The sequence below is a fragment of the Danio rerio genome, chromosome 5 (assembly GCF_052040795.2).
Source record: "Danio rerio strain M-AB ecotype USA chromosome 5, GRCz13ab, whole genome shotgun sequence".
Lineage (NCBI taxonomy): Eukaryota > Metazoa > Chordata > Actinopteri > Cypriniformes > Danionidae > Danio > Danio rerio.
In genome coordinates, this window is record NC_141025.1 from 17,901,567 (window position 1) to 18,045,745 (window position 144,179).

At 37.4% G+C, this 144,179-nt stretch overlaps 2 protein-coding genes across 39 annotated transcripts in view; both read left to right on the forward strand.

Annotated features, from left to right (window-relative positions):
* Window positions 1–28,917: 28,917 nt before the first annotated feature.
* LOC147843910 (uncharacterized) lies at window positions 28,918–88,946 on the forward strand. Of its 5 annotated transcripts, XM_087253376.1 has the most exons (4): window positions 28,918–29,591; window positions 62,909–62,991; window positions 63,166–63,235; window positions 69,713–70,159. In XM_087253376.1, exon 1 carries the CDS (start codon window positions 29,028–29,030, stop codon window positions 29,553–29,555), a length of 528 nt encoding a protein of 175 aa, XP_087109502.1. In that variant the 5' UTR covers window positions 28,918–29,027; the 3' UTR covers window positions 29,556–29,591; window positions 62,909–62,991; window positions 63,166–63,235; window positions 69,713–70,159. The 5 variants fall into 5 exon arrangements, with proteins under 5 accessions (XP_087109502.1, XP_087109504.1, XP_087109501.1 ...); XM_087253378.1 differs by lacking the exons at window positions 63,166–63,235; window positions 69,713–70,159 and adding an exon at window positions 86,793–88,946; XM_087253375.1 differs by lacking the exon at window positions 69,713–70,159 and having other exon boundaries at window positions 63,166–66,520.
* A 20,896-nt stretch (window positions 88,947–109,842) lies between these two features.
* The window catches only part of fbrsl1 (fibrosin-like 1), a 571,252-nt gene continuing 536,915 nt past the window's right edge, over window positions 109,843–144,179 (forward strand). For all 34 annotated transcript variants that reach the window (NM_001443006.1, XM_087252062.1, NM_001443007.1 and 31 more), the window contains 1 exon segment: window positions 109,843–110,957. In NM_001443006.1, coding sequence (NP_001429935.1) covers window positions 110,685–110,957 — 273 coding nt within the window. In that variant the 5' untranslated portion in view covers window positions 109,843–110,684.

Genomic DNA, 144,179 nt, shown 5'->3' on the forward strand with positions numbered 1-144,179 from the left:
GGACCAGAAGAGAGGTCCAGATATGACTCATCGGCTAAATTCCAAGTCCATTGAAGATATACGCCTGATTTTGTGTCATGAACGGACAGAAATTGAAGTTTTAGATGCTGAAATCTAACTATTTGTCATAACTTTTGAACAAAAAATGACATCTTACTCTGCCAAATTCTTGACATACATGTTATATGCGTGAGTAACTGGGTTGCATCAGTGACTGGTATTTTAGGTAGAAGTTCTTAACATGTCGGTGTTGTGGAAATACTGAGGTTCCGGTCCTGCTCTAAGCAGCTTCAAGTATGAATTTAGAGTGGAAATTGGTGCCGTGACCCGGATGGGAGTGAGGTTTGAGAGAGTGGCCTCAAAAGCAGAGGCTGTATGCTTTGACAACATCAGTTTAAATCCTGCTCAGAAAAGGATAAGTTGAACTTAGGAGGTAACATTAGTGCCATGACTTGGGTGGAAATGAGTTTGCTGGCGTCGAAATTACTATTTTAATTTTAGTTTTAATGCATTAGTTATGTTTTTGTTTCGTCTACTTTTGTTAAATGAATGCATTTCTTTGGATGTTATGAGTGCTGCCATTATGATCTTTCTCATTATCGCCTCTATCTGATGATGATTTTGTCTGTATTAAAATGTTACAATCAATGTTGATATTAGGGCTTCAACATGCTGCTTATCAGTTAATGAAATACAACCTGAACTGCAAAAATATCTCTCAAATTTTTAAAAGCAAAATCCGGCAATGACAGTTTCAAGTTACCTGGATGATGGAGGCTTTCAGCGGTGCTTCTAACTGAGCCCAGCCCAGCTTGATAAGCTGTTGTCGGGTGTCATCAAGAGGATTTCCCTTCGGGACACCAACAACAGGCACTACGTCATAATAATATTCCTACAAGAAAAAGCTTCTGATTGGTAAATGTGGCGCAAATGTCCACTGAACTTCAGAATTTCCAACTCGAGTGATTCGTGCTTCAAACAGGGCGTGGCGATTTAGCCTACAATCAAAATCTTGATTGATTAAAAATTTAAACTCTATAACGATTAATGAATATTTAATTTATTACTTATTGAATTTATTTGCCCTCATAATTCACTGGCAAGTTTTGTACAGTAAATATTTTCACTTTCACGGATGTCACAATATTAGATAAAAGATACATCACTGCCTCCATACCGTATATCACATCAAAAATTAAGCATAAGAACAAATGAAACTGTAATGCTAATACAATTTTTTGGGAAACCACTTGCAGCTGCGTAAATAATGAAAACGTTCCTTTGGCACTATCCCTTTAAAATATATCTTCAATCTCTATTTGACTCCCTTACAACCCTAACCATTCACTTCAGAACGATTTAATTTGTTTGTTTAGCCTCATTTGTAAACATGGAGGAATGCATGTAATGGACTGGAGCGAAATTTAAAAGAGCTTTGATATATAGGCATTAAAATTCCATTGAGGAACATTTCCAACGCAGCGGCGGAATATGAAACGAGGAAGATAATGGTTTTGTTCCAAACATCCCTCTGGGTTTATAACAAGGACAGACAATAGCCGTGGGTTAGATTTAATAATGCTTGTCCCATTTCCTCTTGTCTTAATCCAAACTAATTAAGCTTTTGGAAAGTTTGTACCATTTGAGCTTGCAGACTAATTCTCCACTTCACTCCAGAACTAATAGAGAGGAACATCCTATTTGTTCAGTGTATCTTTACATATCTCTTCATTTTATGATAGGTTGCTTTTTGTAAATAACGTTAAGTGCACTTACTCAGTTCCCTGAGGTTTTGTGCACTGAAACACATTAGAAAACTGAAATTGAAATAAATCAGAGCTAGACGTCTTGTATTTTAGGATGCCGCATTGCTGTTTTGATGAGCTGAACTGCTGTCTAGACCAAGAAATGCCCACTGCATTTTGCATCCGCATCAGCATGTTATGTAATCAGAGTAGCAATATTAAATTTCCGTGTGTTGTTCAGCCAGAAAGCAAATAGGGATTGAAAAGTTCCATTTGCTTTTGTACATACAAATTTGGTCAATTACTCAGATTCTTTCAGTGATGCTTTGACAGCTTTTACATAATTTTTAAAACAAAAACATACGCCCACCTTCCACTTTATTAGGTACACCTGTCTAACTACTTGTCAATGCAAATTTCTAATCAGCCAATCACATGGCAGCAACTCAATGCATTTAGGCATAGACATGGTTAAGATGATCTGCTTCAGTTCAAACCGAGCATCAGAATAGGGAAGAAGGTGATTTTAAGTGACTTTGAACGTTGCATGGTTGTTGGTGCCAAATGGGCTGGTCTTAGTATTTCAGAAACTGCGGATCTATTGGGATTTTCACACACAACCATCTCTAGGGTTTACAGAGAATGGTCAGAAAAAGAGAAAATATCCAGTGGCCAGCAGTTCTGTGGATGCAAATGCCTTGTTGATGCCAGAGGTCAGAGGAGAATGGCCAGACTGGTTGGAAAACAACTCACACTGGCTCACCAAAATTAAACAAGAGAAGATTGGAAAAACATTGCTTGTGGTCTGAGTCTTAATTTTTGCTGTGACATTCGGATGGTAGTGTTAGAATTCAGCATCAACAACATGAAAGCATGGATTCATCCTTCCTTCAGATCAGCAGTTCAGGCTGGTAGTGGTGGTGTAATGCTGTGGGTGATATTTTCTTTGCAAACTTTGGGCCCATTATTACCAATTGAGCAATTGTTGTTGATCAACTGATGGCTACTTCCAGCAGGTTAATGCGCAAAGTATTTCAATCTGGTTTATTGAACATGACAATGAGTTCACAGTATTTAAATGGCCTCCACAGTCAGCAGTTCTCAATCCAATAGAGCACCTTTGGGATGTGGTGGAATAGGAGATTTGCATCATGGATGTGCACCCGACAAATCTGTTGCAACTGTGTGATGATATAAAGACAATTTGGACCAAAATCTTTGAGGAATATTTCCAGTACCTTATTGAATCTGTCACAAGAGATTAAGGCTGTTCTGGCAAAAGTGAGTCTAACACAGCACTAATAAGGTGTACCTAATAAAGTGGCCGGTGAATGTACTTCAGTATATATTTATTTTGTGTTTTAAAGAAAAGAGAATTTCATACAGGTTTGGAATAACATTTCTGAGTGATCATTGGCTTTTAAAAAGGTCTTACTTTGCAATTTTTTTTTTTCATAACACTTATCTTGTTCTGCCATGACAGTTCCCTTGAAAGATTTTAACTATTATTTTGTTAGATATAGAGAAGTGAAACACTTATTTGTGCTGCATTGTGTTGTAATATGCTGTAGTAGAAGTGATGTTTTAAACTGTACACTAGAGACTGTTACACCTAAACTACGCTTACAAAACCCTATACTGCTGTTTTGTAAAAAAACCCTAATTTTTTAATGTATATCCACAGTAAAAGTCCACAGTGTCAACTGATTCAAAAGAAATCAGTTTGTAATATGTTGATTTAGTCCATTTATTGATATTAAGTTGTGTTGGAAATGTTTTGCTGCTTAAAGTGACAGTTTACCCAATAATTAAAATGACCTCATCATTTACTCTCCCTCGTGCGATTTTAAACCATTTTATTTCTTCTGTTGTTTAAAGAAAGCTGAAAATCTATGCCCATTGACTTTCATAGTAGGAGAAAAAATTCTATAGAAAAAAAGGGTCCCAGCAACTAGCATTTTTCGAAATATATTGTTTTGTTCAAACTCATTGAAACTATGATTTGTCATGACATATTAACAATAACGTCATTTATTTGAGGTAGAGATAAGTATTAAATGCCTACACTAGGACGAGGCAGTGGCGCAATAGGTAGTGCTGTCGCCTCACAGCCAAAAGTTCGCTGGGTCGCTGGTTTGAACCTTGGCTCAGTTGGCGTTTCTGTGTGGAGTTTGCATGTTCTCCCTGCCTTCGCATGGGTTTCCTCCGGGTGCTCCGGTGTCCCCCACAGTCCAAAGACGTGGTACAGGTGAATTGGGTAGGCTAAATTGTCCATAGTGTATGAGTGTGGGTGTGAATGTGTGTTGATGTTTCGTGTTGAATGTGACGCTACGTAAAAACTTGCTGGCGGTTCATTCCGCTGTGGCGACCCCGGATTAATAAAGCAACTAAACTGACAAGAAAATGAATGAATGAATGGCTATACTAAAAATGCTGGGTTCCACACAATTCTTCCATGTTGTTCCAACACAAATTAAGTCAACTTAATCATTCATTCATTTTCGGCTTAGTCCCTTTTTGAATTTGGGGTCGACACAGCGGAATGAACTGCCAACTTATCTAGCACATGTTTTACGCAGCGGATGCCCTTCCAGCTGCAACCCATCTCTGGGAAACATCTATACACACTGATTCACACTCACACTACGGACAAATTAGCCTACCCAATTCACCTATGCCGCATGTCTTTGGACTGTGGGGGAAACTAGAGCAAATCCACACGAACGCAGGAATAACATGCAAACTCCACACAGAAACGCCAACTGACCCAGCTGTGACTACCTACTGCGACGTCTGTCAACTTAATCATGTTTACAAATTTAAGTGGATTCAACATAAAAGTATTAAGTTGTCCAAAAAAAAAACCTCAGAATTGTGTTGGTTCAACTCATATTAAATGAGTACTAAGTAAATAAGCAGCAAAACCAATTTTCTGAGTGTATTCTGACACTTTGATCAATTAATACGGTAAATGTTTTAAGCCATAGAAAGTACTGTTATAAAGCAATAGTTCAAGCAATGCCTTTTACAATGACATCGGTCCACTGGTGGCAAATTATTACATTATGTGTGTGAAATTAGATCTTCCGTCTTTTTAAATGTGCACATCAGTGGTCTTGAGTTGAGAAACCTGAGATCCCCCTCAGGAAATGTAATATTTTATCTAAGAATCTCGAAACAGGCAATCCCGAAAATGACTTCGACTCAAGTGCCCACATCATGGCTGAGGGATTCAGTGAACACAGATTGTGTAAGCCAGCCACAAATCTTTCTGCTCAATTAGGCCAGCCATCCCTACCCCTTCACTCAGACTTTTTCTCTGTCTTTCTCTCTTTCTCTTTTTTTCTCTCTCTCTCTCTGTCTCTCTGTCTCTCTCTCTCTCTCTCTGTCTCTCTCTCTCTCTGTCTCTCTCTCTCTTTCTCTCTCTCTCTCTCTCTCCCCAGCTGTTGACGCTCAACATGTGCATTAACAATCACCCAAACCTGCAGTATAGGGGCGTCTGCATGACTGCATTTCTCTGGTATGTGGAAAGTGGAAAAGATGAGAGGATTTGGCCGGTTGACTTCAATAGCATTTCTGGGTCGAATATCTGAATGGATGCTGGATTGCTTGCTACTACCTGTGAAGCGAACTCAGGCCTCACGGGGACCGTATTACCGTGCCTCCAGGACGTCCTGGGACATTTTTCAGATTTTTCCAGCCTGACATGATGATTTTGCGGTGACTTTTCTAAAAATACAACAATATTTCCTGCATGCCTTGTGTTGCTTTGATCTTCTGCATCAGCAAAAGCATTAACATTACAAAATTATATTTATTTTATTTCAGATAGAATAAAAGCATTTTTTAATAAATAATATAGTTAATAAATAAATAATAAATAATATAGTTTTTTTTTAAATAAAACTATAATTTAAGGTCAAGATTATAAGTCATCTTAAGCAATATTTTTATTCAGTTGTCTACAGAACAAACCATTGTGGTACAATGACGTGCTTAATTAACCTAGTTAAAGTGGAAGTGAGGGGCAACGCGGTGGCGCAGTGGGTAGCATGTTTGCCTCACAGCGGAAAGGTCGTTGGTTCGAACCTCAGCGGGGTCAGCATTTGTGTGTAGAGTTTGCATGTTCTCCCCGTGTTTGCGTGGGTTTCCTCCGGGTGCCCCAGTTTGCCCCACAAGTCCAAAGACATGGGGTACAGGTGAATTGGGTATGCTAAAATTGACCATAGAGTGTGAATGTGTGTATGTGATTTACTCAGTGATGGGTTGCGGCTGGAAGGCCTCACAGTGATGTAAAGCATAGACTGAATAAGTTGGTGGTTCATTCCGCTGTGGCGACCCCAGACCCCAGAAAGTGACTAAGCCAAAAAGAAAATGAATGAAAGTTTTTGAAAGTTTTATTTTGATGATTAACAAACTCGATTAATGTAGCCATTTGGAAGAAAATGGCATGTTTTGCTATAGTTTTTGGAGCTAGGGCGCCACCATTTTGGAATATTGCTGACAGTATTGTGTTGGTTACGTTCCCTCAGCTGAACATATACAGTGGAAATAATGGACTTAACACAGATACTGCAAAGCCTAATTTAATTCAGTGCGTGAAGTTGTGGACGTTGAGCTGCTGCAAATACAAGCATTAGATGTGTGTCTAATGCCTACCAAATGTTTTTATTTTTTAAACTCTCTTTTAATTACCGATCATTTGATGCACTTTGGTCCACTTTCTGTATTACGCTGCCTGACTGCCGGTCTGGCTTTCAACAATATCCAGTATAGTTGCAGTTACTTTTCACCACTACAGTCGTCATCTCTTTTTATGTTTAAACCAAACTAAGATCGGTGCATTTTTTCACAATTTTACATCCTTCATACATGTTGAGAGATCAAGTTCATCTAACTGAAAAAAAGGAATATATCTTATATAATTCAATAAAAGACCAGCAACGAGATGATCCCAAGATTTCCCTAATCCTGGACCAGGCTGTATCCTGAGCAGCTGCTGTGGTGGTCATGGAGGAGTGGAGAGCATGAGACTGATTTCTGTAATGCTCCGTGGACAAATGAGTCTCGCTGACATCCAGCTGCACAAGACAATTGGCCAGAGGAGAAATGGTCGTGCCCTAATGAGCCTGGTTTCTCTCAAGATTTTTTTAAATTCTTCACTTCCGCCTATTGGTGAAGTTTTTTCCTCGCTGCTGTCGCCACTGGCTTGCATGGTTCGGGACCTGTAGAGCTGCGCATCGATGAATTTGCTCTTCTGTGTTTGGACTCTCAGTAGTGTTTAATAAATCACACTTAACTGAGCTAAACTGAACTGAATTTCATCTAAACTACTCAGAATTTGTTTGATTTTGCATTAAATCCAGTGATAGCAGATTCACAAAAATCCTGGAGGGACTGGTGTTACTACTGTAAAAAGCTTTAATAAGAGACTCGTGTTAGACCTCAGGGAGCCTAAAAGAGTGTTTTTCCGTAAGTCTAGCATAAAAGCAGTTCCTTATTTTGAGCTGGGCACAATGACAACTAAAGCGAAGTGTATTTTGGGGACAGAGCGAGACTCTCTCACAGAGGGCTCACACAGGAGAGGTACTTTATACGGGCAGGGAGCATTTCTGCCAGTGTTGACTTAGCGTAAACGACAGACCATTACAGAGAGGTTTGTAAGGAGCCGAGGACTGTGGGATACACTCTCTGACCTCATATGGTTTCCCTTAAAATAAAAAGCACACCAACACACACACATGCTCACATTCTCTCTCTGAGATGTAAACACTCATGCATGGATTCACTAGAGCTGGAGGCTTGCATCAGGTCAACATGGATCGTGTTCTTCTGCCAGTGGCATGCATTCTTTTTTTAATTTGAGTGACCCACATGATATCTAGGCATGAGACTCAACCTGACTTCTTGGAAAATGATTAGCAATGAAATTAATTTGCTTAATTTTGGTGTTAGGATATTGGAATACATTGTTATAAGTTTCTTACATGTTCTACATGCTTATGCTTTCAGTTTAACGGTTCTATTCATTCTTTCATTAATTGTCCTTCGGCTTAGTCTCTATTTCAGAGATCACCATAGTGGAATGACAACTAGTCTGGCATATGTTTTATGCAGCAGATGCGCTTCCATTTGCAACCCACTACTGGGAAACACCCAAACACTCACATTTACAGCCAATTTAGTTTATTCAATTCACATATAGCAGAAGTCTTTGGACTGTGGGGAAAACTGGAGCACACCAAGGAAACCCACACGACCATGCGGAGGAAATGTAAACGGCTCACAGAAATGCCGACTGGCCCAGCCAAACTATCGTCCTTTTTGCTGTAAGGTGACAGTGTTAACCACTGAGCCGCCCCTGTTCTACTGTTCTAATATAATTTAATAACTTATATGTGTGTGTGTGTACTGGTTTTGGTGGTTTAAAAAGACAAATTTGCATAATGACATGGGTATGACCTAGTTGTACTCTATTAAGATGGTTTACGAGGAACATGCCTTGTGTCCTCGTAAATCAAAACGCTTAAAAATCATACTTAACGTTTTTTTCGCATTCAGACTTTGCCCCAGGTTTCCTGTGAGGGTTGAGTTTAGGGTAGGGGTGGGGTGGGTTGGGGCCATAAAATCAGAGGTATAAAATACATTACAGACATTACATCCCTGGTACCTACCAGCAGTGGCATCGCCAGCAATTTTCAGCCCTTTGCACAATATTTTAAGAAGGAAAAAAGAAGACCGGTGGAGGGGTTGATATGATAGTGTTGTTATCAATCTCCAAAGTGTAGAGCGGGGGCGGTGGAGATTGAATGATAGTGATGTTAGGGGGATGGGGGTCTCTCGGACTCATTCCGTAACCTCTTGCGGGGCCCCAAAATTGCCAGGGCCCTATACACTGTCACCCTTTTCCCCCTCTTAATATGCCACTGACCACCAGTATGAATGCATGTGTGTCTGTGTTAAATAAATGAAGTAACTGCTAATTGTATTTCACAATTCAGAAGTAAGCAAGCATGTCTTTCAGAGGTTGCAAGTTTGTATCTCACAATTTAGGTTTATAAACTTGAGGAGAAGATTCTGAGGAAATATACATTCAGTGTTTTAAAATCAGAATTTCATATATCACAGTTCTGAATCTTTTCTCTCTGGTTGGTGAGGAATAAGTGAGAACTGTGTTATTTAAACTCTAAAATAAAGGGGAGGGGGTGTTACTTTATTTTGTGACAAAAAAGGGCATGCACTTTTTTACATATTTTCAACCAATGATGTTAGCAAAGGAGCATAATGTAACCACAATGGCATTTATTAAGGCAATATTTAACTTCATTTTGAAGACGGTGATAGATTTTTGAAAGGTTGAAATGTGTTCTCAGTATAAAGAGAACATTTTTCATAAATGTCAGGTCAAGAAAATTGCATATTTCTTTTAAACAGTGTTAGAATAACATATTCTCAAAGGAATAAGATACATCAAGTGGACATACTGTAACAGTGGCATTAGAAAACATGTCAAAAACAGTCTGTAAATTATTTTTATTAATTATATTTGCGTCATTATTTGGTGGTTTAAAAAAACATTTTTGTTAACTGAAATAGAAATAAAAATAAAAAAACAAAGGTTTTATTTTTTCAAGTAGAACTAACTGAAACTGTATTGTGTATATCCAAAACTGAAACTCACTAAAATATAGCAAAAACATCTTTTATTTTTGCCTTTATAAATCTGTTTGTTGCATAAGCCCTTTAGAAGTAAATCTATTTACTTTGCACTGCCAGTTGTTTGACCTGTACAGCACCTCAGCATCTGTAGTCCTGATGCCATTGGGCAGATCAAGCTAGTTCTCCCCCATTCGGTCCTCATTGTTGTTCCTGCGACCCAAACAAAGACATGCAGCACAGTGACAGCATAAATACGACTCGAGCAGAGACTTAAAAGTATTCATTTAACACATTTGTGCCCAATAATGGGTTTTATCTAGTTAGGGTTTTATCACCAAATCTAACTGAATCATTTGAAACGATTCGCGTCTCCAGTGAGCACTTATACAACTTACTTTTTAACATGCCTGATACCCCCCTCTGACTCTAAAAAAACAATTTTCAGAGTTATTCAGTTACTAAAACAGTACACAGAGATGGGATTTGAGAATGAGTGAATTCATAATAATGCGCATGCATGATTCATTGAACAGTACATGACAGTCTGCTGCGGCTAAACCAAACTTGGACAACTAATTAATTCTTCAGTGCAGGTAAACCGAGGGCTTAAATGAGAGGATCTGGCGAAACACAAATTTATTTTATAACAGAAAATCATAATGGAATTTAAATAAGTGAATCATGCTTCAGTTGGGTTGCAAAACTTAATTGTAATAAATTTGCAGCTCATGGTGATGTTTTAAGTGACTGAAATTATGATTGCTGACTACATATTTGTAATATATTGAGTTCAAACATGGGAAGATTGTCACAAAAGATCTGGTTTGTGGAAAAGATTCAAACTTGTATATCTAACCTCAGGAACAGCCTTGCACACATATTGTACTGTACTTAGGGCTGCTATCTTGTGGGCTGTTGTATTTAAATTTGAGGATGGGTTGTGGTTGATGATAGTGGTCATGTGTCCTCGGAATACATGTTTCAAAAATCGGTTGAGTTTTTATAATACAATATTCTAATGGTTTTGAATTTCGCACCTAAACTAATAAAAACTAAACTAAAACTAAGCAATTTTAAAATAAAGAAACTAATAGAAGCTAGTAAATCTACACTGTAAAAATTTTTTGCTGAGGTGCCGAAAATAAAGTAAAATAACAGGCATTAAATTACAAAAAATTACCAGAAAATAACAGACGTTAAATTACAGAAATTTACCAGAAATTTTAATTTATGGAATTTTTTTGGAATTTAACATCTGTTATTTTGTTTTGTTTTTCCCAGGGAAAAAAATAACATAAAATTAAGGATTGTTTTTATAGTGTACCTCTAAAAAAACAAAACTAACTGAATTTAAAAATAAAAAGTCAAAACTAAATAAAAACTAAAACTAATGAAAAATTCAAAATTATTTTAATTTTGCATTTGGTATCTAATAATTTCCACACATTTCAATAATATAACTAGAAATATAAATAAATAAATACAAAAATAAATAAATATACACAAAATTGCATAACTAAACAAATATATTAAATGATAGGCTCAACAATCTACGCATATCGGTGTAGTTCTCTGCAAGCGCAGATTGTGTCTGGGCCTGCCCATAAGCTAAAGGCATGCAGGGGAAGAAACTGCATAGTTCCCAGCTGCATATGTGGCATATTGGAGTTATGAATAAGACATTGGAAAGAACCGAGTTACTGTTTCAGTCATGGCTGTGGAGCAGACAAATGAAAAGGCCTCCATGTATGCAGGGTATAGCCGACAGACGGTCTGAGCTCTGTAAATCCTTGGCTCCAGTTCCACAAGTAGACTGACGTGAAGTGTGTCATGGCGTATTTGGTCACTTATCCGTCAACTGTGATTTTAGCCTTGAAGGATTTGATAAACTGCAGTGGCTGCTGTTATTGTACTGAAGTAAAGAGAGACCCTTAGGTGGGCCTGAATGTGAGCTGCGGGTGTCATTTTTTTTTTCTCCCCCCCCCCCCCTCTCTCTGCTTTCCATCTCTGTCAGTGTGGTTGAAATGCTTCAGGCGAGTCAATTTATTCAGCGGTGCACTGCAATATGTTGTGAAGAGGTTGGATCCGTCCTGGTGGATGGTTACAGGATGTTCTGGTTTGGTTTTTCAGCATGAGACGGACAGTTGGTGGAATGGACAGCAGATTGTGAGCAATCTGGCTTGAGCCTTTTGACGACTATACAGTACACAAAACAGTTCATTTGCATACTGCTGGCATGACAACAACAACAAAATCAGTTCTGCAATCAAGAGCCAATGTTTCCCATAAAATGAACAAAGCTTTTCGTGTGAATGATACCTCTGTGTGAAATATCGCTGCATATTTTCTACTCTCTTTTTTTTTGGCGCATCCTATGTTAGCGATGGCCTGTGAATTGGTTTGTGCATTAATACCATCATAGGCATTGTTGTGGGAAAATCAAAGCTTGTCATCTGGGGGCCTTTTAATGAGAACAAAATCCGCTACAACAGTTTTAAACACTGCGCAGTTGCCAATGCAGATGGCCTAACCCTCATTACTATTCATAGCACTTGCATGTGTCATTTTCTGATCTAATTATGACCAGGCTGACGGCAGTAGCCAAAGTTAACAGGCTCTGGATATTTTCTCCTAAGGAAATACATGACGAGTGTTTGAACTGCTGAAATGCTGTCATCTTTATGAATCAGCAGAGTGTCTTATTCAATTGCAAGTTGACTGATAAGAGCTTGTTTAGTTATAAAAATAGCCCTATGTGTCAATATTTCTGAGGATTTTGCTGTAATTGAGCTTCAAAAACCAATGGGGAATAGGCTGAAAATTGATTCATTTTGGTCATTGATACAGGGCTCGAAATTTACTTTTTTACTTGGTAGCACCGGTGCTCCTAACTTCAAATATTTAGGAGCACTAGAAAAAATTTAGGAGCACCCACCAAAAATGAATGAGCAGCACCACTGCAAATTGTATATTAAGGGAGTTATTGTACATCATCAATCAGGACTTACTAACTAATGCTGTGATGACTTATTGATATTTATGCAATAGCTCCAAAATAAATGTCTAATAATTACAAAACATTAATGATGACGATAATACTAATAATTAATTGCATTTCTCATCATCATGCTGCCTTGAATGTGCCTGAATGTGAGTTGTTTGCTATATAAAGTCCTACTGTTACTTTATGAAAAATAAATTTATGGTTTGCATCAAACAAAAATGAAGCATTGCAGTAAGAAATATCCATTTTGTACTATTGTTTTTATATGCATGTCAATTTGATTAATAATGTTTCTGCTACAAAACAAACAAAAGATTATAATAGATCTGTTTTAGATGTTTTAGATAGTAAAATTGAACTGTTTTAGATAATAAATTGTATTTTTCTGTTATGTTGTGTAAGAAGGGGCAACAACGACTATACTGTTTACAGAAATTAAGATCTTTTAATATAGACAAATCACTCATGTGCATGTTTTACAGTTCATACATTTAGTCACTGTTATCTTTTTCCTTGCTTTGTTGGTTCAATTCTCTAAGTGTGAAAAATAAGAGTTGTCTTGAGAAAATTGTGAACCTAGGAGGAAAAATAACAGGGAGAAAACAGATGACCATGGCTCAGTTATACTATAGGCAGGTTTTGAGTAAAGCTCAGAGCATTCTGTCAGATGATTCCGATCCTATGCATTATTAGTAAAACAATATTACTAGTAAAATTATATTGGTAAAACAAATCAGTTTAAACTTTCATTCATTCCCTCAGCTGTAACGTTTTTAAATTTAGGGTAGAATTTGTTTTGTATAATGTGTTTTTGTGTATTATGTGTGACATGCTTGTATGCTGCAACCAAATTGCCTTCGGGAAATGAATAAAGACTGACTGACTGACTAAATCATTCAATTCAATGCCGAAAGCTGCAAAACAGTCATCAGTAATTAAATAGAAAGATAAAATTCATCTCAAGAAAGAGTGGACAAAAGAAAGGAAGAAAAGTCTCACTTCTACCACTCTTTAAAAGTTTTGGTTTGGGTTTGTGTCATTTTAAATGCTCAGTCTCGTTCTGGGGGTGAAATTATGGGTTTTTTCCAGGGGAAATAACAAAATGGGAGATGGGTTTGATATATACGGGAGAGTCCCGGGAAAAAAAGGGAGTGTTGACAAGTATGGCGATGACGTGTACAGTGTTAGATTTTACATTTAGTGGACATTTGCGCAGAAAATGCAATGCGTGGAGATTCAGGCACACTCAATTGTTCTCGGCTAGCGGATCAACACTTACCACGATCGCTGTAATCAGTGCCATTATTTGTAACTGTAGGTGGGCTTTGCAAGCCTGTGTACATTCACTCTTCAGCCATTTGCATTTTCCGCGGTCACATCAGCTCCCTGTCATTTGACAGCAGAAAGCCTTGAGTGATTGACAACTAATATAAACCAATAAAGCATCAGGAAAGAGCAATTCAGCAAATTTTTTGAAAAAATCAAAGCAGGTTGCACTACAACCATTGTATGTAGTTGCACAAGTGCTCCCAAATATATTACGAGGTCGCATAGATTAAATTTTGGGTGCATATGCGACCCAAAATGGTCGCAATTTCGAGCCCTGTTGATAACACAGTTTATATTTGAATTATTTTTAGCACTTAAAGTTTTCTAGCCTGTGAAAATAAAATAAAGTTTTTTAGATGTTCGTATCATTATGAAGCTAAGCAGGGCTGCGCCCGGTCAGTACCTGGATGGTAGACCACATGGGAAAGCTAGGTTGCTGCCGGAAGTGATGTTAGTGAGGCCAGTAGAGGGCACTCAATCTGCGGCCTGTGTGGCTTCTGAAGCCTCAGTGTAGGAGACTCTATACTGATCAGTGACTGCCGTCTTTTGAATGAGATTTCCTGACTCTACAACGTCCAACGTCCTGACTCTCTGTGGTTGTTAAAATCCAAGCATCCTGGCCAAATTTGCCCGCTGGCCACTATGTCATAATTGGCGTCAAAACTTTTTGATTTAGTCGTAACTTTTAACTAATTTTTTTATCTCATTTGTACAACTTATTATCATTTGTTTATCCCCCAGTGACGGTTGGGTTGGGTGCCATGTTTACTTTTTAACATTGTACATTTTCGTATGCCTGAGCTTATACAAATTCAGATGAATTAGCTACTAAACTGACAAAATATAAAACAGTTAGGATAGTCACGCTGGTATTTGTTGTTTTGATGCTTGAAAACCCCTTTCTGTCTTTGACTCATTCATTCATTAATATCCCTAGTCCCTTATTTATCAGGGGTCACCACAGCAGAATGAACCGCCAACTATTCTGGCATATGTTTTGCACAATGGATGCCCTTCTAGCTGCAACTTAGCGCTGGGAAACACCCATAATTTGTTTACCCAATTCACTTATAGCGCATGTCTTTGGACTGTGGTGGAAACAGGAGCACCCTGAGGAAACCCACGTCAATTCGGTGAGAACATACAAACTCCACACAGAAATACCAATTGGCCCAGCCGAGACTTGAACCAACAACCTTCTTGCTGTTAGCCGACATTGCTAACCACTGAGCTACCATGCCTCCCGTCTTTAACTCATGAATTAATAAAATCTAAAACTTACAATGCACACAGTGTAAATCACTTTGGCCTAAAGCTTCTGCCAATTGCATTAATGCAAATATCAATAAATATTATTAAATTAAAATTGTATTGAGTAATTCTGCCGAGCTCCATTTGCTCTGAAGAATTCTGTACTCTGATTATACTCAATGTCAATATTTAAGCAGATGAAAGATCTGTCCTTCATTTGATCATCATTTACAGCTGCCATGATGAATATGAAATGGATGCAAACATCTCTTTTAGGTACTGATCATTTCTGTTTACTGTCTGCAGCTGTGAGCAGTGAATTTCAATATTCATGATGCAATGCTGTCTCAATACATTTACTGCCTGGTTAAAATGAGATAGAGGGAGGTTATTGAATAAGACACAGTGGTTTTTAACAAGGACAAAGATTTTGTGCCTTTTGCATCATAACTGTCATGTGAATCTGCTGTTAGAAAATCGCACATACATTTTAGTTGTTTGAAATTTGTGCTTCATTGCTAAAATGAAAAATGGAGCAAAAATAAATTTAAATAAATAGTTATCACTATACTTTTTTTCTTAAAGACGGAAACGTACAATACCTAATGTTCAGTTGTCTGTTCTTAATGGTGCTGTGTGTAAGTTTTCGACACTTAAAGCATAAAAAATACCATAATATGTTTGCAGATATTTAAGAAACATGGCAAGTGAACAGTCTTATTTCTCTGAAAAACAACGCTGAAGTCAGTTATTCTGCTTTGAAAATGGTCTTTGTTTTGGTTCTTTTAACCCGCCCACTGCCACTTTTGCCAATTATATATCAGCACCCTAGGTTTCCTTGATGGAAAACCGCATTTTTTATTGATTTACTTAGAAAAGCTCTCAATGCATATGTCTGCGACCAAAAATGTGTCCTGCGGTTGACTGTAGCAGCCCTGAAATGAGACGCAGATTCAGAATACCACATGAGGTGGTTATTAATTAACAAATAACATAAATATTACAAACGTAAACATTAAGTGAGCAGGTTACATTGTAACCCCTTGTTCTAACAGCACGCTGGTTGATGAGATTTGCAGGGATAAGCGATTTCATGCAGACCAGACAAAACACTATAAAATTGAAATACAGCCATTCAGAAGCACAGAATAGTGCACTCACTGCACTCCAACAAAATGGTAAGGTTTATGATCTAATTAATACATGGTAAACCTCTTTAAAATTATTAAATGTACATGCTGAATCACTGATATTTCTTGACTTGCCTGAGTCACATTTCTAAAGTTCAATTTCAAACGTTTTATTTTATTTCAAGATCTGAGGTAAACTATCTGCTGCTGCTTTCAGTAGTATGGCAATAAATGTAATGTAAAATGGCATTTAAACTCATTTAACAATGAATAAAGCACATGAGGTCTACCTGTGATGATCATTTTCAGTTTTCTGTTGTTCAGCTGCAAAAAATAGAAGCCGTTTCTAATGTTGGAGGTGTTGGTTAAGAACAAAAACTTCTTTTAATGTATAGAATATTCCTTCTATTACGTACTGTTGCTTTTACATTATTTAAAGCAGCCTTTAGGCTTGATCGTTAGACTCAATCTGGCAACCTGCGCTTGCGTTTGTTTTGATCCAGAAATGCAAAGCCTAGTTCAACCAGTGGATGATGACCTAAAAAATCTGTATAAACAATATGAATTATTGTTTATTATATAAACAATAATTAATAATTTAAAGTTAATTAAATATATTTATTTTGTATGGGTAAATAAATTAACAAAGTTTTATAACGGTGTTACAAAAAAGGAACTTATTTATCCAAATGTTTTATATTTATACACACACATTTTAGTTAATTGTCATAATGAAATAATAATTATGTTGTATATAGTAGAAATATAGTTTATTAATTCATTAATTTTCTTGTCGGCTTAGTCCCTTTATTATTCCGGGAACCCCTCAGCGGAGTGAACCGCCAACTTATCCAGCAAGTTTTTACGCAGCGAATGCCCTTCGAGCCGCAACCTGTTTCTCTGGGAAACATCCACACAGACATTCACACACACACACTGATACATTCGGACAATTTAGCCTACTCAATTCACCTGTACCACATGTCTTTGAACTGTGGGGTAACCGGAGCAACAGGAGGAAACCCACGCGAACACAGGGAGAACATGCAAACTCCACAAAACTATCAAATAATGTTTAATAAAGCTAATGTCCTGTTATTTTCTCCTTTAACTACTTTAACTGTCATAAATATATAAATAAATAAATATTTTTTTAAATTATTATAATACATGAAGCTAATGTCACAAATACCAATTACTGAAACAAAAACAAAAAATACTATGAAAAAAGCTACACTTGATAGATGCTGTATTCGACTAAAGTAACTTTGATTACACTAGTGAATTTCATTGAATTAGAACCTCATTTTAGGAAACTTTTAAACTGGAAAACCACATTAACTGTATACTCGTAAACTGATAAAATGTAATATAAGATTAAGAGATATTAGGATGAGTTTGGGATGTTTTCTTTCTTTTCAGTAGTCTGAAAGAAGTCAAGAAGCAAAGAGCCTCAAATCTCAAAACTGACCAGTACCTCACAAGACCAAGAAAAAATGTTTGTTTGAAAAATTCATTTTGTGAATAATAAGTTAAACCACCAATGCCCAGAACATACCCAGATGCACATGAACACAGAAATTTATTACAACATTATTGCTCAACTAATTCAAGACTGCAATCTGTCACATCTGTTATTCGAGATTAGCTCTCCGTTCTCTCTTTTTCTCTATTCCTCTTTCTAAAATCCCTTTCAATCTCTTATTTTTGAACATAGACTTTACTCTTATTCTCTTTCTTTTCTCATTTTCACTCTCTCGCTTTATTGGCATTACAAATGTTACAAATATAAAAGTAATAACATCTCCCATCCTCCTCAGTTCCTCGTCTCAGGCCTGCAGGCTGATTACCCAGTTTTGGCAGCAAGTGTGAGTGAATTATTTAAATCTCTTTTAAGCTGGAGAACATACATCAGTGTGAGGAAAAACTGTAGATCACACACCAGGGTCGAGGTCAATTCTAATTTAAATTGCATGTAAAAATCCAATTCAAAACTCATCAGTGGTGGAGCTGACAATGAAGCAGAAGGTCTTCAGTGCTCTTTAGGGTTGGAAAATGGAAATGCAAATTAGAAGCAGATCCTTATATTTATGTCAGATGTGTGTGTGTGTGTGCGTGCGTGCGTGCGTGCGTGCGTGTGTAAGGAATAGATTTTTTAAATTAAAAACCATACTGTTTAAAGGGTCACGAAACACCAAAACACATGTTTTGAGCTGTTGACAGTCGTATATGTGTCCCACACTGCTAAAAAAAATATTAAGACACCTATATTTCACTAAAAAGTGTAAATTGGTTGTTTTTGCGTTATTTCAAGCAAATTCGTACTTCCGGTTTGAAACAAATTTTTGAAGCTGCGTCACGGCCATGACATAATAGCGTTGTATTCCAGCGTGCAGACTGGGCGTCTGTGCCAGAGTGAGTCTTATTACGTCTTACAGTGTGATGCATTAATGCATGAGTAAGGCTTGGTTCAAACCAATCAGCGCGCTCTATTGTGCAACTTCATTAATATTCATTACTGTCAGAGTGTAGACGGCAAAGACGCCACGTTGTGTTGGCAAAACAAGCGTGAAGTGTTGCTTTTATAGTTTGCTGCAGTTAAGTTTTGTTTTCATTTTCTCTCTGTGAGAGCAAAGACTCACGCGTGGATTAACAGTGTACGCGACGCGCGACAACAATAACTTGCGTGTCTAAGGAGGATTATTGTTTACCTGAGAGCTTAGTTACAAGTTAGCACTAACAGTTACAACCAAACTATAACCTCGTGTTGGATTTTGTGACCGGAATAACACACGCGGCTTTCTGACGCTACCTGTCGTGTGTATCTAAGTTTCCGGGAAATGCTGAGTTTTTTTTTTCTCTTATTCGCCGTACGGTATCAAACATTGCATGAAAAATACACGCTTAGAGCAGCGCCTCGAATCAAATATCACGTTTGTCGGGAGGGACATGAATGAATTCCCTGAATGAAAGAGCCAAACTGCAGTTAAAGTCCACCATTTAATAATTTGGCAAATAATTCAACTACAGATGTCCATGTAAACACAGTCACATTGACCGCTGTGGGTGTGTGTTTTGACTCTGCAATTCAGCGCGCCCAAATAGACACTCCCACAATGTGCCTCTTTTCTTCCTCCGACACTCCCCCCTAAACAGAGCTGGACACGCCCACTTTTCTCACTTTTTCCAAAGTAGAGGTGTGAAAACACCCTGCTGAAACGAGGGGGTTTCATGGCCCTTTAAATTTATTTGAGGTCAAGAAATGGCAAGTAATTAAAAAAATATAATACATTAATGAATTTACTGTTGTTATTATTTATTTATTTAATTATTTGTAAGTTTGTTTCTTTGTTAGCTGTTTTATTCTTAGTTCTTAGCACATGTTTTACACAACGGATGCCCTTCCAGCCTCAACCCAGTACTAGGAAACATCCATACACACTCATTCACTCACATACACTACGGCCAGTTAAGTTTATTCAATTCACCAATAGCTCATGTCTTTGGACTGTGGGGGAAACCGGAGCACCCAGAGAAAACCCAAACCAACATGGAGAGAACATGCAAACTCCACACAGAAATGCAAACTGACTCAGCTGGGACTTGAACCAGTGACCTTCTTGCTGAGAGGCAACAGTCCTAACCACTGAGCCACCTTGTCTCCTTCAATAGACATCTGGATATAATTCAACACATTTTGTCTCTAATACATCATATGTGTTCACTCAAAACTTCAATTTATCTTTTATTGATACACTTGTCTATTTTTAGATAATGAAGTTCTTTACATAGAGAAATTCGAATCACTAGATTCGGCCAACACTTGCATTGGCCAAATCTGTTGAAGTCAAACCAAAGTGACAGCCTTAAAGCTCTTTTTTTGATCTTAAAGCTTTTTTCAAGGGATTATTTTCACTATTTAGAATACTATAGCAATCAAAATAGGACATATTTGGGACAAATTCATGCCCTTTGTCGGTAAGGGGTGGGTCTTCCGAACCACCCAAACAACCCCCCACCCCCCAGCTATGGGCCTGCAAAGTGCATACAAACGAGCTAAAAAGCATATGGTGTAGTTTTGGGATGTTAGAGTTCAGTCAGAGGTTTGATTTACTTTGTGAATGTGTAGTAATCTCTGTCCTCTGGCAGTGATAGCAGCTCCGGCAGCTGGAGCTGTGTGAAGCTCCTCACAAAAACCCAGATTTCATGCAGAAAAGAGCACTTATCCTCTCTTAATCTTCTCTAATGGAGATTTCTTTCTTTTTCTGAAGAGCTAATACTGGAATCTAAAATACATGTCATCAGTCACACACTACCAGTCAAACGTCTAGTCAGAAAGATTTTAGTTTTTAAAAGAAGCCCATTCTGCTCAATAATAATACATACAAAAAAGCTAAAAATAATGTGAAAACTAACTGTTTGTTATTGAATTTATCTTACATTTTAATTTAGTTTTAAAGCTGAACTGGGGCATCATTATTCCACTCATATAATCCTTCAGAAATCATAATAATAAGATCTACTGTTGTGTTGTGATACATTGTTCCCCTTCGGTTGGGGAACTTCAGTGCCATGAATGGGAGGATTCGGATCAGAAGCCGCTTATCTGGAGAGTATTGAACGGGCCAATGAATGAAATTAATTGGCAGCGTAAGCTTGCGCAGGTGTGCGACATCTGCAATTATCTCAGCATATAAGCACACCTGAAGCCAGCAGACGCCATCCTTTTCGCTTCAGATCCTTTCTGAGTGAGTCGATGAGGGTTCCTCTTGCTGATCAGCACTTCAGAGCGAACGAGTGTGTCTCCCGGTCCAGAGTGGGTCTTCGCGGTGGCAGACGGTCGAGCTGGGTTACTCCCTTGCCTGCGGTTCTTTGGGTCCGGTCCTCCAGAGCGGTGCGTATAGTTGCAACTTTTCCTAAAAGAGCAACACAGTCGTGCAGCACGTCCTTTTCAGGATGGCGCTCCGACTGTGCGTTTCTGGATGCGGGGGTTTCCTGTCACCGGATGATGGACACGATCACTGCATTGCATGTTTGGGGGTCCAGCATGTTAATGCGGTGCTCGCGGGCGGTTCATGTCGTCATTGCGATGCCATGACCGTTGCACAGCTAAGATCGCGGCTAACTTTCGCAAGAGAGCGAGCCACCCCAGTTGCCTCCTGCTCTAAAAAAGCAGCGGGCGCTCGGGCAGATCTGAGGGTTTCAGCGGGAGCTAATCCGCCGCCCACGGGCTCGCGGACCTCTCGCTCCTCACGGCGCTCCATCCAAGCTTCGGGTGGTGAGAGTGATCCGTCTAACCAGATGGTAGCTCTCACACTCGCTGACACCGGAGATCAGATGTCCTCCGCGGCATCGGAGGGTGGGCTTTCACTGTCCGACGAAGATCCGGACCCGCTCGCCCCCTCCGGGCAGGTGAGCGCTGTCAAATCGGATCCTGAAGCGGACATGTTAGCCGTGCTTTCCCGGGCTGCTTCGGCCGTGGGGTTGGAGATGGTTTATCCCCCAGCTCCGCGGCCGGACCGACTAGATGGGTGCTACGTAGAGGACCAGAAGGCGAAGCCTTCGAAGCCTCTCGTCCCCTTCTTCCCGGAAGTGCACAGTAGGCTCACGCAGTCCTGGAGGGCACCTTTCTCTGCCCGTGCTGCGAGTGCCTCCGCCCTCACCGCCCTTGACGGCGGAGCTGCCAGGGGGTATGAGGCGATCCCGTCAGTGGAGCGCGCTATCGCGGTCAATCTTTGTCCGCGCGGCGCCTCTACGTGGCGGGGTTTGCCCCGCCTCCCGTCCAAAGCCTGTAGGTTGTCTGCCTCCCTCGGAGCCAGAGCTTATAAGGCTGCGGGCCAGGCTGCTTCTGCTTTGCACGCGATGGCCACCTACCAGCGCTACCAAGCGCAGGCGCTGGCCGAGCTGCACGAGGGCGGGTCCAACCCAAGCTTATTACATGAGCTGCGCACCGCGACCGACTATGCTCTTCGGACTACTAAGTCCGCCGCGTGTGCGCTGGGGAGGACGATGTCCACACTTGTGGTTCAGGAACGCCACCTCTGGCTAAACCTGGCCGATATGCGCGACGTTGACAAAGTTCGCTTTCTTGACTCGCCCATATCCCAGGCTGGCCTGTTCGGCGACACCGTCGGTGAATTCACCCAGGAATTCAAGGCGGTGAAAGAGCAGTCGGATGCGATGGGCAATGTCATCTATCGACGTGGCCGTAAGCCCGCTCCGCCCGCCGAGCCATCCACCTCCGCTGTTCCTCGCCGAGGGCGCCCGCCAACGAGTGCTGCCCCGCCCCCGCCTGCGCCTCCGGCCAAGCGGGCGCGGCGTTCACCTCGAAAGCAGGCAGCCCCTCCTGCCCAGGGCGCCGTTAAGTCCGGTAAACGGACCGCGAAGCGTCCCTGAGACAGGCCATCCGGAGAAGAGGAAACTTGCTCTTTCCCCGCTGGAGGGCGGGGCCCCGATAACAACGGTACTTTTCAGTGCCACCAAAACATCAGTAAAAGAGCACTTTTTCCCTTCCCCGGATGTGACTGCACGAGTTCTGCCAGTCCGGGACGCGCTGCCTTCCGGCTCGCAGACTCTACGTGCTTCGCCAGTGGCTCACGAGCGCTGGGGGGACGGTCTCCCTTTCCTCAGCCCTCCAGCCCCCTCTCCGGAGTCAGGGTGCGGAGCCAGAGCGAATCGCTCTCCTCCAGCTCTTCCGCGGGACCCTCGTGCTTCCCGGATCAGCACACCCACTCCGCGCTGCCCCACCGCTGGTACGTCAGCGATTGTAGCGATGACTCCATTAGCGAGGGCTCTGCCTGCCTGGTTAGCGCGGGCCAGCCCCTCGCGGTGGCTCATACGCACAATCAGACTCGGTTACGCGATTCAGTTCGCGAAACGGCCCCCCAAGTTTACGGGCGTGTATTTCTCCAGGGTCAACCCCCTGTCCGCCCCTGTCTTGCGAGAGGAGATTGCTGCCCTCCTGGCGAAGGGTGCAATCGAGCCGGTTCCTCCAGCCGAGATGGAGAGTGGGTTTTACAGCCCATACTTCATCGTACCCAAAAAGAGCGGTGGGTCACGGCCAATCCTAGATCTGCGCGTTTTGAACCGCTGTCTGCACAAGCTGCCGTTCAGAATGCTCACGCAGAGGCGCATTCTCCAATGCGTTCGTCCTCGGGATTGGTTTGCAGCCATAGACCTGAAGGACGCGTATTTCCATGTCTCCATTCTTCCACGCCACCGCCAATTTCTGCGGTTTGCGTTCGAGGGTCGAGCGTGGCAGTACAAGGTCCTCCCCTTCGGGCTCTCTCTGTCTCCGCGGGTCTTCACCAAACTCGCGGAGGGTGCCCTAGCGCCCCTTCGGCTCGCGGGCATTCGCATACTCAATTATCTCGACGACTGGCTGATTTTAGCCCACTCGCGGGAGCAATTGATTATGCACAGGGACAAGGTGCTTCGGCATCTCCGCCTACTGGGGCTTCAGGTCAACCGAGAAAAGAGCAAACTCGCCCCCGTGCAGAGGATTTCTTTTCTCGGGATGGAGCTGGACTCGATCACCATGGTAGCGCACCTCTCCGAGGAACGCGCTCGCCTGTTGCTGAACTGTCTGAGGGAGCTCGACAGCAAACTAGTGGTCCCACTGAAGTTCTTTCAGAGGCTCCTGGGGCATATGGCATCCGCAGCCGCCGTCACGCCGCTCGGGTTGCTCCATATGAGACCACTTCAGCACTGGCTTCACGATCGGGTCCCCAGACGCGCATGGCACGCGGGCACACACCGGGTCTCGGTTACTGCGCTGTGTCGCCGCGCCCTCAGCCCTTGGAACGACCCCTCGTTCCTACAGGCCGGTGTGCCTCTAGGACAGGCGTCCAGCCATGTTGTTGTTTCAACAGACGCTTCCAACACGGGTTGGGGGGCCGTGTGTCGCGGGCATGCAGCTGCGGGCCTCTGGAAGGGTGCCCAGCTGCATTGGCATATCAATCGCCTAGAGCTGTTGGCAGTGTTCCTCGCTCTCCACCGATTTTTACCGGTGCTGGAGCGGCAACACGTGCTGGTCAGGACGGACAGTATGGCGGCGGCGGCGTATATCAACCGCATGGGGGGTATGCGCTCTCGCCGCATGTCTCAGCTCGCCCGCCGTCTGCTCCTCTGGAGTCACCCGCGGCTGAAATCGCTGCGCGCCATTCACGTCCCAGGCACGCTCAATCGTGCAGCCGATGCGCTCTCACGACAGCTGTTACGCCCTGGAGAATGGAGACTCCACCCCGAGTCTGTTCAGCTGATATGGGCGCGATTCGGGGAGGCCCAGATCGATCTGTTTGCTTCCCCCGAGAACGCTCACTGCCAGTTGTTTTTTTCCCTGACCGAGGGCTCTCTCGGCACGGATGCACTGGCCCACAGCTGGCCTCGGGGCATGCGCAAGTATGCGTTTCCCCCAGTGAGCCTGCTCGCGCAGTTTCTGTGCAAGGTCAGGGAGGACGAGGAACAGGTTCTGCTAGTTGCGCCCCTTTGGCCCAACCGGACCTGGATATCAGAGCTCTCACTCCTCGCGACGGCCCTCCCCTGGCGGATCCCTTTGAGAGAGGACCTACTCTCTCAGGGACAGTTCCCTCGTTCTCACGAGTCTGCGATCCGATCCCTTTGAGCCACTCGAATCAGTATCTCTAAGATTTCTGTCCCTGAAGACAGCTCTGCTGGTTGCGTTGGCCTCCATCAAGAGGGTCGGGGACCTGGAGGCATTTTCGGTCAGTGACTCGTGCCTGGAATTCGGGCCGGATTACTCTCACGTTATCCTGAGACCCCGCCCCGGTTATGTGCCCAAGGTTCCTACCACCCCCTTTAGAGATCAGGTAGTGAACCTGCAAGCGCTGCCCCCGGAGGAGGCAGACCCAGCCCTTTCTTTACTTTGTCCAGTTCGCGCTCTGCGCATTTATGTGGACCGTACTCAGAATTTTAGATCATCTGAGCAGCTCTTTGTCTGTTATGGCGGTCGGCAGCAGGGAAGTGCCGTATCGAAACAAAGATTATCCCACTGGATTGTGGATGCCATTTCACTCGCTTATTCGAGTCGAGGTCAGCCGTGTCCCCCGGGAGTACGTGCACACTCCACTCGGAGCGTTGCATCCTCTTGGGCGCGTGCACGCGGCGCCTCTCTAACAGACATCTGTAGAGCTGCGGGCTGGGCGACACCCAACACATTTGCAAGGTTTTACAATCTGCGAGTGGAGCCGGTTTCCTCAAGGGTATTAGGTAACCCTTTGGTGATTGAGGAGACAACTCGGTAGGGTGTTGAAACACGCTTGCTGCGCCATTCTCCCTAACACGGAGGTACGTGCGCCTTTTTTATCTGTCAGTAAAGTTCCCCGTCAGGTGAGCCCTGCAGATTCCTCCGTGGCCCCCAGCACTGACTCAGCGGAGGAGTCACTTGCTGGCCCACTACATTGTAGGTCTGCCCGCTGGTCAGCCCGCGTTTTGGGTATAGGTGCCTGCTATGCGTGATCCCCACTAGGCAATCCCATATGCTTATTCCGCCACGGTTAAGTCCCCCCCCTGGGCGGACCCGTGTCTTCCCTCTCCGCTAACCACTCTTTGCTATGCGTACTCCCCCTTTTTAGGGCTAGTCCATAGGTAAATTCTGCCATCTATCCCCCCCTTGGGTAACGGATGGCCTCCGCAGCGTCCTCCCTATCGGGATTGCACGCTTCCCAACGTACTGTCGTATTTCCTAGAATTATCTAGATGCTCACAACTTCCCAAAAAATATATCTAATCCGTAAAACTTCTGTTGAAGTAGGATAAATTAGGGCCAGGGACACGTTGGAGGACCGCGCCCCCCATGATGTGGGTGCGTCACGCTTGCTTGACTATCTCCTCATCGGGGGTGTTGGTAAGGTGCAGTCATTATGGCGCTTTCCATATTCTCCCATTCATGGCACTGAAGTTCCCCAACCGAAGGGGAACGTTCGAGGTTACAGAAGTAACCCTTCGTTCCCCGAGGAGGGGAACGGAAGTGCCATATTCCGTCGCCATAATGACTGTCCCTTAGCTGTTTGAAAGTCTCTTCAGCTTAAAAGGATGGCGTCTGCTGGCTTCAGGTGTGCTTATATGCTGAGATAATTGCAGATGTCGCACACCTGCGCAAGCTTACGCTGCCAATTAATTTCATTCATTGGCCCGTTCAATACTCTCCAGATAAGCGGCTTCTGATCCGAATCCTCCCATTCATGGCACTTCCGTTCCCCTCCTCGGGGAACGAAGGGTTACTTCTGTAACCTCGAACGTTATAGGTACTCAATCATTCATGCTGACTGTTTTGTTGTTGTTTTTTTTTTTACATTTGACTTTTTAGGATTCTTTTATGTAAGGAAAGTTCATAATAACAGCATTTCTGTTTGTATGTAAGCATCTATGTAAGTGTGTGTAGGTATGTTTTTATTTTTATTTTTTTGTTATTTTATTAAATTTGTATTATTTATTTTGTGAGTGCGTGCGTGCCCCTTTCAATTGTACTTTTTTAAATATTTCCCAAATGATGTCTACACAGCAAGGAAATTTTCACAGTATGTCTGATAATATTTTTTCTTCTGGAGAAAGTCTTATTTGTTTTATTTCGGGTAGAATAAAAGCAGTTTTTATTTTTTTTAAACATTTTAAAGTCAAAATTATTAGCCCCTTAGCTGTATATTTTTTGATAGTCTACAGCAGTGGTTTTCAAAGTGGGGGTCGGGACCCCCCAATGGGTCGTGGGACAATGAAGGGGGGGTCGCCTGGTGATTTCCAAGTATCTATTTATTTTTATTAAACCATAAGAATTACCATATTTTATCCATAACCTACTTAAAAGAAAAAAAATTACTATATAGTTACTATAGTAGCTCATAGTTAATAGTTCTATTGGATTGCGACCCCTGGGGTAATCATTATATTAAAGACTTAGCAATAGCGTCAGATGCAGCAGATTGATTTTATAATACCAGGTTAAACTTTTCGGCACATTTACAGCACTTACATACATAAATAAACGAAGAATAGACTTGGGTCTATTGGTGTGTGTGCGCATTTGCATGCAAGTTTTCTGTATTTATAACCACCTCAGGGGATATTGGGAGTCACAGGCATTGTTATTTTGGGGGTCACTGGCTGAAAAGTTTGGGAACCCCTGGTCTACAGAGCAAACCATCATTATACAATAACTTGCCTAATTTCCCTAACTTGCCTAGTTAACCAAATTAACCTAGTTAAGCCTTTAAATGTCACTTTAAGCTGAATAGAGGAGTCTTCAAAAATATCTGGTAAAATATTATTTACTGTCATCATGACAAAGATAAAATAAATCAGTTATTAAAACTATTATATTTAGAAATATGTTCTCTCCGTTACACAGAAATTTTAGAAAAAAAATAAATAAACAGGAGGGCTAATAATTAAACGGGGCTAATAATTATATATACACACACACACACACACATACAACAGTTCTGTCTGGTTCTTGAACCTGATTGGCTGATAGCCGAGTGATATTCTGCAAATAACAGCACTTGTCCAGCCTCTTAACCCTTCACCCTTGTGTATCACTTGTGCCCACATACAGCAACAAGCAGAGGACATTCGACAGTTTGACAAATATTGCTGCTGTTGGACAACATGATGTGCTATTGAGGCTTTTTTTAGTCGAGAATGTAGTTGTTTAGATTACAACTGTGCAGTTTATTTATAAAGATAGTGCCTATGTTAAAATATTTATAATCTCTGAGAGAAAGCACGTCGGCATCCATAAACCTGTAATTGAGCAGACCAAAGACTGTTGTCTGTCCACAAGATGGTGACAGAGACCGCAGAATAAGCCCTTACAGGATAAAAACAGCGTAATTTTAAACTACGGCTCATCAAATCATTATTAAACAGTAAATGACTTTATAAATCAATCTCTGTCTATTGTATGTTAGTGCTGTATTTATATCATATAATTGTAGTGTATTAAGTGCAAGATGGGACATTTTTAGCGTTTTTCCTTATCACAAACTCAACAGTAATCTGTTAGTGTTGGCGCTGCTTTGGCTTTTTAGGGGTTAATTATTGTGATCTCCCAACTACAGAGAAATTAATGGGAAATCTCTGTTGACTGATGGCATTTCATGTCGTTCAGCCTTATAATCTTAAAATGTGAGTTGTCATCACTTTAGACATTACACTAGAGAATAATTCATGTAGCTTTAAAGTGACGTGTGAAGTATCAACTGTTTCTGCTGTTCTGATGTCAGCTGCAGGTGTATATATATATATATATATATATATATATATATATATATATATATATATATATATATATATATATATATATATATATAAACAAAATACAAAATAAATTTAAATTATACAGTTAATTAAATAATATAATATAAATATAATAAAAACATACATTTAAGCATACATATATTTTAATTTAATATATAATAAAATAATTAATGCAAAAATATGATTAAATAATCTAGTATCTGAATTTTTGTTGAAGTTAAATTTCCACTAGTTTTGATGAAAATAATTACAAAAAGAAATAAATAAATTAGGACAATTTTTTTGTTGTGGGTTGTACAATAATTAAATGGGTATAATTATTATTAGGATTCCTGCTTACCTTAATTGATTTGAATCAAATCTAACTATATATACTGTATATATACTGTAAAAAAGACATAATTGGTAATAGAAAAGCAATAGAGGAGAACTTTCCTACTGCTCTGATTGACTTTCTGCAGATCAAGTGTTGTTTACATTTAATTGAGATTTGTTTACAATCGGTATTCTGTCACCACGGCAACTTGAGTAGACACTGGAATTCAACACAACTCTCTGAGTCTGATCATTCAAGCTCTGTTAACTCTCCAGTTTGACAAGTTTCATCACTTTGTCTGATTTGGGAAGTTGATCTTCATGGAGCGTTGTCTCAGAAGGACCAGGGCACTTCCAGCACACCTGAAAGACTACTGGCTGGAAGGCGTCCCATCTGTTCAGGATCCTGCAGCTGTGATCAGGTTAGATCACAGTTACAGCTGTATGTCTGCCTCAGGTTTGGAGGAGCGTCACCTAAAGAACGCAGCTGTCCTTCCCCACGTCCGTCCAACATCCTCAGTGTCTTCAGTGGACGTGGGACAGCAGGAGGAGCCGCTCTCCATCCATGGTTACAGCGTTCAGGCTTACCAGGACATCTACCGGTCTGTGGTCGAGCCCATGTTGAAGAGTCGTCCCTATAGCCTCCAGCTGGGCCTAGAGATCAAGCAGCGTCTGTGGGAGGCGCTCAGGTGTCCTGTAATGGAGGAGACGGAGCAGGCAGATGGACGAATCCTCATTAAAGAAAGCAGATGTGGATCTAGATCAAACAACATCGCTCCCCGTGTCCATGTGGACATCAGTGAAGAGCCGCTGCCTGAGAAGCCCAGAAGAAAAAGGCCCAGACACTGAGTCTTCACAGTGTCCCAAACCACACTGCAGGCCTGAGTATGTATATATTGTACATAGTTGTAGAGCAAGTAAGTTTCCTTTGCTAGAGCATGCTTTTAACACACTTTTGTTTCATCAATTGGTTGTTTCGTTATTGATTATTGTTGGTGTTGTTGACTTGAGGCTCCTGCGCATTCATTAAGGTTTTTTGAGCAGTTGTTCTCGTGTTGCTGGTCGTTCGCTGGACGTGTTCGATAGGTTTAGGTGATTTTCGATGTCTGTTGGGTTAGGGTAGGTTAGGGTCCCTCACATGGTTTGCAGCTTGACGTGCTGTGAGGGCTTGTGTGCATCAGTGATGCTGAGAGCTTCGCCACTGGTACTTCACAGATACCGGTAGGGTCACCCATAGTGGACTGGTCTCAGCTGAGATGCCCGACTGAGACAAACCATCTAATTCTGGATAGCAGAAGATTTATCTGTTCTCCGGCAGAGAAGTCACATCACAATCACCTGAAGATGTGGAAGTTGGAGGTGAATTTGTGGAAGCAACCATTTTAAAAAAATGAATTAATAAATGTTTCAATTAATAAATATAATATATTTACTTTCTTTTTCCTGAGTATCATGTTGAATTTCTAAAATTGTTTTACTTTTTTGTAATTTATGTAATATAGACTATTAATAAATTAATATTGTTATGAATAATTATAAAATTTTTAGTATATATAATTTTTACAGTTTACCTGATTTTCAAAACAATTCACCAGAAATTGCTCTATAAAAACTATAATATAATAAGTCACAATAATAATAATAATAATTTAAGAACTACTTACAATAACACAAATAAATATTAAAATAATCTACTTAATATTTTGATTGAATAATAGTTACAATTATGTTATATATATATATATATATATATATATATGATTAAATATGATTATTTATACACTGTAAAAATGTACTGCCCAAATTCAATATTGTCTATTGACTGGTCACATCTAAATGTTCAGTTGGCCCAAATAAAAAATAAATTGCCAAGCAGATTTTTTTTAATTGTAGCAACAGCCTGTTAATGAGAAATAATATGTTGAGCCAATTGAAAAACCATCAAGTCTGAACAACCATTTAATTCGTGCAATTAACTATTTTAAATTGTTGTAGCTTTTGGTTTCACCTAATTTAATAATGTATTTTGGTAGATTTACTGTTCTAAAACAACTTTACTGATTTTTATACAAAATAACGATACAGTAAACACTGCCACATTTATTAATAGAATTTTTATTAAACTGTCACTATTCTGAAAACACTTTAAAATAACAAATAGAATGAACATTTTTACAAAGTATCCCTTATAAAGTCATGCATTTTATGTCCCATAATGTACACAAAGCTGAAGCGTAATTAAGACATTTACAAGCATCTGCAAAAATGTCAAAAACACCATAAAATGTAAATATTTTTTATAAGGTTACTTTAACCATTGTTTAGTGTAATGTCACCTGAATATTACCATTCTACAAAAGGTAATATAAACAATCTAAACTGCTTAAACCCGTTCATAAACATTAAACATCAAATACTTACTTATTAAAAATGTCGAACACCATTAAATCTAAACAATGGATTGCTTAACCATTTTGACACAGACGATTCCAGAACAGAATTATTTATTTATTTTTATTTGTTTTGTTTTTTTTACAAAAATCTAAAGAAAAACTGGGAAAAAATCTTTAAGAGGACCTTTAAGCTCATGAAACTGCATCTACTTCAAATATTTACCATGTGAACATGCTAAGAAAGTCATTGTATGAGTAAATGCAATAATCCAAAAGCACAAAAAAATGCATTGATGAAGTCACCTAAGTTGTTGAGCACCATCTTCTCTTCCAGGACAGTGCATATTCAGCACAGTAAACAGGGCTGTTAATGTTCAATTTAATATGTTTGGTAATTTTAGTTTGAGACCTTCAGATAAAAATAATACAGTGAATTTTTGGGGCTAATTATTAGGAAGTCATTTATTGAGTCAATATTTAATTGTCCGTTTCACAAAATGTTTTTTTTTTTTAATTTTTAACTGTGTGTGTGTGTGTGTGTGTGTGTGTGTGTGTGTGCGTGCGTGCGTGTGTGTGTTGTACAGTATTTAATTTTATATTTCATTAGGTATTTTACATTTTATTTATTTGTTTATTTAATTATTTATCACTGTCGCCTTACAGCAATAAGGTCGCTGGTTCAAATCCCGGCTGGGTCATTTGACAATTCTATATGAAGTTTGCATGTTTTCCCCAAGTCCGCATGGGTTTCCTCCGGGTGCTCCAGTTTCCCCCAGTCCAAAGACATGATGTATAGGTGAATTGTGTGAACTAAAATGGCTGTAGTGTATAAGTACATGTGTGAATGTACAGTAAGAGTGTATGGGTGTTTTTCAATGACTGTAAAAAGGTGTTTTCCAGAATTGGCGGCTGGAATGCCTTCTGTTGCGTAAATCATATGCTGGATAAGTTGGCGGTTCATTCCTCTGTGGCGATCATTGAAATAGAGACTATGCTGTAGGAAAATGAGGATGGGGGTGTATCAGATGCAACACAGTTTCACAGAATGATTTCTTGACCAGTTAGTCATCTCAATGGAATGATTTCTTAAGTGTCATGTGACAAAGACTGGAGCAATGATGGTGAAAACTCATCTTTGAATCACAGAAATAAAAATAAAAAATAGTTAAACTGAATTCAGTACAAAAAAAAAGTTATTTTAAACTTTTTTTTTAATTGTAGTTTAAAATGTATTTTTGTTCAAATAAATGCAGACTACCCAAGCAGAATAGTTTTATTTTTAAAATCTCTACTGATCCCAAACTTCTGACCTGCATAGTACACATCCACATTTCTCACTCTATAGCCGGAAAACATGAACTGGGATGAGTGGCACTGAAGTAAGATGAAGCAAGAGCTATTCTACCTTCCGCTCATCAGAACTGCCACCCCAGGCTCAGTAAATTGGCCTATTCTGAGACCCAGAGAAAAGAGGTTGTGACAGTTCATTGGGAATTTCATTTTTTCTGGGTTGTGGAGTGAGCTAAATATAACACCTCGTACTGTATTTTTCACCATCCTGACACCTTTGCATCATGTGGAGGCCTCTTTTACACTGCCTTTATTAATTCAGCCTCTGGCCAAACACAGCTCTTCTATTGTATGCTTTTGATCACTTACTAATACAATAAGATATTGTTTAAACAACCAGTATAATGTGTCATCATGGCAGCTCAGTGGAGTGACGGCTCTATTTAACCTACAAAGAAATGCTTTCTACATAAAATGAAAGTTTATCCTGAGTAACTGTCTCAAGGGTGAGGTAAAGCAAGGGCGTGTTTTAAATGGAGATTACAGAAGTACGGCATTGTGTTTGAATCATTAAACCTACAGTGAGAGACTTCAGGACAACAGAACCAGCTGTGCTGTTTTAGTGAAATCCATTGCCTTAAAAGTGACAAGTAGATTTTACTTAAAACATTAAAGTAGCTCCGTTTTTTTTTTTTTTTTTTTTTTTTTTGAATTAGGAACATAGTTTATTTAACTTAATCATTTGAAAGTAATGAGTTTACTGACTATTTTTAAGTTAAGTAATTGCTTTTTACAGTGTGTGCAATAAATAAAAATTTTTTGGTTTGTCCAGCTTTCTTTGTTCAGACATGTACAACAAATTCATTCATGCCTTTTTAGAGTTTTCGTCTTGTTTCTAGTAAAAATATCTACAAATTCTTAAACCAAGACGCCTTTTCCACACTGTAAAAAAGTGATTATTTACATTAATTGAGTTAAACTAGTTGGCTTAGAAGCGAGATGTTGACTTTACTTGAGTGAGTAAACCCATGCAGGGGCGCAGTTGCACATTTACTGATGGGTATGCGAGTTCCAGTTATATTTTATAACAGGCAAGTGACAGTACTAAAATATTTTCATCAATATAGGATATTTTTTCCTTATCAACATGCTTCAAACAAATAAATTTCCTAGTTCTGAACACAACTGTAGTAGTAAAAGTATAATTACATTAAGCATATTAAGTCACAAAGAATTACATTTCATCCCACCCTAAATTTCTTCTCTATATCATTTTTCTCACCAAATGATTATAGCACCTTAACATGCCTTGCTTTTGTGCTTTTTGTACTTATTTTGTCAAAACTAAATGATAGATATTGGAATCCTAAAGGGCAAAAGAACTTTGCAATCACTTCTCACATGCATACTGTGAGAGGTGTAAGGTCTGTCTTTGCATGAACAATTGACTGAAACTGCTATTACAGCTCTCACAAAGTGAAATAAAAAAGACTATAAAATGTTTAGTGTAAAGACTGACTGTAATTGAATTTACTATTAAGACGTAATTTTTCATTTAATTTCCACAGTACAGTTATAAATAGATGCATTAGTTGCAGAATTTTAAAGCACTTTAAAGATTTAAATGCTTTTTATTTTATATTACATCATTCAATGCGACTACGCATGACTTTACAGAGAGCTTACGACCTCTTAACTACAGATTGCCCTAAAAACATGTGGTGCTAATGAAACTGAGAACAAATTTAATTACAAACTATAGCTAGTAGTTACTAAGCTCCTGTTGTGGACTTTATTTTCCAGTTTAAGAAAGAACTTACGAACAGCTGGTGCAACCCTACCCAGTTGCTTGATGCGTGTGCACGTGAAGCAGCCGATTAGCACCAGCACACACATCTCGACATGTGAAAGTGTTCCTCCATATGTTTTCATCGAAGTTGTTCACAATACTTACCCATCCACAGAATTTGTAATTTTAAATGTGTAAACATTTAGCTGCGGTTCGCACTTCTGCCTTTGGATGTCTCTGGGACAAAGCAGCTGCATGAATACTAAAGCTTTAAATAAAAGTGAAACCATCAACAAAAGCCCGACATCTTCTATGTTTGCAAATACAAGCACAGCCATTTAGAGGTCATTTCTGGTTAATGATGTCAGAATTTACAGATATTTTGAAATGGATGTGTGAATGGTCTTTTCCATAAAAGTTCTTGAACGTCCTTGCCTGTGTGAACACCGCTTTTTTTAATTCAAGTCGTTCCGGAAATTCTTGGGATATTTAGAGGTATCTCTGTATGAAAGGGGCAATAGTTAATCAACTTAATATTTACTGGTTTACTCACTTATTTTAAGTAAAGTCATCTAATCTTTTGTTTTTTATAGTGTAGACAAACAAAAAAGTCACTGGTTTGAGGCCAGTTGGCATTTCTGGATGGAGTTTGCATGTTCTCCCCATGTTCGCATGGGTTTCCTCTGGGTGCTCTGGTTTCCCTCACAGTCTAAAGACATGCAGTACAGGTGAATTGGATGAAGTGTATGAGTACGTGTGTGAATGTGAGAGTGTATGGGTCTGTATCCGCTGTGTAACACATATGCCAGAATAGTTGGCGGTTCATTCTTTTGACATGACCCCTGATAAACAAGGGACTAAGCTAAGAAAAAAAAAAGAATGAATAAGTGAGTTTTTCCTTAAAACAAGCACAATAATCTGCCAATGGGATGAGCAAAAATCGTGTTTTTCGATTTGAAATTTTACTCCATTGACAGATTAAACTGGAATGCAGAAGGCTCACGCACAAACAACATAACAACAAAACTGACTTTTTTCATATATTTCTAACATCTTTCTTAAAGATGGAAAATATACCTGTGAAGTTTAAATTATGCACTGAAGTGCAAGTCGCCATTCTGTCAGCAGCACATGTTCTGTATTTGTCAAAGCACCTGCTGGATAACATGCAATTCAAGCTTGTACATGCTAATTTTATCTTACAGCTTATTTTAAAGCCAATAAAGTAATAAATATATTAGATTACATCAGAATAACCTTTTCATTTTTTTGTTTTATTTGACTTAGAGTGCATTAGCAAATGATGATTTTAAGGCAGGCAAAGCGGTGGTGCAGTGGGTAGCATGTTTGCCTAACAGCAAGAAGGTCGCTTGTTCGATTCTCAACGGGGTCAGTTGGTGTTTCTGAGTGAAGTTTGCATGTTCTCCCTGTGTCCAAAGACATGTGGGATAGATGAATTGGGTAAGCTAAATTGTCCATAGTGTACTTTATGTGTGTGAATGGGTGTGTGTGGATGTTTACCAGTGATGGGTAAAAAACTGCTGTATAAGTTAGTGGTTCATTCCGCTGTGGTAAACCCCATATTAATAAGGGGACTAAGCTAAAAAGAAAATGAATGAATGATTTCAAGGAAATTTTTTTTTTTTTTTGCTTTAAAATTACTTCAAAGTGTCTAATAAAATCTAATAAATTTTATTATAAGAATTTAGCTAACATTTTTGAACAATTTAAAAAAGAGAAAAATATTGATTAAGTCCAACGTGATTAAAATTAGCATTTTAAAATTAGCCAGGGGCATAAGTCAGAGGCAAATATCCGTTTTTCTAGCTAAGGTAAGACTGCCCTCAGTGGATACAGGAATGATGAGTGCTGGTCATGACCTGGAGGTGGACATCTCAGCAATTGTCAAAGCACATTTTAAAATATGCACCATCTTTGTAAATTAACCTCAGATTTGAGTTTTAAACAACTACATTCTCGCATGAACAACAACGTTAAAACTTTTTTTCATGATAAGAGCAATATTTGATTATTGTATAAGTTTTCGACTCCACCAATAACGCTATACTTGGTGCAAAATGGATCCTGATTATATGAAGTAAAACATAATAATTCTTAAAATACTCCAAACAAACTGTATTCTTATTGTTAAAGTCTGATATATGGAATATTTTTGCTGGTAAAGGAAAAAAAAACAGTATTGCGATTCGCACTGGTTATGTTCAGTACTCGTGTGAGATTGAATCGGATTGAACCGTCTTTGGGCAGTTAATGAATTTACTTGTTTTTAATTATTAATATTGCTTGTAATTTGTTACCTTTATTTTATTGTCTAGATATAGGGTATTATTTTTTAGAGCTGATGAACAGGCTCCCCAAATTTTATGTCAAATCAAAATAAAAACTTTGAGTAGTTTTCATTAACATTGTGTTTAATTGTATTATATTTAATTTTATTGTAGATGTAGGGTGTTATTTTTTACATTTTACCACAAATAGGATTTTAACATTTTAATAATATTGGACACGTAGGTATACTAATTAACGTATTCACTTACATGAACAAGCAATGAACATTTATTTATTCATCTTTGTTGATGTTAGTTAATGAAAAAAGAGCAGTTCTTCGCTTTCGTTAACTTAGTGCATTAACTAATGTTATTAATCCATTAGTAAATGTTGATTATGATTAATAAATGCTGTACACGCATTGTTCATAGTTTGTTAATGTTATTAAATACATTTACTAACATTAACTAAGTGTTCCATATTGTAAAGTGTTATCAATTATTTTTAATTATGTAAATAACATACATTGATAAATACTGTCCATCTTCTGCAAGAATGAACCCACAGTTTATCAATAGCTGAGGATTTTCCAAGAATCATCTAATCTATTGTTTAGTTGTTTTTCTGACCTCTGTACTAAATTGTTCCACATCAGACGCCGGTAGAGCACTTAACCTAATGAGGCAAAGCAGCTTTTTTGTGTGTGTGAAATACCCCTGGAATGACACCGCTAAGGCACTCACAGGCCGAAGTGTGTTTTAGTCTGTTCGTTCAGCTCGGTGTGTTTCACAGAAGAGCGATGTAGGCTATCTGTTTCTCCAGAGAGGTCTAGTTGAGCTGTCTGCAAATTGGCTTGTTCTGCTGACCTTTTGCTTTGATTAATGCGCCTGTGCTGCCCCACTTCATTGGTGGTTAAAACTCTTCGACCGCATAGCTGGGATGTGACGGGCTCTTTCCCGTCGACCCTGCCTTGTACTGAGGGACCTGATATTCATCTAATGCAGTTATGCTGGACGAGACGCTCACTAGAAAGCGGCAGGCTACTTTTTATCTCCTCTTTATCATGAGGCACTTAGTACTTTTTCACAGATACAACAAATGACTAGAAGAAGCGTATGGAACATCTGTTAAAAGGCATAAATGATTTGGCCTAGTGTGTAAGAGGATTTTTTTGGGGGAAATAAAGGCTTTAAACATCTGATTAACAACTGTGTCTGATATTAAGTGCTCTGAGCTATATTCCTCATTCCTGTATAATCCTGCTGATCTATGCCTGATAATGTGAAATATTTACTGAGCTCACAAGGCAGTGCTGGTAGGATGGGATATTTTCATGCACATTTTGTCAGCAAAGCTGGTTCTAATTAACCTCCAGTGTGTGCATTTAGAAGGAGCAGAGTTTACTACACAGAGTCGTTTTCGCGTCGGCTTAGTCCCTTTATTAATCCGGGGTCGCCACAGCAGAATGAACCGCCAACTTATGCAGCACATTTTTACGCAGGGGATGCCCTTCCAGCAGCTACCCATCTCTGGGAAACATCCACACACACATTCACACACACACACTCATACTGTTACGATAACCAGTGATCGCTCTCCGGAGATCGCTGGTTTCCACTATAACCATGAACTACACTTCCGCCTTTTCCTGGACTACATTTTCATACATGCACTTCTCCCTGACACCCATGCTCACACATCTAGATTGATTACACTCACCAGCTGAACCTTATCAAAGACACACCATACATAAGCCACTCATTCACGCTTCCAGTTTGCAGAGTCTTGTTCGCATATAGTGACATTACAACGCGTTTCTCCCTGTCTTGTTTCTCCGTGTTTGAACCTAGCCTTGTATCCTTGTTATCCTGTTTAGCCACCTGCCTTTCGACCTTTTGCCTGTTTACCGTTTATGATTCTGGACTGCCTTAATATACCCGTTTGCACCTGTATGACCACTGCTTGCCTGACGCTGAATGAACCTGCATATTGGATCTTACCTCAGTTGTATCTGTCACTCCCTCCCCGGTTGTTACACATACACTACGGACAATTTAGACTACCCAATTCATCTGTGTCACATGTCTTTGGACTGTGGGGAAAACGAAGCACCCGGAGGAAACCCACGTGAAGGCAGGGAGAACATCCAAACTTCACACAGAAACGCCAACTGAGCCGAGGATAGAACCAGCCAACCAGAGATCTTCTTGCTGTGTGGCGACAGCACTACCTACTGCGCCACTGCGTCGCCCTACACAGAGTCTTAGTACACTAATAAGCTGTGCAAAAAAAATGGTTTCAATTCTAATTCGGTTTAAATAGTAATGGCGTAGAAATCATCATTCTGCGATAATGAAAGCTGTTTGTGCCGATTCTCAATGAACTATGTGTTTGTATTAGTTGGACATGATATGAACATATAACAACATATTTTTACTATAAACTCACCCTTAAAACCAAAGTCATTGTTTAAAATGAATCAGCCTTTGAGATGATTATATAGTTGTGTGTTTTTAGTCACGCTGAATCAAGGAAAACAAATGATGGGAATAATAGCATTAAAAATAAACAGTGATACCTTATTCAGTAACGAGAAATCAAATGAGTGACTCTTCCCTCCATTACAATGTCATTGCCATTACTGACAATAAAATGCATGTTATTCGTAAACACTGAAACGGTTTTAATGCGAGCAGCTACTCTCTCAGCCATAGGACCTCTCTTTTTCTGGGGTGTGTGTTTTTTGGCTGGGGCCAACCAGCGATGATGATTGGTATGTTTGTAAACAGGGTGTAACTAGGAATGGGTACCGAATCTCGGTATCGAATCTCGGTATCGGTGCTACATTATAAAAGACCAAAGTATCGATAAGCTCTGAAGTTAACGGTTCTGCTATCAATACTGGAGAATTATTGCTGAATAAACATTACATACAGTAGCATAATTTAGCTGACCAACCTTTTCTAATTTGCGATATTTGATATTCTTCTGCACAGTTGGCAATCTCACATGAGAAATGCTTGTGTTTCTGGCGAGCGTGTTAAGTATAATAGCCTGTTTTTGGCTGTGCGCGCACTCAGCAGAAGCTTGCAGAGGATATTGCTTCATAATATTAGCAGGTTAGGGTAAGTAATGCTAGTTGGGATATTTTTGGTGATTTTGGAACAATCTGATTGGCTTGCAAATGATTACGGATGGAAGACCAGCCAGCAATAGTTACTTTCCCTGATAATTAGTTACAATTACAATTATGTAAGTCAGTTACTAACTCGCTTACTATTTGTAAGAACTAACTAGTAACTATAACTAATAAACTATTAGAGATCCTGCCTAACACTGATCAAAACATTTAAATCACTTATTTATTGTTTACGCATTTTGACCTCTTCTGACCAAAGTATACACAAATACACAGACATTTTTCTTATACTGTGTGAACGTAGAGGGAGGATTGCCGGAAAGACCACGTTCATAGAACAGAACGTCAGACACATTCACATCCACGCAATTTATGAGAATAAATTTTCCCAGACACATTTAGCTGATGTATGCTAGTCAGATGACGTTTCTATGTTCCTTCTTAATGCCAACTGTGTAAATAATTATCGATAAAATGCTTATGATAAGTCGTTGTTTGTTTACCTTCAAGTTCTGATGCGTGTGTACGTAAAGCAGCCGTTGAGCACCAGCACACACATATTATGAACATCTCGACATGCAAAAGTGTTTCTCTATATGTTTTCATCGAAGTTGTTCACAATACTGATCCAGCCACAGAGTTTGTAATGTAGTCAAATGTTTACAAATACAAGCGCAGGTATTTAGAGCTCATTTCTGGTTAATGATGTCAGAATTTACCGGTATTTTGGAATGGATGTCTTAATGGTCTTTTCCAGAAAAAAATCTGTAACATCCTTGCCTGTGTGAACGGCACTTTTATGAATTCACCGGTAAAGTCGTTCTGGAAATTTACCTGATATTTACCATTATAACTGTGTGCTTTTAAGGTTTTATGTGTTTATTTTTTTATGTGTTAATTATTTTTAAGGTTTTATGTGTTTAATGCTTTACTATCAAATCTTTAGTTTAGAACGAAGCACTGTTGCTACCACTTTCCAAAATGCTTGTGTTGCTTAGATTATAAATTAATGTTGGACTGCTTTCATGTTTTTGTTCTTTTTGTTTTATGGTCTGCAGAAGAAAGTAAGGCAATAAAGGATGATACAATATTTATTCCTGGGTGTACTACAATTTTAAGATTAAATAAGACAAATAAGACTTTCTCCAAAAGAAAAAATATTATCAGACATACTGTGAAAATTGTCTTGCTCTTTTAAACATCATTTGGGAAATATTTACAAGAGAAAAAATTTAAAGGGGGGCTAATAATTCTGACTTCAACTCCATATTGATGAATGCTGGTTGCTGGAACCCAACGGTTTTCGTTTTTGGATAAAAAAAGTACTATGAAGTGTAAGAATGTGTGCGAGCTACTTCAAAATATCTTCCTTGTTGTTTAATGACTCAAGAGTGTGTACAGTATATGGTGGCAGAATTGTTTTGGGGGATGAAATATCCCTTTAAATTCACAGTGCTGGGAATGCTAAACACTGTTCTTTTGTAAATAAATGCAAATCTACAGTAGTCGAAATTAGAGTCCGGTTAATTTATTTTTCCTAACAAGTATCTCAAACCAAAGTGAGGTTTATGACCTTCCGCTCTGGTCAGCAGATAGAATCACTCGTGCTAGATTAAATGCACAAATACACCTGAGCTGGACAGGTTCAAAATCCAATTACCTCCATTGCAATTTCCAAATTGGATTCACCTAACCAAAGCCCATATATATATATAACGGCTGCCCCTTTAAATTACCCAGCCATCCTGTCTCTGGTGTCTTTAAACGACCAGAATAAGGAACTCAGGAACAGATAGTCTTGTTTGCTTTTTTCCTCTCTTGCATTATGACAAATTAAAGAGGTCTGAAAGCCATATTTCTCAGAGTGCCTCCTTTGCTTGTTATTACCTAACAGACTGAAGAATTGATTAGTATTGATTTACTGTCACGCTTTCTGTTGGTTGCGGTAAGGCCGTCAAGGACCTGTACTAAAGGTGAACTCGTGTTCTGGATAAAGTATCAGACCATGGAAAAAATAGAATTAGACATCTTGTATCAGAACTTTTTGCTCATGGATTCAATTTACTGGAAGCCAACGCTGAAGGGCAGACGTCTTTTGCTTTTTGACCTTACCAACAGTTAGTAATGTTCGATTAGGTGATTATCCTCTCAAATAAAGGTTCGTATACCATCTGAACCTTTTCAAAAACATGAAAGAGCCGCTGTAGAAGTGAGTCTTTGCTAGAGAATGTAAGGTGAACAAGGTTAGACTGTATAAATTCCTCCTCAGCTGAAGTTCAGTGGCTCAGACATGCTTCCCTCTGGCCTTATAGGAAATGAAGACAGCATTTATTGTCTAAATTCCTGTCAGCTCCCTCTGATCCTCCAGCTAAGAGAAGAGATACGGTCTGTTAGCCATTAGAGACTTTTTTGTGGATTTCGGTTCCATTTTTGGCTGTGTTTTTTGCTGTTGTCATGGCGACAGGATGAGTGGGTTTTTTAGGGAGCATTCACTGGCAAACAAACCATTCCCTTCAGCTCAGTGTGGTAAGTGTGGAACGGTGATGTTTTGGGATGTACGGACACAGATGGTGACAGATACAGACAGGTTGATGGAGGTGGTATGAATTCTCATTTCCTTTTCATTACCAGGGCATCTGAGGTAACATGTTTTTCCACTTTCCTGGAGCTTCTAACTCTCCATTTCTTGAATGAGAGTAGGACAAAACATTGGTTTGTGAACAAAACCAAAACATCATTTAATGCATGGGTAATCACCATAAATGTGTTTTTATTTCCCTCTTTTTATTTCTTTATTTGCAGTGTGTGCATACTACGATGAACCAAAGCATTGGAACAGGCCATTTTTCTACTGCTATAAGGTTCAGTTCTGGGATCTCATTTATAAATGTGGCATACACACAATATGGGGGTGGAACGGTGCTTATGCCATATTCATATTTGAGACCCCAGAACCCTCATCATTCTACCGCTACTCTCCTGCCTGCCTGATATGCTGGAATGTTCCAAATTATAAAATATTATGGCTTTTTATCCTGTATTCTTCATATATTACCCCTTTCACACAGCAATATCGGTAAATGTCCGGAAAATAATAAATGATAATAAATGGGGGAAAAATAAATAAACATTAATAATTATAATACATATAAACATTAATAAGAAATTAACAAAACAAAACAATCCTTAGATCTAAAGTCTAAACTAGGCGTCAAAAAGAAACACAAATAAAAACCGAGATCTTCAGTGCAAACGACAGCCGAACTAAACTAATTAAACAACAAAACTCAAAGTACACGGGTGGCAAACACTCAAACTAATCTAACAAAACGCCAATCTTAACTAAAACAAACCGGATAAGTCCGTCAAAGCTTAGTTTAGAATCACACAACAACCATCACATTATGTTACTTAAAGCCAACGAAGTTCAACAAGCAAACTGGAATTACCAAAGTAAACTGAAATAATAAATCACTGAATAGACAAAGCATTGCACAAACACATTGCGTGGAGCACAAATGGTACGCTGAGGCAGAGGTCACAACGCACACTGGTCTGTCGAGGCTTTAAATCCTTGCGGCTTGTCCTGGGATTGGTGGAACCGAAAACGTCATATGATGATGGACAGAATGGTAAACCAATAAGAAACCTAAGAGCTGAGCAAAAGGAGAGGAGGGTAAAAAAAAAAACAGAAAGAAAACATAAATCATAACAGTATACATAAAAGATATCGGGCTTTTATTGATGGTTTTATATTTAGGTATTTTGTTTCAACTTCACTAAGCCTGACCTGGGGTCCGTTCTTCGTACGTGGATTACTCAGTTAGCTGGATTTGGATATTGACGATTTGACACGATCCAGGATCGTTTCGTTCTTTAAAGCTGATCCGAGAGTTGTTGTCATGGCAACAGTTCTGCTAGGTCAAACCTGATCGGGAGCAGGTTCAATTCATATAAACAGGATTAGATCGGCTCAGTTCAAGCAAAGATAATACAGAAAGTATGTTCTGAATTCTGATATTTTCTTACAGTAGTGGTTATATACACTTGGGAAAATGGTACATATTTTTTAACTATATATATAAAGTTATAGTCATTAATAAAATAAATAAAGTTATACATATTAATAAAACGGATGCAATCTGCACCCTCGAAATGAAAGTACAAAGACTGCCACCTGGTGGTGCAAAGAGAAAACTTATTGATATGAACTTTTTAAATCGCTTTAGTACAAGTTGTATAATAGGAATGCACAATAAGTGACTTTTTTTTAAAAAGCAATAATACATTTCAGCAGTCATAAACATGTTTTGATAGTTAATATGCCAGTGATTTGATGCTTCACAAAAGTTGCAGACACTTACCAATATGAAAATGCTTTTGTAAACAACCAGTTATTCTTTACACCGATTAAAAAACGGCTACTATTATAAAGAAAATCTTTTCTAAATGTAGAAATACATTGATTTGCATTGAAATACATGATGAATACTCTTGTCTTGACAAATGAAAGTGTAAAGCCTGCAGCTCACAACAAATGTGGAAAGTTCTTGCGTGTCATATTTAACAAACCGTTTACTGCTAATTTGATGTAATTTTGCTCACATGGATAATTGAATATTAATCAGATGATGTCATTAAGCTGCTGTGCCGTCAGCCAATCGTTGCATTGCTGATCATGATTTTGAGGATCGATAGATCTGTCCTTCATAACACAAGCAGCGATCTCAGATCAGTTCATCCAGACATTCTAATCTGATTCGCGAACTTGTTTAAAGAACCAAATTAGCGAGAGATCAGTTATCAAGATTAAAAGATCCAGGATCTGCCAAATAATCTTAGATCATTTAAGCGAGGTACGAAGAACGGACCCCTGTTATGATTTGTTTAGGATTAACACAATTTGTGTTGTTGCTGAGCTTGTCATGTTTGTAAGGACTGTTCATCAGATTTATGTATGCTTATTTAGCATTATGGTTTGTTTAAGTCCAGTGCAACCATTCCACTAATAGAACGGAATGCCATGTGGTCACATCCCTTTAGATTTCAGAACTCAATCCAGGGAAAAGTAGTATGTTGTGCTAATGCTCCCTGTGGAGACAGCTACTCTACTACTTGTGGTAACAACCATGTTTTTACCACAAATTAGATTATTCTGACCAAGCATTCATGTATAAATCTTGCGATCCAGCTTGGATGAATTGTTTTATGGAAAATCCTCCTGGGGATTAGTTTTAGAGCTAAAACGTTCTAAGATAAATGAACAAGACGACATGATTTTAGCAAATAAATTCAGTTTGTCACTAAAACACTGGCTTAATGCACATTGCTATGGCTCTTTTCCCTCACAAGCGAATAAATAAACTGTTCCACTTTGCGGTAAGCTCCACACTCATTAGGGCTGTCTTTGATCCACAGTTCTTTGTAGTTTTACCACTTTTAAAGCATATTGTTGTGTAATGCGGCCATGAATTCATTTACTGGGACCTTTATATGGTGTCTGCGGTGGAGGATATTTTGATATTCAAGTGGTGCCTCATTATTGATTTCCTTCTTGGCTTGCATCGCACACGGGCCTTTCAGTTAATGTGGCCTTTAGAGGAGAAAAGCACTGCTAATGATACACAAACAAGCTTGTAGGTCGCATTATGTCAAATGATATTGATGGATTTTTACACAAATATGCCTGCAGAGAGCAAATATATGAACATTAAAGATGAAACAATATACATAATTGGTCCCCGGCGATCACGTCTGATCACATCCTCATCAGCGGCTGCTAAAATGAGATGTTCAGCGATGTTTGGGCTCACAGATATGAAACCCCCTGAGCGATCTGTTTATTACAAACAGCACTGAGAGATTTTTGAGGAACAGAGATGTTGTGCTTGAGTGGTGTTGTTCAGAATGCAATAGTGCAAGGGTGAAAACATTGCACATTTATTTTCCAACTAAAAAGAAAGCATTGTAAGAATCAATTAGCCTGTGCAAAGGTGAAAGGCTTTTTAAACCGACTGCAGGCGTTGTGGTTATTGTAATATGTTTGTTGAATAGAACTGATTTTTTAATTTTTTTAACTAGTTCAATTTAATTTAATTGTATTACTAGTGTTCACTCTTTTTCAGATCTCAAATTTCCCTCAAGAGTGCCATTCACGCCTGCTGTTCTCACATAAATCCACCAGAGGCAACTGTCGACTAACTGACCGACCGACCCTAAATATAACCCACACTCGTTTCAAAAGCAATCCAGAAAAGGAAAATCCCTGGCGGATTTTTACCATGTTTTCAGACTGTTATTTACTTCGTAATAATTTTTGGTCTTTTGTTTTTGTTTTACCTGCTTTCTAGAACCGTTCTTCATCAAAATCCGAACCCCATCATTGCAGTCAACTCCTCTGCATCTCTAGTTCGCCAACGTACATGGCGAGCCACTGGCAAACTGGTAACAGCACAAAAGCCGTCCACACAGAGTTACAATAAGGGGTCAGCTGGTAGCACAAACCGAATCAAAAGCCATCGTCTACGTCATACCACTCCGTAGCGTACGTTTCAAAGACGAAATGCATATATACGTAGCTCTGGCTACATAATTTGTGCTCTCCAGAAATGTATACAGGGGTACGTTTTCACTATGAGCCTGTGTTGCTGGGTTACAAATATTTGAGCAAATATAATTTACTTTAAAGGAATATATGCTATACTGTATATCAAGATGCCTACCGAAGAATATTTTCATTACAGCACTGTAAAAAATGCTGGGTTCCACACAATCAATTTGAATTGAGACAACATGAAGGAATTAAGTTAACTTATTGATTTCTACTCATTTAAGTAGATTAAACATAAAACAATTAAGTTTTTCCTCCAAAATAGTGAAGAACTGTTGTTTTATTTTAAATCAATATAAAATAAGCATTATTTGAGTGAATAAAGTGGACAGTCTTTGCAAACTGCCATTATCCAGAGTTTTGTTTTTCAAAACTGTAGTTTTTTTTTTTTTTTTTTTTAGACTTTCAATTATTTCTAGCCATTATTAATAGAGAAATTGTAGAGAGGTAATTGCTTATATATATGTGTCTGTTTTTGATTAATATCAATTCAGTTGTAGTTATTTTTAACATGTTAAACTAAATTAAATTAAAACAATAAATGTTGTCAATGGCTGAATGTAGCTGAATTTGATTATTATTTATTTAATTAATAATTTATTTAAATTTAATTTCAGTTTTAATTGTATTTAATGATCTTATTTCAACATATTGTTATGGGTTATATATGCTGTATATATGCATTTTGAGACCTAAATGTTTCCTCCAACTTTAATGTTGAAAAGTGTTTGAAAAAATAATTTTTATTCGCATTTTGACAATAAATATGTGATATAATGTCTTTATTGGTGTTGTAAATTATGATACAAAACCTGTTAACAAATCGCCAGTCCTTTTCTGTTATTTTACTGTTATTATAATGTTGAGTAAGGCAGCATGATGGCTCAGTGGTTAGCACTGTTGCCTCACAGCAAGAAGGACGCTGGTTTGAGTCCTGGCTGGGTCAGTTGGCATTCCTGTGTGGAGTTTGCTTTTTCTCCCTCTGTTTGTGTGGGTTTCCTCCGGGTGCTCTAGTTTTCACCACAGTCCAAAGACATGCGTTAGAAGTGAATTGTGTAAGCTAAATTGTCCGTAGTGTATGAGGCTGAATGGGTGTTTCCCAGTACTTGGTTGTGACTGAAAGGTCATCCGCTGCATAAAACATATGCTTGAATAGTTGATGGTTCATTCCGCTGTGGTGACCTCGGAATTAGAAAAGGAAAGCTGAAGGAAAATAAATAAATATTATTAACTTTTTAAAAAATATTTTTTAATTTCCAAAAAAGTTGTTTTAAACTACAAAAATATCAATAAAAGTGACTTTGTCAACCTGCAGAGTTGAACTTTCAATATCGAAAGTAAAGAAAATCAAGGACCCATAATGCAATTCATGACTGTAAATAAATGAAAAACATCTGTGAATAACGAAATGCACCAACCGTCATTTAACGGATATTTTGTATTTACAGTAAGGCTTTTAGTCAGACACCTGTAGCCAGACAATACTACTACAATATGATCAATAATTCATCTCACAGGTGGGGCAGGATTTATTTCCCCTTGACATAAAGCAGATCTCTCAGGGCCTCTAGAAGTCTTTGTATTTCAGGGCCCACAATGACCCTCTGCCTGTGTGATCCGCACCGGTACTTTATCAGAGCGTTCGGCTTCACCCTGTCCCCAACCCTTTCATGTTAATGTCCTCTGAATAATTTATCTTTTGTCCTCCCTCTCTTTCTGCCTCCCTCACTTTCCGTCCTCCTCTCGCACACAAATCAAAGGCTTTTTCCCTGGGGAAACTCTCTGATTTACAAGCAAACTTCTCTATATTGTCATAGCCGGGGCTTTTCTATGACTCACGGCAGAAGCATTAGGCTTTCTTTAGGACAGCAGACTGCAGTTATATTGTCGCATGCCTGTTGGGTTACAAAGTGTAAAACCTGATAAGTTCAGATTACTCAGAACATATGAGGAAACACATTCCCTCAAAAGATTTGAGTACAAATTTTGTTGGTAAGTAATGTTTCTCACTATTAACTAGTAGAATATCACCTGCCCATTATTAAGATTTTGGCTGTTTATTATTAATTATAAAGTGCAAATTCTGCATTGTCTTATTCTACATCCTGTACGTAATATCTAAACCAAACTCACACCTTAATGACTATTAGTAAGCAGCACATTATATTATTTTTTCAAAAGTCATAATATTTTTTTTTAAGTTGGTTAGAGCTTTTAATTTCATTTTATGCTACAACAACCTTTTTTTGACTTGTTGGGTAGCAGAGGTGTCTTTGTCCCAATGTTAATTGTAATTTAATTGTTATATAGAAGTAATTTGTGTGGTTTTGTTTGCATACATGTAACATTAAAACATCTCAACAAAAGATTGTTGCTGCGTGTTCATATTATTTAAAATATTAAAAGTTTTGTTTTTCCATATATTAAAACAATCTACGTTATTAAAGTAGTTTGAATCACATTTATTAAAATTCTTTTTTTCCTAATTAAGTGATTGAGATTTTGTCAACATTTACTCATTCTGAAAATGTAGACCTATACATTTCTTTAGATCGCAAATGATGTAGTCAGAAGTACATACAGTATGGCTGCATTTTATTTTTAAAATGAAAGCTATGAGGTAGTTTGATGTCATTCCTTTTCACGCTTACCAGCTGACCACTTACCTCTGTGTGGATGGCTTTCCCGCTGTTACCAGTATGTCCAGTTAGCTCACCGTGTTTTGTTGGTGGACTTGTTGACGCAGAGAGGAGTTGCCCATGATGACAGGGTTCGAGTCTGGTGAGGAACGGTTCCAGAAAGCAGGCAAGACAAAAACAATAAAATAAACTAGTAAATATAAAAGGTGAGAATGTGGTAAAATCTGAAAACGTGGTAAAAATCAGGTGAGGGATTTTCTTTTTCTGGATTGTTTTTTTTAGAATTGTCGGTTGGGTTTAGGGAAGTGGGTGATTGGGTCAATCAGTGCCAACTCTGTTGGTTGGGTTTGGGTTCAGTCAGTCAGTCGACAGCGGCCTCTGGTGGGTTTACGAGAGAAAAGCAGGTGCGAATGACACTCACAAGAGAAATTTTAGATCTCAAAAAGTGTACACAGCAGCCTCTGGTGGATTCGTGAAAACAAAAACTGCAATAAAACATAGCTCTTGAGATGTATTTGGTGCTCTCCAGAAATGTACATAGAGGTGCATTTTCAGAATAAGCCTGAGTTTTATTTTGTTAATGTTAATTCAAATGAACGTGATTTGAAATGAAAATGATTGGCTTAAAATTTAATTTACATCCATTTTGTTTCAGTTTCATTGCTCATAATATTTTAAAAACATTTTTCTTATCCTATAAACGTTATTATGTTAAGGATCGCTTGTTAAAAGATGCTGGCTTTATTATAAACTCCATTCTATTATTATGTAAATTTCACATACACAAATGCACAAAAAGTTTACAAAAAATAAACATCTCTTCATGGTGCTATTTTCTGTACTAAAATCACATTTAATAACTGTTAATAACTACATTTGAAAAATATATTTGTTAGTAAATTAATAATTATGTACCCTCTCTCTTTTATTTATTTATTTTTTAATATATATATTTTTTTATTTTCTTATTTAATCCTTCTTGTTAAGTACTTTTGTTGTAAAATGAAACTGGTTCTTGTTAATGTAAAATTAAGTTTACATTTAAATAACATGATTAAAATGAGAGGAAATATGTGTCATAATTGAATTAAGTTACACCAACTTTTTTTTTCTGGGAACATACTAGGAAGGTTAGTGGAACATTCTCCAATCCAACAGGGAATGCACTATTTAAGTAAAGAAAATTCTCCCAGCTAACTAACAGAGTGCATTAGAATGTCTGTTCTGAGAATGGTTATTGTATATACCAACTGTTGTAGACTGTGATTTGATACTTGGTTAAAATGTGTAACTAAAACTTTTTTAAAAAAATTTAAGAGCACAAACCCATATGAATGCTATGCTACATTACAACATATGTCCCCCCCAAAAAAGAGTTGTTGGTCTTGCAAGTAAGCCATCAATAGTTACACTCATTTTGGCTATTTGTAGAAGTGTCATTTGTAACAACCATACATTTTCAGAACTCACAACCATGCAAATATATTTGTACTGGACAGACATTTGCTTGTCGTGTTAGACATTGTGAGAGAGCGACCTCACATTACACATATTCCAGCAAGCATTTTGTGTTTAAAAGAAGTCTAATAGATGTCTAAACATAGACATTTAGCCTGAAACAAGGCTAAATTTGGGCTGTCAGTGAAAATCTAATAGATATCTATGCATAGCCCAAAACTAGTCATCAAACTGACAGATTAGAGACTTCATATGTGAAGCCATTTATTGTGTATTTGATAACTAGTCTAGATTTGGGATATTCTTAGACATACATATGTATATGAATTTTAATAAACACACACACACATGCACACACAAATGGTTATTTTCAGAGCTGCTGGATATAATTTTGGTCATGTCAAATTTTTCTATATTTACTCTTTCAATGTCCTAATAAAATGCTAATCAAATATACAGCTTGACTTCAGCAGAAAGACACATTTACTGAATAAATTCCTTGATGTGCATCCAATATAGGGATTTTGCCTCAAGAGGTGATTTGTTTGGAATGGATAACTAGACTAACCAGTGGACAGATCTCATCTTACACCTTCTCAAATGCAGTTTTAATGCGGAGTGAAACTCCATCTTAAAATGGCTTTGTATAATTACCTCCTAGAAATGTCTTTTCCCCTAACATGCTTTCACAAAGCATTCTTTATATTGTAACAGTGAAGTTTATTTGAAAACTATTTTGTAGAGGATCACATGCCTATGATTGATCACGGCTGTTCCAGCATTAACTAACGCATGATTCACCAATCAGGTACTTCCTAACTCACTATAGTTGCTTACTTCTGTTATCTTCGCCTTCCCACCTTCCACCTTTCCCTTTATAGGGCGGCACGGTGGCCCAGTGGTTAGTACTATTGCCTCACAGCAAGAAAGTCACTGGTTCATATACTTAACAGACCAGTTGTCATTTCTGTATGAAGTTTACATGTTCTCCCTGTGCTCGTGTGGGTTTTCCGGTTTCCTCATAAGTTAAATGATCAATCTAAATTAGCACTATAGTTGAGCTCTTAACCAGCACTATATCGGTATATAGCAATGCATAATCTGTAATCAGCTCTAAATAAGGTGGGAGTTCTCGAGACCTACCTGAGCTCAAACTCTCCTCTTGCCCCTCAAACGAAAGGGAGCCCTGGGCTCGAGGATCCTATGAGCTCATGGCTCTCTCCCAGGACAGCATGCCAAACTCGCTTTATAATCAATCATCAGCTAAGTGTGAACTCTTGAATGATTCTTTAAATTATGAACCTGTTATTCACACTAAAAAAGAACTGCTGGCTAAAAGGAACCTGAAAACTTATACTTAGGTGGCTTTAAAATGGCAACTTCAATCAAGACCTTGATTGAAGATTAAAATAAACATTGCAAAATTCAGATTTCACACGGACTTTAATTATTTTATACTTTCTTTCATTCATTGGTTCATTCATTTTCATTGCTTCATTGATTTTTTTTTTTTTTTTGCTTAATATAATCTTCGTTCTCATCCATGCTTTTGTTATTTTACTTCTTTAGTTCAATCCAACATTTCTTTATTGCTTCTTTAATTCTTTTGTTATTTCAGAGAATACTGCAGCAAATGTTCCCATTCATTTCTTTTTCTTTGCATCCCAGCTGTTGATCTGTAGCATTAGCAATGCAAGCCTTGTGCTCCGATTTTTGGAGAAACTTTCAAAGTATTAAAATTAATATCATACTGTTAAAAATAAAGCTTCTGATACTGAGTTTTGGCTGTTAAAAAGCTAAATAAATGTTGAATTCTACTTAGCCCCATGCTCACTGTGATCAGTTTGAGAACGTCCTTCATCTAGACTGTAGAGTCTATAGGTCTACAGAAAAGACACATATTTTCCGGATGACTCCTGCTTGGACTGACCCGCAGAGGGAAAGGCTAATACTGTTTTGAAAAATGCTCAATGCTTCAGATCAGTTTGAGTCATGTATTTTAAGCTGAAGCCATGTTTGCGGTTGATTTGATTTAATGGTCGATTGGCACACTTCGAGCAGACGGGGCCAGTGATGTCATCACAGCAGCTGTCCCCGTTTTCATGCTGGTTTTGGCAGACTTTGTCTCAAATTTAACTGGCCCACTTATTGCCCCACCTGTCCAATGCACCAGTGCTGTGCATCAGGCTAGAGTGACTCATTTACTGCATCGCACCTGTACATAGTATATCCACATATACAGCCTTTAAAAAGAAGCATGCTGAATCCAGAACCCTGGCTTCTTGCCCATGTAAATATATACATTCTGCTTGAAATGTTCAAGGCTTTATTTAATGCAGGGCATTAATTGCAATAAGATCTGTCTACAGCATCTGTTATTAATACGACATTCTGTACAAGACTTTAGTTTAGTTACCAATTCTCACTATTAACTATAGTGGCTTATGATCTATATATTATAATGAAATTGGCTGTTTATTAGTACTTAAAGTGCATATTCTGCATGATCGTATTCTACATCATTCATCATATCTGATTTATAAACTCAACTACTACCTTAATAAATATTTATTAGCAGAAAATTACAAGTGTATTGCGCTAAAGGTCATAGTTAATAGTTTGTTAAGTGCGAAAATTGTACCTCAAAAGAAAGTGTGACCCATCATTTCTTCAAAAAAAAAAACATTTGGTTAAAAAAAAAACAAGCAAAAAGCAGCTGTGGTTCTCAGAACTTAATCGTTAAAAATATGGTAAAAACTATAAAGGAATTGGCTGAATTTTACGGTAAGCAACCGTATTTTATTAATATATATTAAGTACTAACACTCCTCATTATACTTGTGTTACACAGACAAAACACAATCATAAGCAGGTGGTGATTAGAAAGTCACATGTTGAACCAATGCTTATATCAAACAAATTTTCCCACAAGCAGAGAAGCATGCTAATATACAGTAGGTACTCCAAGTCACTCACACTACTACTACACACCATGATAGTAACACTCATAAAATATAATTAGTTTTTTTTCAGTCGCTTTGGTATATTCAGGGCCAGATTAACCAATGGGCATTATGGGCATGTTATGGGCCCGTGTGCGAGAGGAAAAAAAAAAGGCAGATTTTGGAGTGTCTATTTAGGCCAAGTGCAAATAGTGCATCTCGTTCGAATAAGCTAGTTAAGCGTTTTACGCCCATCACAGTTTGACAGAGACAACATAACTGAAGTGCGCAATATATAGCAGTGTGAGTGGCGTAGCTTGCAAACATGTTTTGACGCGATCGGTCATAACCCTGGTTCGAATCCAGCATCTGATGAACACGTTCTCCTTTTTTTCCCCACTACATATATATATATATATTAGTACTGCTTTATTGAACTTAAACAGGTGAATATAATATCCTTTATTTTCACTAGTTGTTTTACTTTTTTTTTATCAAAGTATGCTTTAAATGCTTTTAAAATAAGTTAAATCTTTATAGACTAGAAATATTCATTCATTCATTTTCTTGTCGGCTGAGTCCCTTTATTAATCTGGGGTCGCCACAGCGGAATGAACCACCAACTTATCCAGTGTTTTTTAACGCAGCGGATGCCCTTCTGGCCGCAACCTATCTCTGGGAAACATCCACACACACTCACTCACACACACTCATACACTACGGACAATTTAGCCTACCCAATTCACCTGTCTTTGGACAGTGGGGGAAACCAGAGCACCTGGAGGAAACCCACGCGAACGCAGGGATAACATGCAAACTCCACAAAGAACTGAGCCGAGGATCGAACCAGCGACCATTTTGCAGTGAGGCAACAGCACTACTGCGCCACTGCTTCACCCAGCTAGAAAAATATGTACTGTATATCATTTATTTAAAAAATGTGGGCAATACATTATAGATTAATTTTATTTAAAAATACTATATTAATCTTATTTTTTTATTCAACTATAGGGGTGCAGCTAGGTAAGGGGCCTATAAGACATTGTGCCCAGGCGCCTCTGAATTCTTAATCTGGGCTTGGGTATATTTCTCAGATCAGAATTGAAATTTGCAAAACAGTAAGTTTGTTTCTCAAATCAACATGTACAAATAGCAAAACACCATGGATTATGGATGGTCTCTTGCTCAGAATCCTTAGTTCATATCTCAAATATAAATTTCTGTCATTGAACGTGTCAGTGCCGTCAGAATGACAAGTCATTGTGTACAGAAAAGAGAATCGAATTACTTAGTCTTGTTGTCAATATAACATTGTTCACCGGAGGGGTGTTTAGATGTATGTAAACTATGGCTTTTTTTTATTTATTTATTTATTTATTTTGCTGTTTTTACTGTTGCCAGATCATGTCATTGTGATACAAAAATAAAAAGACAGCACTGCATAACACAAAGAAAAAACAAAACAAAAGTAGAAATGTGAACATAGGACAAACTGCTTTGAGATGCACCTTCATTTGACAAAACCAAGATTCACCTGGGTGAAATTTACTAACTGTAGACAGACTTAGAACAAAAATTCTAATGGAAATGTATAGAAAAATGCATTATGACTCAATTTTAAGACATCTTGTTCAGCCATTTTGCATGTAAAGACTTATTTCTATGAACAAGATATTAAATGTTGTTGGGGGTGAGACTTCCGCAGAGAGCTAAATAATGCATTTTGATCAACATGACATAAGCAGCTGATAATTTAGGAAACATCAGAGAACTGCACATGATCATTTATATGCATATACACAAGCGTTTGCAACTTGTTCAAAGGGATGAGAAACTGCTTTTCTGATCTGCACAAGTGACATAATGATGAGAAGATTAAACAGGGAGTTTTGAGAATTTTAATTCTGATCTGAGAAATGGACCAAAGTGACTGAGAAAAACTGTAACGCTAGAAACCGACGGCACAGTGGCTCAGTGGTTAGTACTGTCAATTTACAACAGGAAGGTCGCTGGTTTGAGCCTTGGCTGGGTCAAATGTCATTTCTGTGTGAAGCTTGCATGTTCTCCCCGTGTTTTTGTGGGTTTCCTCTGGTTGCTCTGGTTGCCCCCACAATCTAAAGACATGCCGTATAGGTGAATTGGATGAACTAAATTGGCTGTAGTGTATGTGTGTGTGTAGGACTGTAAGCATGCATGGCTGTTTCCCGGTACTGGGTTGCAGATGGAAAGGCATCCGCTGTGAAAAACATATGCTGGAGAATTTGGCGGGTTATTCCGCTGTGGCGACCCCTAATAAATAAGGGACTACGCCAAAGGAAAATAAATGAAGGTCATAAACTATATTTATCAACATTAGAAAACTCAACACAGGCTCATTCTGAAAACGTAGACCTGTGGAAGTTTCTGGAGACCGTGAATTACGTACCGGGAGGTACATATTTTTGCAGTTTTTTTTCGCTATTCCACGAGAGGCCGCTGTGTGTGCTTTTTCATATCTCTCGTGAGTTGCATTCGCACCTGTGCTGTTCTCGTGTAAACCCACCAAAAGCTACTGTCGAACGACCCGCCCACCCGCTTACTTCCCCAAACCCAACCAACAATTTACAAAAGCCGCCCAGAAAAAGAAAAGCCCTCATCTGATTTTTACCACGTTTTCAGATTTCACCACATTCGCACACTGTTATGAACTTGTTCACTTTATTTTTTGGATTCTGTTTCTGTCTTAACTGATTTCTGGTACCACTCTTTCCCGGACTCGAACCCGGTCGTCGTGGTCAACTCCTCTCTGCATCTCAAGTCCGCCGACAAACTGCAGACAAACTGGTTGCAGTGGGAAAGCCTCCATACGGAGGTAAGTGGTCAGCCATTAAGCACGAAAAGAAACGGCGTCATACTGCTCCGTAGCGTTTGCTTTAAAAATTAAATGCAGCCATACATACCACCGGCTTCATAATTCGCAGTCTCCAGAAACGTCCACAGGACTACGTTTATCAAAATGAGCCTGAGTTGAGGAAACTCTAATGTACATAGAGAGGAGTTGACCACGGCAACAGGGTTTGAGTCTGATGAAGAACGGTTCCAGAAAGTGGGTAAGACAAAAACAGAAGCCAAAAAATAAAATAAACAATTAATAACAGGGTGAGAATGCAGTAAAATCTGAAAACATGCTGAAGATCAGATGAGGGCTTTTCTTTTTCTGGATTGCTTTTAAAAAACCTTGTTGATTGGGTTTAAGGAAGTGGGTGAGCGGGTCAATTGGGGCTTTTGAAAACACTGTTGGTTGGGTTTAGCGAAGGAGGAGGATAAGTCCATCGATGTCAGTCAGTCAGTCAGTCGACAGCAGCCTCTGATGGATTTATGTGAGAACAGGCACGAATGGAACTCGCCCCTGGTGCATTCGTAAATAATAACTGCAAAAAAATATACTTCCTGGGATGTATTTGGTATTCTCCAAAATATATATATACACCGGTACGCTTTCAGAATGACCCTGGGTTGGCAAAAATTGTGCAGCCTTCCCAAAACTCATTGACACTCATAGCCCTGAATACCAAATACTTACAAAATTCCAAGCAGTTTAACCAGTTTTTCCAACTCATACTGTATGTGGGTCAAATTCACCCAAACACAACAGAATGTCTAATGAAATAGATTTATAATATCACTATATCACTGCTTTCAGGTCAGTGTGCAAAAGTTGCGAATCCTTCCTGTCCCAAGGTCAGAAGTGTTGTTTGTGGACTGAACGGAATCAATATGATTGCTGGTGTTTTGTAATTAATCTGCAGAGGGCCTTCTGGGTACCAGAGGCCTGGAGGAAATCCGGATGAAGGACACACTAATTAAGGAGCGTCAAGACCATGGGACGCTTGCTGCTGCGCTGCGCCTTGCTGCCTCTGCGTTTGATTGTTATTCATCTTGAACGCTGCCCGATGACTTGAATATGTGGGCTAAATATGTACATATTAATGCAGTGTGGGGCGGACAGCAAGCCGACTGAGATGGCTATTATACAGGTCTATTTTAACCTCTGTATGTGGCTGGATGGCTCTGCGCATGGTCTGTTAGGATTGAATGTGTGCCCGGAGGTATGTTTGCTCTGTTTCATAGCTCCGGAGTCTTATAGGAGTTTGAGAGTCAACCCTACAGTGGATAATTTTCCTGCAATGTCTTAGGATCTACAGTGCAGCTATAAAAATAGTCTCAAATAAGTGAAGCAGTTTAAGAGTTTAGGCATTTATTTGAGTAAAAACTAATTTAAAAGATTTTATTGTCTTGTTTATTCTAGCTGAATTCTTTGTAGCCATTTAAGTTTCACACTAATTATTGTTTTAAAGCAGCTTTACAAAAGGTGTACATCATTGCATAACAGTCAAATTCAGAAAATTAAGGTTATTAGTTACCATAACTTTAACTAATTAAAGCAACACAGGCTCATTGTGGATACGTACCCCTGTCTACATTTATAGAGAGCATTTTATTTATGCAGAATTAGATAGCGAAATATGTAGCCAGAGGTACGTTTGGCTGCCTTTCATTTTTTAAATGAACACTACAGTGCGTTATGACTGTTCCTTTAAGCACTATCGCTGACCGCTTACCTCATTACGGATGGCTTTACCAGTCTGCCCAGAACCTCGCCATGTACATTGATAGAGTTTGGATGTGAAGCTGAGTTGACCGCCACAACGGGGTTTGAGTCCAGTGAAGAACGGTTTCAGAAAACATGTAAAACAAAAGCAAAACAATGTAATAAATAAACAACAGGCTGAAAACAAGGTGAAATCACGTGGCCGCGATGGCTTTTTTTTTCTAGATTGCTTTTGAAAACACTATCGGCTGGGTTAAGTGACGGTGCTGAGTTAAAGTTGTTGAAGTGTATATCACCCCCTCTGGTGGATTTATGCGAGATGAGGACGCACAATGGAAATTTCAGATCATCAAAAAGAATACAAAGTGACCTCTGGTGGAATTACAAAAACCAAACTCCAAGCAGACATACCTCCGGTTATATATTTCGCTGTCCCCAAAAATGTACACCTGTGTACATATTTGCAATGAGCCTGGGTTTATTTTAAAGTCTTCAAAGTCCTTTGGAAATTTTTCTAAAATGGGGATTTAGCGCTCAAGAAACATTTATTATCATCTTGCACACAATGTAATGAATTGGTTTTCTTTTATGAACAAAATTAGCCTTTATTGTCATGTTTGACCAATTTAATGCATCTGTGATATATGTTTTTATAATTAATAGTAATAACTTCTTACATTTATGTAGTGCTTTTCTGGACACTCAAAGCGCTTTACACATTCGAGGGAATCTCCTCATCCACCTGAATGATGCGATGGCAGCTATATTGCTGCCTGACCGCACACCACACACCGGCTGACTGGTGGAGAGGAGACATTAGCCCCTTTCACACATACAGACCTTTCCGGAAAATTGCCGAAGGCAAAGGTTGTATGTGTGAACAGGTCCTTTTTGAAAATACCAGTAAATTTGTTCTGGCTATTTTCCGGAAAGAGAAGTTGTAACATTACCGGCAATTTGCCGGAAAGCTGCGCTGTGTAAATGCAGAAGCAAGATTGCCGTAATAAGCGCGTGCACGTCTAGAACGTGCTGACGTGAGACGTCTGCTTTAGCCAATCACAACAGTCAGACGCATTTACGTCCACGCGGTTTGTGAGAATAAAAGCCTTTGAATATTTTTCCAGACACATTTAGCTGCTAGAAGTTAGTCAGATCACGTTTATATGTTCTTCTTAATGCCAACTGTGTAAATAATCATCGATGAGATGCTTATGATAAGCCGTTGTTTGTTTACCTTCAAGCTTTGCGTGTGCCTGTGAAACAGACTGTGAGCGCCTGCACACGCACATATTATGAACATCTCGACATGCGAAAGTGATCCTGCGAAAGTTGTTCACAATATTGATCATCCACAGAGTTTGTAATTTAGTCAAATGTTTACAAATACAAGCGCAGCCGTTTAAAGCTCATTTATGGTGAATGATGTCAGAATTTACCGGTATTTTGCAATGGATGTGTGAATGCTCTTTTCCGGAAAATTTCCGTAACGTCCTCGTCTGTGTGAACAGCGCTTTTTTGAAAATACCGGTAAAGTCTTTCTGGAAATTTTCCAGATATTTACCGGTATCACTGTGTGAAAGGGGCTAATGTGATGAAGCCAATTATGATATAGGGATGGTTAGGAGCACATGATGGACAGTGCCCAGTGGCCTTACACTTTTTCAAGTAACATGCTGGGATTTTTAACAACCGCAGAGAGTCGGGATCTCGATTTAACATCTCACTGACAGTGTACCTTCACTATACTTGGGCGTTAGGACCCACACAGACTGCAGGTTAGGTGCCCTCTGCTGGTCTCACTAACACCACTTCCAGCTGCAACCTGGCTTTCACATGTGGTCTCCCATCCAGGTACTGACCGGGCACAGGCCTGCTTAGCTTCAGTGGGCAAACGTGTGAGAGTTTCAGGGAGCTAGCTACCAGTAAATGAACTAATCTTAAAGGATTAATTCACCCAAATATTTCGATTTTTGTCCTTTTTTTTTTTACTCATAACGGAAAACCGATAACCATTGACTAACATGGTATTTGTGTTTACAAATATAAAAGTCAACGGTTACTGGTTTCCACCATTCTTCAATATATCTTCTTTTGCTTACACATAAGTTAATTAATTAAAAATAAATATATATACACTGTAAAATAACACTGTAAATACACTGTAAATTAGCAGTTTTCTGAATTTTGTGACTCCTGTTTTTATTTCATTTTTTTTCCTCGGTTTTGAATTGCATTATGGGATTTTGATCTTTCTTCCAACAATTTTTAACCTTGTAAAGTTTGAAAAAGTGACTTTTGTTAACATTTTTAATGGTTTAAAGCAATGTATTGTCTGGGTTGGTGTTTTATATTACACCTCAAAAACCTTGTAATAAACTTCCAGTACATTTTCTGTTATTTTGCAGATTTATTTCTCTATATATTACTTCTTATGCATTATATTATTTCAAAGTTGACAGAGTAGAGATCAAGGTCCCATAATGCAATTCCCAAATCGTAAAGAAACTAAAAACACTTGTGAATCATAAAATACGTAAACTGGTAACTAACAGATATTTTTTACAGTGTACGTATAAAGAAGTTAGGAAATATTTCCCATCTTTAATTAGTTTGAATTAACTTAAATTAACTAAAAACCTATGATCATTTTGGGTGTATTAGCTACTGTCAACCAACCCACAAAACAACTTCAGAGTAAAGTTTCAATCTGCCACAATGAGAAATGCAGAGGTGTTGCTTTAATGTATCCCATATGCTGGCTGTCCTGAAAGCACACAGTAAAATCACACTGGTGCAGGGTCTCGACAGCGAGCCTGTGAGTAATGCCACCAGTTTGACTTTTTCTGCAGCAAGCCTGTGCCAAGCTAATGAATAACGCCAAACCTCTTCCTCTGGATCTGAAAGATGTGTTCTCTACAACATTACAGCCAGCAGCAAACAGAGCTGTTCTTCTGAAAAACAGAAATGGCTGTGTATGTGTGCATGTGTGTGTTAACAGATACTGTATGCATACTGTAAAGCTTTGAAAGTGAGGAGATGCTGCCGCCCTCAGCTTCGGGCCTGTTGTTTCTGTTTTTTGCTCTGCATTTGCTCTGCATTAAGAGCAAAAACAGAATGAACAGGACTACCACACAGCTCTGGATCTATAACAGTGCTAGACCATTTTTATTTTTATTTATTTATTTATTTATTTTGAGCAACCAGTGTTGAAAATTATTTCCTTAGCTTAGTCCGATTTATAATGTTAAGTTTGTTTTTAAAACAAATCTCATTTGAGTGGTTTGGGTGCTTGGCAATGGTTGTTTTTGGATCATTAATGAAAATCAGCTTAAAAATTAGGCAAGCACAAAATTTCCGCCACCAAACATTATTGGCAGAAATGGCATTTTCAGTTTTTGGCTGTTAGGGGAAAAAAGGCAGAAAAAAGTAATGCCTGATTCGTTCACTGTCAATAAAATGTAGTTATGTAATTAGCGTGTGTGTGTGTGTGTGTGTGTGTGTGTGTGTGTGTGTGTGTGTGTGTGTGTGTGTGTCAAAACAAAATATATTGTCGGAATTCAGTAACAAAGGTATTTTCATTTTGTTTTTCTTATTTTTTAACCACAAGCGGACTTAAAACAAATGGACACAACAAAGGTAAAAGAAAGGGAAGAAAAAACAAATCATTAAATTATTTAAATAAATAAAAATAAACCTTATTGGTGTAGGGGAAGGGATTCTTGCAGGAGTACATTGTGTGTTTTTGTCACAATCACACAGATCGCATAGAACTACAAATCCGTCATTATATGGACTACAAGATCCAGTCATGCACTGCACACACACACTTGGCCTAGATCCCCCATGATTGCAAACAGACACAGCTGAAGCTGTTCAGGACTAATTACACAGACTATTTATAAACCTCTCAAACACACACACATGGCTGAGTCTTCATGTGAAGTGGACACTGACAACTAGAAGGTGCGAATCCAAACGCAGGTTTATTAAGAATAGTCAGATCAATGGTCAACACAGGGGCAACCAGATGTATGCAGGCAAATTTAGTCATAGTCAAATATCAGGCGAGAGGTCAGAAGGCAGGCAGCAGACAATGTGAATTAACAAGACAAGAAAAGACGTCGTAATGTTCACAAAACTTTACAAGACTCAGCAATGTGCGTGTTTAAAAGGTTTATAAGTAGTCTGTGTATAATGGTGGATTTGTAGTTCTATGCGATCTGTGTGTTTACAGTGATCTGCCAGCATTAGATCGCTGGTGATTGTGACAGTTTTTATAATTTATCATAAACATTTGAGTTCAATTTAAAAAGTCCTACAAAATGACATTATTAATCAAATAATTATTAAACTATTTTGTTCATTCATTAATTTTGATATACTTGTTATACCGGTCAAAAACCTTATTGGTGCCAAGACGTGGACACTATGATTTTGAAGTACAGTACCACACCAGTGAAATAATGGACAGCCACACAGACAGTTAAAGTCAGAATTATTAGCCTATTAGTTTTTTTTTTTTTTTTAATAATTTCCCAAATTAGGTTTAACAGAGCAAGGAAATTTTCACAGTATGTCTGATAATATTTTTTTTCTTCTGGAGAAAGTCTTATTTGTTTTATTTCGGCTAGAATTAAAAAAAGTTTTACATTTTTTTTTTTTTATGAACCACTTTAAGGTCAAAATTATTAGCCCCTTTAGGCAATTTTTTTCCCAGCTGTCTTTAGAACAAACATTGTTATACAATAACTTGCTTTACAACCGTAACCTGCCTAGTAAACCTCATTAACCTAGTTAAGCCTTTAAATGCCACTAAGCTGTTTAGAAGTGTCTTGAAAAATATCTAGTCAAATATTATTTACTGTCATCATGGCAAAGATTAAATAAATTAGTTAATAGAAATGAGTTATTAAAAGTATCATGTTTAGAAATGTGTTGAAAAAATCTTCTCTTCCTTAAACAGAAATTGGGGAAAAAATAAACATGGGGCTGTACACCTCAAAATTTAAATGAACCTTGTTGTACAGTTTCTTAAATGCTTCATGTGGTATTTCATCCACAGGTCATGGACGTCTTTGAAGCCACTTCATGGTTCCAAAAAAAAAAAAAATCTAGAAGTAAAACATTGTGGATTGTTTTCAAAAGGTAAGTGAAAAAAAAAATAATTCATCGGTTCATTTGTTTGGCTTTGATTTTGTTCATTTGCTTTTATTTAAGACCAGTTCACTTCCTCCTCATCCACCAGATCATTGATGTTTTCTTTTTTTTTTTTTTTTTTTTTTTTTGTTCAACGTTCGCCATCAACTCTGTAACTGGCAGCTTTATTGTCCACAGTAGCAGATGTGACTGGCCTCGGGGATAAAGCACTTGTCTCACCACACATGGGCACGTAAGTCTGAATTAAAACCAATGCCAAATACAGTAACAGAGACACAGAGGACATTCTGTAGAGGACACTAACTTTACTTTGGGGTGGACATTTCAATTTGCAGGCAAAAATTGATGGTTTCTATTAGATTGTTTACTTAAAGGGTGTGTTCACACTTAAGTACATTATAGTTTTGAAAAATCTGTCAGAACATTATTACATGTAAAAGAAAATGTATTCAACCTTAATCATATTTACAAGCTTCCTCTGAAACCTCCATACATCATATTGTAAAATTTGGATCTTGTTCGATTTTGTATTATTTTTTGGATCCATATTTAGTGTTTTGAGAGGTATTTTGACAGTTTGGAGCCACCATGTAAGCAAAAGCCAAAACCTAGAATGGTGTCACATGCAGCACAGATCTTTGACTTCATATTATGTTACGATAAACAAAGTAATATTATAAACAAGAACATAAGGACAGAATATAATAAGGTATAATATAAGAATGTGGCAGATGGTTGAGAATCACTGCTGTAGGCTACTGTATTCTAGTTTCAATGCCGTGGACCTTTTCTATGCTGCCGTTTGGTGAGATTGTGTGTGTGTGTGTTGGGGGGGGGGAATTGTAATCTGATTACAATTACTAATTAATGTAAAAAGTAATCAGATTTTAAAACCTATAAAATATACCTAAAAATACAAAATAAACTGCAGCTCTTTCATTAAATAAGTATTTACTGAAAAACATTACAGTGGGTTGACCGCAGCAACTTGATATGCTTTAAAGACTTAAAGAGCTCATCCAAAACTCTTTCATCATTCTAAAATTCTCTTATCATTCACTTGTTCCAAAACTGTGCCTGTTTTTTTTTTTTTTTTACACAAAGAAGACATGAAGAAAACTGGATGCCTGTAACTATGGAGATCCATAGTATACAAAAGCACTGCAGTGTTTGGGTGTTTTGTGTTTGTCTGGGGTAATTAGTCTTCCGAGATGTGTGTATACATACAAAGTATGAAGCAGAACGGTCAGTTCTTCTCTTGTGACTCACGTTTTTCAACTGTCATGCCTGGAAAATGCGAGCACGCAATATGCACTCTGAATATGTGTGCGCAAGCCGTATGCCTCCATTGGAAATAACAAACTTGTTCGAACAAAAGACGCAATATGTAATCGGCCCCTTAAATAGCTACACTTCTTTTCCCATTCAGAAGGTACCTTCACTCCCGATCCTGCACAAATATATCAATTTAGCCTATAGGCTGTGTTGGGTTGCCATGATTTTGGGCGCCGGTGTCCTCCCCGGTGACAAGCATTGTCATCGACTGCATGAAAAAGTTACTGGTCAGTTTAAAAGACTGGACATAGACTGCATTTAACAGCAAAATTTTTGTTTTTACGCTCAGTGAAATCAAAGTAACGTCTGTATTTCCAGTTGACGAAGCAACAGCTCTCGTCAACAACTACTTTAGGCAAGGCAAGGCAAGGCAAGTTTATTTATATAGCACATTTCATACACAGTGGCAATTCAAAGTGCTTTGCATAAACAGGAATAAAAAAGACAAGTTTAGGAACATAAAATGCAGACAATAAAAATTATTAAAAACAGATAAAAACAAATTAAAATGAGTTAAAATAGGTTATAAAAGAATGAAAAAGAAAACGAAAAACATAATAGTGCGATCTGTCGGACGCAGCACAGTGCTCATACAGTAAAGGCACAGCTAAACAGATGTGTTTTCAGTCTTGGTTTGAATTTGCCTAATGTTGGTGCACATCTGATCATTTCTGGAAGCTGATTCCAGCAGCGGGGGGCATAGTGGCTGAAGGCAGATTCACCCTGCTTTGACTGAACTCTTGGAACTTCTAGTTTATTTGATCCTAAAGATCTGAGTGATCTGTTTGTATTCAGTGAGCATATCTGTAATGTATTGAGGTCCTTGGCCATTTAGTGATTTATAGACCAGTAATAATACTTTAAAATCTATTCTGAATGTAACTGGCAGCCAGTGTAGAGACCTGAGGACAGGTGTGATGTGCTCTGATTTCCTGCTTCTGGTCAGAATTCTGGCTGCAGCATTCTGGATGAGCTGCAACTGTCTGACTGTCTTTTTGGGAAGGCCAGTGAGGAGTCCATTACAGTAATCCACCCTGCTGCTGATAAAAGCATGAACAAGTTTCTCTAAGTCTTCACTGGAAACAAAGCATCTGATTCTTGCAATATTTTTGAGATGATAGTATGCTGATTTACTGACTGCTTTGACATGACTGTTGAAACTCAGATCTGACTCCAGAGTCACACCAAGATTCTTGACCTTATTTTTTGTCGTTTGACCTTTAGAGCCAAGGTACGCATTCACCTTGAGAACCTCATCTCTGTTCCCAAACGCAATGACTTCAGTTTTCTCTTTGTTTAACTGAAGAAAATTTTGGCACTTTAGATCGTGTTCTCCAGCAGTTTAAAAGCACATGCTTAATGACGCTGCAGTAAAAGATTTCTTCTATAAACTATATTTCTAACGTACAGTAAGTAACGCAATTACATTGACTTTAGTAACTGTAATCACATGCTACAAATTAAAAATGTAATATGTTAAATTACTTTGTTCCCCAGAAATGTAATTAAAATATAGTCAGGGCCAGAGTGGGACTCCATTTCAGCCCTGGAGTTTCAATCCTTAGACCGGCCCACCTCAGTTCACGACTGACTATATTAAAATAATGTCATTTCTAATTCAGTTTCTAATGACACTATCACGTCTTTTTCATGGACACAGCTGCTTTAGAACTTTAAATGTTCAACAACCCTAACAGTTTTATATGTCTTAACAATAAAAAAGAAAAAAGATATAATAATAATTACTTAGAAGAGTTTCAAATACTGGTCATCAGTGTCGCAATGCAACTTGCTGACCACTGGACCACAATGACGCAGTTATGCTAATGCGATTGGAATAAACCATAAATATTGCACTGTGACCGGCAAGACTCTTTTAACCACAGAATTACTTTCTATTGATTGCTTAATATTTTTCTCCCCTTTTTAGATTTCTGATCAAGTTATGTCAGATTTATTAATGTAGTGAATCATCTGATTTTCATTGAGCAGGTGTAATATTCATTAATATTAATTAGTAGAATTCTTATTTTCACTAAGGTGCCGCTGTCGGGGGTCGAATGATGATAGTTACATAATCATTAACCTACAAGCTGCATTTTGCTCATGGGGCTGTGTGAAAATAGAATAAAAAGAGCAGATCTGCGGCAAAATAATGAATAAAAAGTGTGAGGCTATGGTCAAATAAACAAATAAATGAAAAAAAGTGTTACTTCTTAGAGTGGAAGCAACTAGGGACACCGGCCCTCGCGGCCAAAAAACAGACCGGCCCACAGGGAATTCTCCCGGTCCTCCCGATTAGTCAATCCTGGCTTGAATACAGTAACACTTACTGTAAAACATTACAACCAACTCTGGTTATGTGGCTGCAGTATCACAAGCAAAGTATCAAAATGTCACTGATTTCATGAAATCGATTTTGGGATAATCTAGCACAGCTCTTTGATAAGGGTGTGAACTTTTTCTTCTTCATGCAATGGATTGGATGGACACAATACCCCACTTTCTTTTTGAAGAAGAAGAAAAGTATAAATAGTTTTGCACTTTTTTGTTTGCATTTGCAGAATAGTTGATATTTTTTTTCGGATTTGACTACTAAAAGTATGCATATGCAATGAAATGAAATTTTTCATTTGTGTTTATTGTTATTTTTATTAATATTATTCTTGAGATGAGATAAATACACAGTTTATTAGTATTTTTCCTCACTCTTTACCTTCTCATGCATCTTTGAACGATGCTTCATCTATCTTAAAATGAGTTTTTACAAAGTGAGGAGATCATTTGGGTAGCTTTATCTTCTATATCAGAACCTCCTGCCAAACGCAATTTATAAACGATTGACATTCCCTCCAAACTATCCAAGGTTGGCTTATCGCTGGCAAGGACAGCAACAAGAGTGAGCCAGATCTTTCCACCCTTCTCAGACGAGGAATGTATTAAGATGCAGCAGGCATTCTGGTCGACTGACTGAAGACTGATGTGCATATTACAAGACGACAGAGATATTTTAGTTTTACAGGATGCAGAATTTGTCAAAGATGTACTTTTATTCAACTGGAGATTTCTGTAAAAACAACAACAACAAATGATTCTCCCTAAGGGGCTGATCACACAGAATTTGCTTTTTGCGTTGAGGCGCCTTTTTTGAATAATTTACTAATGGCCATGAGCATATTGCATGCTGCATATATGTGCCCTGTGTGCCTCACATTCTAACCGCCTGCTGTACCCTGCATTTTTGCCATTGCATGCTGTGTGCTCGCAGTTGAAAAAAAAATTACGTCGAAAAGTGCATTAAGTCAGTTTTATTCTCCAATCAAATGAAAGTAGAGGCGGCGTTTCAGAAGATTACAGCAGTATTTGTGTTGTCATGATAACTACGAAGATAGAGGAGACTTGTGGTTGCTGTTATGAGTTATCCGATGCTGTATGACTCACAAATCTTGAATATCACAATATTATTAATATTAAACTATACCAATATTAACAGCAACACTCTCGCACAATACCCAGCTGATTTAGTCGTTGCCCAGCAACATAAAAAGCGCATTGTGCTTTTTTTTTTTTTTGTCAACAAAAAAGGTAGTGTGGTGTGCCTCACATTTCTTAGAATAGAAAAGCGCATTAGAGGTGATCGTCCCCTAAGGCTGCTTCCGAAATCGCTTACTACTCAGTAGGAACTGCATTTGAATTTAAAAATACTAATAAACCGTTAGAAAGCTACTATCGATACAGTTTGAATGTGAGTACTACGTACGCCATTTCGTCATCATCATGTGACCTACCTGTGTCAGTTGCATCAAGGAGCATAGAATCACCAAGAGATGACACTCTAGAGCACTTTGGGAAACAGCCACTAGATGGCGCAGTGTCAATTTTGGAAAGAAAACTCCAATAGAACAACAACATATTGTAAGTCTGTAAAATAAACTATTGAAAGTGCTGATGATTGTGATAGTTAGTTATTTAGTTAGTTAGTTATTGTCGTCTTTCAGGTTGTTTCTCAGCTTTAATGCTCTTTTTTTTTTTTTTAAGATTTATCTTTGGCCTTTTTGCCTTTCTTGAGAGGATAGAACAGTATATCAGATAGGAAATGAAGTGGGAGAGAGGGGGGGGGGGGATATCCTCGAGCCAGGATTCGAACTTGGGACGCCCTGAAGTGCTACTGCACCATATGTCAGCGCTCTAACCACTAGGCTATTGCGCTGACAACACTTTTTAAATAAATAAATAACAAAGCAGCTGATTGCCATCGCGGCAGCAATAAGATTAAATGGACAGGCGATCGCTTTCACTCCAAAATGGCGGAATGCGGGGCTGTTCCCGGGTGCTGCTGTTGCAATGGAACGTTTTATTGAGTGTCGCCTCTTGGTCATTCTAAGCTCTTTGGTTGCAATGCTTCACTCCTAGTCATGATTTCTCTCGCGGTGCATCATGGGATAGCATAGCATCCATCTGATGTGCACTTCAGAATCTCGCTGGAAGTAGTAGGTCATCCGGGTACTTCTCACATTTTGTTTTTAGAATTCTATGAATTCGGACATTCTGGGCTTGCATACTTTTTTAGCGCACTATGTAGTGCAATTTCAGATGCAATTTAAGGCTTTTATTTTTATTTTTTAGTTTTGTTTTGTTTTTTGTTTGCATATTGATTTTTGTTCAACAGGTTTCCAAATGGTAAATTATTTATCTGTCTGTCTGTCTGTCTGTCTGGTATACATTTTTAGTGTAAACAAATTCATTCACACAAGGGCTCAGTAATATTGCAAACTTAACTGCTGCCCAGGCGATGCAGTGGCGCAGTAGGTAGTGCTGTCGCCTCACAGCAAGATGGTCGCTGGGTTGCTGGTTCGAACCTCAGCACAGTTGGTGTTTCTGTGTGGAGTTTGCATGTTCTCCCAGCATTCGCGTGGGTTTCCACCGGGTAATCCAGTTTTCCCCACAGTCCAAAGACATGCGGTACAGGTGAATTGGGTAGGCTAAATTGTCCGTAGTGTATGAGTGTATGTGTGTGTGGATGTTTCCCAGAGATGGGTTGTGACTGGAAGGGCATACACTGCGTAAAAACATACTGGATAAGTTGGCGGTTCATTCTGCTGTGGCGACCCCAGATTAATAAAGGTACTAAGCTGACAAGAAAATTAATGAATGAATAACTGCTGCCCATTTTGCCCATCTGCTATATAGACTTAATGTATATCTACCATAAAAGCCACCTAAACAGTATAAACTAATAATACTGGCAGCGACTACATCTAATAGCTGAACTTGCCCTTTCTGTGGAAACTTTACAGCCTAATTTAAAAGGAAATGTGTATGGTAAAATGAGCTGATGGTGCTGCTAGTCGGTGACATTTGTTCTGTCTCACAGCTCAAGATCCTGAAATATGTGTCTTGGAAAGAGTCTGGACTTCATCCAAGTATGAGAGGAAATTTGGCTCAGTGATACATACTCTACCGACTTCACGACTTCATCCAGAGAAACAGAACAGTTCCTCTCTTCTGTTTTATTTCTCTACAGCTGAAGTGTATGGAATCAGATTAGTCTCAAAAGAAATTCACGCAAAAGACACGATGTACACATGCGTAGCCAAATTCACGTGCATAAAATCAAATTCACGTGCGTAAAATATTTATATTCACAAAAAATTTTCACGTGCTCAAAATAAAAATACATTTTTATAAAATACGTTTCACAAATGCAAATTATTACTGAGTCTAATCTGTCTCCATAGAAGTGGGTTTATTCTAGAGATCATATGCGTTCAATGGGCCTGTTCTTCAATGTCACACCTTGCAGTTCTGATTCCTTAAAGAGGTAAGACATTTTTTTCAGATTTCATATAAATATGTATATTGTACAAACTATAAGTGGCTGTACAAAATCTTAATTAGTTTAGGTATATTTTTGGCAATAGCACTGTATAGGCAATAGCATTGTATTTATTTAATGCCAAGTATCATAAGAATATTAAGTACAGTTCACACACACACACATACATACAAACAAAAAAACAATAAGTGAAGCTGGCCCCGAGGTAAGCTTATGTATGATCCACCAATTAGACAATTCCTAACTTAGTTTAAATAACCAAAGCATCTTACCTTAGTCATCTTCGTCTTAAAGATCCCCCCCTTACACCCCCTCTCATTCTCTTTCTCTACCTGCAGCTCTACCTGAGCTCAACCCCCCTCTTGCCCTGCAAACGGGAGGGAGCCCTGAGCTTGAGGATTTTATGAGCTCAGGGGACTTTCCCAGGACAGCATGCCAAACTAGCTTTATTATCAATGAGCAGCTAAGTGTGAACTCTTGAAATAAACTTTAGCTGCATCAAAAACTCAACCTTTGTAATATGGTTTTCTATGGGATTATTAAAATCTATCTATCTATCTATCTATCTATCTATCTATCTATCTATCTATCTATCTATCTATCATCTGTATATTTTCTTATAATACAGTATGTCTATATGACTAACTGTCTATAGAATTTTGTAAATACCTTATCTAATAACTTTAATAAGGGAGCCTATTGAAAACACGAGAGGAGAGAAAAATTACAACACGGTTGAAAAATACTATTAGAAATGTTACAAAAGAACGAAATAAGATTTAATAAAACATAAAATTGTCTTTTAGTTGTTGTTTTTTTTTACTTAATATTTTCCTAATAATTTTCTACTATATTTGTTCTATTTAAGCACATCAAGTTAAGTCCTCAATTATTATCTAATATTATCCACAAAATGTATTTATTAATTAATTTATTTATTTATTTATTTTATTTTTTATTTTTTTTTATTTATGTATTTATTTATTTATTTAATCAGTCCCACTTTATTTTAAGGTGCACTTCTGGCTGTTAAAAAAAATATTAATAAAACATCTCCTTTTTTGACTTTTGCATAAAAAATTATTAATAATTTGCTGCTAATTAATAGTTATTAAAGTAGTAGTTGGGTTTAGATATTAGGATTTGGTATGTAAAATAAATTCATGCAGAATTTGTGCTTTATAAATACTAACAAATATCCAATATATTAATAATAGGCCATTAAAGAGCCACCAGTTCATAGTGATAATGGGTGCTTTAACTAGTGTTAACATTTAATCTGTGATCTCCTATAGAATTCAGCTTGTTTACTGTAATGATGTGTAAAATGTACTCCTCACAGTGAAGAATGACTATAGGCCGCTCTCATCTGTTCAGCCCCATTGTTTAAACCAATAACAGCACAGTGTGCAAATCTCATCAGCCGGTTTCCTGTTTCTGGCTCGTAGCTCCTGTTTTGTTTTGACAGAGACACAATACATCAGAGAGGATGGAGAAATATTTATCATCCTGCTTTGTTTTATTGTGCCGCATTGTGTTCCGTTTAGTCACATTGCCTCTGACATAGGTTTCTCATTTTGTAATCCCTGACACATGAACAGAGCTATTTAGCTAAAGGGCTGATTAGCTGTTATGGTTATAAAGTGGCATAGACAATATAATCTGTCATGTTGTATTATGGTTTCAACTTGTAATTTCCAATTTGTGTAAAGAATGTGTCACCTAAATAACTTTGTTTCTGCATGAGGATTCAACTTGGATGCTAACATCATAGCCTGTAGCATCTATGAGATTGCAAAGCTTACAGATAAGGAAAAAATAACTTAATTGGCAAAGCTGGTTCCATGAAGAACATCAAAATAATCGTTCCTTTTTTTTGAAAGATTCAGGTTTATAAAAGCTATTCACACTAAGAAAAAAAGAGTTGTTTAAAGAATTGCTCATCAAAGGTTCTTTAGGGCTACAAAATTGGAACTTTTTTATGATTTGATCAGTTTTTTTGGATGTTCTGATAATTGATTCTTAAGACATAATATTAGAATTGTGCCTTTGTATCTTATAATTGAGTATTTCTGTTGCATCTCCTCTGTCTTTTTATGGGCAAAGGGGGAACGAAAAGGAAAACATTAAGCCAGCTGTATAAATTGCTGCCATTTACAATAGATGTGGAACAACAAGACACGAAAGTGCTATTTAAGTGAACTTGTTTATAATAAACAAGCTTTCTATTTTTAAATGTTTATGGAAAAATAAAGTTCCACACAAAAGTAGTTAAAATTAAGACAACAATTTCACAAAAAAACAAAAACTATTACCAAGCTTAACAGATATAAGGAGGACTACTGAAGGGACTGTGCCAAACAAAAGAAAAATAAAATAAAACAAAAATCAACTAACTAACCCAGGGGTGTCCACATTCTGCCCTGGAGGGCCAGTGTCCTGGGGAGTTTAGATCCAACCCTAATCAAACACCCGAACAAGCTAATCAAGCTCTTACTAGGTATGCTTAAAACTTTCAGGCAGGTGTGTTGAAGCTAGTTAGAGGTAAAGTCAGCAAGACACCGACCCTCCAGGACCGACTTTGGACACCCCTAAAATAACCCATTAATCTCTTCCCCTAGAACAAATAATAATAATATTAATAATAAAACAAAAAGTACTCTCTCTTTCCAAAGCAAAACTTACAAGTGTGGCACAAATTCGTAACCTAGTGTGTATAACTAAAGAAATGTGACAGAGATTACCTATTCCCTCTCCTCAGTCTAAAATATTACACAGATACAATGTTCACACACCAGTTCACAAGAGTTTGAAACAAAAACGTTTCAGTATTTACATGGCAAACAAAGCACACCAACAGAAGTTAATCAAACAATGAGGGATCGAAGCAAAAGGGGAAGAAACACACAAAAACAAAATGCCAAACAGCTCAAGTTCACTCGAAATCCGACTATCCTGAACTAATGCAGAGTTTTCCTTATATAGTGTCCCACCATCCTGCAGCGCAACCATTGGGGCTCTTCTCAATTGCGTCACAGCATGTCAGTCCGTGTCCCGATTCCCGAATGATTGACATCCAACACAGCCGACCCGCGTATCCTATTGACCTTATTCTAAAATGCGGAAGTGCGCCTGTTTTCGCGATTGTCTTAGAACTTCCGTTTAAGTCGCCTATGGAAGAAATGACAAGGAATAATAAACGGCAAAAAACGGTCAAACTACTTGCTCTACAAACAAATGTTTGCATGACTATACAGATCAAGTAGAATAATATAACAAGAAAATATCAGTTTGCAACATCAAACAGCGAAACGAGCAGTTTTTAATGTCTAAAAGTGAATGGAAGTGAATGAGACCGGAAGTCTCGTGCCAAAAAGATTCAAATGGCAGCGCCCGCTCGTCTGCGGAGAATAAGGTAAATAAAGTAAAACGAAACCAGCAAAAGCAGAACAACAGTCCCTAGGCTGTATAACATCATAGACAAAACAGTATTGTTTTAAATAATAATCTGTGTTAAAGGTAAAGTATGTAAGTTTGATACCTAGTGGTTGAACTATGTATTGCATCTCTGGTTCAAAACACACACTAGAGCAGGTTGCCTGATTGATGACACAAACAAAGGCTGATTTAAATCGTGTTCTAAACAAAATTAATAACACACGAAAGAAGGAATATTTCCATATTAAAAGTTTTTGTCTTAACCAACACCTGAAATTTATATATTAAAAATGGCTATTTCTTGCTGTTGGACAACAGAGAATTGACAATGTTCTCTTTAGGTACACCTCATGTGCTTTATTCAGTGTTAAATGACATTCAAACTCTCATTATTATCATTTTATATACCGTTTATTGCCATACTAGCAGCAGCAGACAGTTTACTTCAGATCTTGAAAATAAAAATAAAAACATTTGAAATTGAACCAGCCAACACATATCAGTGATTCAGTATGCACATTTATTAATGTTAAAGAGGTTTAATATATAACAAATACAGGTAGATTATAGACCTTACCATTTTGTTGGAGTGCAGTGAGTGCAATATTCTGTGCTTCTGAATGGCTGCATTTAAATTTCTGTTGTGTTTCATGTGGTGCAAACAGCCAAATTGCTTATCCCTGCAAGTCTCGTCACGTGGCATGTTATTATGACACGGGGTTACGATTTAACCTGCTCACCCACATCACTTTACATTTGTAATATTTTTGTTATTTGCTAATGAATAACCACCTAAGGTGGAACTCTGAATCTGTGTCTCACTTCGAAGACTGCTACTTTCCACCGGAGGTTGCATTTCGATCACAAATGCATGCTTTAAGAGCCTTCCTGACTAAATGAAGCACACCAAACAAAAATCTAATTGGCTAAACTGCCATTGAAGTGTTATATGATCAAAATAGAGACCGATGTTTCAGCACGTATTGCACATTTTCAAAGCAAAATAACTGACTTCAGCCTTGTTTTTTAGATAAAGAAGAGTGTTCACTTAACATGTTTTTAAATATGTGCAAACTTATTATGGTACTTTTTATGCTTTAGAAGAGTCAAAAACTTACATACAGCACCATAGTTGTAAGCCTACATATGAGTATTATAAAAAAGCCAGAATTTCAAATTTCAAATTTAGAAGAAATAAAATTTGCAATTTGGAAACTCGAAAAATTGTGAGATATAACTCAATACCCAGAAAAATACAATCAAATTCAATCAAAGTCAGAATTGTAGGATATAAACAAAGAATTGTAAGTCATAAACTCAGATTCTCAAGGAGAAAAGTTGAAATTGTGAGATAAATTCAGGCTTTTTTAAAATAAATAAATAAATAAATATATATATATATATATATATATATATATATATATATATATATATATATATATATATATATATATATATATATATATATAAACTTATTAACAAATAAATAAGACAGTTCATTATTAAATTAATTTTTAAAAAGTTGCAAATACAATTGGAGGAAGAAAAATTTGTGATATTTAAATTAGTATCACCTTTCCCAATATTATAGTTAAACTGTATTTTATAGAACAAGTAAAACACCCTTAGTGAGGTTGAGACCTCTTTCTAATAGAATGAATGGATGGATTTATGGATGGATGGATGGATGGATGGATGGATGGATGGATGGATGGATGAATGAATGAATGAATGAAGTCATTAATTAATGAATAAATGAATGATTCAATCATTCAATCAACCGATCCAGGATGTGTTTTAAACTAAAATGCACCTCTACATCATTAATGCTGAAGACATCTTCATTTTAATAAATGCAACTGTTGATGCTTTATGATTGTGATTAAATGCAGTGATATTTAGTGTGTGTGTTTGTGTGTGCACTTTGCCTTCAATGTTGTTTATTTGCTTTGCACTCCTTAGCACACCCGGTAATCCATCTTGTTAAAGAGTTCACCTGTGTTTCCAATAATCAGTCAAAATGACAGTTAACAGAGACAAGAAGTGTGTCATCATTCACTCACCCCTATGTGACTTTTATTGCTCCATACAACAAAAATACACGTTTAGCAGAATGTTCCCGCTGCTCATTTTATACATGAACAAAAACTCCATCTGACGAAGCTCCATAAAACAATCATTTCATTTAAAAAGAAGCACAGATGACTTGTGGGCTATATATTTCCCAAGTATTGTGCTGGCAACAAACGATTAAATCTTCAGTGTGAGACGTTTCTCATTGATCCATAAGAGCAGACACACACTGGAGATATTATTTCTCTGTATTCTGCCCCCTCAGGCTCCTTGTGTGATGAGTATATTCTTTCTGCGAGCGTGTTTGTTTGTTTGCGCACTTGTAAGTCTTTGACAAGATTGTCAGCCTCTCTAATTCCCTGTGGATTCCTCGTCCTGACCTGTTTCACTTTAGAAGATTGGCCCATCAAAGCAGGACTGAGCCTGGGCCGATAGTTATTAGGCTCAGCAGCTACAAGCTTTCTCTGCATTTATATTGCATGGGTGGCATTTTGCTTTCCCTTTCATCTCTTTCTCTGTCCCTCGCTCTGTTCTGTTTCTGGCGTCTCTCATCTGCTGTAGTCACTGCGAGCGACTGATTGCATTGGAGTTTGTGGAGTGTGGCAGGGAGATAAAGGACTCTCGCTCTCTTGCATTCATTTCTAATTGCTGGATGTGTTTAGATGCTTGACAAACCGCTTGTTGGTTTGTTTAAACTACACAAGAAAAAATGTCTATGGGATAATATGCACTCGTAAATAAAAAAAATAAAAAATGAAATGAACCCTTTTCACGTTTCTGGGTTTCTCAGTAGCTGAAGTCAGGGCCGGCCCTGTACATTTGGGGGCCCTAAGCAGAATAATTTTGGGGCCCTACCTTGCTCTAAATAGTGGAGAATTGCCATTGCAAACCGGTCTACAATGACTTTATTGCTTATTAAATACAATCAATGAAACGGAAATGTAAAGCCTGCTTTCTTCTACTTAATACCTGTCTGAATGACTTGGACATTTTAAAACAGCACTGTTTTTGTCAACTAGCAGCTTCAAAAATTAATAATTAAACTATCTTTAATGAAGGGACCATTAATTCCTACTTTGCGTCCTTCTGGGCTGTTTAAAACATATCCTATTAATTAAACAAACAGATTGAAGAATCTATAAACAGTTCTAGATTTTTATATATATATATATATATATATATATATATATATATATATATATATATATATATATATATATAACTGCTATATAACTATATAACTGCTCGTAAATATAAACCCTGCAATGAACCAATAGTGAACAATAATTTGCCAAAAGTGAAAATGCATTACTTGAAAAGAAAAAACATTAATGAAAAGATAAATAGTAAAATCAAGTACACTCTCAGAAAAAAAAATGGTACAATGTTGTACCAAAGAAGGTACAAACCCTTGTCACTGGGGCAGTACCTTTTCATGGGACAGAATTGTACCTTAAAGAGCCCATATTATACATGAAATAGGGTCATATCTTGGTTGTAAGGGTCTCCAACAACAGTCTAATATGTATGCAAGGTCAAAAAACACTTTCATGGTCTTATAATCTGCATTTATTTTTACCTAATTATCCCAGCGACTCCTGTATGAATCGTCCAGTGATTCATTTGTTCCCAAACCCCTCCTTAGCGCGAAGCTAATCTGCGCTGATTGGACCAATGACAGCCTGTTGCGATTGGTCGACTGCCTTCAGTCAGAGAGTGAAATGCACAACAGCTAATCAGCAATATAAAAGTAATCAGTTCATACACGCTCGATAGTGTAGGCGTGGATTTAAGCTGCCAGTGGGTCAATGTAAATACAGTCGATGGACTTGAAAATTCAGACGACTAACTATTTTATTGAGCAAAAACTCCAAAAACTGTCGAGGAGATCTCATAGCTTGTCTCACTCTGCTCTTTTCACAGACAGAAACACACACACACACATTGCCCTCGTCCGCGCACACACACACCTCCGGGCGACAACGCGCGCACGCACACACACACTACCCTCGTCCACGGAGCTCCGTAAACAAAGCAGCACGCGTCGCGTTTTTAACGTGACTTTGCACGTGATAAGAGAATATAGCCAGTTAACCTGATACAGTACACGCGGTTACAAGTAACAAAACACAACTAAATACATTTGCAAGCTAGAGTCAACAAGGCAACAACTTTAATCGCACGTACTTACACTTGAGAAATGGAGGAAAAAACCCATCCTGACGTCCATCAGTAAGTTACTCTTTACTGATCCTTCCTTTAACAAACGCCGATGAAGTATTCTTTGTAGCATGTAGTTTGCAGAAGTTTCCAGTAGTTTCCAACTGCTTGGTTATAATGCTGAGGTTTCATCTTTGGGTAGAGACTTGATGATATCCATCTGCAGTGTGACTTCAATCAACCGGCATGTTTGTGTGCGTGTGTTTGTGGGTGTGTGTGTTTCTGGGTGTGTGTGTTTCTGGGTTTCTGCGTCAGAGGGCGGGGCCTCAGGTTTGAAATCTCCCGGGTTTGCGCGTGCACGTGAATAACTTGGTTTCGTTTGTACGTCATGGCGAAACAACTAATGACTCGGTATCAAGGCAACTCGTTTGAAGCACTATGAGTCGACTCTTTTATAGAAGAATCAACCGTTTTAAACACAATACTCTTACAGATTTAAGTCTTAGCTGGATACTCCACTTCACTTAGAGCTGTGTTACACACTACATGGAGGGGAATTTTCAAAAACTCATAATATGGGCTCTTTAAGACAAAGAACCCAAATTGTACCATTGCAGTTTGTACCTTTAAGTACATGATTTGTACCATGGAAAACCAAAATATACCTTTGGTTTTTTAAATCTGCAGATACAATTTTGTACCTTCATCAAAGGAATAAATCTGAGCCATAAAGGTACCCCTACAGTGACAAGACACTTTTGTACCTTAACAGTGTCAAAAAATTCATACCAAACATTTATTCAAAACGCCTTAAATGTTTGGTTTACAATACCCATAGTTTTATGTTATACTTGTTTTTTTGTATTATTGTATTATTGAGCTTAATAATTATTTTTTTAATTTTTAATTTTAGTTTCTTTATATACTTTTAAATGATGATTCATGTTATAATGTGGAAATCATTCATAAATAACTTTGCCTTTCCAGTCATAATTGATTTGTAATAAAGAAGTTCAACACGTTTGTAGGGCGAAGCAGTGGCGCAGTATAGTGCTGTTGCCTCACAGCAAAAAGGTCCCTGGGTCGCTGGTTCGATCCTGTGGAGTTTGTATGTTCTCCCTGCGTTTGCGTGGGTTTCCTCTGGGTGCTACGGTTTGCCCTGCAGTCCAAAGACATGCGGTACAGGTGAATTGGGTAGCCTAAATTGTCCGTAGTGTATGAGTGTGTGTGAATAAGTGTTTATGGATGTTTCCCAGAGATGGGTTGCGGCTGGAAGGGCATCCGTTTTGTAAAAACGTGCTGGATAAGTTGGTGGCTTATTCCACTGTGGCGACCCCGGATTAATAAAGGGACTAAGCCGACAGGAAAAGGAGTGAATGAATGAAAGAGCACGTTTGTACCTTTTATATGTGAACAATTGTATACCTTCATATCAATTGTACCATAAAAAGTACAGAACAGTATCATAAGAGGTCTTTTCTGTACCTTATAAGGTACAACTTTTGCAAAGCTACAAAACTGTTCTTCTAGGAACATTATTTGTACCACAGTGTACCTTTTTTCTGAGAGTGTAGAATAAAGTAAATTTGAAAAAATATATATATTAAAAACTTTACTATTCCCTTCAGTCTCTTTCCCTGTTCAGTACATTTAAGATGCAGGGTGCAGAGCTTATATTAAACTATGATTATTTAAACTAGGGCATAACTTTTATAAACATATCTAAGAAAAAAATATATTACCAGTGTGCAAAATATATCAGTGAAAGACACTTATTGCATTTCAGTTAAATGCGTTTTAGACAAAGTTTAAAAAACTGTGTCTGTAAAACCAGGAAAACATTAAATGTATCAGTTGACAAAGTTTATAATTTTGTTATTGCCTTTTTTTGATAAATGTGCTACTAGATTTTGTCTTTAATATCATCATTAGCATTTAAAAGCGATGCTAAAAATGCGCTTCTTGTTATCATTTTTCCCCTCAGTTTTTTTTATGCCTGAAGAATAGCGTTAGATTTTTTTTCATTTTCAGGGTGCAATATCCAAAGTAAATCACATACATTCAGTATAATGAGAAAAACGTAGCTCCTGGGATTATATATGCAGGATTTATTAAAAAGGTCAGATAAGCAACAGTCAACACTTTAGCAAACAGATGTATACAGGCAATCCAGAATCATAGTCAAAGTAACAGGCAGATGGTCAAAAGGCATGCAGCATACAGGAATAAACAAACAAAACAAGGTAAGAGTCAAAGTTTAGTTTAGTTTAGGTCACAACTCATGCTATTAACCACTGACTTATACCTTCCTATTAATAAGATATTAACTGTTCATTAGTAACTTCTAACTTACTAACTATTAATAAACATCTAATTAGTAGTTTATTAAGCTAGTAGTGTTAGCTGTTGGTTTGTATTCACCATGAATTGTGACCTAAACTAAAGTGTCACCAAACCTTTTTTTAACTGTTCTCTGATACCTACATAGCAAGTTTGTGACTTTGATAAGTTCAAAACATTGCCATAAACATTTTTAGATGCTCATTTATTACCAAAGACATTACCCCTGAAACGAAAAGCTCACTTTTGACCATATTTGGAAGGGTCAGGAATGTTAATGAGCTCTACTCCTTTGGTAATGAGCTGATGATCTGAAGCTAGTGTGTTAAAGGGGTAGTTAACCCAAAAATATCCAATAGTGTACTTCCACTCAAGTGGAAACATTTATGAATAACCTTCTGTTGAACAAAAAGCAAGGTATTCTGATGAGTGTCATAAAAAAGCACCTATAGTAGGAACAACATAGTAGGAAATTAATGGCTGTTTTTTAACATTATTGTGTATATCTTCCCTTGTGTTCAACAGAAAAAAAATGGATGGAGATTAAGTGATGACAGAATTTTCAGTTTTGGGTGAACTATTCCTTTAATAAAGAAAGGCATATGAAATGTGAGTATTAGAACTATAACTATAATTCTGTAAACTGAGGCAAAATAGCAACTATTAAAAAAAAAAAAAAACATCCCAGTGATTAAAAACTGCCAAAATTATATTGTTGATAGACCAAACTAATTTTTGGACCTTTTAGTGTCTTATTCCAAACTTTAGATTTCCTATTTAATAATTTAATGAACTAAAATCCTGTGCTGAGTTAATTTTTAAAACATTTATTTGGAGTTATGATAGCAGTACATGGATGTTGTGAATATTATTTTTACAGACTGACATTTGATGGATTACTGTCTATACAACTGAGTGCATTTATAGTTTATGTAGCATATATATGTTTATTTTGCTATTCTTTGCCCCCGGAAGTAACTTTAATCATTATTTAGAAACATTTACAGTAGGAATGTCCTCACTCATATTAAATTACATAACTCACACAATAGAAGTCATATGATATGCCTCTTATTGCATAGCTAAGTAAAAGTGTGCCGAAAGTACAGGTAGCAGGCGGTAGCTTTGTTAAAAAAATAAAAGCATGTTAGAACTAGTTAAGCTATCAAACACTCATTTGTGTGTATATGCATGAGGGTGTTCACACTCTCTCCATTGTAAATACTGAGGTTAATTCCCATGGTAAATGGCAGCTGCAAACCATCTGTACAGTCGTTAATCACGGCCAGGAACTTGCCAAAGCATGGCCACTTTTCTTATTTAAATAGCACTACAGAGCAAGAACACATACACACACACACATAGTAGGCTGTCTCACATAGACAATTTACCATTTCTGGCAGTCTCTGTCAGGCGCTGAGCCAACACTACTGGTGTTACAGCAACACACATTACTCAATGGATTTTTGCTATTCAATTAACTGCTCGTAAATAATTCATGCCATTCATTTTCTGCCGCATTCTTCACAGTTCATTAGAAAGGATAGCTAACCCACCTACGAAGCATGTTTTGGGTAAAATAAACATTTTGTTCATATTATTTTTTTAGTTTCTAAATATGTTTTTTATGTTCCACAAGGCATGTAATTGATCAAAAATACAACAAATTGTATCTGAAATATTACTGGAAATTAAATATTTTTGCATATACTGTAAAAAATAGACATTTTCAGTTGTTTTTTTGTGATGCAAAGTCTTCAGAGTCACATCATCCTTCAGAAATAAATTTATTTAGATGACTTGGTGATACAAATCAGATTAAACATTATTATTATTAGTAGTAGTAGTAGTAGTAGTAGTAGTATCATCATCATCATCATTAGTTAAACAATTCTGCTAAATTATTAACTACTTCATTTCAAGATTTTTTGGATGAATAGAAATCTGAAAAACAACCATGACTGAGTGGTTTGCTGTAAAATTTTATTTTTTGCTAAATATACAATGCATAATGAAAACTGATGTTTGGTAATGTATTGTAGATGACTGGTTTTAGGTTATTTTAGGTCATCTCAACTTGTTTAGCACACACAGGATGTTGAGTGTTTATGCATCCAATAAATACAAAGAAAGGCATACAATCTTTTTAACACAAGGTGTATTAAATTTATTACAACAATGTCAAATGTAACAAATCGTATGCAAAATAAGCACCTGAATGCTTGCAATGGAAAACATGGCGATGTGTAAATGTGAAAGATATTGAAACATTGACTTAAAGTTCCTAATAAAGAAAGAAAGAAAGAAAGAAAGAAAGAAAGAGAGAAAGAAAGAAAGAAAAGAAGAAGGTAAATACAAAAAAATGAATGAATGAATATGATCCCTGTATTACATAAACATATTAAATGAAATAAAACCATGTGGAAAGCATATGAGTGTCTACTTCAATGTTAAAAAAAATGTTTTTTTAAAAATAAATCGTTAACATATGGATGAAAACATGTTCCATCATCATTCAGCATAAAACTGTATATGAAGTATAAATAAAACAATCTGTTTTAGTTATAAAACACAAAATCATAAACTATTTAAAAATTATTGCTGGAAAAAAAAATGTCAAAGAAGGATATTGGCAAGGTATAAAGGTTTAAAATGACAATTTAATAGTATTTACAGGCTGCACATTTAATCCATTAAACAGGTTCTAATAATATGTCATCAAATGGTTCTTGTCCTGCATGTTTAGTTTAGTTTATAAACTATTGTTACATTTTACTGTGTGTCTTCTGTAAATCAAAGTAAAAGCGTATTAAACAGGACACAGTCAATCTATAGAAGAATCAAATAAACTTGTATTGTTTGTATTGGTGGTTGAAAACCTCTTTGACCCTTCTATATAATTCAATAAAATGCACCATAATGTAGTTATGCAGCCTTGAAAGACTGTTCTCGTGATCAAAATTATAATGACAAAGTAATTCCTGCAGTGTAAGATCAGATGAAAGATTCAATTTATCTGAAAGATTGCTTGTCTGTTTTTGGCCCACATGCTGTATTATAGTTAATCAAAACAACAACAACAAACTCATTCATAACACAGAATGCTTGTTTCTCCATTTCTTCAAACAGATCCTTTGCCCATAATTCCTGGAATGTTTAGAGACCAAAGTTCATTTTAATCGCTGTGACATTACATAACCTTAAACAAACAGGGAAAAAAAGTCTCAGAGGCTTCCAGACAATATTGAAACAGGCAATGTATGACATAGATTTATTAATATTATAAATAATATTAATATTATTGCATTAATGTGTCACTTGAGGGTTTTCTATAATGATAATGAAGGTTTTTATTTGTTCTATTGTTCCAAATGTATTTGAATTTATTTATTTTGTTAAACGCAAAAGAAAATATATAGAAAAATTCTTTTTTATTAGCGTAGCCCTAAAAAAAAATACCTTAAAAAAATTTACCTTAAAAAAAAAAAAAAAAAAAAAAAAAAAAATATATATATATATATATATATATATATATATATATATATATATATATATATATATATATATATATATATTTATTTATTTATTTATTTTATTTTTTTTTTCAACGAGCACTTTCAACAAATCACAATGGGTACTTTTTTAAAGCAACTTTCCCCAATACCATCATGGTATTGTATTATGGAATGTATTACATGAGACCGTCCTTAACATGAAAGTGTTGTTTATTTTATCTCTTTTGTTTATTTCATTTTATGTGCAGTATATTGCTGTTTCATGTGATTTGATTTGTTTCTTAGAATAAAGAAACACTAAGAATTAATTTTGGAAGGTGCTGTTGCACCTTCGGTTCAACAACCATTACACTCAGAACAATGTCTTGTGTCTAATTGTTAGATTTTGAGGCAAGTAGCTGTGTAATAAGTGGGATAAAGTACATCTAGAACAGTTGTTTTTTATCAAATAAAGCACTTCAGAATCATTTGCCCTTTATTCTGTAATGGCAACCTCTTTTTTGCTCTTTTTCCCTTATGTAAGTACGAATTTAATATTACTCAGTTAAATAGTAACACTGAAACAACATTGTTGTTAAATCAGATTAGTTTGCGGCCGGTTGTTAACGAGAATTATTTATATTATTTATTAAATTTCCCATTAATTGTATTTTCTACCCCTACCCCAGCCCTTAAACCAACCATCACAATATGTAAAAACAGTAGTTGTTCCAAGTATTATTTATGTTATTTATTAAATTACCCAATTAATATAATTTTGTATCCATTACAGTACTGTAAAAATATGAATTATTGTTATATACCGCCACAAATTGATGATATATTGATGTGCGTATCCACAGCGGTATCCTATCTAGACTTTACCCTGTAACAATGATATAAAGTAAAGAGTAATCAAACTTTTTTTTTTTTTTACTTAAATAAGTGTCATGTCTTAACATAGGCTACTTTACAAATCTTTTTGTTTTATAGTTTTAGTGCAGTTTAAGTGTGATTTTTTTTTTTTTTTTTTTTTTTGTTAAATTATAGCATGGCTGTTTTGACACATGTCATAAATTCATAACTGCCTTGCTTATGAAACTGCCCTGCTTATGAAAAGGTGATAAACTACCCTGCAAATGAAATGACTTAAATGTGTTGTTAAAAACAAGACCATTGTAAGATTTGCAGCTTGTGTTTTACCGAAACAAAAACCTCTTACATGTCATAAGATTAAGGCAACTTTGATTTCACATGTCATGACCTCTTTAAAGTCTGCTTCAGTTTGTCTTGTACTTGATGTGTCTGTGCTGCATCAGAGTCTAACAAGTCAGCATTCTCTTAAAGCTTGGGTTGCTCTATAATTCATGACTCTAAGATTTTACACTGCTCTCTCTCTCCGTGGCTTGTTTCCAGGAAGGGCAGGGGAGTTCAAATGCCTGCTGATAAACACCCTGCATACTTAACACTCTATAACTCATACACACACACACACACACACACACACACACACACACACACACACACACACACACACACACACACACATGCGTACAGTATCTCTGATATGAGTGTCCGAGAGGGACAGATGGACACTCACTGAAGGTGACTTTTTACACATATGCCACACAAAGCAGAATTTATTATTAATATTTTTATTTTTTTGCTAAATAATAACATGGCTGATTTGACACATTTCGCCTTCATATAGAGAACTTTTCTTGAAGGGTGAACGTCTTGTTGTAAATTCATGCACAAGTCAAACTGATTGTCTGGTTTATTTCCAGGAGTCTGTGTGTGCAGGTTTCTGTCAGTCTGCTGGTTGGCAGGTTGCTGCTTCTAAGGGATGACATGGATCCTGGATTTTAAAGCAAGTTGTAGGATTTGTGAAATTGAATCTTCAAAATATATGTTAGGGTTTTGTTTGAGATAATCTGCATGATAAATAATTAGTAATAATAACTAGTAGGACGGCATGATATTGCGATATAATTTCACAAGATGACTTAAATAGCTTAATTTGTTATGACTTGGTATGATTTTGTATAGGGGAGTGAAATATAAATATATTTTCATGTAATTTATTATATGCATATACAGTTGAAGTCAGAATTATTACCCCCCCCCCTTTGAATTCTGTTCTCTTTTTTAATAATTTCCCAAATAATGTTTAACAGAGCAAAGAAATTTCCACAGTATTTCTGATTATTTTTTTTGTTCTGGAAATGCTCCGTTAAACAAAAACAAGGAAAAAAATGAATGGGGGGGGGGGGGGCTAATAATTCTGAATTCAACTGTACACATATAATAATCAAACTACAGTCATAAACACATTGGAGCAAATATTAAAGTAAAACAAACCATGCTTTGTGGTTTTCTGGAGAGAGCAGCTGTATTCAGGTACAAAAAATTAATAATCAAATGTAAAATTGCAGTGTATAATCTTTATCATATAAATAATTTAATAAAATAAATCATTTCAACTTCCTAATGCATAACTTTATGCACTTTAAAATGCTCACACAGTCACATGCCTTTAAAACACATGCAGATGATAAACTTTCACTCTTTCAAATTCTAATCCAATTCTGCAGTGTCTCCACAGATCTTTCGTGTTTTGACCTGTGATTTCTGGTCATCTGTAATTCCAACTCAACATCGCATGTTGCTATGTGACTATTGTGGTTGCACACATTGTGGTACCGATGCTCAAATGATATATTGTGCAGCCCTAATAACTAGCAAGCTTTTTGTGTGTGTTTAAGAGGTGTCTTAATAGATATCTTGTATAAACAAGGCTAAATAGATAGAAAAAAGAGCTCCGAAAATACACCAGTCATCAATATACAATGAATGACTACACGTGAAGTCCAACCCAGACTTATTGGAATTATGTGCCCAGGGATACATTTCTGAGAACTGAAAAATATGTATCGGGTGCCACGCCTTGCAGTTTTTATTTTCACAAATCCACTAGAGGCCGCCATGTACGTTTTTGATGATCTCAAATCTGTTACTGGAGCATGTTTTGTCTTGCATGCCATTTGTGCTAAATCTACTAGAGGCTGCCATGTACATTTCTGGGTATCTTAACTGCCTTCTTTTTTAACAAGGTTTTACTTAGATCACCAAACTCGAACCCTGATCTACTCCGCTTCCCAAGTCTCACATTGTTCTTGGTGAGCTACAGAGAAAACCAGTCAGACCAGAAAGACGTCCATACTAAGGTAAGTATTCCTTCAAAGCATCGTTTTTACATACTAAATGGAGCCATATGTACCCACAAGCACACATTTATTGGTTCTCAAAAACATATTCATGGACACATTTTCACAATGAGCCTGTGTTGGTGAAATCGATCTAATCTGTCTAATAGTCAAAACATATATACATGTAGACTGTTAGGCATCTATTATGTTTTCACTGACAGTTTTAGTCTTGTTTTAATTAAGAATTCAATGTTTGGATGTCTGTAAGGGTGATGCAGTGGTGCAGTAGGTAGTGCTGTCACCTCACAGCAAGAAGGTTGCTGGTTCGAGCCTTGGCTGGGTCAGTTGCCTTTTCTATGCGGAGTTTGCATGTTCTCCTTGCGTTCGCGTGTTTTTTTTCTGGGTGCTCTGGTTTCCCCTATAGTCTAAACACATGTGGTACAGGTGAATTGGGCTGCCTAATTTGTCCTTAGTGTATGAGTGTGAATGAGTTTGTATGGGTGTTTCCCAGAGATGGGTTGCAGCTGGAAGGGCATCAGCTGCATAAAACTGGATAAGTTGGCGTTTCATTCTGCTGTGGCGACCCCTGATTAATAAAGGGACTAAGCCGAAAAGAAAATGAATGAATAAATGGATGTCTATTAGACATCTATTAAACAAAAATGCTTGGTGGGGTAATCAGCCTCTTCAAATCTGCTAATCTCTATTAACCAGTTCACCATTAGAGTTTATTTGTGTTAGTTCTATGAAACAATTATAGTATATATTGAATTTGTTCACCTAAATCTTCTCCCATGCGTCAAGTTGTCAGTGTGTGTGTCTGTATTATGGGGAGTGGAAGGTATTACTATTGAGGCTGATTTATACGTATGCTACGGCGTGGCCTACACATGGATGCATAGCCCTCGCAGTGACCGTCAGACCTGGCAACGATGCGTAGCGCAAGCTCTGTGATTGGCCGGCTTGGTGGGCGGGACCGAGAGCCACGCGAGCACGATGGAGCGTTTGTTTACAAGCGTGGAGTCCTGGAAGAAGCTCCAGATGGAAATTTTTGTATTGTGTTTACCTTATGGTTAAAGTTGTTGCACGTCTGCCGGTTCCTGCCTCAAAATGAGCGAGTTTGAACCACTTGTACATAAAGGAAGTGTTCAGAAAAACAAAACACCAGCGAAGAAACTCGACAAATTGGAACATTAACACATCACTGCCAACTAGTGTTTTGAAAGTGTTATTGCAAAGCAACAGAAACAGCGTGCAGAAGTATAAATGCACAGCTACGTGTGTTGCATGCACCGTGGGTCACGCTGATCACTTGACGCAGAATTATAAACCAGGCTTTAGGGCCAGTCAACGCACTCCCTGATATAACACAAAAGACAAAGGCGAGCAATGTTGTTTTTACAGATATTCAAATTTTTTATTATTTTTTTGGACTATGTTTTTGGTTCCTTTTTAAAACTTTGAACATCTATGCTGTCTATGAAGGATGAGAGAGCTCTCAGATTTAATCTAAAATATCTTAATTTGTGTCTGAAGGTCTCAAAGGGTTGAGACTGAAACGACATGAGTGAAACTAATTAATAACATAATTTTAATTTTTGAGACCTAATTAACCCTGTTTTCATATTCTTGTCTATTACAATTGCAGAAAAATATCTTATTTTATGGAATAATATTAGACTTTGCACAAACTGCAGTTACCTTTCGGTTATTCTCAGCTCACCTTTTAATGCTTAATTCTATTCTGTTCACACACAGACCGTTCAGTCATTTACTAGATAGACAAGCTACAAATTAAATAAAAAAGCAAGTAGACAAGTGACATCTGCATTTATAGAAATGCCACACAGTGAATTCAAAGCTGAATTGAACTGAATAACTATAGTAGCTAGTCAAAGTGATATTAACACATATCAGAGATGTTTCTTATCTGTATCATAATCATAACCAACCAAACAAAGCAAGAAATAGAAGTCAAAGAGGTGCAAAATTTGGCTTACTCTTGTTTAACTTTCTGTCTAGCAAGTACTGGAGACATGAATGAGTCCATAACAATCCAAAATAAATCCAAATGAAAATAATACCACATTATCAGTGGATAACTTTAATAGCTCAATCTGACAACATTTCAAACCCTATGACAGTTTAAAATGCAGAACATAATAAGAGTTAGGTGCTCACTCCCATGTTTATATGTGGTTGTCTTCCTGAAACATATAGTGCAAATGTAGACGTAAGGATTTTACATTTACACCACACATTTACATTTAGCAAGCTTAATCACTTCACACGTCAGTCAAACAATCTACTCCCATTAGGAGCTGCTGACTAGTTCATTAGTTCTGCCTCTAGTCGATAACCTGGGTCTCTATTGACTCTTCTTAATGTAACATTAGTATTTCTATTTATTTTGTTTTATTAGGGTTTGACTACATGAATGTCTCACAACTGAGCAAATATACAGTACAGCACACGTAAAAAAAAACACTACAGAATTTACTATAAATTGCTATTTTTTTTCCTGTGGTTCATAAAACTAGCAAATACCTGCAGAAATTTACACTTCTCTGAGAACCAAAATTGTTGCAAACAATACCAACCAAGGCTTGTTCTGAAAACGTACCGCTATATACATTTCTGGAGAGTCCCAAATACCTCCTGGGAGGTACTTTTTTGCAATTTTTTTATTCGTATTATTAAGTGTTTTATTTTATATTATAAGTACTTTATTCATGTTTTTTATAAGTGTGAAACAAAATTTGTGCTGTTTAATGCAGCTCTAGTGATGTATGCCCCCACCATTGTCAAGAGCAAATTTGCACCCCTGATTCATTCATTCATTCATTCATTCATTCATTCAACCATGGTGTAATGGCTCTTGCTTTTGCACTCCTTTATTTCGGACACCATGAGATGACAAAACTGAAAATTCTGTGTGACTGCCACAAGGGGGCGTGTTCCGACAGTCCTGTCCGAATGTCGTGTGCAGTGGAAAGGCGGCTTAAGCGCTAAGCTGGTAAGTAAGGAAAAGAATGATGTCATACTGCCCCGTAGTGTTTGTTTTAAAGACTAAATGCAGCCATACGTATTTCTGACTACATAATTCTCAATCTCCAGAAATGTATATAGGGCTACGTTTTCAGATTGAGCCTGTGTTGCAACCAACCGACCATACTTTATACTGTATTCGCTAACAAATGTAGCGGTATGTATGTTGTGTTGAGTTTGTCATGCGGTCATTTACACATTAGTCATTCGGTCATTTACATGAGTCACACACTTGATCTTCAGACTATTCAAACACAAACTAGTCAAAATGAGTGGTCCCTGCTTCCTGTTTAATTATGCATTTCTTCCCCAGAACACACTGCAGTGTTGACTAGTCACTATGGCAGTCCTAGAAATCTGGTGACCAGGCAGACTCAACCCTATAATAATATTCCTTTGCAATTCATGAGTGAACACTAGTATGTAGTGCATATGTATCGCACTGTGTGTGTGTGTGTGTGTGTGTGTCACATTCACTGAAGTGGCTCATGTCAGGCTTTTGACCTGTGCCTCGACAGGTTGTGACGTGCCATTTATCATTTCCTGTAGAGCGTCTCACTGCTAGTGCTTACAGCAGCATGACTGCACATTCACACCACTCTTGATTTTCACCAGCTCAGGTCTGATGTGGTGATCCCTGCATGTCAAGTGCAAAAGATGGAGAGTCCAGGACTGCAGAAAAGAGCGCCGGATCCATTTCTTTGACTCCTCTGCTGAATTGCTGAATGCCAGCCCGGCCGTAGAGATGATCTGCAGTGAACATGACAGTGCGGCGGGTTTTGGTCTGTTATTATTGTAAGTTCCTGTGGCTAACCACCATACTGCGGGTGAGCACACACTGACACACAAACCAGCCGACACCTGAGATGGCACTCTGAGTCCTGATATAACTAAACACGACAGGGCCTTTCCTTTGGAAAGTGTTCAGGGGAGTGTAAACAACTAAAGGTGCCATTTTAAAGAGATAGCTCATCCACAGATGAAAATTCTGTCATTATTTACTGTACACATCCTCTGTTTGTTTCAAACCTCCTGCTTGAGTTTTTTCTTCTGTTGAAAACAAAAGAAGAAGTTCTAAAGAATGCTGATTGTTTTTTACCTTTTTTAAAAAATAAAGGGCTATTCGTCACAATATCTTATTTTGTGTTTAGCAGAAAAAAAGACTTTTAGAGGTTTGAAACAACATGAGAGCATGGAGCCATCCTGCCTTGTATCAATGGTTCAGGCTGGTGTAATGATGTGGAGATATTTTCTAGGCACACTTTAGGCCCATTAGTACCAATTGAGCATTGTGTCAATGCCACAGCCTACCTGAGTATTGTTGCTGACCATGTCTATCCCTTTATGACCAATGTACCATCTTCTGATCACTACTTCCAGCAGGATAGTGCACCATGTCATAAAGCACAAATCATCTTAAACTGGTTTCTTGAACATGACAATGAGTTCACTGTACTGAAATGGCTTGCACAGTCACCAGATCTCAATCCAGTAGAGCCCCTTTAGGATGCGGTGAAATGGGAGATTGACATCATGGATGTGCAGCCAACAAAGCTGCATCAACTGTGTGATGCCATCACGTCAATATGGACCACAATCTCTTAGAAATATTTCCAGTACCTTGTTGAATCTATGCCATGAAGACTGTATATTTTGGTGTCATTGATCAATTTACAAATCTGTAATAATCAACCTTTTTTTTCTTTAGTATAATCAATAAGTGCATCTGCTTAATTTCTCACTTTTTTCGATTATTTTTATTAATTATTATTAATTTATAAAAAATTTAAAATTCTTTTAATTATCAAGTTTCATTAACTTTTTAAAGTATATATATATATATATATATATATATATATATATATATATATATATATATATATATATATATATATATATATATATATATATATATATATATATATATGGTTGAAGTCAGAATTATTAGCTCTCCTTTGATTTTTCTTTTTTTTTATATATTTCACAAATGATGTTTAACGGAGCAAGGAATTGTTCACAGTATGTCAGATAATATTTTTTTCTTATGGAGAAAGTCTTATTTGTTTTATTTCGGCAAGAATAAAAGCAGTTTTAAATTTTTATAAACCATTTCAAGGTCAAAATTATTTGCCCCTTTAAGCATTTTTTTTTTTGATAGTCTAGAACAAACCGTTGACATACAATAACTTGCCTAATTACCCTAACCTGCCTAGTTAACCTAATTAACATAGTTAAGCCTTTAAATGTCACTTTAAGCTGTATAGAAGTGTCTTGCAAAATATCTAGTAAAATATTATTTACTGTCATCATGGCAAAGATAAAATAAATCAGTTATTAGAGATGAGTTATTAAAACTATATTAAATATTACTATATTACTATTACTATATTACTATTACTATATTAACTATATTAATTATTAAATTATAAAAAAATCTTCTCTTTGTTTATCAGAAATTGGGGAAACAATAAACGGTTTAATAATTCAGGGGGTTTAATAATTCAGGGGGTTTAGTAATTCTGATTGCAACTGTATATAATAGGAAATACTGTGAAACTTTCCTTGCTTTGCTAAACAGCACTTCACAGGAAGTTTTTACAGGAGGGCTAATCAATTTGCCTTTAACTATAAGTCAATTTTTAGATAAAAAGTCAAAACTATGATATTAAATGTCTGTAAAACTGTACAGTGCCTATTCTATTTCTTTCAAAATGTCTTAATTAGCACTTTAAATGTAACTGAAATCTCTTTAATTATTTGTTTGTTTGTTCTCTTTTTTACTTTTTTATTTATAAATAGGACTTTACTATGTCATAATGATCTTTTTTTCTGGGTAACACCAGTAAACACTTAAGTTAATGTTAATTAAAGTATGAATAATTTTGTAAGGCGTTTCTTAATCATAGTTCAACATTACCTAATGCAATTTTATAATCGGTGCTTGTTAACATTACACTGTGACATATTACATGATCAATTAGTCCTGACAGCATATGTTTTTAGGTCATTATAACTTCTTAAACTAAGTTATTCATGTTCTAACTTAATTTAACTTAAGTTACTCAAGCTGTTTTAAGTCAGTTTAACATAAGTTTAATGGACTCATACGGTTAATTTGATTCAGTCAAACATTTAAGGCAACCAGGATTTTTTACAGTATAGTTATTTAAAAGAGAATTAACATGAACTAACAATGTTTAACTTAAATAATATTAACTAAACTCATAAATTAACTAAATAAATGTAATTCTCTAATTGTTTTTCATGTTAATAATACATTAACTAATTTCTTTTGCAGCGGAAATGGGATTTCATACTTCCTTGTGACCTCTGACAGCCACAGAAGGCTTTACACACTGTATTATATTTCATACAATTACCTTTACTTCATACCATTTTTCCACCATCCAATTCTTCCTTAGGAAACAACACTAGACCCAGTGGCCCAGGTTTATGACTCTGGTAATGAAGCTCCTCTCTTTACACAAGACTGGGAAATGAGCAATTGAGTTATTGTCTTTTCTCATCTCAACTGCAGACTTCCCATAAACAAAAGCATGAGGGATAATTTGATCATTAATAAGCTTTGGGAAAATCAACACCTGCTTTATCAGTCATAAACTAAAGCTGACACACACACACACACACACACACACACACACACACACACACACACACACACACACACACACACCTCTCTCTCTCTCTCTCTTTCTCTCTCTCTCTGTCTTTGAGCAGATCAATGGTAGCTTCACCCTCCACTGATTGATTCATAATTGATGAAGGCCTTTAGCACTGTACGGGGGGGATTGATTCAGGAGAGCGGGTCTCACTAACAGCTCAGTAATCCTGCCGGTCAGCGGTGGAGGAAGTTTGCCTTGTGGTACGTCCACTTCGTGAAAAGTGAGATTTCCATGGGTCATTAGTCACCGGTTGTTTTGCGTGTAGGTAATTCACACAGGCAAGGAATCAATTAGTAAGGACACTGCTTCTCTTAATTAAACCAATACATTGTGTGCAGTGGATCAATGCAGGAGCTTTCCAGATACAACATATTTGGTTTCTGGTGGATTATTACTACTTGCTTGTTTGTTTTGTGGGCAGAAATAACTATATGGTGGTGTAACAAACCACACTATTAAAGACAAAGGTTGCAAGAGGATTTTTTTAGTGACGATGCCATAGAGGAATGGATAATGAAAAGTTCTTGAGAATATGAATGTACACTCGCTGGCCACTTTATTAGGTACACCTTACTAGTGCCGGGTTGAATTTCCTTTTGCCTTCAGAACTGCCCTAATCCTTCCTGGCATAGATTAAACAAGGCACTGGAAATATTTCCCAGAGATTTTGGTGCATATTGACATGACAGCATCACACAATTTTTGCAGATTTTTTGACTGCACCTTTATGATGTGAATCTGCCATTTCACTGCATCCTAAAGGTGCTCTATTGGATTGAGATCTAATGACTGTGGAGGCCATTTGAGCACAGTGAACTCATTGTTATGTTCAAGAAACCATTAATAGTCAGTAGTGCTTAAGGCATTTGCACGCACAGAACTGCCGCTCACTGGATATTTTCACTTTTTGGACCATTCTCTGTAGACCCTAGAAATGGTTGTGCGTGAAAATCCCAGTAGATCAGCAGTTTCTGAAATACTCAGATCAGCCCGTCTGGCACGAACAACCATGCCACGTTAAAAGTCAATTAAATCACCTTATTCTGATCCTGGGTTTGAACTGCAGCAGATCGACTTGAGCATGGCTAAATGCATTGAGTTTCTGCCATGTGATTGGCTGATTAGAAAGTTGCATTAACGTGCAGTTGGACAGGTGTACCTATAAAATTGGCCGGTCAGTGCATTATATGTTAATGAAAATATATCAATTTTTTCATGTTTTTTTTTTCTTTTTCTGAAATAAAATGTTTCTTTAGATCTGTGTTTATCAATCGTGTTCCTGAAGGCACACCAACAGTACACATTTTCAACCTCTCTCTAATCAAACACACCTGAATTAACTCATCAGAACATTAGAAGAGGCTCCAAAATCTGAAGTTAATGGAGCAGATAAGGGAAACATTTCAAATATGTGCTGTTGGTGTAATTAATTATTAAATTATTTTACATGCTAAAAAAACATGGTTAAATATTTTAAAACACAATTAGTGATACAACAACATGTATTTTTAATGATACCTCAAAAGACACTTTACCTATCTCTTTCTCTCTCATAAATAATACTCTGTTCTATGTACAGTACGCTCTGCTTATCATTATATAAAAAAGACGTTGCATGAAATGTATAGTGTATAATGTAACTAAACAATGAGAACACTCAAAAAATGACGCTTGCTGTTTGTTCAAACTACTTATTTAAAATGAGCTGAAACAATATAATTACAGTTTTTTTGAGGCAGCTTAATTGTTTTATATTTAATCCACTTTAGTTTGTAAAAAGGAATGTCAACTTAATTCCTTCAAGTTGTCCCAACACAAATCGATTGTATGGAACTCGCCATTTTTTTTTTACAATGAAGTATAATAAACACAACATTGTACTACATATTGTATAAATTTGAAGGTCTACAAATTCTGCAGTTAAATTCAGCAAGAATATAAGTCCAAAATGACAAAAAATCCAACTATAGAGCATCTGACAGAACTGTACACACTTACAAATTCCATAAGGAATTTTCCACATCCCAGATGAAAACTCTGGACTGAAAGTTCCAGACTTAACATCTTTCACATCCTCTTCCTTCTCTCTTTCTCAGATGGTTTCCATACACTGTTCATATTTACATTCAGTGTGTATTTAGGCTCATGTTTCTGTTTAGAGCTGCTTTGATCACATGCACAGAAAGTAGTGTGAACAGCTGTGTGTACAGTAAATATCAATAACTGCATGTTAGTAGTGTTTTAGAAGTTGTTTTAAATAGATTATGTTCCTGTCTCACAATATAAGCGCTATGCAGTGAAAAAACAGTTTTTGTGTGTGTGAATGAAGTTGGTATGTTTTGCATAAAAAGGGTATGAATTGCAAATATTGAATAACTGCCTGAACTTGTTGAGGAGAGCTGTCATTAAGTAATTACAATTTGGGAGGACAAGGATTTTTGATGATTTGGGTGAATTACATCTATATCACAAATACATCCAACAACAAACTAAAACAGAATAATATAATTTAACATAAGATTGAATGTGAGCACTGAGCTTGTTTGCCTTCAAAAATATTAGAAACCTTTAAGATATGTTTGTTTCCCACTCATGTTGTATTAGCCGAATCTTAAGCAGAAATGTCATGCCACAACTAGTTCTAAACATTGTTTTCTACTCTCAAAAAACAATCTTTTCTGCTTGTTCAAATTACTCATATAAAATGAGTTGAAACGACACAATTCTTAAGGGTTTTGTTTTTATAGGACAACTTAATTGTATTATGTTCTATCCACTTAAATTTGCATAAATGATTACGCTAACTTAATTGATTTGTGTTGGGACAACATGATGAAATTGTGTGGAACCCAGCATTTTTATAGTGTAGGAGGGTCTTACAAAAGGTATTGCATTCGTTTTTTATGCCTGGTGTGCATACCCTCCTAGAAAACAATGTTTAGAATCAGTTATAGAGTGTTTCCTTTCTGGTTTAAGGTCTTAAGGTTTTTCCTCCTTCTTCTGGTCACATGGTACTGTGATTTCATTGTTTTTAAAAAGATAACAATAACCAATAGCAACACAAGGGTTGGTGATTTGATTTCTTCCACTCAGTAACTCTTTACTAAAAAAAAGTCATATGCACAAAATGCAGAAACTTGTAACCATGGCTCAGAATTGATACGTACCCCTATATAAATTTCTGGACATGGCGAAATATGTCCCAAGAAGTAAATTTTTTTTGCAGTTATTGTTTTTGCGCATCCACCAGAGGCTACTGACTGACTGAGTGACTGAACGACTTACCCATAACCCCACCACCCCCTTTCCTAAACCCAATCGAGTTTTCAGAAGCATCGATTGACTCCCATCACCCCCTTCTCTAACCGACTAAACCTAACTGACAGCATTTTCAAAAGCAGTCCAGAAAAAGAAAAGCCTTCGGCTGATTTTTACCACGTTTTCAGATTTTGCCACATTCTCATCCTGATATTTAGTTGTCTCTTTATCTTTTTGTCTATTGTTTTTGTCTTACCTGTTTTCTAGAACGGTTCTGTACTCGAACCTCATCATCGCAGTCAACTCAACTCCGCATCTTTAGTCAGTCGACATACATGGCGAGCTAATGAGCAAATTGATAACATTGGAAAAGTTGTCCAAACAGAGGTAAGCGTTCAGCAGTTAGCGCAAGAAGAAACAGTGGCCATCAGCGGCATCAAACCGTCCCGAAGCGTTAGTTTTTCCTGACACAGTGTACTGTTGCGTGCGTCTTGTGCTGACATTGTAATAGCAAAGCCTCGTCAGTGTGGTAGCATTTACTCTATTGAGCTCAGACTGAAAAACTAGAAATAGCAGTCGTTTCATACTGATTACTTTATCAAACAATATTTGTTTTCAACATGCACTTGCTGCATTTAAATGTAGACACTTCAAGCTTTCTATAGATATGTGTTTTATGTCTGTGTGTTTTGTTTTCGCAGAGTTTTAGCGCATTTTACTGACACGTTTCTAAAAATAGTTCATAAAGAGAAAAAAGGCAGAATGCCTACACTGTTTATTATCCTTTATTTGCAATAGCACACACGTTTGTTGTCATTGTGAGTGTACACATTAAAAACTAGACACCTAGAAGATTCGATTGATGTATTGATATTGGCTCTCTAGCTCTCTGCAACTCTCACATGGTTGCCCATTGAAGCTACGCAGGGCTGTGCCCGGTCAGTACCTGGATGGGAGACCACATGGGAAAGCTAGGTTGCTGCCGGAAGTGGTGTTACTGAGGCCAGCAGGGGGCGCCCAACCTGCAGTCTGTGTGGGTCCTAATGCCCCAGTATAGTGACGGGGAAGCTATACTGCTCAGTGAGCGCTGTCTTTTGTGTGAGACGTTAAATTGAGGTCCCGACTCTCTGTGGTCGTTAAAAAATCCCAGGATGTCCTTCAAAAATCTGCCCACTGGCCTCTGTCCATCATGGCCTCCTAAAAAAACCCATATTCCAATTGGCTTCATCACTGTCTCCTCTCCACCAATCAGCTGGTGTGTGGTGTGCGGTCTTGGGCAAAATGGCTGCCGTCGCGTCATCCAGGTGGATGCTGCACACTGGTGGTGGATGAGGAGATCCTCCCCATTGTGTCAAGCACTTTGAGTGCCCAGAAAAGCGCTGTATAAATTTAAGGAATTATTATTATTATTTTATTATTATTATTATTATTATTATTATTATTATTATTATTATTATTATTATTATATTATCTGTACGATCAAAACTAAAAGTGTAATTTAACTTCATTTCAGCTTTATGAGGTGAAAACTTGTCAAAACGCGTATACGAGGTCTTCGACCCCTGGGGGTTAAGACAAAAAAAGACTAAAAAGACTAAAAAGTAGCCATACGTATCTCTGGATGCCAAAATTGCAGTCTCCAGTAATGTAAATGATGGGTACGTTTACACTATGAGCCTTTGTTGGAAACTTGCAGACTGATCCTGTGGATGAGACATTATTTAAAAAATTAGTAGAGGACACTGATAATTTAAGTCAGAGAAATTGCTTTAGCATCTTAGCATTTGTGGAAAAACTGTGAGATTGTGTGCCAGCAGTGGTCATCCTGTTTACCAAATAGTTCACTGAAAACTTGATTTCACCAAGGAAAAGTTAAAATTCCTAGAACTCATTATGAAAACAGCAAATCCACTCATGCACCTTGAGAAAGCAGCGTGGGTTTAGTATCTTGAGACTGATGTCGTTTTAAGGCAGAGGAAGGTGGAGGATTTATGCATTACATGAGTGCTCAAAAGCAAGACTTTCTTGTGAGAGACCCAGCAAGTGACATAAATATCAAAGCAAATGCTGGGCTGAATGCAGGAAGGCTGCCATGATGTGCATTTGATCCCAGATAACAGAAACACGGTTTTAACTAAAGAGGCCTTGGAGTGTCTGTGCGCAAGAGCGAGCAAGAGAGAGAGAGAGAGAAATGAGAAGGAAAGAAAGAAAGACAGAGACACTGAGAGAAAATGCCAGACTGAGGAACCCCACTGGGAGGACAGTCAGAGGCCATTCTCATCTCTTTTCTGTGAAAGCACGACTGTGTTCACACACCTCTGTCACATCCTCTCTTTATTACCGCTGTGCACTGGATAGACAGAACCCGAACTGATGTACAGGGTGAAAATTCCTCTGTGTGATTGTTCGGATGTTCTGAAGTCATGTCTTTTGTCTTCTTTGGATTGATGAGTCATAAACTTTAATTGAGTTCTTGTCCTTTGGTGCTGAGATTTAGCAGAAGGGACGGTCTATTCTGTCATTGTGAAATTACGAACACTGTTTGATAGATAGCTACATATAATTTGTAGAGTTTGTGTAGTCAAAAACTGCAGTCTGGATCTTTTTTTTTTTTTTAAATCCTTGTGAAATCAAAATAAAGTTTTTTAGATGTTAGTATCAGTATGTTAGTCTTATGTATATTTATAATGGTCTCAATTCTTGGAGGACCACAGCTCTGCATAGTTTAGCTCCAACCACCTCCAATTCACACCTGCTGAATGGTCTCTATAGTAGACTTGAACACCTTGATGAAATGGATCTGCTGTGTTTGATTAAAGTTGGAGCAAAACTGTGCAGAGTTGCTACCCTCCAGGAATCAAGTTTGAAACCTATGATCTATAGCAGAGATGCCCAAACTCAGTCCTGGAGGGCCAGTGCCTATTGACCTCCATAGTTTAGCTCCAACTACCTTCAACACACTAGCCTGGAAGTTTCTAGCACACCTAGAAAGAGCTTGATTAGCTGGTTCGGGTGTGTTAAAATGGGGTTGGAACTAAAATATGCATGGCCCGCCAGGCCCTCCAGGACCAAGTTTAGACACCCCTGATCTATATACAAGTGTGCTCTTAAACAGTGACAAATTTGCATGTAGAAGATATAAACATCAGCAAAACCCACCCACCCACTTTACCTCTGTGCTCTTCGCTTTCGATCGCTGCAGCCACCACCAACATTGTCCTCCGTCCCATCTCCAGTTTTCGTAATTTCAATTATCGCATCCCATGGGTCTTCACTGATGATGCATATGGCCCAAAATTGTCAGCCATGCCCCTACCTATATGGATCAACTTCTTTTGACATCAAGTCATACATCAGTTTCTTATCAGATCTTCTGCCCAATCAAATGCCCTGTAGTATCTGATATGCCCCACCCCCTTAAAGATGCTTCTCAATAGATGCACCTGACACAACTGTGATAAAAAAGAAACACTATTGGCTGTTTTTTTGTTTTCAAATGAAGGGTTTACTCTATGTCTGACGCTGAAAATCCCCCCAAAAAATATTTTTAGTTGTTTAAAAAATGCTTATTTTTTAAGAATGTTTCTGTAGAAACCAACCCAGGCTCATTCTAAATACATACCCATAGGTACAATTCTGGATAGTGCCAAAAAATCTCCCAGGAGCTGTTTTTTTTTTTTGTTTTTCTTTTCGCAAATCCGACAGAGGCTGCTGTGTATGCTTTTTGAGATCTCAAATTTCTCTTGCGAGTGCCTTTCGTGCATGCTCTTCTCGCTTAAATCCACCAGAGGCCGACTGACTGACTGATCAACTGATCCACCCTCCTCCTTCCATAAACCCAACTGTGTTTTAAAAAACACCGATTGACCAGCGTCCACCCACTTTCCTAAACCCAACCGACAGCGTTTACAAAAGCAATCCAGAAAAAGAAAAGCCCTCACGGCAGTCTGTTTTTTACTATGTTTTCAGATTTTACCACATTCTCACCTTGTTATTTACTTGTTTATTTAATTTTTTGGCTTTTGTGTTTGTCTTCCCTGCTTTCTGGAACTGTTTTTCCCCCAGCCACTGGACAAACTGGTAACAGTGGAAGAGCCATCCATACGGAGGTAAGTGGTCAGCTGGTAAACTTGAAAAGGAACAGCGTTATACGCCAACACGTTTCTCTGGCTACATAATTTGCGATATCCAGAACTGTCTGTACAACAACACCAAGAAAAGGATTTCCTGAAGTGCAGACAAGACAAACAATGTAGAACAGTATATGAACACACATAATGCAGTCAATAAGGATAGTACAGCTTACTTATTATTTTATAGTAAAGTAGTTTCATTCTGTAGGAACTTCAAATGGGATCCAGTAGAGCTGCTTAACACTAATCTGATTGGATTTCAGGAGATTGCAGTAGGGATAAACTCACCCCCATTATGTTACTAAATGTTGTAATATAACTTTAATTGGCTGTACAATTTAATATAGTTCTTGTACTTCGGTGCTAAGAATTAGTTTAAGTTTTTGTCATTGTGAAATAATTGTTGATTGAATATTGTTTGACAGCTGCACTTCTGATGAAATTTGGATGTAGTTTAAGTAAAGTTAATTAACTAAATAAGCTATTTAGTTTTAAACTGAGTACTTACACAAGGAAATTGCATTTTTGCAGGCTACTGATGCTACATCTTGTTTGGTCTTCCCCTTTCGACCACTTCTAAAGGTAGATGAAAACTCATTTCAGATCAGGTTGCTTTCGTAGTGTAGACGCTCGTGGTCAAATGTGTTCAAATGGCAACAAAACACCACCTACTTTCTGCCTACTGACCTCATTCTAAAACATTACAGGATGTGGAGTTGAATTGCATCTGTCAGACCTTATTTAAACTTTTCTGTCTGAAATCATTATTTTATTTAGAAGAGGGAAAAAATAAAATTGATACAATAAAAGCACAATGTTCTTGTAACAGGGGAACACATTTTTATTTACATTCTTTTTTGATTTATATGATTTTTTTTTTTTTTTTTTAGTACAGATTTGACTTAATAGCTTGTAATAGTTTGGATCATTATAAGTGATGTTCTACCAGAAACGAACATGATCTGTCCATGAAATAAATATATATATACAGTGAATAAAAAGTTTTTCATCTGAAATATTTCTCAAAGACAGCAACACATAAGCTAAAAAAACAATTTATTAAATTAAAAAAGCTGACACAAAGCGTGTAATTTTTCGAGCCACACGACTCTTCATCAGACAGTGTCGAAACATTATACGCTTTGTGTCAGCTTTTTTAATTTAATAAATTTGTATTTTTGGAGCTTTGGTGTTGCCGCCTTTGATGAACATTAAAATTTGCACCTTTTGCGTTTTTTGGCTGAGCACCTAGTTAAGAGGGATGTGCGTGCTTTTGTACAGTTTTTTTCATCCGAAATATTTCTAAAATGGTCTGATGTTCGACTTCTGTAAGTTGTTCTGTAAAGGAATATGTCATTCATTTGGTTCTCAGATTTTTTTTTCTTTATAAAAAACACTTTAGGGGTAGCACAGTCGCCTCACCGAAAGAAGGTCGCTGGTTCGGGCCTCGGCTGGGTCAGTTGGCATTTCTGTGTGGAGTTTACATGTTCTCCCTGCGTTTGCGTGGGTTTCCTCCGGGTGCTCTGGTTTCTCCCACAAGTCCAAAGACATGCGCTATAGGTGAATTGGGTAAGCTAAATTGTCAGTAGTGTATGTGTGTGAATTAGCGTGTTTGGATGTTTCCCAATGATGGGTTGCAGCTGTACAGGCATTCGCTGTGTAAAACATGAGCTGGATAAGTTGTGCGGTTTATTCCGCTGTGGCGACCCCAGATTATTGAAGGGATTAAGCCGAAAAGAAAATAAATGAATGATTGAATGAATGAATGAATGAATGAATGAATGAATGAATGAATGAATGAATAAAAACACTTTACAAATGTACAAACCTGGTCATTGTCCTTGTCCTCAGCCCACTGTACCTACTGCTTTAATAGTTTTTTTAATGCTAAAAACTGTTATATAGAAAAAAAAACTTGAGAAATAGCACATTTAAGTTCAGTCATTCACATCAATTGATGAAAAAAATGAAATTCTAAATAAAATCTACAAATAAATATTACAAATATTTAATACAAATAAATTTACAATTGTCCCCATGTTTCTGTCAGTCCAGTCACATTTGCATAATATTTTTTCTTCTGTAGAAAGTCTTGTTTTATTTATTTGGGCTAGAATAAAAACATTTTAAGGACAAACTAATTAGCCCCTTTAAGCTATATATTTTTTTCTAACTTGCCTAATTACCCTTACCTGCCTAGGTACATTAATTAACCTAGTTAAACCTTTTAATGTCACTTTAAGCTGTATAGAAGTGTCTTGAAAAATGTCTAATAAAATATTATTTACTGTCATCATGGCAAAGATAAAATAAATCAGTTATTAGAAATGAGTTATTAAAACTATTATATTTAGAAATGTGTTGAAAAAAAATCTCTCAGAAATTGGGGAAAAATAAACGGGGGGGGGTGTAATAATTCTAATTTCAACTGTATATATTGTTTCATATGACATTTTTAGTGGCTATATTTTGAGAGTTAATAATATAAATTTCATAAATGTATTTGACATGTGGAGGAACAACAAGTGTGGTGCAATGATGTAATGCAATAGTGTTGTGATTGTGAATGTTATGAACTGTGAATAGTTTTTACAGGAAACAAACATTAAAAGCACTTGTGAAAGAATTGAATAAAACATAATTCATTCACACATGCTTTTTATGATTGGTTCCTGTAAAAATGATTCACAGTTCATAACATTCACAAACACGCCGTTTAGTTCTTAAACTGTAACATGGTAACAATTTACAATAAGGTATCATTTGTCAACAATAGTTATATAATATAGTTATAAAACTATATTAGTTAACATGAACACCATCATTTATTTATTCTATTTAATGTTCAGATTTCTCAAAGCATTGTTTAAATATAGGGTGTTGTTGCCATTAGAATCAGAATCGGTTTTATTGCCAAGTGTGCTTATACACACAAGGGACTTGCTTTGGCTACAGAAGTTCCCAGTGTACATAAAGTGCGAGTGACAACAACATGAAAATAAATGTAAAAAAAAGCCTACAAACAATAAACAGAGATGGAAGTAGTCAAAAATTAGTGTAACGCAATGATTGCTATTTAGTCTTATTTTTATATGTGTGTGTATATATATATATATATATATCATATAAATACTGTAAAAACATATAGCTCACAGTTAATGTTATCAATAAATAAACATTAGTAATAGTTAAGTGTAGCTTATGTTTTTAAACAATTTTATTTCTGTTACTTAGAATATATACTCTCACTGGTCACTTTATTAGGTATACCTGTCCAACTGCTTATTAACGCAAATTTCTAATCAGCCTTTCGCATGGCAGCAGCTCAATGCATTTAAGCATGTAGACATGGTCCAGAAGATCTGCTGCAATCGAGCATCAGAATGGGGAAGAAAGGTGATTTAAGTGACTTTGAACGTGGCATGGTTGTTGGTGCCAGATGGCCTGGTCTGAGTGTTTCAGAAACTGCTGATCTGGGATTGTCAACCAGCTTTGGGGTTTACATAGAAGGGTCCAAAAAGAGAAAATATCCAGTGAGTGGCAGTTCTGTCGAAGCAAATGCCAGGTTGGTGTCAAAGGAGAATGACCACAATGACTGGTTCGAGCTGATAGAAAGGCAACAGTAACTCAAATAACCACTTGATACAACTGAGGTATGCAGAAGAGCATCTTTAAACGCACAACACGTCTAACCTTGCGGCGGATGGGCTACAGCAGCAAAAACTACACGGGATGCCACTCCTGTCAGCTAAGAACAGGAAACTGGGCTACAATTTGCACAGGCTCACCAAAATTGGACAATAGAAGATTTAAAAATGTTGGCCACAGCCTACCTCAGTATTGTTGCTGACCTTGTCCATCCCTTTATGACCACAGTATATTCATCTTCTGATGGCTATTTCAAGAAAAATAACGCACCATACAGCGTGAATCATTTCAGACGTGTTTCTTGAACATCACAATGAGTTCACTGTACTCAAACGGCCTCCACAGTCACCAGAACTCAATCCAATAGAGCACCTTTTGGATGTGGTGAAACAGGAGATTCGAATCACGGATGTGCAGCCGAAAAATCTGCAGTAGCTGCGTGATGCTATCATGACAATATGGACCAAAATCTCTGAGAATTATTTCCAGTTCCTTATATTCCACAAAGGATTAAAGCAGTTCTGAAGGCAAAATGGGGTCCAACCTGATACTGGTAAGGTGTACCTAATAAAGTGGCCATAAGTGCTTCCATCCAAATATACATAGAAATTCATTTTTCAAGTCTGTAAATGAAGATAAAGTAAGATTTTCCAGAAATTTTTTGATTTTTATAACTTTTTTAAAATGTCATGTGTAATGCCATGTTTACTCAGGAAAGAGATTTCGTGGTGGAATGCCCACGGTAGTATTTGGAAACACCAAACTTTCGCTCACACATGCGAACTGATGTGTTTGGAAATGTCACAAGATGTCTAAAACGGCAGACATAATTTGTTTACCCAATCTAGTTAGAAGAGCCTTTGTGTTCAGTTACAGTCTCTCTGGCTTCTGAATTTCTGTCTGGCTGAACATTTCTCTCTTCACACTATCGACTCGGTATAGTGCCTCTCCAAGTGTGTTTATATGTGGTTTTGTCTCTTTGCTTGAACTGTGAAACGTGTGAAAAAAATGTTGATACTGTCGGTTTCTCTGTTTTCTTAAGAAGCAATTACAGAGGCCGTCCAGGGAGAAAGGATGGGCATCATGTTTTGACATACTCCTTAGAGATCATCACGGATGAAATGCTCCCGGCGTTTAGTCATCACATTTGCGCCGACTCCGATTTCAGGCTCTGACTTGCCAGATTGTTATCAAGGAAAATACAAATGGTTATCAGAGAAAGTATAGCGCACAGTCTGTTAAGAGGATAAGCATCAGTGTGTTCCAGAGAATCAATCAAAAGCCCAGGTATGTTGAATTTGTCCACACTTCTCACTGGGATCTACTGTATATTCTGGGCCAAAGCCATATTGATTTGTGCAGATATCTTTAAAGAAAAGCTGAACTGACATAACACAGTCTGTCGGGATGTTAGTTTAGCTTGAAGGTGCGGGGAGGCGAAAAATCAATACAACTCATTTTTGAATTTCTTCAAAAAGTGTTGAGCTAAGCCTTTGACTGAACCCGGCTCTGTGACTTTCCTGAGAAAATATTAGTCAAAAAGAAAGAAAAAAAGAGACTGTATTCACATTATATTTGGCATTTGCTTTGACATTTACTGTATACTTGGCTTTTCACATTTCATTTCAGAGCACGGCTAATCTAATTTGGCGTGATGCGTTCAGAAAAACTCAACTCCGTTTCAAAGTCCTTCCAGTAATTCCTGCTGTCTTTCTTTTAGACGGAGACGATTTCACATTGCGTTTGTATTTCCTCTGTGGTTATGATGTGCAGCTTAGACACCCACTACTTGCTCCTCGCCCTGCTGATACTCTCCATTTCCAATTCACCCGTGCAGTCCTGCGGAGTTTGACCTTTTGCTGGTGTAGCCAAGCACTTCTAGATCCATGGTTAGAGCACACAGTCTAGTGGAAGTAGACATCTTAAACGTAGTGATTACATGACTGGAGAGATTTTGTGTGATTAGATAGATAGATAGATAGATAGATAGATAGATAGATAGATAGATAGATAGATAGATAGATAGATAGATAGATAGATAGATAGATAGATAGATAGATAGATAGATAGATAGATAGATGAGTGAAAGATGGATTGATGGATGGATGGAAAGAACAAAAGAAGGATGGATGGAAAGAGCAAAAGAAGGATAGATGGATGGATGGATGGATGGATGGATGGATGGATGGATGGATGGATGGATAGATGGATGGATGGATGGATGGATGGATGGATGGATGGATGGAAAGAACAAAAAAAGGATGGATGGATGGATGGATGGATGGATAGATGGATGGATGGATACATATATGACTGGATGTATTGTACAGTAGATGAGTGAAAGATGGATGGATGGATGGATGGATGGATGGATGGATGGATGGATGGATGGATGGATAGATGGATGGAAAGAATAAAAGAAGGGTGGATGGATGGATTGATACATATACAGATGGATTGATGGATGGATGGATGGATGGATGGATGAATGGATGGATGGAAAGAACAAAATAAGGATGTATGGAAAGAACAAAAGAATGATGGATGGATACATATATGGATGGTTGGATTGTAGATGAGTGAAGGATGACCGGATGGATGGAAAGAACAAACGAAGAATGGATGGATAGATGAATGGATGAACACATATATGGATGGATGGATTGTACAGTACATGAGTGAAAGATGTATGGATTGATGGATGAAATAAGTGATAGTTTGACAAATAAACAGACCGATAGACAATGACCAATATAAATCTAGGTCTCTATCTATATATCTGATTATATAGACAAAAGGATGGACCTAACAGATGAATGGATAGATACATGGATGGATTTTACAGTAGATGAAGATAGATAGATAGACAAACAGACAGACAGACTGAGAGAGAGAGATAGACAGACAGACAGACAGATATGATATACATTATTGTGCGAGTGGGGTGTAAAATAAATCATTTATGATGAGTTATATGATCTTGAGACTGTGTGTGAGTGGTGTTTTAAAGGACAGCTGCTCACTTGCTGCCTTAAGGCGACCTCACAGTATCTAACAGCTTATAACTGCAGACAGAGCCCTGAATTATTATATGGAAAAATGAGCTAAGACCCAGACTGCAACGGTGAAAAAAAAAAAAAAAAAACACACGTTGACCTGTTGTGGTGCAGTTTATGTTTCTGGGGCTGCATGACATCATGTGCACTTAAATGCAGGTTTACAAGAAGGGCTCGAGCATGAGCAATCTGCTCTAGTGGAGATTGCAATAAATGGAAATAAAAATGACTTTGCTTACAGTAAATGTCTGTGTCAAATCTCATTCTGTGACATTTTTACTGTTGTTTTTTACATGTCTGTAAATGCATAACTTAAAAAACAAATGCATTAACCCAGATGGCTTATTAATAACCCATATGTCGCATATTTAAGTGTAAAGAATTGACCATAGTAATCTTATTTGTATTTGTAACAATTCATTGTTTTTCGATGCCTTCAATTCGCCCCTGCAAGTTATGTATTTGCACTCTCTTTCATTCACATACAGCACTTGAGCTGAATATAATGGATTCCCCTGAATAATTCAGTAATGTGTGATTGTGGGCTACTCTACTGAGTCCAAAGACCACTGTTAGCTCCTGCTGTTATAGTAATGCCTTCCCTGAGGACCGTGTGGTGACTGCGGATTGAAGAGTCTCATGAGTTTCTTCCCCTGAGCTTTGTGTCCACAAATCTAAACTGGCCAGTCAGTGTGATGAATGAGCTGTGTACAGCCTCACAGTTAATCAGAATGTACTGGGTTTAAAATAGCAATCGTTTGCAACATAATTGTGAACACCACAGTTATGCAAACAAGAAAATGTTGATAGCGAACATCAGTCATGTATTCAAAAATACGGAACTGCTGATGAATGGATGGATGAATACAAGTAAAAGTGGATAGATAGATAGATAGATAGATAGATAGATAGATAGATAGATAGATAGATAGATAGATAGATAGATAGATAGATAGATAGATAGATAGATAGATAGATGGATGGATGGATGGATGGATGGATGGATGGATGGATGGATGGATGGATGGATGGATGGATGGATGGATGGATGGATGGATGGATGGAACAAAAGAAGGATGGATAGGTCAGACAAATGACCGGATAGTATAGGAGATAGTTTGACAAATAAACTGATAGATGGAAAGAGGGACTGGTTGATATATAGATAGACAAATATTTCCATTTGTCTATCTATATATCCGTTGGTCTCTGTCTTTCTATCTGTTTATATAGTTTATATAGAGGGATTGAAGATAGACGGATGAATGGATGGATAGATGAATGGATGGAATAGGTGATAGTTTGACAAATAATAATAAACATAGGGACCAATAAATAGAAATATCCATCCATCTATCTGTCTATCTATACATCTGTTGGTACCTATCTATCTATCTATCTATCTATCTATCTATCTATCTATCTATCTATCTATCTATCTATCTATCTATCTATCTATCTATCTATCTATCTATCACTATCTATCTGATTATATAGACAAAAGCATGGATACAGTAGATGAAGATAGATAGATAGATAGGTAGATAGATAGATAGATAGATAGATAGATAGATAGATAGATAGATAGATAGATAGATAGATAGATAGATAGATAGATAGATAGATAGATAGATGGATGGATGGATGGATGGATGGATGGATGGATGGATGGATGGATGGATGGATGAATAGATCATACAGATGAATGAATGGAATATTATTAATAGGTTAACAGACAGACATATACCTTTTGCAAGAGGTTAAAGTTTATTGGATGTATTACAGTGATTGAACCAGATTTGAGGTAGATTATGTACAGTCTGTCTCTCTTATCCCTCGTTCTCACTCTCTATGTGTGTGTGTGCTGCAATAAAGGAGAGGGTTGATAGACTATACAGTGGGATCGGTGTGGGCTTTTCGAGCTGCCTTCACTGATGCGCACTTGGCCGCTGACAGCTCGCTAACTGCGCGTCTCTCCCCCCGCTGACAGGCGGACGTCACACACGAGAAACACCCCGCAAATGACATGCCACGAAAAAATAAGTTCCTCGGAGTAATATAATAAACCAGCTCACTTCCTCTGGCAATCGCAGAAGTGGCGGAAGTACGTCAGTTTGCTTGACTCGGAGCATTTACACTTCGCAGTGCGATTTCTGACGAGCAAGAAGAGAGAGAAGCGGAGATGTGAATCATCCGCTGTCTCTTTAAAGGCACTTAGCGAAGCTTCACGTATTCCGACAAACACGCCGTCGTCTCTGCCTTCAGCCGCAGCGCGCGCGGGCAGCGTTGAGGAATGGACGCCTGCAACTTACTCTCTTCTGGATAACGAACTCTTTTCTTGCTTGGATATGGTTTGTTTCTGGTGGATTGCGTGCTGAGGAAGGATCTTTGGGGATATATATAAGAGCGTTGACGCGGACCGCGTTGTCTCGGATGGTTTTGTGGCGTCTCTTCACGCTGAAACTTGCTGATAGAATAAGTTCCTATTTTTAAATTGCGCGACACACACGCGGAGGCTTATTTATGCTGTTTCTGACACAGTGGCTCATGGATTGGGTGGAAATTAAAGCTGGGCCGGCGACATGAGTCCAGAGCGCGGTCTGCAGTATGTACACAAGCTGATGTTATTGTATAGCGTTGCAACAAAGTTGCCGTGCGCGTGGAATTCACGCTACTGCAATTAAACAGCCATTTTGCACCTGTTTTAATGAAACAAGGCGTTTCGATCCTGTGACGCTGTGCTTTGGATTATAGCTACACGCCTCAACCTGCATGGATCACATTTGTTTGTTTATCACATTACGGAGCTTAACATCCAAGGTCATACTGTAAATTGTTTACAGGCTTCAGTATCTTATGGGTGTGTTTCACTGATTGTGTGGAATCGATTGGTTTTTACGTGATCGGGTGTCATTTTTTCTTTTGGGTTTTTGCGGGGGGGCGGGGGGAGGACATCGCACCGATTTTAAAATGGAAGGGAAAGTGAAGCAGAGTCGCAGATCCCGTTCGCAGCGGGAGAGGGGACGGAAACGGGAGGCACGCGCCGGGGAAGCCCGCAATCGGAGCCCCTCGTCTGGTTCCGAACGGGAGCGAAGTCCCGGTAAAAACGCTCCGCCACGCTCGACATCCTCGAACAGAACACCGCGACCCCCGCGGAGGAAGAGACGCGAGTCTAGCTCTCAGGAGGAGGATATTATTGATGGATTTGCTATAGCCAGTTTCGTCAGTTTGGACCGTCTCGAGGTAAGAACCAGGTTGAATATTCTGAACACGTCCGACCGTCTATGGCCGCGGCGACGGTTCAAGTTTTTTGTTCTTTACACGCTTGTGATGATGACATAACCGCTTCTGAGGGCGCTAAACAGGTGTTCGGTGTTGTCACTGTGTCGCATTCCTGAAGTTCTCTTGTCAGTGAGCGATAATGATGACAAAATACAGTAAGACTACGCGGTGACGTAATAGAGGTCATGGCTTTTGATGTTTCGCGCTGTCACTCTTGCAGAAGTGTGTCAACATTGTTTGGCAGGTCACTTCGAGGAAAACAGTAAAACAGTCGGTTTGAATAGCAAGCATTCTAATACCACTTGGCTTTGTCATCTGGTAAAGTGCTGACATGATTTCTGACAAATAGGAAGTTGTGGTCTTGATGGTTTTAGGGGCTTTTGAAATCTGTAAATGTCACTTAAATGACGCTTATTATCTGCTGATATTTAACTCTGATACGGCGCATACCGTGACTGTACTGTTTCAGTGACAGATACTGTTGTTCAAGTCAAGATGATAGACTTGTTTTCTTGGTTTAAACCTAGTTTAAAATCCATTAAGTTGACTAGTACTTGTTCCTTGAGTGCATTGTACAGTTTGAGTTGTGAATATCAAAATGGTTTCTTGAAGTTACTTATGTGATATAAGTTAAGGTCTAAATGATATTTTTCTATAACTTAATGCACACTTATCAGGGATTCATACACTTATTCACCTGCAGCTCTGAGTTGGAACAAATCTTTCTATGACAAATGCTGTTGTCCATACTAAAAAGTTATGTTTGGAAAGACTAAAATGCTTTTCTCTTTCTCTAAGTACATAAAAAGTACCTTTAGAGTTGTGAATATTAAGAAGTAGTAGCACGTTAGTTTATGTAACAATTTACAATATTATCTACTAGCTTATTGCCTGCCTATTATTAAGATATTAACAGTTTATGACCTATAGAGTATGATCTAATTCTACATCCCTAATCCCGGCCTAATAAAGTACATCCTTAATGACTATTTATAAGTGGCTAATTAGTGGTTTATTGGGGTAATTGAGCGAGAATTGTATGTTAAAATTAAAATACATTTTCTTGGGGTTACTCATAACCTGCTCAAAAATGATTTACTCTTCAAAGATTCCAAAAAAAAAAAAAAAGTGCAATTACTTCACTGACATTTTTAAAAAGATCTAAGGTTTGTTTGTTTTTCCATTTCTTACTGGTTTTGTCACACGTTTTCCGGTATTATTATTTACAGGCAACTTAGCTAAAGCAATTTTCCTGTGATGATTTTTTTACAGACTTAAAATATTACATTCATTGATTGCAGCTTGAGTACATTTTAAACATCCGAGTTGTGAATATGAAGACAGTACTACAATAATATGAGCAAATTGTTTTGACTCATTAAAAAAATGAAATGTTATATATTGGTGACCTTAACACAGTTAAGAAGGGCTTGTAATTGTTGGATGCCACACTGACTGTACGTTGTTGTTGCTTTTTGCATTTAACTATTTCGTTGTTTTTACATTGCCTAATAGTTTCTTACCACAAAAAAATAGCATCACACCATTGACCAATGTTTATTTAAAACAGATCCCCAGCAGCACCCATTATGTCAACGTTGTTTTCTTAAGTGAACCTGAAGAACTGTTAGCCATCATGTGGTGAATGTGGGCTGTATTTGTTTTGCCTGTGCGCACATGTGTGTTTATTCCAGACAGTATCATTGATTCATCAAATAGTGTGTTTAAACTTGTAGTACTAACAGACAAGCTAATAAGGGCAAGTGAGCGACAGCTTTACATATGTGTTTTGCAAACTGCCTTTGACTGAGAGTTGTATAGTCAGCTGAAGTGGTGGTTGTTGGCCAGCGAGTGCGAGTACATTCATGACAAATGACAGTGGCCTAACATGACCAGTGAACTGTAAAACAAGGCTCAGTCACATAAACAAACACTGACATTCTAATACATCGACTGTGAAAACAGTTTTCATAGTATGATCTGGAGATCAAATGATTTATTGAATGTGTTATGAATATGTAAAAAAAAAAAGCTAGACTGCGTGTGTTTATTTAAACATTACTAATTGAGCAGAAGTTTCTCCGCTTCATAGACCTGTTCAGGCATTTCATCTCTTTATACGACACAGAAGCCAAATCTGAAGAGGCATAAATTTACAAAAATGTGTATTTACGCAGACCGTTTAATGCAGCATAGCGTCTTTACTCTGAATTCTGAGCACACACAGACCCTGTTTAGGGCCACTTTAAATCGGCCGTGTAAAGATGTTCTAATAAATAGACATTTTCTGCCAGGGCTCCAGACTAATGTTTGAGAGCATTGGCACTACTGGCGTTCAATTTTGCAGATGGAGATAACAACACTTGATTTGGTAAAGCTGCTCATGTGGTACTAATTGTATTACAAGTTTCATAGAAGCTTGACTTGAGAGTAGCAGAAGTGCTTTTTATTAACTAAAACTGCAACAGCTACAACTTATACATTTGTAGATCACTAAAAGAATTGTATAGCAACCTCACTAAAAAGTTAACCAAAATGTATGCTTTCTATGACATTTGTTATGCAAAACTTTGATGTAAAGGCATTTAGTACAGTATAAATGCCAAAAATACAGTATTTTACACTGCTTTAACCACAAGTATTGTATAACAACCTCACTAAAAAGGGTATCCCATCTTTTTATGACATTTGTTATAAAAAATACTATGATGTAAAGGCATTTTGTACAGTTTAAATGAAAAAAAACATACAGTAATTATTTGACATCACTCCTTTAACATGTTTAATAATGTAATTTGATCTGAACATTCCACATTTCTGCCAGTGATTCCAATGAAATGAGACCACTGTAAAACCATTATAATAATTTGCAATTAGAGGAATGAAAAGTCTTCTAACTTGATTGTAGTTGTACAATTGTTCAGGTGTTTACCGCATCAGCATTGTGTTTTTAAAGGCATAGTTCACCCAAAAAAGGAAAATTACCTCACCATTTATTCTCTCTCATGTGATTTTAATGTTTTTTTTTTCTCTGTTAAACACTAACGAAGTCCCTTTGAGACAAGTTATTTTAACTCTGCAGCTATCTTTGAAATGCCTCTCGGGCAATATGCTCACCGCGATGGGGTGAGCATATCTGAATGGGGAAACATCAAATTCTCCAAAACTGTTTGCCAAGCTTATGATTACAATACATTTTTGGAATGACCAATAAAATTAAATAACAACTGTCTCACAAGTTTCTTTTCTAAATGTCCTTGCTCAAACTAAGTCAACATATTTTTTAGATTGCCCAAGCTAGTGCGCATGCTCACTCAAAAGAAACAAGATCACAACACCAACCTCATTTATGGCCGTTCTACAATTTATCATCCTCTGAATAATGATTTTTTTTTAGTTTGTGGGTGTTTGGGTAGTTGCTGTCATGTTCGACAGGACGGGCATTTGTTTTATAAAGATTACAAAACCAGAATGTTTTGTTTTCAAGTGTAGTGGTTTCATTTAAAAATAAATATTTCAAGCTTTATGTGGATATATTTCTTTTGTCTGTGAAGCAAGTATTCACTGAGATTCCAGTTTGTTTGTTGACCACCAAACTGTTTTAAAAGCACACATCTGAGCTTCTTCCACTAGAAATGGTCAGTATATAGTGATTGATGTTTGGCTCCTGTATAGTAGGCAGGGCTTCATTCGCCATATTGACCGTTACACTTGTCCCCATTCAAAACTATACGAGTGATATGTCTTGTGCATTCTGTTGTTTTTGACACAAAAGAAGATGTTTTAAAAATGCTGGTTGATAGTATCCATTGACCTCCATAGTATTTTTTTCCAACAATGGCAGTCAATGGCTACCATCAACCAAAAATCTTTCAAAATAATTCCTCAAAAAACTGTGTCCAACCGAAGAAAGAAACTCAGAAAAAAGATTTTAAACAAGTGATGATGACAGAGATTTAATTTTTGGGTGAATTATCCCTTTAAACAAGTTTAGATCTTTAACAAACTTCCTCATTGGATTTCTCTGGATAGTGGTCATCTAATTCCAGTGAAACGCATTCTGATACACAAACAGAATGCCATTGCTTATCAGTTCTGCAAATCGCTAGTGGCACCAGCACGACCTCTTTCAAAAATTCAGTCGCACTGGCAGGAAAAAAGGTTGCAAATACAATCACTTACAGTCTGGAGTCCTGCCTGCTCTGATTACTATTGGCTTTGCTTGCAAATTTGTAAACATGCTAATTGTTGAAAACAAACGATGAAAATTGAAACCCCAGAGACTACATTTCAATTTATCTAAATAGTTGTTCATCGTATGAACAGCACATCACTTCATGCTAGGAGATTTTCGGGTTGGCATGATTCTTTTAGGAATCCACCCACATGAGCAGCGTAATTCGGGCCACTGCAGATAAACGTGTCGAACTCTTCCTCGTGTTTTGCATGTCTGATGAACAGCTCAATGAATAAAGCGCTCCATCTGGCAAAAGAAATCCATCAGATACATTTGTTTACTACTAAACGATTTGCTTCTGAATCAGATTACCTGTGTGTACAGATTTTCTGGGGTGATTTAAATGTCAGCTGTGGGATATGAGGCAGTGTGGTAGAGGCTTTGAGATGCATTTTAGCAAAATTACATAATGCCTCCCAGCTCTTTAAGTCCTTCTGTGTAATGAAGTACTTAATTGATAAGAATGCTGCAGTTATTCCCCCCTCCTGAGAACCAAGAGGCTTGTGCGAGCGTGTGGATGTGCTGGATACAGGATGTAAATCCTCTTTGCTTAGGGAGTTGATCCTTCTCTGGGTTTAATGTTACAAAATGGAATTTTGTGAACGCGAAGTGTATTAGTTGCATTTTATGATCTGATCTCTGCTTGTTCTTATTGTGGCTGAGCTGTCACACTTTTCGTTTACTTCCACTGACATGTGAAGACACGTAGGCTTCATATCCAAGTCAGGCTCATTCTGAAAACGTACCGCTATATACATTTCTGAAGAGTGCCAAATACGTCCCAGGAGGTACAAATTTTGTTTAGTTCTCAAATTTCTCTCAAGAGTGCCATTTGTGCCTGCTTTTCTTGTGTAAATCCACCAGAGGCTGCTGTCAACTCACTGACTGACTGATCGACTGACCCACGCTCCTCCTTCCCTAAACCCAACCAATAGTGTTTTCAGAAACATCAGTTGACCTGCACACCCTTCCCTAAAACCAACCGGCAGTTTTATATAGCAATCAGAAAAAGAAAAGCCCTCACCTGAATTTTACCACATTTTTGATTAAACCATATTCTAACCCTGTTATTTACTTTATTTTTAATAACTCTTTCTAAGAACTGATTTATTTTGTCTTTGCCATGATGACAGTAAATATTATTTTTCTGGAACCATTCTTCGCCGACTCAAACCCCATTGTCATGGTCAACTTCTCTCTACGCCCTAAGTCTGTCAATGTACATGGCGAGCTAACTGGACAAACTGGTAACCGCTGGAAAGCCTTTCATACCGCCTTGTAGCGTTTGTTTTAAAGACGAAATGCAGCCATACATACTTCTGCCTACATAATTTGCAATCTCCAGAAATATAAATGGGTCTATATATTCAGAATAAGCCGATGTTACCCACATTATAGTAGACATTTATTGTTTTGTTTTTAAATAAATGTTATAGATGTCTAATAAACATCTAATAAATATATTGGCTGAAGCAAGGCCTATAACTTGATTGTTTTGTTCTAAAACAGGGATTGAAATTGTTACAGTGTTACTTTTTGTTTTTGGTGCTGTTCTCTTTCAGACGGCAAAGTTTCTAAACGAACCAAAATTTCTATGCAAGTAAACTCTCCTCACATTGGTCAGAGTTTGGTTTATTTTCCAGGATTCCACTCAGATGTCATACATTGTCATTTTAATTTATAACAATGTGAAATTAAACTTTATTAGCGAAATGGTGCACATTCATTTTGAATGATGACACCCACAGACATAGTCCTCACAAATATATATCCTGATTTGATGATCATGATCATGATGACAGTAAATAATATTTTATTATATATTTTTCAAGACACTTTTATACAGCTTAAAGTGACATTTAAAGGCTTAACTAGGTTAATTAGGTTAACTAGGCAGGTTAGGGTAATTAACCAAGTTATTGTATAACGATAGTTTGTTCTGTAGACTATTAAAAAAATATATAGCTTAAAGGGGTTAACAATATTTACCTTAAAATAGTCTTTAAAAAATTTTAAACTGTTTTTATTTTAGCTGAAATAAAACAAATACGACTTTCTCCAGAAGAATAAATATTTTCAGACATATTGTGAAAATATCCTTGCTCTGTTAAACATCATATTTAATATTTAAAAAATAAAATAAAATAAAAATAGGCTAATAATTCTGCCTTCAACTGTATGTATTTATGTGTGTGTGTGTGTGTGTGTGTGTGTGTGTGTGTGTGTGTGTGTGTGTGTGTGTGTGTGTGTGTGTGTGTGTGTGTGTGTGTGTGTGTGTGTGTGTGTATGTGTATGTGTATGTGTATGTGTATATGTATATATATATATATATATATATATATATATATATATATATATAGATATAGTTAGACAGTATGCTTTCTTTTTTGTATTCAACATGAAACGCACTTTTATTAGTAGGAATGATATCTCTACTCATCATTCTCATCCATATATATGCCTATTACACAAAGGGATGCAACGATTAACCAGTTTCACTATTAATCGTGTTTTAATTTGTCACAGTACATTCATCAAAATGGCTTCACAACACTGCGTTTCTGGCATTTAACAATGGCTGAGGCTATTAAATAAAAGTCTTTCACATATCCTGTCTTTTGTACATTCAAGTTCGTTATCTCCAACGGAGGTGCACAGCTTGTGCGCACATATTGGCAGTGACATGCACGTGGCGCGCGAGCAGTATGATCTGCTCACACTTTCCTGGTGCACCTTGTTAAAAGAATGCCGTGAGTGAACAGAGTGAGTCACGTGACCAGAACAACCAAAATCTAAAGTCATTCCATCCCTTATTACATATCCATAATACACTATGATACAGCCTGCTTTGTTAATTTGTTGGATTTTATTGCTTTCTCACTATGATCGAACCGCACAAGTGTTTGTTTCAACCATATCATTCAGGCGGTCTCGGACTTATTGTTTAGGTTCAGATCAGAAAACCATTGTGGGTTTCACATTTGCCCAATTGAACTGAGATAAGCGGGCAAACACGGCAAGTTCTGAAACAAATGTCTAGGTGTGAAAGCACCTTAAATTTAGCATGTCAATGAACACTAATAGACATCTAATGATAAATATAGACATGTGGTTAGATAAACAGGAATGAATGAATACACATGAAGTCTGTCAATCTGTCTCTTTGATAACTAGTCTAGATGTAGACTATTTTTAAATCTCAATTCGGTTTTCACAAACAGTCCAAATTGAGCCTTGATGGAATAAAAAGTGTGACAAAAAAGGCCTAGTTCATACTTGATCACATTTAGCATTTTTGTCAATTCAATCACAATTGGACAGTGCTTAATACAGTTAATTAACAGGGGTTTAAGTTGTTCCACATTCATGCACTTTTAATAGTAGCTGTGTTATGATTCAAATAGGTTGTCTAGGGAGGGTAAACGTAACATTTATAATATTAGATTATTACTGAGTGGATGGATGGAAAATACACCAGGACACAAACTTTCCAATCGATTTGTTTATTCTTATGAGGAGAAGAAAGATGAAGCCAACAAAAGATGGGTTTACATGTGTGCGCTTTGTATAATGTATTTATAATAAAAAAAAGAAATACAATCAAAAAGTTTCAGGGGAAAAGGAACTAGAGTGGCGCCAAAGCAAAGAACTAAACAAAACCAAAAGCCACCTAAGCTAGAACACAAGATCCCCTTCTAAACTTACTAATAAAAATCAAAATGTGAAAAAGAAATGGAAATCTTAAGCATTTGCAAAGCCACACATAAACTCCCTGAAATAATAAGCAAAAATACAAAATGCGGCGCTCAGCCACTTACCTAGTGTTTCTGAACATTGAAGATACCTACGGGCAAAAAGTATGTCTCGCGACTTAGTAACCTATTCCCTTTTCCCCAAAAAGGAATGATAAACTCTTTAACCTTATTGACTTAATTTACATTGGTGTATAGTTATTCAGAAACACAGAAAAAAACATACAGTATGATCAGAAGCGAGCGAACATAAACCAACACACAAACACATACAGCATTCTGTAAAACAAGGCGTGCTGGTCGAATTTAAAGTCCGCGGAACGAAGTCCAATTGGTCCACAAGGAATTGCCCTAATAAGGAGTGACATGCTCGGGATCCAATCAGCAGGTACCTGGTAGAGAGAAAATAGCGGAACAAAAGGTGATAGGGCAAGACAAAGAGCAAATGACAGACAAGGAGAGGCGAAGGGAGTCAAGCAAAAACAGAGAGGGAGAAGGCACAAAAATACAAACTCCCACGGACCGTAACAAGCTGTATTGTCCTTCTGTTGACCTAGAGTGTGATCATTACTGGATGTGTTGTGAGATTGCGCACCAAGACAATATATTCATGCTTAATATGCTGCGCCAAAACACACAGATTATGATTGAAACCACAGTTGCCAACCTCATCCTTTTTAGTCGTTTGCTTTTCCGCTTTCTTGTAGATCTTTTAAGATGGCTTTGTTCATTCTATAGCATGCATGTGTTGTATACAAAAGTGAGGCAAAGCTTGATTTTAAGAGGAAAGAGTCTCTGAAATGTGAACACAAATGGTCACTAAAAAGAAACCTCATTTGAAACATTACATTTATAGCATTGGAGCGTGACATTAAAGAGATGGTTCACTCCAAAAATGAAAATTCTGTCATCATTTACTCATCCGTCACTTCTTCAAAACCTATTTGAGTTTCTTGAACATAAAGTAAGTTGATTTAAAGAATGCTGGTTAATAAGACCTATTGACTTCCATAGTATTTTTTCAAAATACTGGATGTTCTTCTGTGTGAACTGAAGTGTTTATAACCACATGAGGGAGAATACTTATGAGGTCAGTTTCACTTTTGGGTGAACCATCACTTTAAAATAGAACTGACTGCATATTTTTTACATCATGCATGGAATATTTGTTGAGTTAAGATACATTTGTTTGTTTTTTGTAAAAGACACTGCATAGTGTAATATATGCCTAGTGCTGTATTCAAAATGTGATGTCTGTCATAGCTTTACCCATTTTACCCATTTCAAGAGTTCACACTTAGATATTGCTTGACAGCTGTAAGCAGGTTTGGCATGCTGTCCCGGGAGAGAACCCTGAGCTCGGAGATAGTTGAGCCCAGGGCTCCCGCCAGGTCCATAGAGCATGTGAGGGGAGTACGAGATCAGGTGGTTCTCGAGAGCTCACCTTTTTGTAAAGGAGAAAAGGAGGAGAAAGGGGTGGATGGGGGGTTTCTTCGGAAAACGAAGATAAGGGAGTAATGTCTAGCTAGGCTACTTATAGTGGGTTAGGATAGATTTGATTGGCTAACTAATGAGTGTAGATAGGTGGCCAGCTGCTGTCAATTATATCACGTGCTCCTCTCGAAATTAGTTTAAAAACTTCACTTCAAGAGTTCACACTTAGATATTGCTTGACAGCTGTAAGCAGGTTTGGCATGCTGTCCCGGGAGAGAACCCTGAGCTCGGAGATAGTTGAGCCCAGGGCTCCCGCCAGGTCCATAGAGCATGTGAGGGGAGTACGAGATCAGGTGGTTCTCGAGAGCTCCCCAAATGCATGAAGCTCGGGACAGCAGCCGTGTATTCGAAGAAACTCCCCAAAAGGCTTGAAATGCTATATCCGGCTGCTGGATATAGTTATTTGAAAAAGAAAAGGTAAAGAGGGCTCCTTTGGAGCAAAGGGTGAAACAGGTTCCTGCGGGAACCCGAGCAGAGTTGGCTTGGGCTGTGAATACTCCTGCTGGAGTAGAGACTCGGGGAGACCACTGCGGGGGTCAGAGCCATGGGGTGGGCGGGAATCCTGCTGGAGTCATTACAAGGGAAGGGGAGTGAAGGACTCCGGCTGGAGAGGGGGGTGAAGGGGGGCAGGGGGGGCGGGGACTCCAAAGGAGTAATTTGCTCGAGGAACACTCCTTGCGGAGATTGAGCTGGGAGGTGGCAGCACTATATATAATTATATATTTATATGAAACATATAGATATATAAATATATAATGGGGTAATCTAGGGCCTTGGGGGGGCGTTTTTACTGACTCTTGCGAGAGTCGAAGCTCTTGGCTCTCCTGCGGGAGAGAGAGCTGTATGTGCCATCTCCAGCTGGAGTCGGGAAAAGGAATGGTCGGTGAAGCCCCAGCTGAAGGGGGAAATGGCAGTTGGGCGATGACCCCTGCGGGGGTCCGGTGCTCGGGATTAACTCCGCGGGAGTTAGAGCTTGAGGGTGACAGCACTATATATAAATATATATTTATATGCGTGGGTGCATATATATATACATATATATAAATAAATTAAAAAATAAAAGATAAGTGTGAGAAATAAACAAAAAATAAACATAAATAAAAGCTAGGGCCGGGGAGGGTCGGTGACATGACTCGTGTCACAGCCTGGGGTTGGGTGAGCTATTTAGCTGCTCCAGTAGGAGTCGGGAAAGATGAGGGGAGGGGGAAGACTTCTTACTGGAGGGTGACGGGCGGTATAGGTGCTCTAGGGGTGTTCCTGCGGGAACAGAGCGTGAGGGTGACAGCACTATATATAAATTCATATTTATATGCGTGGGTGCATATAGATATAAATTTATATAAATAAAATCAAACAGAGAGAAAAATAAATAGTGCTATACTATATGTCATTATGGAATGACATATAATATAAAAAGCTAAGGCCAGGGCAGTGAGATGATTCCTGCGAGAATCGAAGCTCGGGGTAACGCCCCTGCGGGGGCCAGAGCCATGGGGGGGGGCGGGGTCCTACAGAAGTTAGAAAAGTTGGGGGGCAGTGAAAACTTCTGTGGCAGCGGCCGGGGGGGGGGCGGGGGTGACAAGGGGGCCTGGGCAGGGAGAGAACTCCTACTGGAGTTAGGTGAGTGAAAAGGGGGAGAAGGCTGAGTGCAAATCAGCTGGAAGGAAGAAAGGAAGCTAGATGGCTGGGTCATGCCCGCGCCCTTGGGAGACTGGGTAGTTCCTCTGCCCTCGGGAAGCTGGTATGGTTGGGTCGTATTCTCTCCCTGGACTAGGCCCATGCCCTTGGCCGCTGGGATTACTGCGTCTGCTGGTGAGGGTCCTCTGAGCTTCCCTGAGATGGCTGTGGCTGAGTCAGATATAAGATTTGAAGGCGTCGGGAGACTACTTTCCTAGTGTTTGTATGTGTTGTTACGATAGCCCTGGTGTGCTGCTGTGGTGGTGGCTCCAATTCTGAATGAGTGACTGGATTATGAATCTGGTGGGAAGCCTGAATGGTCCTATGACTTTAAGGTGTTATGAAACCAAAAATGTTATTGAACGGAATGTGTGGATGTGTTGAGCAGTGAGAAACTGATGAAGTGTTCTGGGGTAACTTAAAATGTATAAATGAATGCTGACGCAAATTGTGTATGCTGTGGTTATGTTATTATCATCTTAAAAGGAGAGATGGAGTCAGCTGCGGCTCTGCTTCTGATACCAGTTTCTGAAAATAAAGCAAAAGAGAGTCAGCGATTTCCTATGCAACTAGGAACATGTACAGAAGTATTTTTTTTTTTTTTTTTTCTCAGAATGTATTGACTATATTGCCCGTTAGAAGCGCATTGGCGGCCCCGATAATATACCCCACGAAGGGGGCAGCATCTGTGTAAAAAGGATATACTGAGGATGAAATTGGATAGCTAATAAATGAATGGCTTCTATTCCAGCGCTTAAGGAAGGAAGCATAAGCAGGTCGCATGCTTTAAGCGCTACCTGATGGTTACGAACCTTTATGAATTTCATTTCTGTTAAACCAGGAGTCACCAAATATGGTACCGATGGGCACCAGATAGCTCACGAGGCTCTCGTGTGTTGCTCACAGGCCTGTTCTAAAATAGCTCACCATAACACCACTTACAAGTAAGCTTTCTCTAATATAGAAGTAATCATTTAAAATGTAAATATTTGCAAAGATAAATAAAATAGTGTTGCACGTTGATATATTAATTACAGGGTATTTCCTACCCTGTTAAATCATTGTTGGTAACTTTGAGAGAATCATAACATGATCAGTGACTACACCTGGATGAATATTATTCATTATTAAAAAATAACCAAAAACTTAAATTATAATTATAAGTAATTTGAGCAATTTGTTATTTGAGAAGTGTTTATCCAACTGGTAGCCCTCCACGTTAATCGGTGCCCGAAAGTAGCTCTTAGTTTCAGAGGTTAGTGACTCCCGTGTTAAACGCTAAAGACAACATTTTGAAGAAGACTGAAAACCTGTAACCATTGACTTTCACAGGAAGGAATAAATAATAAGGAAGTCAATGCGGCTGTCCGTAGTGCCCAGCCACAATTCATGACACTTCGTATTCTGCCGCGCCGTGGAGCGCTATTTGTATAATTGATTAGTTTATTTGATAAAGTATGAATGCTTGAGTCTGGTGCGCATTAATCTACTATCCTCTGTCGTAAGTGCGTCGCGTCACCGCGCCGTCGGCGCCTCTGCGACGCCCTTCAGGCAGAGTTTGTTACGGCCAAGATCGGATTTAGATCATTTCTCTTCTATTCCGGAGATTGCTGCTGCGAGATAAAATAGGTGAGTGACGAAAAGGCATCCCTGCGGGATAATGCGCATGTGTGTTTGATGTTCTAGATGGAGAGCAGTTTATGCTTAGCGTGATATTTCTTCCAGAATATAAAAGGGGACTGATTGTCGATTTATTCAAGTAGCTTATTAATGCTTGAAATTCTATCACTCCAAATTGATGCTTAAGAATTCTATAGAAGTGCTTAAGCCGGAGGTTCTTCCGCAATGAGAATGCAAATATTAGAAAACCGGTCACTAGTTTAGCTGGGGGATATTAGGGAGAGAGAAACGGGAACTTGTAGGTGAATTACGTGCGAACACCGTAGTTATTGGTGAAATCCAGCGGATCGTTTTTAAGCATAAATGTGTGGGCTACTTTTGCATCCGAATGTTAAACGGACTACGAAATGTAATTGTGACCTCCGATTGCCAGAAATCGGGTGGCGGGTGTAATGTTGATTGCAACCGAGCGCTGCAGCCGTCTAGATTAGAGAGATTGCTTGGTTTATAACGTGATAATTTAAGCATATTCATCTGGCAGAATCATGCTGTTAAAGCTGAAAAAGGCAGAATTATGAGGAGATGAAAGAGCCGTTATTAGACGTTTTTAGAAACGTTCTAATGTCCATTTCAGTAGGGCTGGTATGGATGTGCTTAACAGGGAATTGCTCTGTGATTTCTGGTGTAGCGTTGGTGGACGGCTAGTGAGGTTGTGGGAAGGGAGCGCCGAGATCGGCTGTGCTTCAGTAGACGAAACCTGGAATGAGAAATTCAGAAAATTAGGTCAGTTACAAACGTAATTCAGTAAAAGCATAAACATATTGACAAAAGTCGACAAGTAATTTCTATTTTATAATAGAAAATAATCAGCAGTAGCTGCGAGCTTGTAAAAATGAGAGGGGGAAAAAGCAATGATACGCAAGGTAGAGGGGCGGGGTGCGTAGGTGGTAAGGATCGCTGAAAGAGGAGGACTGGAGTGTGCACTGGAATCGGGAGCTGCAGGATGGAAGAGGTGAGGTGGGATTCCCAAGAGTTGCTTTATTGTCCGGGAGATAGGTTTTATCCGTGTTTAGAATTATGATTGCTGCAATATGTCCAAATCCAATATTGCTTTTTAATCCTTTCCTTGATTCTCCGGGGAGGCGGAGAGATTGCGGGTTTAATGTCTGTTTAGGATAGGGGGTGTGGCAGGAGCGTGTTATGTCCTGGGGGTGGCGGTGAAGACGTGGATTCGCAAGTGTTTTGGGTTTAATGCAGCGGCTTTGAATTATGGTCCCGGCGTCTAGGAGTTTGGAGGAGTTCAGTGACAGTCGTTGTTGGATATGAGTGACACATGATGATGCTGGAGAAGGTACGTAGCGGAGCTGGGGATTGCATTGTGATCTGGCTGGAGTGGATAGGCCTACGGCCTCTCGTTGGAGCCTCGGTCTCGAGCTGACTTTCATGCTGGGCTGGTTGTTGTTAAGACGGGGCTGGTGTTTCAGGGAGCCCGGAGCTTTCTTTCTTGTATGTAGCTGCGCTGATGCTGTTGTGATCTCAGCCGCCGTCGCTGTTGTTGTTGTTTTTGTCATTTTTTGTAGTTGCTGACGATGGTATTAAAGGTGGTGTGGTATTGTAGTTGAAGAATAGTAGGAGATGTGGAGGATCCGTTTTGTCCGTGAGTAACTTTTGGAGAAGCTAGAGCGGACCTGTCGTTTGTTTCTTCGGAAAACGAAGATAAGGGAGTAATGTCTAGCTAGGCTACTTATAGTGGGTTAGGATAGATTTGATTGGCTAACTAATGAGTGTAGATAGGTGGCCAGCTGCTGTCAATTATATCACGTGCTCCTCTCGAAATTAGTTTAAAAACTTCACGTATTAAAAGACAATAAAACCTGTTTTTATTGAATGACTAGTAGTTAAATTATAGGTGAGGCTGATGATTTCAAAGTGGAAGCTTAGGAATTTTTGGGAAGCGCCTATATAAAGCATTGCACTGGAATGTGGTATCTCCAGTTTGATGATTTTTGTTAAAGTGAATGAGGATGATGGTGAAGAACTGGTTTTACCCTTATTCTGTTGGTATTGTATTTACTACATATCTTTCTTAAAATGCAACATAACAGAAGATTCAATTGATTCACCAGCTGATGTTTTCAAAATTACACATTAGCTGCTTTAAGATGTCTAACGTATTGATAGCTGTTTTAAACAGTCTTAAGGCTGATGTAGAGGCTGTTTTGAACAGTCTTAAGGCTGCCCATTTTGAATACTCTTTTTTCAATGAGAGGTTTGAATGATTTGCTAACAGCCGCAAGTGTTTTGCATGCTGCTTATGCGACCTTCGCGGGAAACCGGAGCACCCGGAGGAAACCCACACACATGCGGGAAAAACATGCAAACTCCACACATGAATGCCAACTGAGCCTCAAACCAGCGGCCTTCTTGCTGTGAGGCGAAAGTGCTGCTGAGTATCACAGTATTAATAAATATTGAAATTATACCAATATTATCAACAACACTTTGCACAATGCGCAGCTGATTCAGTCGTTGCCTATCGACATAACAACTGCACCACATTTCTTTTTTTCTTGTCAACAAAAAGGCGTTGCAGTTAGCCTCGCGTTTTTGAAACGCGAAAAGCACGTTCAATGTGATAGGTCTCTTATTCTTCTGCGTCAAGAGCATGGTAGCTCGTATAGCCCTTACCGTGGCTGACGGTGACATGCATCTCTCAAAAAATAACAAGAAATAACACAAGTTCTGTGATTGGTTGGCTTGGTAGTTTTGACAAGTGTGGGTGGTGCTGAGAGCAGCTAGCCTGATGGTGCGAGTGCTTACAAGAGTAGAGTTTCGTTAAGGATCTTCAGATGGAAATTTTTGTTTTGTGTTTACCTTATGATCAAAGTAGTTGAACATTAAGGTTGCAATCAAGGCATGCGTCGTGGGTCACAGTGATCACTCGACACAGAAGTATAAATCAGTCTTTAGACAGGGGGTTGGAGAGGGGTAGCTGGGCGTGGGCATGGGATTATAACCGTTTTCAAGGTATACCGTGGTTTACAAAAGTCAAGGTTTTAAAACCTACAAAATTTTCTGCAATACCGTTCCTAATGTATTTGAATGATATTTTATTTATGTTTTTTTTAAGACAACAATATCTCCAGCAGAAAAGATGTCCAAAGATGTCGTTTTAAATTGTAAAAAAAAATTAGTTTTAGAAACAAATGAAGAGAGTAGAAGTCAATTATTCATTTAGCCTGACATGTTTAGTCTTGCTAAATATTTTAAATGTTTCCCAAATAAAATATATTGTGTTTAAATGGAAAAAAAATTTTTTTCAGACATTTAAAAATAATATATTTTAGAGCAGTAATTACAATATTGTGAAACGTGATATTTTTATCCAGGGTTACCATACTGTCAGAATCTTATACTGGCCCGTACTTGGGCATTGTGGCACTTTTTAAATACAACACCATAACCATATTAATAATAACAATGAACCTCTGTATTTGCATCCTCCTGACCTGTGCTATAGTGAGTGTGGGAGAGGAAGAGGTGGAGAAAATTGAGAGATAATAAAAACTGTGACCTACTGTAAGATGCTGTTTAAAAGATTTCACTGAGGTCATGCGGTTTATCTTTATTTGTTTCTCTTCGCCATTAGTCAACACAATGTTCTGTGAAAGACTGTAAATAGTAAGCAATAAACATTCTCAAGGCCGAGTTGGAAAATTCACCACTTGTACTATTTTCCAGCAATTGAGTTTTTTTTTTTTTTCTTTCAAGAAGCACCCGCTGGCAGAAAAAGCTGTTCGGCAAAGACAGAAACGACAGACTAGCATTAGTGCTCCTCTGAAAATTGCAATAAAAATAATGGGGATGAAATTGAGAGTAGTCATAAGTGGCTCATTAAGTAATAGTGTTTTCTTTTTAAACAGGCAAACCTTTTCCAAGTTTCTCATTCCGCGAACACTATTACTGTTAAACACTTGTGCATTGAAGTGGAGGATATATTTTCTTCCATTAAGATTTATGAGCATACAAATGATTTTTGAGTCTTGTAGTTCCCCTTGCACCGTGGAAGTGTTTGCTTTAAACTTGTTTCTAACATGTCTCAGCCTGTTTTGACTTTCGTTTAAGGGCTTTTGGTTATCTGAGTTGTGGTTGTGGTTTTCTGTTTGTTTCTGGGCGTCGATGAAATGTTTCTTTATAGCAAGTTTCACATCATTGTATGTAAAAGTTTGTTCATTGCGGATTTTCAGATAAAAATGACATAACTCTTTAAATATATCAGTTTAAAGATATTTCTTTAATAGAGTTTGCCCTTTTTGTGTAAAAAAAGAAGAATACATTTCCATTTACCATGTTCTGCAAGTATAAATTTGTTAGATGTTCCTATAAATTTGGCAACCTTAAAACTTAATATGTAGCAATATTGTTGATGTTTGATACTATGTAGACTTTAGCTTAAACATTAACAATCGTTATATAAGTTTTGCTATCCAAAATACAAATATTAAACTGTAAAATGCTTTGCAAACCACTATAAAGGGGACCTATTATCGAAGATCACTTTTATAGGGTCTAAAACACAGTTGAGTGGCAGCAATGTGAATATAGCCAGTCTTTAATAGTTAAAAAATAAAGTCAAACTTTATACAAAAAGTCTGTAAAACACCCTGATTGACGTTTTCTTTTTGTACATGTCATCGGGCCCATGAGCCCCCTCCATTAGTGAAAATCTCTTCCTTTTTAGTAAGCAGCCGTCTGCCATTAAAGTTTTCACCTGAAGATAATGTCATCAACTTAGAAGCGTTATAAATGTGCAGTTTTAGGATAGACAAATGATCACTGTTGTCTCTATAGACTTCTGAGACACTTCTTTGACACTGTTTTTCGCAGAGATAAAGTTAGAGATCTTGTTTTAAATCGGCTGTTATGGTGATGCACAGGCATTTGCTGCTCTGCTCTCTATTAAAAAAAAGTGTTGAGGGAGCAATCTCATTTGAATTTAAAGCAGCAGCCATTAAAATGGCACGCTTTAAATCAAAACCTAAAAGGGACAGTTTCAAAGGATTATTAAAAATATATATATTTGTGAGGTATTTTGAGAAAATACTTTACATACAAACTCCAGGGACTTTAGAGACATATTTCATGTCTTGTAAAAAGACATAAATAATAATGGGTTTCCTTTAAAATCCTAGCAGGGGCTTTTTTAGCATAAACAAACGTAATGTTTTAATTGATTTACATAATAGAAAGCTTGAAAAGTAATTAATTATCAGATTAAAACACATGAAAACCATTGATTTTGATTTACAATTTAGCTTTATTTAATAACTATGGTTGTATTGACAACTTTTGATAGTGTGTCTCCCGACTTACTTGCATACAAGGTTGCACAATATAAAAAATCTAACATTGCGATAATTTTTTTATTCTGCGATATTTATTGCGATATCAAAACAATTTCACTAAATTCTGCATTGTTTGTTTGATAGCTGAGCGACAAAAAAGCAAGCTCAAATTAAATGTTTCAATCAAATTTAAATGATTCAGATTTTTAAAAAATGTATATACTGCTATTTGACGAATAGAGGACTATGCAGAAGACATCGGCAAGCAAATCAAGCCAAAACTAGTGTAATTCTGTTATAAATTTGATTGTTTTGTATTAGTTGATATAAAGCAATGTTTTCTAGAATTTTTTTTACATTCGTTAAATAAACTAGGAAATTACCCATGATAATTTGCCCCACCTATATTTACCTTCGAGCTTTGATCAAGTTTGGTGTTTGGCTCTTCATAAGAAAAAGTTTGGGCACCCCGGTTTGGAACAATGTCGTTTGTCAAAATGGTATGTTTGTTGCAAGTAGTAGGATAAAGTAATAAGCAGGATAAAGTACATCCAGTATGGTTGTTTTTACAGAATAAAGCCCTTCAGTCTGTCGATAAGCCTGTCAGGCTATTTTCTGTGACGATAACCTCCTGGATGTAATTTAACCCTAAAATAAAGTACAGTACAGTATACTACAGTATGATTTGGTACCCTGATCAGGCTTGTGTTTTCACTGCCACTAGTACACTTACTTGGTAGGCATGGTGAATGAGAGAACACTGAGGTCAATGTCATGCTTGCTTGGAGAAGATAGCTTTATGGGCTGTTCCCATATTGTATCTTTTGCACACTCGAGTTGATCATTTCAAATCTAGACAAGCGGTAAGCGCATGAATAGATGAAGGAAGCGACACTTTTTTAGATGCTACAAGCAGCAGATCCTGTTCTTGCTTCTTTATTTGTAGCTGTTTGTCACAAGAAGATAATGTTTGGTTTAAGCTCGGGTCAACCATGGTTCATTGTTGTACCTTATTATTGTATTATTATGATGCCATGTTCATTCATTCTCAGTAGGGTTGTGCCGATAGACGATACTATCGTCTATCGACGATAGTCAGCCATATGGACGATAGCTAATAAAAATGACGATAATACGGCTTATTTTCTAGTTGTTGTTTTTTTTTTCAAAATTATTATTAGGCAGTTAATATTATCAAAGTACAATTCATTGGCCCTTGCATATTTCACACTGTCATCGTCGCGTAACCTTCACCCACCTGACACCAGAGGAATATATTTTAAAAATCATTCATAAATTTATCAGTGTTAGGCTAATATACAAAATTATGTAATAATATATAATTTTTGTTATTGTATAGTTATGCTATTTTTGTTGTAGGCTATAACAAAAATACTAAAACAAAACGAAAATAATGCACTTTTGCCGTTTTTTTTAACATGGTTAAAATAACTGTACAATGTCTCTTTATAACAAGCAGGCTTGACATAATTTGTGAAAGAAGGAAATTTAGTTTTAAAGTCCTTAATATGTTTTTCAAATAGGAGTGATTCTCTTTTAAAAATCGTCATATGCATGCAAGCCGCAAATGTATGATGCGTATTCAAAATAAATGCACAATAATCAGTCGGCTATGAAAATGAAAAGGTTTATTTCAAACTCTAACTTGTTTAACATATTTACCATAAAATAATGTTTATCTTGTTGCTAATAGCCAAACACGTTTCAATAAACAAAATGCAAAAAAAAATTAAATAACCAAGAACTAAAATAATGCAATAGTTACATTGCTTGCAGATTTAAAACAATATGACTGTTTACGATGCAAGAGTAATGCTTCCGTCTACAGATTTTTTGCCAAAAAAACAAGTTGGTTAACTTTTTCTGGTTTGAGTAGGCTGCGAAGTGGAGTGATTATGTTACCGGCTGCGCTAAACACGCGCTCTGAAGGGGTGCTAGGTGCGGTAACACATAGGTATTTTTTTGCCAGGTTTGCCATTAAAGGAAAACGGCGTCTATTTTCTTTCCACCAGTCCAGTGGCTTGTCATCACCATCAATTACTTCCTCTTGTAAGTAAGACGTGATTTCAGATTTTGCGCGCTGGTCTACAGGTGTGGATGTGGACACAGACGGCTTTGCTCTCCCAAGAAGACGACCCAGTGTTTTGATCCTCTTAGCCGGCTGATTCTCACTTGATGACGTACCTGCCGCATCTTCTTCCTCTTCCTCCTCCACTCTGATGGGTACAGGTGGCATATTCTAATATTCCACCATCTCAACCTCAAGCTGTGATTTGATCACATCAAGTTGTGCGGCATCGATGTGGTCGCCCTTATAGCGTGGGTCAAGGAGGGTAGATTTGCGCATTAGTTGGAGGGTACTGTCGTCATATTTCGAGTCGAGTTTCTCCAAAATCCGCCGTTTAATTCCTGCCGTCATCTCCACATCAGTCTCCTCCTCCTTCAGGATATCCTTTGTTAGCTGCAGCATGGGCAGCAGAGATGAGACTGTCACGTAATTTTCAGCTGATAAAATATCAGTAAATTCTGCGACAGGCTTCAACCCATCCCTGACAGCCTCTAGTACAGCAATGTCCTGCCAGGTCACGTTTGGGAGTGTTCCACGACGGCTCTTGTCATCAGCAAAAACCCTTTTGATGGCAGGAAGCTGTTCCAGAACTCTTACTACCATGGCATATGTTGATCCCCAACGAGTTGTACAATCCTAAAATATATTAAATGACAATTATGCGTCGATTGTTAATGTGATCACTTATTACACTGTAAAAAGTTTTTCAAGCAGTCCCTCACCCAATTAATAATTTGTCTTCAATTAAATTTGTAATTATTTGTTTTATTTTTCAAGTAATATATTTTTAGTTTAAAAAGTTGCTCAATCTAAATATTTTTTATTAAGAACTCAATTAATACATTTTTTGTTTTGACGAATATACAATTTTTAGGTTGGATATTTTGTACGCGCATGCACATTATACACACTCATCACCACCAGCCAGTCAACGGTCCGCGGTCGAATCGCAGACGACGCACTGGTCACTTGTGTGGATGTGTGGAAGTAAAGTTTAAGTTTTTAATAAATATCGATGTAATCAAAATTATTGATGTCTTTTTGTATGATTTGGTCAAATAATAATTATTTACAAATTTACAAATAATAATTATTTACAAAAAAAATCCAATTTTTAATTGAGAAAAATCTAATACATAGGCTATTTCTTAATTAGATTTTTTTGTTTTGATTACATCTAGGCTATTTCTTTTTGTTTTTATCAAAAACACAATTTAAACATTTTTACTTCATTCAACAAGAAAAATGTATAGGCCTACATTGTGCCAACTGCCAAGTTATATAAAATAGTTTTCTTAGATTTATAAAATATTGTTTAGGTCAAGTTACTTATTTTTCATTGACTAAAATGATAAAATATAGATGTGAACATTACCTTAATTTTTTTTAGTAAGCCTAGATCAACAGAAATCTTTTTACAGTGTATAGCCTAATTAAATAATATTATATTTGATTTACAAGTATTATTTCTAGTCTGACAAAAAAAAATATTTTTTCTTATTTTTCACTAAGATGGTTGTGCCACAAGATAAATATTAAGCAAATAAAATATAATAATTTCTGTACCGTTATCAGCATACGTTGAGGTAAATTAAGCTGTTCCTGCGCCTTGCGGAGCTCTTGTCGCCTCTTCCAGCTGTGAGAAAATGCCCCGTTAATATTGCGACAGATTCCAAGAGCGCGATCAGTTTTTGTTTTCTCCTTTTGTAGAGAATAATTCACTGCCACATTCAAGTTATGGCCAAAACAGTTCAGCCATGGCCATCCGAGCCTTCGTATGGCCGCAACAATATTGGCCCCGTTGTCAGTTGTAATGCATGAAATTTTACTCGGTTCTATGTCCCAATCTTGCATGGCATCTGACAGCGCCTCAGCCAGTACCTCTGCAGTGTGATTCTCCGGAATAAATGTTGTTTCCAGGCATTTTGCTTCGAGCTTCCAATCTTCCGAAATATAATGGACTGTCACAGACATATAGGGGGTCATGTTTATGCTTGACCACATGTCTGTGGTCAAAGCAACAAAGTTAGCAGCTTTCAGATCTTTAGCAATGATGTCTCTAGTTTCATTGTACAAGTTTGGGATAGCAGTTTCGGTGAAGTACTTGCGCCCAGGCAGCTCGTACTGTTTATCAAAGGTTTGGAGCAGGTCTTTAAAGCTTGCTTTCTCGACTGTATGATAGGAGACCATTTCCTTCGCAATGTACTTCGATACAGCTGCAGTGCACTGAGCCCACCTTTCACTGTTTCTTTTATACTTTGTGCTTTTTGAAAAAGCTCCGATGATTGATGGCTGACTTCGATCTTTGCTAATCGTGCCTTCTCTTGGCGCTAGTTTAGCAGCCTCAGCAGGGTGGCGGCCACGCAAATGTACGTACATGTTTGTGGTTTGTGATCCTTTTACCGGCACAACCTTCGAGCAAAGTCTGCAAACTGCCTGCGTGACATCGGCGGGTTCACCTTTTTCATCTGGTGTAAACCCGAAATATTGCCAAATAGGCGATGTGACATTTTTCTTTCCCACCAACTCCATCTTCCTTGTCAGAATGATAGACGGTCCTCATTTCCCATGTGTCATTTCGCGTGATAATTAATAATTACGTTAATATTAAAATAAAAGTGTAAATTAAAAAGAAAAAGTAGACTAATAAGTAAATAAATGATCTTATAAATAAGCAAACAAATAAATAATCAAAAAATTGCCCGTCCCCCCGATACTATCGTGTATCGGCGATCTTACAGGCTGACGATAGGACGATATGACAATGGGCATTATCGCGCAACCCTAATTCTCAGTCTTTATTTCGGAGGTTGCTACAACAAAATGAACCGACAACTATTCCTGCGTATTTTTTTACGCAGCAGATGTCTTTCCAGCTGCCACCCAGTATTGGGAAACACCCATATACACTCATTCACAATACAATAAATTTCTTCTTTTCACCTATACCGCATGTCTTTGGACTGTGGGGGAAATTGGAGCAAACCCATGCGAACACAGGGTGAACATGCAAACTCCACACAGAAATGCCAACCGCAACCTTCTTGCTGTGAGGCGACAGTGCTAACCACTGAGCCACTATGATGTCATGTTTTGGCTGTGTATTTAAAAAATCCACGATCTCTGGGAAACACCCATACACACTCAATCACACATATACACTACGCCAATTTAGCTTACACAGTTAACCTAAAGTACATGTCTTCGGACTTGTGTGGGAAACCGGAGCACCCGGAGGAAACCCACGCGAACACGGGGAGAGCATGCAAATTCCTCACAGAAATTGGTAAATAAAAAACTAAATTGGAAATAAAAATTTGAAAAAAAATATCAGCAGAAAAAAAGTTTTTTAATTATGATAAATTAATAAATCTGAAAAATGTAAATGTAGGTTTAAAAAAAAAAAAAAAACGTGGCTACATGTTGGTGACAAGTGAAGGGTATGTAAAGAATAAATTTTTTCGGGGGGTGAACTATCCCTAGTATATGAGAAAGTGTCTTTCTAACAATCAGTTTTTCATATACAATAGCTTTATGTGTTTAGAATTTATTTAACAAAGACCATATGTTTCTTAAGACAAGAACACGAGCTACTTTGCATCTGCATTCAGGCACTCTTAATGTAAAAGTACTGACATTTAATGGTAAAACCTCACGAAAGATCTCACGAAAATCTCACGATTCTGACTTTACAAATAAAAAAGTAATTACCAGAGATTCTGACAAAATTGTATTTCCTTTGAATGTTTTGTATATTCACTTAATCTCATAAGGCGTCTCTTGTTTCATCACTGGATGAACATTTATAATAAAAATTGGAAATAATAAATTCGAAAAATATATCAACAGACAAATGTTTTATAATTAAAATAAATTAATAAATCCGGAAATAATGTATAAATCTAACAAATTGTAACAAGTGAAGGGTATGTAAATTATGACATTTTTTCCTTTATTTTTGGGTGTCTAGTTTTCATCTAGCATCTTTATTAACTATCCCTATGAGAAACAATTGTATTAGCTTTCTAACAATCTTTTTTTTTCATTTACGTTTGCTTGATTTGTTTAGAATTGTTAAGATATTTGAGACAAGAACAAGAGCTAGTTTGCATCTGCATTCAGGCACTGTCGAAACAAAAGTATTGACTCTTAATAGTCAAATAGTTTTTTTAAAATAGAATCACAATTCTATCAAGCTTCTGAATAAACAAGTAGGAAAGTAATTTAGGTTCTGACAAAATTTGGTTCCTTTTTTAATTTTAGTATACATTTACTAAATCACTCAAGGCTTCACTTCTTTCATCACTGGATGAATCTGCATTTTGAACTAATCTTTTGAACACCCAATTAAGTGATTCATATGTTTTTTAACAGTTGCTTGTCGCCACCTGTGTAACAGATAGGGCTGCAGGATATTTGAAAAATGTGACAATGCGATATTTTGCATTGTTGCAATATATATTGTGATATGCATAAAATTTAAACAGACGATTGCCTCTATTTGGAAAGACTTCATCAATTTAGATCGACTTGGATGATTAAGTCTTTGAATAAATTTCAAGCCAAAATAAATAATCGAACAGTGTTTCTTTTTATTTTTGTACCTTGATACTGTTAGACTCCCCCAGAAAACCATAATCAATTGCAAAATAAACATGATTATCATTGTATAAATTATAAAAAAGTCATCAAATTTAATCATATCTTTATCTTTTAATCTTTAATAAATAATCTAATCCTAATGTTACAATCGTAGATAAACACATCGCAATATCAATGCTCAAACAATATATTGTTCAGCCCTAGTAACTGATACAACATATATAGGCTTTTTTCTCAATTAATAACACAAATAATAAATATATGCAAATCCCTGTCATTTATAAATAGTATCTTGTATGTGTCTGAACCAAGGTCGTCATCTTTTAACAATTGAGCAAGCAGCTTCATGTAATATTGCTTGAAACTGATTGCTTGACTAAAAGGCAAATACTAAAGAAAATATACTAAAATATTGTTTGATGTATAGAAAACAAAAAGCTGTAATATTAGTTGGTCAAGCTCTAATAATCACTGTGTAGCCAAACAATCAAAATTGACACCAGAATTACTAGCAAAAACAGTGAAAGGGCAACGCGGTAGTTAAACTTCCATAAATTTTTTTGAATTGCAGCAAATTCAGTGCCATTTGTGCACACATTATCCCAAACCATCAAAGAAAGGGCATTGTCCCATGCAAATAAGCTGTGTACATAAATTACCAAGCCCGTCCACTCAAATCTGGAGCACATCTTTCAAAAAAAGTCATCATATCCAACGGGACAGAGCAAACCGATTTGAAATAGCTCCGATGACCTTTCCTCGACCAATCAAGATTCGGGTTAAATCTGAAAAGGTTACGCTGGCACACGAGCCTTTATTTCACACCACGTACCAAAGCATAAACATACAGTAACGGTAGTGAAATCAAGTGTGCTAGAGAGGAAGAGGAGCCTCGCAGAAGCTCTCTCATCTCCATATCTTATTTCAATGTGGGAATAGCACTCTCAGCAATTATTGTTAGTATCAGTCAGACCATAAAGGCTTTTCCCTGTGGAGCCGAGGCAGCTATCTCACGTTCAGAGCAGGAGCTTGTCGACAATTGTTACGCTAATTGCTTTCACAGCAAGCGTCATTTATAAAGAAAACATGCTCTAAGACACACACGGAGGCTCAACATATGAGTGCGAACGCACACACAAGCACTCTCATTACCACTCTGACTGCTAAGAAGCAATAATGTACGTATGCTAGAAGGGCTGCACGATATATCATTTCAGCATTGAAATCGCAATAGTCACATCGCGAGTATACGCAATGTTGAGTCTGGATTATAATTTAGCATTTCGCAAGTGTTTTTTGAGGCCTGTGATCATGTGAGGGTTTAAAAGCATTATGGCTTAACAAATTGTACCATGTTTAACTTTGACAAATGAACCACATTATTTTTATTAATTTGTTTATAAAGCAAAGACTGCAGTAGTGGTGTGACGGGACACAAATCTCATGGTTTGGATCACATAATGTTCTTTTTTTTTTCACAGATCATACCATTTTTCAGATCAAACAAAAAGAGGAGGAGACAAATGTAAGGAAACACTTTTGGTTTTAACAAACAGAACATAGAGCATGTAATTTAATTAAAAATAAAAAGAAGAAATAATCAGCTGAATAAAAATAAATAGTAAAATATTCGCTAAATATAGAAATCTAACATTATAATTTGTACGACGTCTCATTTTCAATAAATGATTTAGTTTCGTTACTTATAAATCTTCACGTTTCATTGCTAGATGTGCAACTTTTGAAGAATTATTCAGTGGCATATTTTGGCATATTTTTTTTACGGATGTTAGTATTACCTATTGGTTAAATAATGTAATTGCTGCCTACAACTTTCACTTTTGAGAATCATTAAATGCATATGATGGTGATTTAATTTTTTACCATAAACATCAGTGGTTATATCTAAACTATAAACTGGTGTTATTTGACTGTTTGTAACTTCAAAACTAACTCAAAAGACTGGATCTCTTTCTTGATTTTTGCATTTTCAGATTTGAATGCAGCGATTCAAAGGTTTAATAAACATATACAAAATAATCACCATAATATATAATTTATGTTGCGTGGTTGTTGATATTCTAATATTTTAATGACTAATCATGCAGCTTACACTGAAAGCTTTGATACAGGCTAAACAAATAATGACAGAAAACCTGTAATAAAAAAAAAAAAAAACCACCACATCCCGAAGAACCCACCATAACTTCTTATCCTTAAGTTTTACAGGAAAGCCTAAATGCTTTTATACATGTGATTTGACTGACGCAAGAGGCGATATCTCAGCGAGCTTAACAAATTTTGGATTAATCTACAAGTAAAAAAAAAAAAAAAATGTATTAGTCCATGGGTCACTTTAGATATGGGCAAAAAATCATATGCCTGTATTTTTAGGAGGAATGACTGTATACGATATATATCCGGTATTTTCCCATATACGGTTACTTTGAGAGTTAAAGCCTTTATTAAAACTTTATTAAACATTTTTGAGCAAAATATAATTCAAACACAGGGGTTTCCTTCTCGGTTTAGAAATAAACAGCTGCACAAAAAAAATAACAGCTGCACAACATCTTTGATTAATAAAATACAGTAACGGTTTTTCTCATGCTTAAAACTATAAGTTGCACAACATTTCAAATTATAAAAAAATCTTTGATAAATAAATACGGTACATGTTTTACCACTGTGCTGTTGTGCAAATAACAAAGTAAACAGAACCATAAACATCGACAGCTACATTGTCAGAGGAAAAAAGGAACCCACTTAACCAGTAACACAACAAAAAGTATTGTAGGATAGAAAAGAACCACAATAAATGTAAATATGAAACACACAATATTTTATGTCACAATTACAGTGTTGTTATAAGTAATCCTGTATAAACAACAATTAAATCAGCTGTATATGTTTTTTTTTTTTAGTTACGCATTTACATCTATGTATTGTGCACAATTATTAAACCGTGCACATATCGAATATATCTAAAGATAAGACTTTCAGTCCATGTAAAAAATCCTACACTTTTTTTTGTTTGTTTTGACTAAACTTCTCCTTATTAAATAAGGAGAATAAAACAAATAGACTATAGATATGAGAAGAAATGAAATTGTTTCAGAGTACTGTGATGAAATGCTGGTTAAGCATAAAAATGTAAACAGTCATTATAACAGAGAAGAAGGCAGAGATAAATGTGTTATAACGTAAATGTAAAGAAGAGACCCTCATGTAATAAATACCAAACTTATAATCAGTGAATATGAGGTGGTTTCACGTTCAAAATGCGGTATAAAAATTCTCCCATTTTGGCGTTTTAATTCTTTTGAACACATTCATGTGCTGCTTGTCAATTTGACAAGGCTTCTATGTTCAATCATGCTGTCAATTGTGAAAGAAATTATCGATAAAAGGTTTCCGATAAACCACTGAGACAGCTGCAGATGCTGTGTGACAAGCGTGCACACGACAGGGAGTCAGATTTGTTCATGGAGTCAGATTTCCATACAACACCGGTACTGCATATTCCTCCATGTCGCGTCAGTGATGGGTCGTTCTTGAACGGTTCATTCATTTTGAACAAATCTATTGTATGACTCATTGAGTGAATCATTTATTTGCTCATGCACACATTTGTGCAAGTGGAGCTCGCGTGCTGCCTTGTAGTAATCTGTTTCGCGCAGAATGCGCAGGTGTGGCCTCAAGCCGCATAAATATGAACGATATTGGATAATACCGCATCCAATTGAGGAATCATATCGATATATTCCCAGAACCCGATATACTGCCCAGCCGTAGGTCACGTGTGGTCCGAACCGTGGGTTGTGATCCGTACAAATCAAGGATCAACCGTGACCCGTTACACCCCTACTATGCAGAATTATTTTACATTTGATTATAAAATTACTAAATACCTGAACACAGTACGACTCATCGGACAACCATAAAACACTGTTGTTTAATTTGTATCTTTTTTCTTTATTGAATTTATCTGTGCTTGTAGATTTTTTGCTTATGCATATGCACTCCGCTACAGAATCATCCCAACTTTTTTTTACATTATACAATCTCTTCAAATTGTAATGGAAACAATTTAGTGAAATTGTATTGCTATCGCAATATGTCTGTGTATAAGATCTCTGTATGAAAGGCGTTCACCCCAACCCTCTCCATCATACTCACTCTTCTCTTAGATGGGAAAGTTGGCCAAATCAAAGATTACGATGGGCCAACTTTGGCCCGTGGGCCCTACTTTTGGCATCTCTGTTCTAAACCATAATTGTTTATTAATTCTTCAGTTAAAAAGAAGGCTGACAGAACAAAAAATAAGCGGATGGATTATACTCTAACCTGCGCATTATTCTGTCACAAGTTGGTGCCAAAAATTAAAAAAGGCAAAGCTGACAGAAACAAAACTGGCTTGATAAAGCATAGACTAACCTATGTTTTATTCATTCACAAGACTGTGCCAAAGTACAAAAAAAGAGAAGAAAGTAAAAAACATGGAGTTACAGACAAGCAGATACATACAAATGTGGATGTAAGGATGTGAACGTATTCACTGAGCGTCAAGGTGATTCAAAATTCCTGGAAGAGTTATTTAGTAGTTGTCATCTTGAGATAACATGCCTTGAATTGTCATGACTGACCAATCAGAATCAAGTATTTCAGACAAGCATGTGATAAAATACCGATACACTAGAGTGCACATTTCTATTTCCTCCAAAAAACATAACATGCAGAGGATGCTTTTATTGTATCCTTTTAGGACATCCTACTGGCTATACAACGGCACACGTTATGATTTTGCCAAGTACGATGCAATCCTGGAATAACATCTATGTTGATCCTGGAGCATCATTTTTGTTTGGAAATGTAATCAATACCCATTTCCTACCGCTAAACCTAAGCATAACTGTAAAATATTCCCAAAATCAGAGGGGAATAATAGTCAGATAGCAATCATGTAGAAGTGCATGAACCTAACCATTCGCCTAAACTTAACATAAATGCTCAACATGTCCCTTAATCCCGATTGGCTGATTGGAATGTTGTTCCAGGATCGACATAGATGTTAATCCAGCAGCATGTCCTACTTGGTGAAATCAGGTTGGTGGTATAAAAAAATCTTTGATCACTAATGTACAGTTTAAAAATAACACTGCAGCAATATGCCATTTATGCCGCTATAGCGTTTAAACTCAGAGCCACTGTTTCACTTGAATGGATGCTACAGCGGCCCATACGCAAGCGATTCTCTCTGTATTCTAGCTTACAGCTTAATGACTTCCTGCCAGGGCTAAAGTATGTGCTCACTTCATAAATCCCCCCCTATTTTCGGCCCTAACCTCCCCTCTCACGCTCCGCTCCAGGTGCTGATGAAACCGTTCCCCTTCTGCATAATCATATTTCCTCGAGCATGAGCCAAAAACAGCTAGAGAGCCAGAGCTGCTTTTCTCTGAAACTCTCTGCCGCACTCATCCCTTGTGATTCCATGACTTTTAAACGGTTAAGTGGGAGACTTAGATTCTGATTAGATACAGTAGACATGCTTGTACAGAATTAGAAATGCATAGGAATTCTGGAACGGAGGTGTAACTAGAGCTGCGCTACTGCTTTGACAGAAATTTGACTTAAATTAAACATGACCACAGTTTTTTTTTCCTTTTAGCTTTAAATAAGTGTTAAACATTTTTCATTTCTGTTCAGTAAAATTATTTTAATTATATTTTAATATTGTGTTTTCTAAATCTATTTGAGGCTAGCAAAAATTTTTATTTGAGCTTTTTTATGCTTACCAAGGTTATTATAGTTAGGAAAATGAACAAAAAAACAAAAACTAGAGTTGAAAAAAAAAAATTTTATGAACTGAAATAAAAATAAAAACTAGAAATAATTGAAACTTTATTGTGTATATACACAACTAAATAAAAAAAAAAACTAAATTTATAGCAAAAACCTCATTCGTTTTCATCTTTGTAAATGGATTAAATATATACTGTAAGCCATATTTACTTCGCGCTGCTAGGTGTTTGACTGTATCGCACATCAGAGTCTGTAATCATGATACCATTAGCCAGATCAAGTCGGTCCTCCTCCAGTCATTCTCGCTGTTGCTCACGTGACAAAAACTATGGCTGGACATGGCAGCAGCATGGTGACAGCATTAAATATGACCCAAGCAGAAACTTAAAGTATTAATTTAACACATTTGTGCGCAATAATGGATTTTATTTCTGTATTGGTGATCGTGATCGCGAACAAATCATTCTTTTTAACTGGATCTTCTAAGTGAACTAGTTGAACCAATTCAGCAAATCGAACTGAATGATTTGAATCGATTCACGCCTCGTTCACAAACAACTTACTTTTTACATGGCTGATACCCCCTCTGACTCTAAATAACCCAATATATACTGAGTTATTCAGTTATTAGCTGTCTTAACCTGGCGAAGATTGTCACAAAAGATCTGGTTTGCATTAAAGTTCTGAACTTTCCATCACTACTGTGTATCTAACCTCAGAAGCAGCCTTGCACACATATTTTACTTAATGCTGCTGTCTTGTGGGCTGTTGTATTTGCATTTGAGGATGGGTAGATTGTAGAGATACAGTATATTATAGTGTTTTTTTGTCAAAAAATGTAGCCTGTCTTTGGTTGATTTTTATTTTTTTTTATTATTATTATTTTGTTATACAATATTTATTCTGATGATTTGATTCAAATCTTGCACCCAACAAATATCCTAATTTACCAAAAAACCCTTAAACTAATACAAAAACTAATAAAAAATGAAACTAAATCGAAGTAATTTCAAAATATATAAACTAGTAAATCTACCTCTAAAAATCCAATACTATTATAACCTTGATGCTTACAAATGGTGCATTTAATTTAACAAAAAAAAAAAAAACAGTAGAAATATTGTAAAACACGACTGTAATAATTGAATTTCAGCAGTTATTCATCAAATTTTTAGGGTCATATTGTCATATAAAAATCATTTCAAATGCTGATTTGGTGCTTTTTAAATAGTATAGATTCATTCATTCGTTCATTCATTTTCTACTGCTTTTCCAGGGCCGGGTTATGGGGGCAGCAGTCTAAAGTATAGTCAATTGAAAGTGGACCCGCTGTGTTTAATATTATTTGTAGAAACTTTTTTTTTCCCCCAGATTTTTTTTATCAGTTTAATGTTCAAAGGAGCATCATTTATTAAAAATAAATTCCAGTCTTTACTGTCACATTTGATCAATTTTATGCATTTTTCCTCAATGAAATGTATGAGCTATTGAATAAAAAGCCTTACAGATGACAGATTTTTCAGTGGTATGTATTTGATAAAATTTTGTTAATTCATTCAGTAGCTCATGGTGAATTTTTATATCAGTGAGGGTATTTCTGTTGAATATAATACTTATCCAAGACATTCTTCAGTTTTACTGTTGCTGAAGTTGTAGCCTGGAGCACACGGATGATCTGTGGTTAGGGAACACTGACGTGCAGCATCAACACTTCCAGTGTAGACAACCTCAAGCTGTCACAGTATGACTCAATGCTGGTCGCTTCAGTGTAGACACTGCATTGCTATCTGTTGGCAAATTTGGATGGGGGCCCGATGCCGTACTATGTTCTACAACAGTTGCTGCCAGCACTCTTAAAGGTGTGAGCTGAACATTTCTGCAGCATGATCTCTGCTGTGATATGATACTGCGTGATCTAGAACAGTGTGTATTCTATGACATAATTAATGCGGTGATGATATTTATCTGTGTTAAAAGACAGTGAACATTCTTTAACATGATGCTCTTGTGTTCTTGAAGAGTATAGCTGTGTTTCCATTCAAAGATGCAAATTAAACGCATGAGCAAGACTGGAATCTTGCATAAATCATTTGCGAATAAAGCAGTTTCCAAACAAAAAGACAAAGAGATCAAAATCATCACTTCCTTATTAACTGGTGCCAAATACAATTATGGTGCCATATACAATTTTTAAACTAAATATATTTTAACAGTATATTATAGATTATAGGGTTTGGCGATACAGCACAAAAAAATATAATGTTATAATGTCTCATATCATTCGGTATTAATAATTATTGATTTTTTTTATTATCAGATTTACTCGTGGTTCTAAAAAAAATCTTAATATGCGTGACTGCCTTTTTGCTATTTTGAAAATACAAATAGTATTTAGATTGGCCACTATGGCTTTATTTATTTTCTCTGCTCACTGCATGCAAAACAATCACCAACCAATGAGAGTGATGGTAAACATAAGAAAGCCGATTGGCTGAAAATATTGTTGAGGGCCAATAGTTAAACGTGACTTTTGCTCTAACTTGCGCATGGTGACTTCTGTGTGTG

What these genes read in the sequence shown, in the direction of transcription:
- LOC147843910 (XM_087253378.1), top strand. Translation starts at nt 29,028, where the DNA reads ATGGAGCGTTGTCTCAGAAGGACCAGGGCACTTCCAGCACACCTGAAA.